This window comes from Bufo bufo, chromosome 5 (genome assembly GCF_905171765.1).
Source record: "Bufo bufo chromosome 5, aBufBuf1.1, whole genome shotgun sequence".
In the NCBI taxonomy this organism is placed as follows: domain Eukaryota; kingdom Metazoa; phylum Chordata; class Amphibia; order Anura; family Bufonidae; genus Bufo; species Bufo bufo.
The window spans coordinates 542150296-542256902 of NC_053393.1; the positions used below are offsets into that span (position 1 = coordinate 542150296).

The 106607-nt window shown below is 46.0% G+C and overlaps 2 protein-coding genes and 1 long non-coding RNA gene across 3 annotated transcripts; 2 read left to right on the forward strand and 1 right to left on the reverse strand.

The window, feature by feature from the left end:
* Window positions 1-54455: 54455 nt before the first annotated feature.
* On the forward strand, window positions 54456-55163 carry LOC121002626 (thiosulfate sulfurtransferase-like). The gene has a single exon (XM_040434066.1). The coding sequence runs from the start codon at window positions 54456-54458 to the stop codon at window positions 55161-55163; it is 708 nt and encodes a 235-aa protein (XP_040290000.1).
* An 11188-nt stretch (window positions 55164-66351) lies between these two features.
* LOC121000720 lies at window positions 66352-91013 on the reverse strand. The gene is made up of 3 exons (XR_005778884.1): window positions 90800-91013; window positions 86585-86586; window positions 66352-66365 (listed from the first exon to the last, which is right to left on the reverse strand). It is a non-coding gene; the product is annotated as an uncharacterized LOC121000720 (long non-coding RNA).
* On the forward strand, window positions 77887-90405 carry LOC121000719 (thiosulfate sulfurtransferase-like). Its single transcript, XM_040431327.1, has 2 exons — window positions 77887-78522; window positions 90011-90405. The coding sequence occupies exons 1-2, from the start codon at window positions 77946-77948 to the stop codon at window positions 90304-90306; spliced, it is 873 nt and encodes a 290-aa protein (XP_040287261.1). The 5' UTR covers window positions 77887-77945; the 3' UTR covers window positions 90307-90405.
* Window positions 91014-106607: the final 15594 nt, after the last annotated feature.

Below are 106607 nucleotides of genomic sequence, written 5' to 3' on the forward strand. Positions count from 1 at the left end.
ACAGACTGGAGACTCTTATTTACGATCTAATATGGGGAAGGAAGAGGGTCAGGATAAAGCAAAGATATCTATGGTTATCGGAATCAGTCGGTGGGCTATCATTCCCTTTCTTCCAGGGATATTATTTATGTGCACAGGTCCAACGTTGTTGTAGGTTTACAGATAGTTTCTTAGCACGATATTTGTCGCAGGTTTTGGAAAAACCAATAGAGAATATTTTTACATGTTTGGAGTCTGGTTGTTTGGGGGGGAGAAAGACTTTATTGATTCCTTGGACCCTACAAAAGGTTTGGAATAAGCTTAAGAGGATTTTAAAAGTCTCCTGCCCTTTTGCTTTTAGCCCTTTGTGGGAGAACAGGAATCTGACGGAATTCTTTAAAATCACAGATTTTGTTTACTGGTTACGTAGGGGGGTGGTTAATGTGTGTCATCTTTTTGCATGTGGACACTTAAAATCCTATTCTGAGTATAATTTTAGTGATAGTACATCATTAGATATGTTTATGTATTCACGATTAAAACACGCGTATGAGGCTTCTAGGAATAAAGGCAACATTCGCCCACAGGAGAATCTATTTTTTGATTTTTGCTATGCCCAGACAGATGAGAGGATTAAGATAGCTAGTCTATATAGCAAACTTCGAACAGCACTGGCAACTGTAACTCTACTGTATATAAAAGCTCAAGTAAATGGGAGCAGGAGCTGCATTGTTCTCCATTACAATGGTCTAGTATTTACAGGAATGTAAGAAAGGCTACACTCTCTAATGCCCATAGATTAATCCAATTTAAGATCCTCCATCGGTTGTACTATACGCCAAAAATCCAAGCCAGATTTCCCCAAAATAAAGGCCGAGACTGCTGCTGCCCGAAATGTGGGTATGTGAATGTGGATTTCAGGCATTTACTTTGGGAATGTTGCAAAATAAAAAGGTATTGGGAACAAGTTTTTCAGGATCTTGTTATGTGTTGTAGAATAGTTGACTACAGTTGTATATTGTCTATCCTGTATCGGCTGTTTTTCTTATATATCTGCTGTTTTGTATCATGAAGAAAAGAAAATAAATATATTTGTTAAAAAAAATAAATGTAAATCCTTATTTCTTTTAGCTGAATGTATCATTGTCGTTCTCATTCGTTTTTGTCCCTACTCCTGTTCCTACATGGGGGGCAGAAACTGCACCAGGAGAAAAGGTTTTCTTCCTTTCCCTCATCCTTGCTTCAGATCGCACTGTGTACCAGACGGTTTTTTAAATTCGGTGCCTTTCTAAAGATAAAGTCAGGGTGGCTAGGGATCTCTTTACCTATAAAGAGATCCCTAGATCATTTTTAAGTACTGTCCAATTTTTTCTGATGGAGGAGAACTATTAGTCCCCGAAACGCATTGTTTACATGGCTATGCACTTTCTTTAAATAATAAAAAAAAATAAAAAAAGGAATATCCAGATCGAAGTTTCATGTCCGTTTCCACCAGTGGATTTGCGCCATTGCAGCATCTTTTCTTCTCGACAAGCACTCTCTGGAGGATTGGACCCCCTTTCCAGGAGAGATATTACTTGCGGCTGCAGCCCTGTGGAATTGGATTTTTCTCCATTCATATCTACAATAGAGTTGTGCCTATTCTTAGCACAACTCAATAAGGTGAGCCTTGCTCTTTCTTTTCAATAATTCAATTTATTCGAACGTACTATCCTATTGTGCGCCCCTTTCTCTCTTTCTCCCACCACCCCACTTGTGGTTCAAGTGGAGGTTAGAGACGTCCCCTTCTACAACAATTTTTTCTGATGGCATTTTTAATTAAACCTGCCTGTGCCAGATACTGAGTAAGAAAAGCAAATCTAAAATCCTTCCTCTTCTTATGTTCATTCTCCATCCCCTTCTTTTCCCCTTTTTCTTCAACTTCTCGACTACGCCTCAATACTTCCTCCTTTGTATAGCTTTTTTCTATGAATCTATCCTGGATGAAAATACTCTGTTCTCTAAATGCATCAGTGCAATTCCGGTGAATTCTCCCGATTTGACCTTTCGGAATATTTTTCAGCCTTGGGCCGTAATGGCAACTGCTGATATCAATGTAACCATTCACGTCTGTTTTTTTGAAAGAGGTCTTGGTTTATAAGCTGTCCCTCTTCCACAAAGATCGTGAGATCAAGAAAATTCACCTCTCTGTCACTGACGCTGCTGGTGGACTGCAAATTCCAGACATGAATATTCAGCTGGGCAACCAATTGTTCCAAACCTTGTCTCTCTCCTTCCCATACAAGGAAACAATCATCAATGAACCTTCGCCATACATTAAGTAGTTTAGTGGCTACTTTAGAACAGGATCACAAACGGTCCTCAGATTCTCAAACCCTCAAACCCTGCGCTCAGGGAACAGCTCCAGACGTTACACAGGAATCGGGAAAGATTCTCTAGCTACCTATTAGAACATTCTGGCAAATCAGGCAGGGCCTTAGCGAGATTACTTCATCCTCAGTTACAAACGAATTACATCCCCAACATTAAAGATATGTCAGGCTGACTGATCCACTATCCCAATCAGATTGCTGAGACTTTCAAAACTTATTTCGAATCACTTTATAACATTAAAGAGCAATTATTAGATATTTCGGGGACTGTGCTCGAAAACCAGATTAATCAATATGCCCATACTGTATTGATTCCGAAACCCAACAAAGATGCATCGGCTTGCAGTAATTATCGCCCTATTTCATTAATTAATTGTGACATCAAACTGTACTCCAAATTAATAGCTACACGCCTAAAAACACAGTGATCCCGGAGATCATTCATAGAGACCAAGTGGGTTTTATACCAGTGAGGGAGGCTAGAGATAACACCATTAGGACCATCAATCTGATAGCAACAGCGAGACGCCGAAAGATCCCCTTCTATCTCTTATCGGTTGACGCGGAAAAGGCTTTCGATAGGGTACATTGGGGTTTCATGATAGCTTCCTTGCAACAAGTTGGTCTAGGCCCCATCATGGTTAATGAGATCTGTGCCCTTTACTCACATCCCTCAGCTAGGGTCAGGACCAACGGCATTCTTGCTCCGGCCTTTGAGATCCGAAACGGCACCCGACAGGGTTGCCCTCTATCGCCATTGCTTTTATGTCCTGGTTATGGAGCATCTGGCCAATGCTCTGAGAAATAACCAGGATATTTTAGTAATAGATACGAAAGGACACCAGCACAAATTAGCGTTATACGCGGATGATTTACTTTTGTACACCTCGAATCCTCATGTTTCCCTCCCATCCATATTAAAAGAATTTCAACAATTTGGGCGCCTTAGTAACTTTAAGATTAATCTCAATAAAAGGGAAATGCTGAACATCACGTTATCAGAACGCGAGGCCTGACTTATACAGTCATGGCCAAAAGTTTTGAGAATTACATAAATATTGGAAATTGGAAAAGTTGCTGCTTAAAGGGACTCTGTCACCACTTTCTAACCCCCCCTTTTAAAAGTATTGTTCTCTCCATGGCGCCCTTGTGATTACAAAGGTGTTGTTATAACATAAATTCGCCGTCTCGTTTTGATAAAAATACCTTTTATCTAACCTGTCAATCTTGTGGATAAGGTGCCCAGGGCGTTTCTGAAGCTCTGAAGCTGCCGCCCGCTGCCGCCCGCCGCCGCCGCCGTCGGTGCCCAGCTCCTCCCCTGATCCTTTCAGCGCCGCCTGAATGTAAAGAAATCCGCCTCCGGCTCCGGCTCTCGCTCAGTGCCCCCTCCTCCTTTTCAAAGATCCCGCGCGTGCGCACAGGCCTGTGCCTGATGCGCCCGTGCGGACATTTAGAATCAGCCTCATTGAGCGAAGTGCGCATGCGCGCACTTCGCTCAACCTCCTCATAAGACGAGCACTGCAGCCAGCCACTCAGAGCCTGCCAAGCGCTGTATGGAGCCGCAGGCTCTGATTGGCTGGCTGCAGTGCTCGTCTTATGAGGAGGTTGAGCGAAGTGCGCGCATGCGCACTTCGCTCAATGAGGCTGATTCTAAATGTCCGCACGGGCGCATCAGGCACAGGCCTGTGCGCACGCGCGGGATCTTTGAAAAGGAGGAGGGGGCACTGAGCGAGAGCCGGAGGCGGATTTCTTTACATTCAGGCGGAGCTGAAAGGATCAGGGGAGGAGCTGGGCACCAACGGCGGCGGCGGTGGGCGGCAGCTTCAGACCTTCAGAAACGCCCTGGGCACCTTATCCACAAGATTGACAGGTTAGATAAAAGGTATTTTTATCAAAACGAGACGGCGAATTTATGTTATAACAACACCTTTGTAATGACAAGGGCGCCATGGAGAGAACAATACTTTTAAAAGGGGGGGTTAGAAAGTGGTGACAGAGTCCCTTTAAGTTTTTATAATAGCAATTTGCATATACTCCAGAATGTTATGAAGAGTGATCAGATGAATTGCATAGTCCTTCTTTGCCATGAAAATTAACTTAATCCCAAAAAAAACTTTCCACTGCATTTCATTGCTGTCATTAAAGGACCTGCTGAGATCATTTCAGTAATCGTCTTGTTAACTCAGGTGAGAATGTTGACGAGCACAAGGCTGGAGATCATTATGTCAGGCTGATTGGGTTAAAATGGCAGACTTGACATGTTAAAAGGAGGGTGATGCTTGAAATCATTGTTCTTCCATTGTTAACCATGGTGACCTGCAAAGAAACGCGTGCAGCCATCATTGCGTTGCATAAAAATGGCTTCACAGGCCAGGATATTGTGGCTACTAAGATTGCACTTCAATCAACAATTTATAGGATCATCAAGAACTTCAAGGAAAGAGGTTCAATTCTTGTTAAGAAGGCTTCAGGGCGTCCAAGAAAGTCCAGCAAGCGCCAGAATAGTCTCCTAAAGAGGATTCAGCTGCGGGATCGGAGTGCCACCAGTGCAGAGCTTGCTCAGGAATGGCAGCAGGCAGGTGTGAGCGCATCTGCACGCACAGTGAGGCGAAGACTTTTGGAAGATGGCCTGGTGTCAAGAAGGGCAGCAAAGAAGCCACTTATCTCCAAAAAAAACATCAAGGACAGATTGATCTTCTGCAGAAAGTATGGTGAATGGACTGCTGAGGACTGGGGCAAAGTCATATTCTCCGATGAAGCCTCTTTCCGATTGTTTGGGGCATCTGGAAAAAGGCTTGTCCGGAGAAGAAAAGGTGAGCGCTACCATCAGTCCTGTGTCATGCCAACAGTAAAGCATCCTGAGACCATTTATGTGTGGGTTTTTTTCTCATCCAAGGGAGTGGGCTCACTCACAATTTTGCCCAAAAACACAGCCATGAATAAAGAATGGCACCAAAACACCCTCCAACAGCAACTTAATCCAACAACAGTTTGGTGAAGAACAATGCATTTTCCAGCACGATGGAGCACCGTGCCATAAGGCAAAAGTGATAACTAAGTGGCTCGGGGACCAAAACGTTGACATTTTGGGTCCATAGCCTGGAAACTCCCCAGATCTTAATCCCATTGAGAACTTGTGGTCAATCCTCAAGAGGCGGGTGGACAAACAAAAACCCACTAATTCTGACAAACTCCAAGAAGTGATTATGAAAGAATGGGTTGCTATCAGTCAGGAATTGGCCCAGAAGTTGATTGAGAGCTCTTTGCATAAATGTCATGTAATTGTCGATAAAAGCCTTTGAAACGTATGAAGTGCGTGTAATTATATTTCACTACATCACAGAAACAACTGAAACAAAGATCTAAAAGTAGTTTAGCAGCAAACTTTGTGAAAACTAATATTTGTGTCATTCTCAAAACTTTTGGCCACGACTGAACAGTCCAACTTCTCCTTCAAATGGCAGACCACGAGCATTACATACTTGGGTATACAAATACTGGCACAACTTCATCTCCTTTACCCACTTAACTATCTGCCTCTTCAAAATAGAACGGTAGCAGATCTGAGGAGGTATTCTCTTAAAACTCTATCGTGGTTTGGTAGAGTAAACGTGATTTAAATGGATATACTCCCAAGATTCCTTTACCTTTTAAAAATCATTCCCATTTGCGTACCCGGGAAATTTTTTATCACCCTGACCAAAGCTATGACACGTTTCATATGGGGTTCTAGCAAGTCTAGATTGAGCAATCGAACATTGACTAAAGCCAAACACAGAGGAGGCATGGGCATGCCGGACCTGAAACTTTATCATGCATCAGCATTACTCATGCGGATCCTGAATTGGTCTGAAGGGCCAGGTGCGAAGCTCTGGGTTCAATTGGAGTTTGATCTCTCTCCCTTGGATCTAAAAACAGCGCCCTGGATAAGGGTTGCAGATAGACCTCAGATGGAGGAATGGCCATTTTTTGTGCCACATACACTCGCTCAATTGGATAGATGGCTCCTAAATTCTCAATTATCTAATAGACCAGGTCCAATGACTCCTCTTATGGGCAATCCCCCAGTTCTTTCATGGATTGTCCATAGCAACTTCAGCCCAGGAAAAAAACTTCAATATACTTTCTAGATGGTATTACTGTCTATCGACCTTCATAAAATGTTTCCTTCTACTTCCAATTTATGTTGGAGATGCAAGGCAGATGAAGGTACTTTGTTACATATTTGGTGGGCCTGCCCAATGATCAAAAACTTCTGGGATAAGGTGCTACGGGTCTATAAGAAGTTCTCTGGGAAGGTAGTTGCAAATACTCCCAAAATTACCCTTCTTTCGCTGGTGCCTGGTTCTCTGGCGCAAGTGAAGAAAAAAGCGCTAAGATTCTTCCTCGCGGCAGCTCGCATGACGATCCAGAGACACTGGAAATCTGTCAGAGTACCCTCTCTGTGTGAATGGGCTAAAGAACTTAGGCATTTATTGAGAATGGAAGAACTGATTTCTCTTTCGCATGAACAGGGCGAGAGATTTGAACGAAGGTGGCGTCGTCTTTCTGAATTCCTTAGCTCCTCTGAATTCTCAGTGGCACTTGATGATGAGATAGATGCTGTCACATAGCTCATGGAACCTTCTCTAACTCTAGATGAGGGTTAGTGCTTCAACATTTGAGATGATTCAATTGAGAATTAGACCGTTCTTACAGAATACCCCCTCATTATCTTCCCCCTCCCTTCTCTTTCCCTCCACCGCCTTCCCTACATTCAACCCCCCCCCCCCCCTGTTTGTCAGTCTATGTGTAAATGCTCCAATATTTTGACAGACCAGGTTGATTTAGTAAAGTGAGTTTATTACTGTTCGAAGTTCACAGCAATTCTCCTAGTGGCTTCACCTGCGTAAGCTTAAGTCGTGGGGATCCTGCGTGATCCTATAGACTTATTTATACATTTTCAAGAGATAGTCTTGCTGTTTTTGTCATTTTATGAAAATAATAAAAACCAGAGTAGACCTAAAAAGGTCCATCAAAAAGATCCCAGAGGACTTGTGTTTGTTGGGTTAGAGCTGGTGAAAAGTGACTGGCGGGGAGGAGACGCCGTACAGAAGATAGATCGGCGGGACAGTGTGGGGATTTTGCGTAGAGGTGGATATAGAGAGGCTGTTCTCAGGAAGAAGGAGCTTATATGGATATACACCCTTAGGTCCCTGCAACCACATGGACTCAATTTGGAGTTCAATGTGGCTGGGATCAGTTAGGTACCCATCCGGTACAAGGTCTTATGTGTTTTTATTCATATGTTTATTTGTACCCCCGAGGTGATTATAATCATTGATTATGTAATTGCAGATAATTGTGTTGGCGCTATTCTCCATTGAGGCGCCCTGAATATATTACCTATGTGCCGATCATTAGTGTTTTATATAATATTATAAGTTTTCCCTCCCATGTTAGTGGGCCAGTTCTGTATATATCGGTTGTCCCCCTTATCTACAGTACAGACCAAAAGTTTGGACACACCTTCTCATTCAAAGAGTTTTCTTTATTTTCATGACTATGAAGGCATCAAAACTATGAATTAACACATGTGGAATTATATACATAACAAACAAGTGTGAAACAACTGAAAATATGTCATATTCTAGGTTCTTCAAAGTAGCCACCTTTTGCTTTGATTACTGCTTTGCACACTCTTGGCATTCTCTTGATGAGCTTCAAGAGGTAGTCCCCTGAAATGGTTTTCACTTCACAGGTGTGCCCTGTCAGGGTTAATAAGTGGGATTTCTTGCCTTATAAATGGGGTTGGGACCATCAGTTGCGTTGAGGAGAAGTCAGGTGGATACACAGCTGATAGTCCTACTGAATAGACTGTTAGAACTTGTATTATGGCAAGAAAAAAGCAGCTAAGTAAAGAAAAACGAGTGGCCATCATTACTTTAAGAAGTGAAGGTCAGTCAGTCAGCCGAATTATTGGGAAAACTTTGAAAGTAAGGGCCATTTGACCATGAAGGAGAGTGATGGGGTGCTGCGCTAGATGACCTGGCCTCCACAAAAAGGGCCAACAAGTGCTAAGCATCTCTGGGAACTCCTTCAAGACTGTTGGAAGACCATTTCAGGGGACTACCTCTTGAAGCTCATCAAGAGAATGCCAAGAGTGTGCAAAGCAGTAATCAAAGCAAAAGGTGGCTACTTTGAAGAACCTAGAATATGACATATTTTCAGTTGTTTCACACTTGTTTGTTATGTATATAATTCCATATGTGTTAATTCATAGTTTTGATGCCTTCATAGTCATGAAAATAAAGAAAACTCTTTGAATGAGAAGGTGTGTCCAAACTTTTGGTCTGTATTGTAGATGCGCATGTCTAGGACGGTGATGGGATCCCAGTACCGCGTAGCGTGGTTGGTAACTAGATACATACAAACAGCGGTCATGTGACCATGATTCTTGGTCACGTGACGCACATGCCTACTTTGACGTCATTAGTGCGGGCGTTTACCATTAGCTGTGGACGCCGCCCATCCATCGCTACACCCAGGCAAGGGTGGGATCAATGTTGAAATCATGTGATTTGATCCGTCGCGGCCCTATGACGTCTAATGACACGCGCAGCTACACAGTGGGGACGCCGAGGCCCGCGCGGCTGTAAACATTGATATCACTAACAGGTGAGCGAGAGGGGCGTACGCATATTAAACTGGTGTTTAATTATGGTTCACATATGATTGGGTACAATTAGGCATGTCACATCATCCTTGCCCACTGATTGGGAGATTAACTTTTGTGGGAGTATTCGTTTTACTATTTATATGTTGGATTTTTCACTTGTATTTTATGTATGACAAAGGCTACATGTAGCCGAAACGTTGCCACTTTTGTACATCGTACCTATGGAAGTCTGAATAAAGAAGCTCTGTATTTGGAGATGCTGCTGTAGCTTACATCTTTTTGCTATATTCGATTTGACCGCCTTGGATCTGGGGTCGTTTGGCTCGGCTGCTGCATTCCCACAACTTAAAATCCTGATAAACCTGCTTCAAGTGTGCTGCTCCTATCCTCTATTTCTCTCCCAATTGGAAAAGGAGTGACTACAAGTGGGAGGAAGAGGTGTAGGACAATGGTCAGCAAACCGCGGCTCTTTAGCCCCTTGAATGCGGCTCTTACAGGTGTGGGCTCCCACATAGCCGAAAGACCAACCCCTCCTGCTAATTTGTGAAGGCACGCACTACAGTTTTCTTGCCTGTGGAACGCATTTGCGTTCCGCAAAGCTGGAAAGGGCGTGTACATCTCATATCACATGCCCATATTTCCTCCCACTATTAGCGCACGCGCATCATCACACAGGAAGCCGGAGTAATCGCCTTCACTTGGGCGTACACACCTCCTTCCAAATGTCGGAACGTGCTGCGTCACAACAGGAAGTGACGAGGGTAGTGAAAGTTCCCGGGTAGGGAAATATAACGGAAGACCGCCGCAGGCGCTTACTGTGCTACGAACGTGACGGCATAGTAGGCATAGTCAAGTGTGCTACCTCCTTCTACAGGTGACTCTCATTAATTATTTGGCATCATCATTTACATGGCATGTAAACTATTTAAACAGATAAAGCAATAAAATAGGCGTGCACACCTTGCACTGGCTCTGCATACAAGTTTAATAAAATTAAAAAATGATAAAGATAAAATGAAATTAGAATCAAGATCAAAATAACAGAAAGTACATATAAAAATATGTAAAAACACACTCTAATAGTTCTCACTGTTACTGTTGACGCAATAAAAATATAGAAAACATGAGACATAGAAATCATTTATCTCATGCCCAAAGTCCGATGGCAACATAAAAAGTGCAGACTCCAAAGTGTAATATAATTCACCAATGGACAATGCAATGATCAAACTGTAGAAAGGTGAGATATTGCAGTTTAGTTAATAAGCCCCATAAAAACAGGGTGCAGCCTGAGGCAATTTCAATATAGTGTGTCTTTTGCGGCTGATAGTCTTTTTATGTTTTCACCTGAAGTTTATGTCACCCTGATGGATTTATGCACATACTACACTAGTTGTCTTCTTCATATTGATTGTCATCAGCGGACACTTATTGAAACTAAAAACAATGTACCTTCCTATATATTTTAGGTTTTAAAAATTTGACTCTTAAAAGAAATTTCAATTGCAGTTTTGTTGATATTTGGCTCAGTTGACTAAAAAGTTTGCCCACCACTGGTGTAGGAGATTGAGGAATGGAGGAGTCCGATGTAAGAAATGTATTGGAGAAGCTATCACTGGAAGAAACTATCCACTCAAGTTGTGGATGGGGATGGTCACTTCGCTGGGTATGATTATGTTTTAACTTTTATGTGTTCGCTTGGGTTATGGGGGAGGGGTGTGAGGGTATTTAGTGTCTGTGGGTAAAATATGGGATACGACCCCTGACGAAGCGTGGAGCGATAAAAAAATAATGGCTGCACACACATATAAGCAGTAAAGCTGAGAAATGGGGATCATTCTAAATTAGAGTGGTATTATACCTACTATAAATGGATCAATGGAAGCTCTTAGCGCACATTTTGATCAAACTTGTGGAGTGAAACCCGGGTCGGGCAGGATTGTTGAGATTGCTCTTATTGTTTGTTACCGTCTTGCGTTTGTGAGTATATTAAACCTTTTATATGCTGATTTCTCAAGCGGTGCTTTACTATTGTAGCGATTAAATGTCTTTTTAGCGGTGGTGAAAAGAAGATAAAAGATAAGAAGTAAAGCCTTGGAGGTTGTGTGATCTGCCTATATATCAAGCTACGCTTGTGAGTACAACTACAGTATGTGAATACGATTGCTGCTGACGTACTGCACTTCACTATTGGCGTATTTTCTGACATCCCACAGGAACCTTGGATTGGTGATAGTGTGACCTGATAAATTGTCTATGTTCCTAAAATTGGATGGGTCAAGCTTGAAGAGGTTTTTATTCTTCTGGATAGGGAACGTGTGGTCCCAAAAACGCATGTACTTCTTCATCTAAGGCTAGTTTCACACTAGCGGCAGGGGAGTCCAGCAGGCTGTTCCGGCGGGTGAACAGCCTGTCGGATCCGTCCTGCCGCTAGTTCACGTGTGCCACAGGACTGTTGCTCCATCCCCATTGACTATAATGGTGGTGGGGGCGGCGTTCCGGCTGCAGCACAGCAGCGCACGGCGAGAGGCAGCCGGACTAAAAGTACTGCATGTCGTACTTTTAGTCCGGCAACCTCTCGCCGTGCGCTGCCGTGCTTCCGCCGGAACTCCGCTCCTGCCCCCATTATAGTCAATATAGTCAATCAATGGGGACGGAGCGGAAGTCCGGGGGCACACGTGAACTAGCGGCAGAATGGATCCGACAGGCTGTTCACCCGCCAGAACAGCCTGCCGGACTCCCCTGCCGCTAATGTGAAAGTACCCTTAGCATACAGTTTATTCTCTCTTAGGATCTGTAACACGCGTCTCCATGTCAGGAGAATAAATTAGAATATCATCCAGATACACCACCACAAATCTGCCCACCAGATGATGAAAGTTGTCATTGATAAAATGTTGAAAAACCCCAGGGGCATTGGTTAACCCAAAAGGTATGACCATATTCTCAAAAATGACCTTCAGGGGTATTAAAGGCCATCTTCCATTCGTCCCCCTCCTTGATCCTTACCAGATTATATGCCCCCTCAAATGCAATTTAGAGAACACCTTGGCACCGACAATCAGATTGAACAAATCCTGGATCAAATGAAGGGGATAAGGATTACGGACAGTAATGCGATTAAGCTCATGGAAGTCCAAACATGGCCTAAGAGTTCCGTCTTTTTTCTTAACAAAGAAGAATCCTGCAGCCACTGGTGATTTGGATGGTCTAATATGACCTTTAACCGTACTCTTGGTGATATATTCTCGCATGGCAGCTCTTTCGGATTCAGAAAGATAATACAACCTAGACTTGGGCAACCTAGCTCGGGGAATAAGTTTGACCGGGCAATCATACTCCCGATGTGGAGGTAACTCCTGGTCTCCACTTTCAGAGAATACATAAGATACAGAAAGCGATGTGTTAAGACAGTTGTCTATGCAATAATCACTCCAATCAAGAATCTGTCTCACTTGCCAATCGATGGTAGGGTTATGTTTGGATAACCATGGTAAACCTAGCACCAAGGGAGCAGGCAGACCCTCTAGCACAAAACATGAAATGGATTCTTGATGAAAATCACCTACTTTTAAACAGATGCCCTGCACCATTTGTGACAAACATTTCTGTGTGAGTGGAGCGGAATTAATTGCAAACACTGAAATATTTTTGTCTAATGCACTTGTTGTCAATCCATGCATACGGACGAACTGACCATCAACTAGCTTAACCACAGCCCCACTGTCAAAAAACACTTAAATTCCCACAGTTTTGGAATCTAGCGCCACCTCGGCAGACAGGAGAAATCGGGTACTACCAGTAAATGACAAAAATAAATTCTCAGATTCCCCACCCACACCACCAAGAGTGAGATGAGGATTAAACATTTTTCTTTTGTTTTCCCCTTGACGCTGAACATAAGGACATATGTTAACAAAGTATCCCCTTTTTCCACAGAAAAAGTCCCTTCTTAAGCTTAAAGTTTTTATCGACAGGTCCAGGTGTAGGTCCCCCAACTGCATTGGTTCATCACCGGACATAAACTCAAGTGTCTCTCTACCCAAAGTGTCGGAGGAGGCCACCACCTTATATGATAGTACGTTCTGAGAGTGAGGAACCTTAGATCTCTCCCTCAGGCGTCTATCAATACGTACAGCCACCTCCAATGACTCAGGATATTCGTGAAATGCTATCGTGTCCTTCAGGCTCTCGGATAACCCTTGGCAGAATTGACTATGGAGAGCTGGATCATTCCACTCCGTATTCATAGCCCATCTCCTAAATTCAGAGCAATAGATCTCCGCAGAACGCTCTCCCTGCCATAAGCCTCGCAACTTGGTCTCGGCCAGGGAGATCCAATCTGGGTCATCGTAGATAAGACCTAGAGCTCTGAGAAATTCATCTACCGACCGGAGGAAGGCCTGGCGCTACCATAAGGCAGACAAAGCGGCTGCCTTAGCGCACACCTGGCGCAGAGAAGGGGTGGGCGGAAAAATACATCTTTTTAAAAAATATATAAAAAATCAATTCACTTGCGTGCGAGTACTCTGAGTCAGAGTAGTTCTTGCACCGCAGCCTGTGCTGCGTGCGTGTGTGCCGTGTGTGCGGCCCCAGCGGCAGCTCTCACTCACGGGGTCAGGGGTTGCAACTGGTGTGGCGAGTGGCGCCGCAGCCTGCAGCAGCAGGGACTAGAGGGAGCTGGTGGTGTCTCATGCTGTGAGTCTGTGAGTCACACACAGCCAGACTGCAGACTGGAGTGGTAGGTGAGCGCACGCATGCAGAGGGCATAATGTTTATTAACTTACTTTACTTACACAACATTAATGGGGGGGATTGTCTGTAGTCTGTGCCAGTGGCAGTGTAATGGAGGGGGAGAAATGTGCCATGGGGGGGAGAAATGTGCCATGGGGGGATGATGTGCCATGGGGGGGGCGAGGGAAGAAATGTGACACAATAGGGGGTCGTGGCGGTGATGTAAAAAGGAGGGGGTGATGTGCCATGGAGGGGGAGAAATGGAGGGGCAGAAATCTGACACTGAGGCCTTGAGGGGGAGAAATGTGACACTGAGGCATGGAGGGGGAGAAATGTGACACTGAGGCATGGAGGGGGAGAAATGTGACATGGAGGGGGAGAAATGTAACATGGAGGGCTGATGTGCCATGGGGTGGGGGGGTGAGGGAAGAAATGTGACACAATAGGGGGTCGTGGCGGTGATGTAAAAAGGAGGGGGTGATGTGCCATGGAGGGGGAGAAATGGAGGGGCAGAAATCTGACACTGAGGCCTTGAGGGGGAGAAATGTGACACTGAGGCCTTGAGGGGGAGAAATGTGACACTGAGGCCTTGAGGGGGAGAAATGTGACACTGAGGCATGGAGGGGGAGAAATGTGACACTGAGGCATGGAGGGGGAGAAATGTGACATGGAGGGGGAGAAATGTAACATGGAGGGCTGATGTGCCATGGGGGGGGGGCGAGGGAAGAAATGTGACACAATAGGGGGTCGTGGCGGTGATGTAAAAAGGAGGGGGTGATGTGCCATGGAGGGGGAGAAATGGAGGGGCAGAAATCTGACACTGAGGCCTTGAGGGGGAGAAATGTGACACTGAGGCATGGAGGGGGAGAAATGTGACACTGAGGCATGGAGGGGGAGAAATGTGACATGGAGGGGGAGAAATGTAACATGGAGGGCTGATGTGACATAGGGGGGTGATTTGACATGGAGGGGGGAGAAATGTGACATGGGGGCATGATGGCTGACATGGGGGCATGATGGCTAACATGGGGGCATGATGGCTGACATGGGGGGATTGATGGCTGACATGGGGGGCATGATGGCTGACATGGGGGCATGATGGCTGACATGGGGGGCTGATGGATGGGGGCTGATGGCTGACATGGGGGGCTGATCTGAGGCATTGGGGTTCTGATTAACATTGGGGGTCTGATTGCAGGTCTGACCTGAGGTGTAATGGAAAATCTTTTTTCTTATTATCCTCCTCTAAAACCTAGGTGCAGATTATGGTCGAAAAATACGGTCCTCAAACCAGCGATTGTCTGAAGCAGATAAAGATACCAGAACCACACAGAGGAGAAGGCAGCTGATGCAGACGGGACCAGGGCCAGGTGAGCTGAGGGGGGGGGGGGGGGGGGCGCCAAAATGTAGCTTTACTTTTGTTGTCAAAAATCCTTGTACCGGCGCTGCACGAAGGGACTGTGATCCGGTCGGCAACGAAAAAGCCCAAGACTGAGCGTCAACTTTAAGTAATGAAATAATTATACCCACTCTTTGACTCTCGTCCCCAAAAGAGATAGGACGTAGTTTAAAATATAATTTGCACGACTCCCAGAACCAAATAAAATTGTCACTTCCCCTGGAAAATCTATCCAGGAGAGCGACCTTAGGTTCAGGACAGGCCTGGTTCCCGCTGCAGTTGTTCGACCAGTGCATAAATAGTATCCATCTCTGCACTGACATAAACAAAATGGCGGTTTTTCGGCGGTTAATAATGTCACAATGTAGGGAGAGGGGAGGTACAAAGAATGACAACAGAAGGAAAATAACCAGAAACTAGGCCTCACGGCTAGGGAAAGGGAAATGGTCACAACCTAGGAAACCCTAAACCTAGCCCTGACTTCTGTCAGTATGAATAGACCCTGAAGGTGGGAATATTCATACACCGGAAACCTAGGCCCTAGTAACCCTGAATATCCGTAGGAGTAGTGACAGGGTCTGAGACTACTGGTTCCTTCCCAGATGAACGAACCAGCATCTCCCTGAGGCCTAGTAAACAACTAGCAAATGGGAACTACAAAATGCAAAGGATAGTAGACTTATCTTCAATAGAAAATGGATGAGCAGGAACTCGGATGTGGACCACACACCAGCTCTTCCAACTCCAGGCAGATAATATCAACTGCATGGTAAGAAGTGTGAGTCCAGACTAAATAAAGGACCAGTAATGACCACAAGCTACACCTGAGACAAGAGATGTGGTCATTACCAACAACAACACTGCAACAAGTGAAAACAGATAGTCTGTCAGATAACCTCACGTGCAGCCAGTCTCTCAGATCTTCTAACCTCTGTCACTGGAGGGATCGTGACAGTACCCCCCTTCTACGGGTGACATCCAGACAGCCAGGACCAACCTTATCCAGGTGAGCTCTGTGAAATGCTTTCACAAGGCGACTGGCATTAATGATAGTCTGTCAGATAACCTCACGTGCAGCCAGTCTCTTAGATCTTATAACCTCTGTCACAGGAGGGACCGTGACAATACCACAGTGTAGTACAATATACCACCCCAGCAGTACCAGATACCACAGTGCAGCACAATATACTGCCCCAGCAGTACCAGATACCACAGTGCAGCACAATATACTGCCCCAGCAGTACCAAATACCACAGTGCAGCACAATATACTGACACAGCAGAACCAGATACCATAGTGCAACACAATATACCGCCCGCCCCAGCAGAACCAAATACTATAAAGCAGCACATTATACCACCCTAGCCGAACCAAATACTGCAGTGCAGCACAATCTACTGCCCCAGCAGAACCAGATACCACAGTGCAGCACAATATACCGCCCCAGCAGAACCAGATACCACAGTGCAGCACAATCTACTGCCCCAGCAGAACAAGATACTACAGTGCAGTACAATATACTGTCCCAGCAGAACCAGATACCACAGTGCAGCACAATATACTGCCCCAGCAGAACAAGATACCACAGTGCAGCACAATATACTGCCCCAGTAGAACCAGACACCACAGTGCAGCACAATATACTGCCCCAGCAGAACCAAATAATACAAAGCAGTACAATATACTGCCCCAGTAGAACCAGATACCACAGTGCAGCACAATATACCGCCCCAGCAGAACCAAATACCACAGTGCAGCACAATATACTGCCCCAGCAGAACCAAATACCACAGTGCAGCACAATATACTGCCCCAGCAGAACCAGATACCACAGTGCAGCACAATATACTGCCCCAGCAGAACCAGATACCACAGTGCAGCACAATATACTGCCCCAGCAGAACCAGATACCACAGTGCAGCACAATATACTGCCCCAGCAGAACCAGATACCACAGTGCAGCACAATATACTGCCCCGGCAGAACCAGATACCACAGTGCAGCACAATATACTGCCCCAGCAGAACCAGATACCACAGTGCAGCACAATATACTGCCCCAGCAGAACCAGATACCACAGTGCAGTACAATATACTGCCCCAGTAGAACAAGATACCACAGTGCAGCACAATATACTGCCCCAGTAGAACCAGATACCACAGTGTAGCACAATATACTGCCCCAGCAAAACCAGATACCACAGTGCAGCACAATATACTGCCCCAGCAGAACCAGATATCACAGTGCAGCACAATATACTGCCCCAGCAGAACCAGATACCACAGTGCAGCACAATATACTGCCCCAGCAGAACCAGATACCACAGTGCAGCACAATATACTGCCCCGGCAGAACCAGATACCACAGTGCAGCACAATATACTGCCCCAGTAGAACAAGATACCACAGTGCAGCACAATATACTGCCCCAGTAGAACCAGATACCATAGTGCAGCACAATATACTGCCCCAGCAAAACCAGATACCACAGTGCAGCACAATATACTGCCCCAGTAGAACCAGATACCATAGTGCAGCACAATATACTGCCCCAGCAGAACCAGATATCACAGTGCAGCACAATATACTGCCCCAGCAGAACCAGATACCACAGTGCAGCACAATATACCGCCCCAGCAGAACCAGATACCACAGTGCAGCACAATATACTGCCCCAGAATAAACAGATACCACAGTGCAGCACAATATACTGCCCCAGCAGAACCAGATACCACCGTATGCATGGGGGGACACTGAGGGACATTTATTAAGAGCGCACTGCTGGAATAAGATGCTCCACAGGCATAATACTCACTGCTGACAGATCCCCTTTACACACCATATAACACAGGTTATCGCCCCTTGACGTCGCAGTCCTGTCACCAGTGAGTTGTATGGTGCAGTTTAAACTCTCTGTAATCTACTGTAGATTCGTCATTAGTCTGAGGCATGTGACATCGGCCATTGATCTTACTTTTTACCTACAAGTCCCTGATTACTTTATGATACTTTACATAACCATTAAATATAAAATACCCAGAGAAATGAACCTAGACAAGTTAATTCTACCTACTGTCCCAGGATGGACTGAGCAACTCAAAGGTGCCTTGGAAATTTTTTTAAAGTGACCCCATGTAATCGGTGGGGCAAGCAATACCATAATGCAGCACAAAATACTGCCCCAGCGGAGCCAAGTACTGCAGTGCAGCATAAAATACTGCCCCAGCGGAGCCAAGTACCGCAGTGCAGCACAAAATATTGCCCCAGCGGAGCCAAATACCACCGTGCAATCAGGGGTGCACCTAGCCTTTTTGGTGCCTAAGGCAAAAATTAAAACAGCCCCCCCCCCCATACCAAATTCTCAACCTAACCTCTTTTCTCCTAACATTACACACAGAACTACAGAACGTACAGGGTAATACAGCACCACATACCTCTTCCATTCAGTGACGTCTCCTCTGATGTAGACATTCTCATTCCTCATCTTCTCCTCTCAAACCAGACCACCATGATGACTTCTTTCAGCCATCTCTTGTCTCTGCAGAGTTTGACAACTACTTTTCCATACTCCCCTTCTGAACACCCCATTCTCCCACCCCCAGTACTGTGCCCGCTGTGCTCCCCAATACTATACTGCAAAAACAGACCCCTGAGAATACTAGTTCCACACAGACAGTGCCCCCATCAAAAATTTTTGGCACACGGTGCCCTAAAAAACAGCCGTACTCAGCAAGTAGTGTCCCTGAAACTTATAGTGCGGAAAACATAATGTCCTCGAAAAATAATTGTGCTAAGCTGATACTGTGCCAGGGTGCCTCCCAATGTAACGGTCCTCCCAAAAGTCCCACCAATAGTAATAATTATCTGCGAGAGTGCACTATGTGATAACAGTGCACCCAATAGTATTAATGTCCCTCATTTTGCCCCCAGAAGTAATAATGCCCCCAATAGTAATAATTCCCCTTATAATGTGTGCCTGTACAAGAATATCCCCTTGTGATGTGTGCCAGTACAAAAAAATGACCCCTTATTGTGTTTGCCAGTAAATTAATTCCCCCTTGCAAAGTGTGCCACTACAAAAATGCTCCCTTATAATGTGTGCCAGTACAAAAATGCTCCCTTATAATGTGTGCCAGTACAAAAATGCTCCTTTTTACAGCCGCCATTTCCCCATAGTGCTTTCTCCAGTTACAAAAAAATGAACCCCACCCCATTGTGGCCCAACAGCATGCTGCCAAATAAAAATAATAAACTCAAATACTTACCTCCATTTTGCTGTGAGCGATGCAATGCAAGACACAGACCTCTTCTAGTCTGTGCCCTGAGCTCTATGCAGCCCGGCTCAGGCAGCTCGATAATGATGACTCCGGCCTCTGATAGGCTACAGGAACTAGGACTAAAGCCTATCAGAGCAAACGGTAGGCCAGGAAGACATCGCTCCCATGCTCCATCGCAGCATTCACCTGTATTGCTGTTCTCAGTGCAGCGATGCAGTTAAATATGTGTAGTGCCCTGGAGCAGAGATACTGTAAAGTCTGGACTTTTGTGGCCTTTTTGCCTGTTTCCCCTATGCAAAATAAAAATGTCTTAATTTATTTCTCTTGAAAGGGTTAACTTATACTGTTTAATACTTTTTAACTGCATTTTATATGTTGTGATATATATCCTGTTCATTTGCACTGTATTTGAACACTGAGAGACTTTTGGGACTTTGAATAAGAAGCTGGTAATTTTCCACAGCTGCCATAGGGTTTAACCCCTTCAAGCAACAGACAGTTTAGACAAAATGCAGAAAAGCCCCATTTTTCAAATCTGACATGTGTCAGTTTATCTGGTAATAACTTTGGAACGATTTTACTTATCCAAGCCATTCAGAGATTGTTTTCTTGTGAAACATCAGACTTCATGTTAGTGGTGAATTTGAGTTAATACGTTTTACCTTTATGCATAAAAAAAAATCCCAAATTTGCAGAAAATTCACTATTTACAAAATTTGAGTTTCTCTGCTTTTAAGACGGATAGTGATACCTCATAAAGCAGTTATTACTTTACATTCACCAAATGTCTACTTTATGTTTGCATCATTTTGTAAATGTCATATTTTTTTTTTTTTAGGAAGTTAGAAGGCTTCGAAGTTTAGAAGCAAATTTTTAATTTTTCAAGAAAATTTGCAAAAACCACTTTTTTAAGAACCAGTTCAGTTATGGAGTCACTTTGTGGGGCTTACATAGTAGAAACCATCCATAAATTGCCCCGTTTTAGAAACTAAACCCCTCAAGTAAATCAAAACTGATTTTACAAATTTTATTAACCCTTTGGTGTTCCAAAGGATTAAAGCAAAATGGAGGGGGAATTTTTAAAATTTCATTTTTTTGTGCATATTTCCCATTTAAATCCATTTTTTCCTGTAACAAAGCACGGGGTTAACAGCCAAAGAAACCTCAATATATATTACCCTGATTCTGCAGTTTACAGAAACACCCCATATGTGGTCGTAACCTGCTTTATGGGCACACAGCAGGGCGCAGAAAAAAAGGAGCGTCATATTGTTAATGGAGGGCAGATTTTGCTGGAATGGTTTTCAGGTGCTATGTCACATTTGAAGAGACCCTGAAAGAAAACCCCAAAAAGTGACCCTATTTTGGAAACTACCCCCTCAAGGAATAAATCTAGTGGTGAAGTGAATGCTTTGACCCAAGAAGCGTTTCATAGAATTTAAAAAACATGTGGCTGTGAAAATGAAAAATTAACTTTTATTTCCAATATAATGCTGCTTTAGCCCCAAATTTTTATTTTCACAAGGGGTAACAGGAGAAAATGCACCCCACAATTTGAATACGGCAACATCATATATGTGGTCGTAAATCGCTGTTTGGGGGCATGGCAGCATTCAGAAGGGAAGGAGCAGCATTAGGATTTTCTAACATGTAATTTGCTGAAATTTATTTTGGGGCCCATAATTTTTGGGGCCCATTATTTTTTTCACGAATGTAGCTGTGTGAGGACTTTTGCAGGATTGTCTGTAGTTTTTATTGGTATCATTAAAAATGTCTCACTGCAGTGATCGAGAAATAAAACGATATATAGCCAAATATAGCAATTCGTTTGTATCAAGTTGGATATATTGTGTCCTTTTGTGATGAATATAATCACCGGTCAGCAAAATCCTTTTATGCCGATACTGATAACCCACCTCGTGGGCTTACCTTTATTTGTCCCGAACTGCTCGTTGATTCCCGTGGTACCTTCTAAGACCAACTACAGACCGGCGTCCCGGCTGTTTCTCCGTCGGCGTCCCGCGTTTGGTTGGAGGTTGATTCACCACGTGGGTGGCACTCACGGAACTGGCGTTCAAGCAGGCAGGACAGAATCTTCCGGTATGTCTCGATCAAATCCTTGATTGTATTAGGCTATGATTATTTGTTTGCAGGATTAACAGTGCACTGTTTTTGGTCAGAATAAAGTCCGTTCTTTCGGGGTGAAATTTATGTTTGAATCATAGTTTTTACCAGACGCGTTTCGGGGATGGCTCTCCCCTTCCTCAGTGGCAACACCCCTCTTGCATGACTTGTGGGTTTTTATACCTAGAATGGTTGTATTCAAAAACTTGTATGGATTGTTCCAGGTATCATTTTCCAATTTTACAGATTTTCTGTAAATGCCTCAGGTTTATTTGTAGTGGGACATCTTTCATTTACTATTGTTGCTAGTTATTATTTCCAAAAGGACACAATATATCCAACTTGATACAAACGAATTGCTATATTTGGCTATATATCGTTTTATTTCTCTATCACTGCAGTGAGACATTTTGGATTACATTGTTGCAACAAAGGACACTAAATTGCGATTTCAGATTCACATTATATTTCGAGTAGCAGACTCATTGTTGCCAAAAGTTAAAAAAGATGTAAAACAATAAAGTTTTACAAAAAAATGTAAAGTTTAAAGTAAAAAACAAACAAAAAAAACTCCTTTTCCGAAAATTAAGTTAAAAAATTGTAAAAAATAGGGAAAAAGAGAAAAGTATTCATATTAGGTATTGCCACGTCAGTATCGACTGGATCTATAAAAATATCACATGATCCACCCCGCCAGGTAAACGCCGTAAAAAAATAAAAAAAATAAAAACTGTGCCAAAACTGACAAGCGATCAAAAAGGCGTATTTAGCCCAAAATGGTACCAATCAAACAGTCATCCTGCAAAAAATGAGCCCCTTCCTAAGACAATCGGGCAAAAAGTAAAAACAATATGGCTCTCAGAAAATGGCAACACAAAATCAAGATTTTATTCTGTTCAAAATGGCTTTCACTGTGTAAAACTTAACAAAAATAAAAATAATAGACACATTGGGTATCGCCGCATCCGTAACAACCTGCTCTATAAAAATATCACATTATATGCCCGTCAGGTGAATGCTGTAAAAAATGTTTAACAAAAAGTATGCCAAAACAGCAATTTTTTGTCACCTTGCCACAAAACGTGTAATACCAAGCAATCAAAAAGTCTTATGTACCCCAAAATGGTACCAATGAAAACATCAGGAGAAAATAGGTAACAAATTATGGGGTGCTTTTTCTCCTGTTACCCTTTGCGAAAATGAAAAATTTGGGGCTAAAGCAGTATTCTATTGGAAGAAATGAAACTTTTCATTTTCACAGCCAAGAGTTTCCAAATTCCGTAAAACTCCTAGGTGGGGGGGGGGGGGGGGGTTAAAGTGGTCAGAACCCCCCTTAATATATTCTTTAAGGGGTGTAGTTTCCAAAATGGGGTCACTTTTTGAGGGTTTCCACTGTAGGGGTACGTCAGGGTCTCTTGAAATCCAAAATCCATATGGCGCTCCTTTCCTTCTGACCACTGCCACATATGGGGTATTTCTGTAAACTGCAGAATCAGTGTAATATACACTCACCTAAAGAATTATTAGGAACACCATACTAATACGGTGTTGGACCCCCTTCCATACTAATACGGTGTTGGACCCCCTTTTGCCTTCAGAACTGCCTTAATTCTACGTGGCATTGATTCCACAAGGTGCTGATAGCATTCTTTAGAAATGTTGGCCCATATTGATAGGATAGCATCTTGCAGTTGATGGAGATTTGAGGGATGCACATCCAGGGCACGAAGCTCCCGTTCCACCACATCCCAAAGATGCTCTATTGGGTTGAGATCTGGTGACTGTGGGGGCCATTTTAGTACAGTGAACTCATTGTCATGTTCAAGAAACCAATGTGAAATGATTTAGCTTTGTGACATGGTGCATTATCCTGCTGGAAGTAGCCATCAGAGGATGGATACATGTTCTCATTCTGTTTACGCCAAATTCGGACTCTACCATTTGAATGTCTCAACAGAAATCGAGACTCATCAGACCAGGCAACATTTTTCCAGTCTTCGACAGTCCAATTTTGGTGAGCTCGTGCAAATTGTAGCCTCTTTTTCCTATTTGTAGTGGAGATGAGTGGTACCCGGTGGGGTCTTCTGCTGTTGTAGCCCATCCGCCTCAAGGTTGTGCGTGTTGTGGCTTCACAAATGCTTTGCTGCAGACCTCGGTTGTAACGAGTGGCTATTTCAGTCAACGTTGCTCTTCTATCAGCTTGAATCAGTCGGCCCATTCTCCTCTGACCTCTAGCATCCACAAGGCATTTTTGCCCACAGGACTGCCGCATACTGGATGTTTTTCCCTTTTCACATCATTCTTTGTAAACCCTAGAAATGGTTGTGCGTGAAAATCCCAGTAACTGAGCAGATTGTGAAATACTCAGACCGGCCCGTCTGGCACCAACAACCATGCCACGCTCAGAATTGCTTAAATCACCTTTCTTTCCCATTCTGACATTCAGTTTGGAGTTCAGGAGATTGTCTTGACCAGGACCACCCCCTAAATGCATTGAAGCAACTGCCATGTGATTGGTTGACTAGATAATTGCATTAATGAGAAATAGAACAGGTGTTCCTAATAATTCTTTAGGTGAGTGTATATTGAGGTTTATTTTGCTGTTAGCCCTTGCTTGTTGCAAGAAAAAATTATTAACATAAAAAATCTACCAAAAAAGTAAAATTTTAAAATGTCACCTTTATTTTCCTTGTGGAACACCTCAAGGGTTAACAAAGTTTGTGACATCAGTTTTGAATAATTTGAGGGGTGTAGTTTCTAAAATGGGCTAATTTATGGGTGGTTTCCATTATGTAAGCCTCTCAAAATCACTTAATAACTGAATTGGTGCTCCAAAACATGGTTCTTAAAATCTTGTTGAAAATTAGAAAAATTGATTCTAAACTTCTGAAGGCTGAGTTCACACGAGCGTGTCCGGATAAGGTCCGGATGCGTTGCTGCAAACCCGCGCGAGTAGGTACCCAATTGCAGTCAGTTTTGACTGCGATTGCGTTCCGTTGTTCAGTTTTTATCGCGCGGGTGCAATGCGTTTTGCACGCTTGTGATAAAAAACTGACTGTGGTAACCAGACCCGAACTTCTTCACTGAAGTTCAGGTTTGGGTTCGGTGTTGTGTAGATGTTATTATTTTCCCTTATAACATTTTCCCTTATAACATTCTTTAATACAGTAGGTGGTCAATTGAGGGTTGAAAAATAATTAACTCACCTTCTCCTCTTGATCGCGTAGCTGCCGGTCTCTTCTTACTTCTTTAATCATGAGCTGCCAGCTAAAGGACCTGTGGTGACGTCATATCACATGGTCCAATCACCGTGGTGATGGATCATGTGATTGGACCATGTGATATGATGTCACCACAGGTCCTTTAGCTGGCAGCTCATGATTAAAGAAGTAAGAAGAGACCGGCAGCTACGCGATCAAGAGGAGAAGGTGAGTTAATAATTTTTTATTTTTTAACCCTCAATTGAACACCTACTAAGCATTCTGTATTAAAGAATGTTATTATTTTCCCTTATAACCATGTTGTTATAAGGGAAAATAATACAGTGAATAGACTGTCATCTTAGCAACCATGCGTGAAAATCGCACCGCATCCGCACTTGCTTGCGATTTTCACTCAGCCCCATTCACTTCTATGGGGCATGCGTTGCGTGATAAACACACAATATAGAGCATCCTGCGATTTTCACGCAACGCAACAGCCCCATAGAAATGAAGATTCTTTTTTTTTATTTCTAAATATCTTTATTGCTTTTCTTACATAAAAACAATATTAAACAGTTATCTGATCACAGAGAATAAGCACGTATGACAGGTACATTTAAGCGGTGTATCGCTTCGATACTAAACAACGCACATACCTACAAAGGCATCTATATCCAGGGTTACCCTAGATTAGTATCAATTCTCTGTCACACATATCAAAGCCCGAAGACCCATCCCCCCCAAGGCTCCAAAAGCCCTCCCCACCCTCCCCGTCCCCCCAGCCTACATACCTGGCCTGGTGCGGCCGCCACGAGGGGCGGTAGGGCGCTCATGTCCCTCTCTAGGGTATTTCTCAAACCTTCATCGTATCAGATCCTGTTTAGTGTGGACTGTTATAATGGTATTTATTGTTTAAAAGTGCTTGACAGTTTATTTGTTTATATTAGGACATAGCCACAGCACGTGGGTGGTCATCAGTTCCAGTCAGGATATTTCTTCTCGCCATTTCCCCTCTCTATGCGCCCATTTCTGTGGCATAGCTCACCCCACGCCGTTTCATGTCCTCAAAGTCTGTTATTCGTGTCATTAAGCTTTGCCATTCTTTTATTGTTGGCGGTCTATCTTTCACCCATTGTCGCAGGATTATTACCTTGGCCAACAGAAATCCCCTCAACCAGTAAATCTGTTCATTTTTGGTAGTTCTTTTTTTATATTCGGGGGGGGGAAAGTCCTAGCACGACTACTTGGATAGTTAAGGGGAGGCTATTCCCACTTTGTACCGCCATCGCCTGAAATATGCCACCCCAAAAGCTCTTAATAACTGGGCAATCCCACAGCATATGCACAAACCCTGCGGCTACAAGAGAGCATTTCAAGCAGCTAAATTCTTGACCCTAGTTACTGTACATTTTAGATAAAAGACTCGGGGTAACGTATAAACGGTGTATTATTTTAAATTGTGTCAACCGGTGTTGTCGTGAGAGGGAAGCCTTCTTGATGTTTTGGTATATTTCCCGCCATTGTGAAGGATTACATTCCCCTATATCCACCTTCCATTTATCTACACTTTTAAATTTAGTGACCGTGCTGAGTTCCTCAATAAATCTCCTATAAATTAGTGAGATCTTAACTTTATTCCCTACTATATTATAGCAAAATAATAAAAACCTCTGAGTGACTGTTATCAAAGGTATTTTTTTAAGCGTACATGCTAGTGCATGTTGTAGTTGATAATATCTGTAGTGTTCTAGTGCCGTTATTGGTGTCTGTTGAAACAGTTCCCCTATTAATTTAATTTTCCCTTTCGTGCATATATGTGAGACTAGCGTGATACCTCTTCGAGTCCAATAATCATTTTCGTTAAGTGTCGAGAATTCGGTTAACGCAGGGTTATCCCATAACGGGGAGAAGTCCAGCACTTGAGGGGCCTGGATAAGCACCTTGATTTTATTCCAGGTCTTCTGTAGCGCAGCCCCGATGGGGCAGGAAAAATCCGCACGCTCGAGAAGCCCGGATTCCAGTATACTGAATATATTATATGTATGCTGTTGGCGTTGCCCTAAAATATGGGATAATAATATTCCATCCCCAGTATTAACACACCACTGTAGTTGTGAACACAAGTAATAAATTTGAAAGTGGGGCAGGCCTAGGCCGCCATTACCTGTCGCCATTCGCAAATATTGTAACTTAATACGGACCCTTTTTCTGCCCCATATCAGATCATTTATCAATCGATCAATCAGATTGAAAACACTATCCTCGATCCAGGCAGGGCAGGAACTAACCGTGTACAGTATCCAAGGCAACAGAACCATTTTAATCAGCGCAATCCTATTAATCTGCGAAAGCGGAAGTTTCTGCCAAACCCTTATTTTTTCCCTTATTTTCCCAACTAGAGGGGTGATATTTAGTATATTATAGTCCCTGATGGTATTGCTAATTTTTATCCCTAAGTAATCTAAATGATCTGTTGGAGCAATGATTCTGACCCTGAGATCATTCGGGGGAGGCGTCCAGATTCAGTGCGGGTGCAATGCGTTCACCTCCCGCATTGCACCCGCGCGGAAATCTCACCCATGTGAACTCAGCCTAAGCCTTCTAACGTCCTAAAAAAGTTAAATGACATTTACAAAATGATGCCAACATGAAGTAGACATATGGGGAATGTTAAGTCACAAATATTTTATGAGGTATAACTTTCTGTTTTAAAAGCAGAGAAATGTAAATTTTGAAAATTGCTAATTTTTCCAAATTTTTGGTAAATTTTAGATTTTTTCATAAATAAAAGTGAAATATATTGACTCAAATTTCATGAAGTACAATGTGTCACGAAAAAACTATCTCAGAACGGTTTGGATAAATAAGTGTTTGAAAGTTATTACCACATAAAGAAACACTTCAGATTTGCAAAAATAGGCCTTGGATTTAAGGTGAAAAGTGGCTCGGTACTGAAGCGGTTAATTAATTTAATTTATTTTTTCCTTTTTTTTTTTTTTTTTATCTAGACCCAATAGGATTTTAAAGATCCAGTGGGCCTGATGGCTATACAGTGCACTGGATTGTCAGTGTTAGGCCTCATGCACACGGACGTTTTTTTTTTTTTCGGTCCGCAAAAACGGTTTCCGTTGCACCGTGATCCGTGTCCGTTTTTTCTTCCGTGGGTCTTCCTTGATTTTTGGAGGATCCACGGACATGAAAAGTGAAAAAAAAAACTAAGTTAAGTTTGCATTGAAAATAATAGGAAAAACGGACACGGATCACGGACACGGATGACTATCTTGTGTGCATCCGTGATTTTTCACGGACCCATTGACTTGAATGGGTCCGTGAACCATTGTCCGTGAAAAAAATAGGACAGGTCATATTTTTTTCACGGACTGGAAAAACGGATCACGGACGCGGAAGCCAAACGGTGCATTTTCCGATTTTTCCAAGGACCCATTGAAAGTCAAAGGGTCCGCGAAAAAAAACGGAAAACGGAACAACGGCCGCGGATGCACACAACGGTCGTGTGCATGAGGCCTTAGGCCTCCTGCACACGACAGTATTTTTTCACGGTCCGCAAAACGGGGTTCCGTTGGTCCGTGATCCGTGACCGTTTTTTCGTCCGTGGGTCTTCCTTGATTTTTGGAGGATCCCGGGACATGAAAATTGAAAAAAAAATCTAAGTCAAGTTTGCCATTGAAATGATAGGAAAAAACGGACACGGATCACGGACACGGATCACGGACGCGGATGACAATCTTGTGTGCATCCGTGATTTTCACGGACCCATTGACTTGAATGGGTCCGCGAACTGTTGACCGTGAAAAAAAAAGGACAGGTCTTATTTTTTTCACGGCCAGGAAACACGGATCACGGACGCGGAAGCCAAACGGTGCATTTTCCGATTTTTCCACGGACCCATTGAAAGTCAATGGGTCCGCGAAAAAAAATGGAAAACGGAACCACGGACGCGGATGCACACAACGGTCGTGTGCAGGAGGCCTTACACTTAGGGCTCATGCACACGACCATATGTTTTTTGTGGCCGGCAAAAAACAGATCCGCAAAAAATACGGATGACATCCATGTGCATTCCGTATTTTACGGAACGGAACAACTGGCCCTTCATAGAACAGTACTATCCTTGTCCGTAATGCGGAAAATAATAGGACATGTTCTATTTTTTTTGCGGAACGGAAATACAGACATACGGAAACTAAATGCACACTGAGTAACTTCCGTTTTTTTTGCGGACCCATTAAAGTGGATGGTTCCGCATACGGTCCGCCAAAAAAGCGGAACGGACACGGAAAGAAAATACGTTCGTGTGCATGAGCCCTTACACTAAGGCCTTCTGCACACGATTGTATGGGTTTTTTAGTATTTTGCGGTCCGTTTTTCACTGATCCGTTGTTTTGTTTTTGTTTTAGTAGTGTTTCCGCTTCCGTTCGGTTTCCGTTTTTGATCCATTTTTTGCAGATCGGAAGCATACAATAATGTTTAAACAGTAAATACATAAAAAATTGGGCTGGACTTCTGGTTCCGGCGCCAACATGGCAGGACGCGCTGAGTGAATCTCCGCAATAGCCCGTGCTTTGCTACCCTGACTCCCTGCCTTACCGGACTTGACGGAGCTCAAGATCTGGGTCTATCTTACACAGTGACCTCCCGGTTTAGTATGAACCGGTTTTTAGTTACGATGGGGAGCAGAAACAAACAGAAGGGACCACCGAAGGCCACCAGATCGCAGTCTGTGGCGCGAAGCATGGCGGATCTCTCCCTCCAATCGGCCCTTACAGCGATACCGCTGATACAATCAGAAGAGGACCCCGGAGTAGAATCTGATCAACCAGAAGACTTCGCTGTGGATTACAAGCAACTGGCTCTAGAGGTGGCGGCACGCATCCTCCCTGATCTACGGGAGTCTCTCTCCACTACGGTCTCGGCCTCCCTGTCGCAGATTCATCAAGACCTGGCAGAACATGGCCGCCGCCTAAATGAAGCAGAGGGGAGAATTACCTCATTAGAGGAAGACCAGAACCACTACCGCTCCGAATGCTCCAGACTCCAACAGGAGAACAAAAGAATTCAGCTGAAATTGGATGATTTGGAAAATCGTTTGCGAAGGAAAAACCTGCGGTTAGTGGGTATAGCTGAGGCAGTACCCCTGCACGAACTGACAAAGCTATGTGAGCAAGAACTCCCCCAGGCACTGAATCTACCTACCCTCTGCAAAGTGGAGAGGGCTCACAGAATCGGGCAGGCGCCATTGCCAGCAGGGAGACCAGACCGGGAAACATTGGCGATTCACGCCATAATGCTGTGTTGGGAAGAAGTGAGGTCTAAGTTTTACAATGTTCGTTTATTAGCATTGCTAGGGGGGTGAAGAGGGGGTATTGTTTCTTGGGGAGTGGGTTCTTTCATCTCAGATGTTGAGGTCATTAGTTGGTCTCTGGAGTCATGCCGTTACGGAAGATATCCACTTTAATACACTACTATGACTAAAATTGTCACGTGGAACGTGAAGGGATTAAAATCCCCGCACAGGAGAATCAGGGTCCTGAGACATTTGAAACGCCTTCACACAGACGTTGCCTTACTCCAGGAAACTCATTTGTCAAGATCCGACTTTTATCGTATGCGACGTCTGTGGGTAGGTCAGGTCCTGGGTTCTCCGGCGGATGGCTCCAGAGGGGGGTGCTGCTTTTGATACATAGACGTTTACAGTGTACAATTGTAACCAGCAAGGAGGATAACGAGGGCAGACTCCTCCGTGTTCTTCTTCAACTTCCCACAGAAACCTTAAGCATCTATAACGTCTATGGACCAAATGAGAGCAACGCTATATATTTTTTTAAACTTACGCAACATGGTCATGCAAGATACAACACCACATTGTTTAGTAGCAGGGGACATGAATACGGTATGTCTTTTCAAGAGGATAGGCGCAGCGCTGCGAAACAACAGCCTAGACCTAGATATAGGGATGTAATCTTGAGTAGAATTGCGGCTGACCTACACATGCACGATCTTTGGAGATCCACCCATCCAGAAGACAGGGAATTCACCCATTTTTCCCAACCCCACAACTCCTGGTCACGTCTTGACTATTTCTTGGTCACTGATTCTATAATACAGCGCACAATATCAGCGGAAATAGGAGATCTAGTCATTTCGGATCACTCCTCGGTGATCCTAGTAATCACAGATTCAGTACCGAGGGGAAGTGATTTCCTCTGGAGGTTCCCTTCAGATTTAGTATCCAATGAAAACTTTGTAGAGATGTTGAATCACTGGTGGTTAGAATATTGGGAGGAAAACTCCCCCACGAGGGAGTCCCAGTTGGTTTGGAGAGCAGGTAAAGCAGTACTAAGAGGCAAGATACTGGCATATGTTGCCAACTGGAGGAAGAAGGTAACCGTGAAACTACGAGAACTTACAGATGTGCTTAGGAAATCTTACACACAACATCTATTAACACCCCTCTGCATCCACCAAAACCAGATGGGTAGAAGCTAAAAACGCGTACGACAATTGGCTTAGGAGGAGAGAGGAACTAGAAGGTAAAGACGTGACTGTACCTCTAAATGCGCTAAGTTATTTGCGATTTGGACTTACAGTTACGTCAAAATACATGAAGTGTAGTGATGAGCGAGCATGCTATACTGGTTCGGCTCGAGCATCGCTATTGCTCGGCACATGGCGGTACTCGGCCGAGTACCGCCATGTGCTCGAGCGCCATTCTCGAGTCTCCTCCCCGCACGTTTCGTGGCTGCTGAGCAGCCAATAAACGTGCAGGTAAGTACTGCCTTCACTGTAATGCCATTAGCCATGTTGGCTGGCTCAAAGACCCCAAAGTCCTTTTAAGGACTACTGTGTGTGTGTGTTTGACAAGATATTTTTCTTTAATACCTATTAGTGACATATACTGTACATCATCCGCAGACTGTCTTTTTGCGTAAATTCAAATAATCAGCGCCACATTTATTGTCTATAGTGTGCGTTTAATACACATCCGTGACATATGCAGTACTCCATCCGAAAACTGTTTCTTTAGCGTAAATTTAAATAATCAGGGCCTAATATAGTGTCCGTATTCTGTGTGTTTCTGTGACATAAACTGTCCTGCATAGGAAAACTGTGTCTTTAGCGGACTGTAAAACAATCTGCGCCACATCTAGTGACAAAACCATTAATATGAAGAAGGTGAGCACTTAGGGACGGGGAAGTGGGTGTGATGCTGATGGGGCACGCAGAGGCCGTGGCCCTGGGCGCAATGAAACTGTGACTGCTGCCGGTGCACCAGAAAAAAAAAACATCCACCGTACCCAGCTTCATGTCCAACTTAGCTGGGCGGCGCAGGACAACAGTGTCCAAGTCGGACCAGTGCGAACCATTCGGTTGGATTGCTGAAGATAATGCTTCCAGTCGGTTAAGAACCACCCTATCTACCACCAAGTCCAGTCTCTGTAGCCAAGAGTCTGGTCAACCGAATCCTCACTCTGATCATCCTTCCTCCCACCATGGAGAGGCCTGCCAAACGAGTGATCCCACACTCGGATATTCCAAGGAGCTCTTTCCAGCGCCACTATTAGATTTGGACCTTGCGCCCAGCACGCTTGAAGAGGGACCTGAGATATTGTGCCCTGATTCCCAACCTCTTGAGCCTTCACAGTCTCAAGAAGATGACGGTGGTGAACGGCAATCATTCGTTCACGACGTGGATAATGATGAGATTGTCACAGTTGTCAATCACTGAGGTTGTGGTTAGGTCAAGCCAGGAGGACGATCAGAGTGAGGAATTGGAAGAGGAGGTGGTGGACGATGAGGTCACTGACACAACATGGGACGGTGAAAAGCCGAGCGAGGACAGCAGTACAGAGGGGGAGGGATCCGCAACACCGGATCTGCGGTGGGAGAAGTCGGCCCAAACCAAACAGGCCTGCAACCGTTACACCGAGCACCCCCATGCGTAAATCTACCTTGCCAAGGGGTAGGAGTTCTGCAGTATGGCGCTTTTCTGAGGAAAGTGAAGACGACAAAAGAGTGCCGTACCAAAATGAGCCGGGGAGTGAACACTACAAACCTCACCACCACCAGCATGATCCGCCACATGGCATCCAAGCACCCTAATAGGTGGGCCGAACGCCTGGGTCCACAATATGGGTCTGCGGGTCACACCACTGCCTCCTCTTCCCCTGTCGAAGGCACAGGCCCGGATGCCCCTCGCCCTGCACCTGGACCTTCACATGAACCATCAGCAACAACATCCACTTTCCTGTCCCATCGCAGCGTCCAAATGTCCATAACACAGTCATTTTCCATCTGACAACGCGGCCGGCAGAGTCTGTACTTCCTTAGGCAACCGAGGAAGGGAGACAAGGGGAACACACAGCAGTTCCAACAAAGGCAGGGCAACACTCTCCAAGGCATGGGACACTTTCATGACACAATTGGCGGAAATGTTACCATCACAGAGGGCTGCCAGAATGCAGCATTTCCAGGCCTTGCTGTGAGAGATGCTGCATTCTGCTGTTGTGGGCGCTGGCAGAGGAATTTCCACCCACAGAGAAACAGTTGCGAGTACCAATCCTACCGCGCATTCAAGAAGAGGGCGGTTTGCAGATGTGTTGGTCACTTCGGATATGAGATCATTCTTGCTTTTCTGTACGGTGAATGAATAATTTTTGGGGCCTGTAGTCCACTGGCCTGCTGTACAATTGATATCCTTTGACCGTCTAATATACCACATAATCACTTGATCATTTATGTACGTTGAATGGATCATTTTTGGGGCCTGTAATCTAACTGGCCAACAGTAAAACTGCTATACGGTGACCGCATAATGTACCTCCAGCCACATTATAAATTGTTCTTTTCTGTCCAGTGAATGCCTAATTTTTGGGGCCTGTACTCCACTGGCCTGCAGTAAAAATTGATATTGAATGACCTTCTAATATACCTCCAGCCACATAATCACTTGTTCTTTTCTGTCCGGTGAATGCCTAATGTTTGGGACCGCGGAGGAATTCAACACCTGTTGACGACGACCACGTGTTATCAAATTTTAACTATGATCATTTGGGGTTTTTTCAGGGGGGATTTTGTTAGGGGGGATATGGTTCGCGAACATTTGATCGCGTTCGCGAATCGTCCCGACCGATGTTCGTCCATCACTAGAACCAGCCCCTACCTGGTGCTGCCTGAATCGCCTGACCTCACCTCATTAGTGGTGCCAGTGGACCTCAGTGCTGTTCATTGATGAAAGTCAATTCATGCTGAGCAGAAATGATGGCCACCAATGATGTTGGAGACGTCAATGAGAACGCTATGCATCAGCCACTGTTGCCACCACAGCCTTTGGTGGTTTTTACAGTGTGGGCAGGTGTGTCTAATCAATACAGGACTGCCATACACTGTGTGAATGGTCCAGTGACAAGCCCATACTACTTGAAGAACATCATTAATCCAGTCATTGTGTCTCTGCACGAACACCACAGGCCTAATTTCATTATCATGGAGGACAATGAGCCAGCTCATCAAGGTCACATCATTAGGTAACGGCTGATGAAGACTGGGGGACCTCAGATGGAGTGGCCTGCACTTTCTCCCGACCTGAATCCCATTGAAAACCTATGGGATCAGCTGGGCCTAATTTCATTATCATGGAGGACAATGAGCCGGCTCATCAAGGTCACATCATTAGGAAACGGCTGGTGAAGACTGGGGGACCTCAGATGGAGTGGCCTGCACTTTCTCCAAACCTGAATCCCATTAAAAACCTATGGGATCAGCTGAGTCACCATATAGAGGCTCTTAACTGTACCTCAGAACCTCAATGAACTGAGGGCCGCCCTTCAAGAAGAGTGGGGTGCCATGCCTCAGCAGACAATAAGTCGACTTGTGAACAGGAGGAGACATCATTGTCAAGCTGGAATTGATGCTCAGGGCCACATGACAAGTTACTGAGACACTGACATTTTTGTGGCGGTGTACCCAGCACTGGTGTGCTGTCTGTCCACAGCCAGATTATGTTAATCTACATTGCTGAATTCTGCTTCCCCTAGTGGACACCTTTAAGACTGCTTTGTTCTTTTCTGTTCTGTCCTGAGGTCATGTGACACTGCAGGAAGTAGACTCTCTGTGATCAGGAAGCAGGTTGTTCTTTATTCCAGCAGCCATATTTCCTAGATTCACACTGTACTGTTGCATCCACATGCATCTATCCTTCATCCACGCCATCCAAGCATCGTTGGTATGTCAAACCTTATCATTTACTTATATCTGCAGTGTAGGATGCATATTTTGTTGTATACATGCATTATGTTAGAGCTTTATAGTTAGGTATTAGCTAATCTATGTTAGTAGATTCCTGTCACATGCTCCTAGATCTGTGTAGTTGCCATGATGCTATAGTTCTCTCATCTGCAGACGCATTTTATGTCAGATGCTCCATAGTGTATTCTTATGCATCACTGTTCTTTGATGTATGCGTTATTGTATTAATCCACACTCCTGCATTGCATGTATGGTCTGATACTATGCTTTGTCTGTATTCACAGTTTTACCTTCTTTTGATCATACACATTAAACAAGTTACCGGAACTTTAACAGTGTGGTGATTGAAGGGCGAGTAAACTACCTGTCGAATTATTCTTCACAATAAGGGGAACAGGACAGTAAAACAACGGCTTTAACGGAGACGGCCCTTGAATGCGATAGAGCAATGCAAGCATGATCAGCGCTTAATCTGTGTACAGCAGCACTACACAGCATCGCAGTGCAGCCACAGCTTCTACTTCAGAGGGACTGAAGTTACTGTCTCACACAGACCCACACCTAGCAACACAAAGATGTCTGAAGTTTCACAGAAGACCAGATCCAGAGTGTCACGCTCATCCAGACTCTCACATCGATCTCGTGCTTCTGAAGCAGCAGCGCTAGCCAGAGCCGAAGCAGAGGCCATGAAAGCACAAATAGTATTTGCAGAAGAAGAAGCAAAGATAAAGCAAGAAAAGGCACGTATAGAAGCTTCACTAGAAGTACTCAGTTTGAAAAAGTCAGCAGCTGCAGCAACTGCAAAAGCACAAGTATTAGAGGCTGCATTAGAAACGGATGATGACATAAGCGACAAACAAGACATCCAGCTTGACTTAAAGCAAGAAACTGCTATACAGCGTACTGAAGAATATGTGAGAGAACATTCACAGATACTCCATCAACCTGATCCAATCTCAGAAGATGGAAACAAGTACCCACACAGCAGCACACGCTTTCCACTTCAGACAAGTTCACAGCAGCAGAACGCCTCTTGTCAAGACCCTCCCTTCACTGCAGACCTATCATTTTATGCCCCTCCAATGAGAAACTCCAGCGGTCAGATCTTCAGGGAAGACCCTGCGATGGACAGCAAGCGACTTGACACTCCACACCACTGCATAGATCCACCTGACTGCTACAGCTATCCTATGCCTCCAGTGGAAAAAGGAACTTATACTTGCTCATCAGATGCAAGAATGATACCACCAGTTAATCGCTACCCAGACTCTCCAGCTCACAACCAAGTCACGTCGGATCTGGTAAGATATATGGCAAGACGAGAAATTATTTCAAAGGGACTTGTGCAGTTTGATGATCTGCCAGAAAACTATAGGGCTTGGCGGGCTTCATTCAGAAATGCTATAACAGATCTTAATCTCTCTTACAAAGAAGAAATAGATCTTCTGGTGAGATGGTTAGGCATTGAGTCATGCAAGCAAGTGAAACGCATACAAGCTGTACATGTGAATGACTCCAGAAAGGGTTTGCAGATGGCATGGCAGAGACTTGATGAGTGCTATGGGGCTCCTGAGATTATAGAGGACTGCCTGTGGAATAGAGTAGACAGCTTTGGGAAAATCTCCAGCAAAGACCATCCCAGGCTTAGAGAGTTAGGAGACCTGTTAATGGAACTGCAAGCTGCAAAGGAAGAAGGTGACTTTCCAGGTCTAGCCATTCTTGATACAGCTAGGGGTATAAGCAACATTGTTCAAAAATTGCCAATTTCCCTACAAGAGAGGTGGATGACTCAGGGCTCCAGATATAAAGAACTGCACCGGGTGTCTTTCCCACCATTCTCTTTCTTTGTGAGTTTTGTCACACAACAAGCAAAGATGCGTAATGATCCAGGGTTCATCCTGTCCCCTCAAAGCTCTGATGGTTGGAGACTAGAGAAACACCATCACAAGAATACTACTCATAGAACCTCTGTCTCAGTGCACAAGACTGAGACTTCTACAGGTACACCATCACAGAAAGAGCCTGCCCGTCCCAAGACTGCGGATCTTACCCAAGGTTGCCCCATTCATCGCAAGCCTCATCCTTTGTATGAATGTCGTAGCTTCAGGGTAAAACCTTTAACTGAAAGAAAGGCCTTCCTGAAGCAAAATAATGTTTGTTATCATTGTTGTGCATCTACTTCACATCTTGCAAAGGACTGTGATAAGACTATCTGTTGTACAGAATGCAATAGCAATAAGCATGTGTCCGCTATGCATCCTGGTCCCGCACCATGGACTGTGAAAGCTGAAACAGGGGTAGAGCATGGCGGGGAGGGACAGGAAAGTAGCTTATCAGCAGATGTGTCAGCTATGTGTACTGAAGTTTGTAGAGAAAATCTTCAGGGCAGGTCATGTTCAAAAATCTGCTTGGTCAATGTGTACCCTACAGGGCATAGGGAAAGAGCTACCAAAGTTTATGCAATCTTAGATGACCAGAGCAATAGATCTTTGGCAAGACCAGAGTTGTTTGAGCTTTTTGGGTCAAAAGGTCACCAATTGCCCTATTCTCTCAAGACATGTGCGGGAGTGATCAACACTACTGGGAGAATGGTACATGGCTTCCAGTTGGAATCCCTTGACAGACAAGTGTCCGTTCCACTACCCACGCTGATAGAATGTGATGAAATCCCAAATGTTCGATCAGAGATCCCTACCCCAGAGGTTGCACTTCATCATACACATCTGAGGCAAATAGCCACTCAGATACCTGAGCTTGATCCTAATGCCTCCATTCTCCTGTTGCTAGGCAGAGATATTATTAGGATCCACAAGGTCAGGGACCAGATTAATGGGCCAAACGACTCTCCTTACGCCCAAAGATTAGACCTAGGGTGGGTAATAGTGGGCAATGTATGTCTAGGTGGTGTCCACAGACCAGACACCGTGCATAGCCTCTATACCAACATCTTAGATAATAGCCGGGGATCGCTGTTCACACCTTGCCCAAACTTCTTTGCTGTGAAGGAAAGCTTCAATACCGGCATTCCCTTGACCCTGCAGGCCTCATCCATCTCGAATTCCTCTTGTATGGAAAACTGTCTTGGCCACAAAGCCTTTGAAATTACCAAAGAAGATGATAAAATGGCTCCTTCTCGCAGTGAGCTTGCTTTCCTGGAGATAATGAAGAGAGGCTTCTACAGGGACGAAGACAACAGCTGGGTTGCTCCGCTACCTTTTAAAACACACAGACAACGCCTTCCAAATAACAAGACACAGGTTTTGCACCGATTCAGGTCTCTTCAAAAATCCTTTAAACAGAAGCCCGACATGAAAAGACATTTCTTTGCTTTCATGGAGAAAGTGATACAGAATGGCCATTGTGAAGTAGCGCCACCCCTTGACATAAAAGAAGAATGCTGGTATCTACCTCTGTTCGGGGTGTATCACCCGAAGAAACCCTTGCAAATCAGAGTAGTCTTTGATTCAAGTGCCCAGTGTGGTGGGATATCCCTGAACGACATCCTTTTGAAGGGTCCAGACCTCAACAACAATCTCTTAGGAGTATTACTTCGCTTTCGAAAGGATGCTATTGCCTTTGTGGCCGACATTGGCCAAATGTTTCATTGTTTCCTGGTTAGACCTGAAGATAGGAACTTTTTAAGATTCTTCTGGCATAAGGATAATAACCCAGCAGAAGACATCATCGAATGGCGGATGAAAGTGCATATTTTTGGCAACAGCCCCTCACCAGCAGTAGCCATTTTTGGCCTAAAACTCGCAGCATACGAAAGAGAAAGACAGTTTGGTGCAGATGCAAGGGAATTTGTAGAAAGAGACTTTTATGTTGATGACGGACTAAAATCTGTGCCAACTGCAACACAAGCCATCAACCTATTGAAGAGAACAAGAGAGATGCTGGCATGTTCCAACCTTCACCTACATAAGCTAGCATCAAACAGCAGAGAAGTCATGATGGCCTTCCCTTCAGAAGATCGGGCAAGTGACTTAAGGGATCTTGATTTTAGTGCTGATGCATTACCCATTCAGAGAAGCCTTGGCATTAGCTGGGACCTCAAAAAAGATGTTTTGACATTCCAAGTATCACAAGAGAAAAGACCTTTCACTCGTCGGGGAGTCCTCTCTACCGTGAACAGTGTATATGATCCTCTAGGTATAGCTTCACCAGTCACCATTAGAGGAAAAGGTCTTCTTCGTAATCTCACTGCAGATGGTCAAGATTGGGATGCACCCCTACCTGAAGAGAAGAAACAGCAGTGGGAAGATTGGAGAGAATCCCTACAGAAGTTGAGACACGTTGAGGTATCCAGACCTTATGTATCAATTTCCTGCTCTAATGCTCAGTATAAAGAGCTCTGTGTATTCTCAGATGCCTCTGTCCAGGCAATAGCAGCAGTAGCCTACTTAAAGGTTGTTGATGCTCAAGGAGGAGCTCACATTGGGTTCGTCTTAGGAAAGGCAAAACTAACTCCACGGCCAGAACTCACGATCCCACGGCTGGAGCTTAGCGCAGCGGTCCTTGCTGTGGACATTGCGGAATTCATTACCACAGAAATTGACTTGAACATTGACACTGTTAGCTATTTCACTGATAGTAAAATCGTTCTGGGCTACATTTACAACGAGGAAAGAAGATTTTATGTGTTCGTCAGTAATCGTGTTCAGAGGATAAGAAGATGTTCAATCCCAAAGCAATGGCATTACGTGCCGACAAAGGATAACCCAGCAGATCTCGCCACCAGATCAGTATCAACAGCACATCTACAAGACTCAATGTGGCTTACAGGGCCAACATTCCTACTTCATTCAAATTCGCCAGCCGAAAAGACTGAGTTTTACCTTCTTTTGATCATACACATTAAACAAGTTACCGGAACTTTAACAGTGTGGTGATTGAAGGGCGAGTAAACTACCTGTCGAATTATTCTTCACAATAAGGGGAACAGGACAACTGGGGTCGGCTTTTGTCTCAATAAATTGTTTGAGATGAGGAAATCACCACTGCTGCTTCTACTGCAATGCCCGACTTTCATTATATATTATCACTGGAGCCTGAACTTTTTACATTTTCCAAAAATTTCACCCGAAATCTGAATATCCTTAACTTTTTATGAGTAGCGTATATTATCGGTGTCAGACATCTTGCCTCCTTCTCAGTTACTTTGTGGGAAAGAGTTAACATAATAAATTCTTTAAGAAAAATAGATTACGGTAATTGATTTTCTTGTCTTTGGACAAAGTCCCATCTTGTTAATATGATTATGATATCAATTGTTAACTCATCAGCTACTTTGCTGTCAGAGCTGCACAGAAAATAGTGCGTCATGAATAATAAGTCTTCTACAGAAGTGCAGCGTGTCCCGTCCTGCGCGAGATGTCCTTAGTAAATACGAGTCCTTGTAGTTTCTTACTAAGTGGTCGCCATTAGTGATGATCGAGCATTCTCGGCCGAACACCAGTTAGGCTCGAGCATCTCGATACTCGGCACATGGCGGTATTCGGCCGAAAACCGCATGTGCTCCAGCGCAATGCTCAAGTCTCCGCCCCACACGTGCAGGTAAGAACTGCCCTCACTGTAATGACGTAGCCATGTTGGCTACTGGCATTGCAGTGATTGGCTGGCCGGAACGCGTCATCGGGTGCTATATAGCACCCAATGACGCATGTTCGGCTCAGTCTTAGTCAGGGAGAGCTGTGCTGTAGAAGGGACAGATGGTGTAGGGAGTGATTTAAGAATATTTTTACCACCAAAACTTTTCAGAGACCAAAAAGTCCTTGTGTGTGGCAGCAATATCTATTTTTAGCGCATCCTGCGCTAAATAGCGTACAATAGTTAGGCCGCTGCAGACAGTGACATTAGCTGCGCCACATATCCAGTGTAAAGTGTGCGCATCCCAAAAATATCTGTGATATCCAGGGTACTTTTTCTGTAGACAGTGTCCGGGCCACATCTGCAGTGTAATGTGTGCGCTTAAAGGGAGTCTTTCACCTAAAATCACCATTACAGAACACAAACATCAGGATCTCCATTCCCCATATTAGAATGCGACCTTCCATATTGCTGTCCATCGCCGATTTTCTCCGAAAAACACTTTTATTCAATATTAGTGTTGAGCACGAATATTCAAATAGCAAATTTTTAGCACGAATATCGCCACTTAGAGAATTCGCAAATATTTAGAATATAGTGCTATATATTCGTTATATCGAATATTCGGCATTTTTTTCCATCTGAACACGTGATTCCTCTCTGCTTCTTGCTTGTTGGCCAATGAGAAGGAAGCAATGTCAAGTTCACAACAATACTGAGTGCACCAATCTGTAATCTGTAGTCAGACCCGCTAAAATGTGAAGTTGCACGTAGTGCGATAAAATATTCTAATCACTGACGATTAGCGCAATCGCGAATATGTTGGAGCACTTGACTCTATCTGCATATAAAGCTATTGTAATGTTCTACCGTGCCGACCATTCTCTCCAGTCTCAGGAACCTTATACCAGCTTGAAAAATGTAGCCAAAGTGACCCACGCCTGTATTTCGCTTTCCGAATTCGCATTGCGCGATTTTTACATTGCCGATTTTTCGCATTCAATAAAATAATCTTGAATTCTCGAAATTCGCAAATATATGATGAATATTCTACAAAATATTCGCAAAATATCACGAATTCGAATATAGCCCCTGCAGCTCATCACTACTCAATATGTTAATTATCTTCTATAGGTGCCCAGGGGCGGTGTTCATGCGGCCTGTGCCCGGGCCCCTTGGTGCTTTTCATACGAAACCCCTCCCCTTTCACCCCTCTGGCCCGCCCTACGCTCTTCTGATTACGTCCTCCCAGCGCCATTCAACAGATTTGCCGTGCCTGCGCACTTCATTCCCCATTGTGTGGATTTCTCACTAAGAGGAGGACGTAATCAAAAGAACCTAGGGCGGGCCAGAGGGGTGAAAGGGGAGGGGTTTCGTATGAAAAGCACCAAGGGGTCCGGGCACCTTTTAGAAACGAATTAGAATATTGAATAAAAGTGTTTTTCTGAGAAAATCAGCGATGGACAGCAATATGTAAGGTAGCATTCTAATAATGGAGATCATGATGTTAGTGTTCTATAATGGTGATTTTAGGTGAAAGACTCCCTTCAAAAATGTTATCTGTGACATCCAGTGTACTTTTTTCGTAGACGCTGCGGACAGTGACATTACCAGTAGTACCTCTCCTGTATAACGTTTCCTTATCCCAAATCCCTGTAATTTTTTATTAGCTGCTGGTAACAGCATTGACATTATCTGCGGGATATCTCCTGTGTGACGTTTCCACATCCCAAATACCTTTTTAAATGTTTTTGCGCATACACTTCCAAATCCTACGCTACTGTAGTGTGACATGCTTTGAATCATATATAACATTTAATATGAAGAAGGCGAGCAGTAAGGGACGAGGCAGTGGCCGTGCTGCTGATGGTGCACGCAGAGGCCGTGGCCCTGGGCGCGTTGAAACTGTGCCTGCTCCAGAGCACAAGAAAAACAATCATCCACGATACCTAGCTTCATGTCCCAATTTTCAGGACACCACTCTTGAAGTCAGACCAGTGCGACCAGGTGGTCGGTTGGATTGCAGCAGATAATGCTTCCAGTCGGTTAAGCACCACTCTGTCTTCCACCAAGTCCAGTCTTGATACTCCTTCCTCCCACCAAACAAGTGATCCCACAGTCGGATATTCCGAGGAGCTCTTTTCATCGCCATTACTTGATTTGGCCCTCTCGCCAAGCACGCTTGAAGAGGGACATATCTTGTGCCCTGATTCCCAAACTCTTGAGCATCAACAGTCACAAGAAGATGATGATGGGGGACGGCAATTACTGTTTAATGAGTTGGATGATGATGAGACACAGTTGTCAATAAGTCCACGGCAATTACTGTCTCAAGAGGTTGATGAAGAGGATGAGACACAGTTGTCAATCACTGAGGTTGTGGTTAGGTCAACAAGTCAGGAGGATGAGCAGAGTGAGGAAGTGGAAGAGGAGGTGGTGGACGATGAGGTCACTGACCCAACCTGGGAAGGTGGAAAGCCGAGCGAGGACAGCAGTACAGAGGGGGAGAGATCTGCAGAACCGCAACAGGCTGGAAGAGGAAGTGGATGACAAAAGGTAGAAGGCGGGTCACACCAAACAGGCCTGCAACTGTTCCCCGGAGTATCCCCTTGCGGAAATCTCACTTGCCAAGGGGTAGGTGTTCTGCAGTATGGTGCTTTTTTGAGGAAAGTGCGGACGACAAAAGAATAGTAGTTTGCAACCTGTGCCATACCAAAATGAGCCGGGGCGTGAACACTAGCAACCTCACCACCACCAGCATGATCCGCTACATGGCATCGTAATAAGTGGGACGAACGCCTGGGTCCACAATCTGTGTCTGCGGTTCACACCACTGCCTCCTCTTCCCTTATGTTACATGCTAGCCAATCCCCTGTCGAAGGCGAAGGCCCCCGCCCTGCACCTGGACCTTCGCAAGCACCATCAGCTAGCACATCCACTTCTGTGTCCCAGCGCAGCGTACAAATGTCCTTACCCCAGGCCTTTGAACACAAGTGCAAATACCCAGCCACCCACCCATAGGCCATAGCACTAAATGCGCAGCTTTCCAAATTGTTGGCCCTGGAAATGTTGCCATTTAGGCTTGTGGACACTGAGGCCTTCCGCAGCCTGATGTCGGCAGCCGTCCCGCGTTACGCAGTCCCCAGCCGCCACTATTTTTTAAGGTGTGTCATGCCCGTCTTACACCAACATGTGTCCCGTAACATCACACGTGCCCTGACCAACGCAGTTACTGGTAAGGTCCACTTAACCACGGACACATGGATAAATGCATTCAGCCAGGGACGCTACATTTCCCTGACGGCACACTGGGTGAATGTTGTGGAGGCCTGGAGCGACTCGTACCCTGGGATGGCACAGGTGCTACCGACGCCAAGGATTGCGGGTCCTACGTCGATCAGGGTTTCCGCCAGCACCAACGTTAGTAGCTCCAACCCCCATTTCTACTCCTCCACCTTCTCCTCCACTTCCACCTCCGAATTATCAGTGTGCAGCACCAGTCAGCCATCAGTCGGTAGCTGGAAGCAGTGTAGCACTGCAGTGCGGAAGCGGCAACAGGCCGTACTGAAGCGGATATGCTTAGGGGACAAACAGCACACCGCCGCAGAGCTGTGGCAGGGTATAAGGGACCAGGCTGAGCTGTGGCTATCGCCACTCAACCAAGAACCAGGCATGGTTGTGTCTGATAATGGCCGTAACTGGCAGCTTTGGAGCTCGACAAGCTGACACACATCCTTTGCCTAGCCCACGTCTTAAATTTAGGGGTTCAGCGGTTTCTCAAAATCTACCCCAATTTGCCTGAGCTACCGGTGAAGGTGCGCCACGTGTGTGCACATTTCCGCAAGTCATCGACAGCTTCAGCCGGCCTGTCAACGCTGCAGCAGCGCTTGAAATTGCCAGCTCACCAGCTGTTGTGCAACATGAGCACACGCTGGAACTCGACGTTCCACATGTTGGCCAGGCTTTGTGAGCAGCAGAGGGCAGTAGTGGAATACCAGCTGCAACATGGTCGTCGCCTTTCCAGTCAGCTTCCGCTATTCACAAGCGTGGAGTGGGCATGGATGTCTGACCTCTGTGTGGTTTTAGTAAACTTTGAGGAATCAACACAGATGGTGAGCGGTGATAACGCTATTATCAGCGTAACCATCCCACTTCTGTGTCTACTGAAACGCTCGCTGCTCACAATTAAGGACGACGCTTTGCATATGGAAGAGGTGGAAATGGGGGAAGATATTAAACAGGGTGATAGCCAGACCACCCTCCGTTTGTCTTGTCAGCACAAATTGGACGATGAAGAAGAGGAGGAGGAGGAGCATGAGACGGTTGCCTCCGCTACAGAGGGTAGTAGTTTAATTCCATCTGTTCTGCGTGGTTGGGCAGAAGAGGAGGATGAGGATGAGGAGATTGACAGCGAAGTCTTGCCTGTTGGTACTCTGACACACATGGCTGACTTCATGTTGGGCTGCCTTTCCCGCGACCCGCGCGCTATGCGCATTTTAGACAACATGGATTACTGGTTTATCACCCTTCTCACCCCCGCTACAAAGAGAACTTCTCATGTCTCATTCCTCTGGTGGAGAGGACGAGAAAAACTGTGCAATACCAGAAGGTCCTGGTGGAAAAATTGCTCCAAAAATTTCCATCTGACAATGCTGGCGGCAGAGTACGTAATTCCTTGGGCAACAGAGGAGGGGAAACAAGGGGCACACACAGCAGTTCCAACAGAGGCAGGGCAACATTTTCCAAAGCCTGGGACAGTTTTATGACACCCCGCCAGCACCCTCACCCTGATGCGCGGCCTAGTGTCACAAGGAGGGAAACATTTTGGAAGATGGTGAAGGAGTACATAGCAGACCGTGTCAGCATCCTCAATGATCCCTCAGTGCCTTACAACTATTGGGTGTCCAAGCTGAACACTTGGCACGAACTTGCGCTCTACGCCATGGAGGTGCTGGCCCGCCCTGCCGCCAGAGTTTTGTCTAAGCGGGTATTTAGTGCTGCTGGGGGCATTATAACAGATAAGAGTATCCACCTGTCAACTGAAAATGCTGACAGGTTGACTCTTATAAAAAAGGATTGCCCTGTAGCTGGCCAGCTAAGACCTGTCCTAGGTTGCTAACATAGCTTATATGTTTATACAGTTAGACCTGCCAATAACCTTAATACAGTTCCTATGTTTGTGTGTTAAAGACAAGAGCAGAGTTATTTACAGTGACTTCATGTCATATAACTGTTATATATATATTGTGTTCACAGAAGCAGAAAAGATAGTATGCCTTTAAGATTCATTATATAATGTAAGGTAAGCTCAATGACACAGCAGACACATCAGAAAACATAGAGTTAAACTGTTGTTGCTGGGCAGGAGTCTTGACCAATCACAGCCAGCCTCACGCACAGCAGGAGTTTTTACCAATCACAGCCAGCCTCACACACAGCAGGAGTTTTTACCAATCACAGCCAGTCTCACACACAGCTTGTGTGGGAAATTCCCTAGCAGGAGCTGCTGGAATCATTATTCACCAGAGAGAGGAGCTGAACAGACACACACTCCACTAAGAGCTATGTTTTATAGAAGCAGAGAGGCTCATACCACATCATAAGCAATTGTATAGAGCAAACTGCAAGCCAAGTAGAGCAAGTGAACTATTGGTTAACCTCAGATATACCTCTCAGAGAGATCACAATAAATAACTTAAAGTGAGAGTACAGATACTCAAGAGAGAAATATATCCACCATTTTATGTTGAATGCCAAGATTGAACAGTTGAACCACCATCTTATGCATACCGCCATTTTATGATACTTTATTCAACACGTGTTATGTACATGGACTATCTGCTGCGGAGGCGGCAGTGTTATATATGAAGAAAAGTTGAAGTTAATAAAGAAGTTATTTGAAGCATTTGGTGTGCTCTTTAAACCTACTGCTTCCATAGAATGGCGCTAGAGGAATTACAGAGTAATAGACAGTCTGGTTAGACTAAAAGTCAGAGATGTCAAAATTATTCTAATGCCACAGCGCAAAAGGCACTTCATAGTGCTGCGCCTGCCACATGCCCCTGACTTCTCGACTCCACCAGAGGAAAGCGGCTGAACATAAAAGCTCTTTAAATGTGTTGTTTGTAATGTGCTGAATACACTGTATTCCCATGCACCCCTTCCACCACAAAAAAAGGGTATATGGTTGAATCTTCCTTTTCTCATCCTCCTCCTCCTCTTCCATCATATCAACATGCTTATTAGTCGCATATAATGCGCTCGCATCTAATGTTTTACAGGGTGAGCTCACCAGCAGGCCCTCGCATATAATTTTTTTGAGGGTCAGGTCACCTGCCATATAACGGCGCTAGAGTAATTACAGAGTAATAGACAGTCTGGTTAGACTGCAACTGTTCCCTGAGCGAGCAAGCAAAGACATCTCAGAGGATCTACCATAGAGGCCATAGAACGTGTGCATTAGTCAAACTGCAGCCGACTCTTAAAGTGGCAGAACGGCAAAGGCAAAATAGTCAGAGAAAGAGCCCCAACCCTCCTGCGATCCCTAAAGAGAGAAAGAGACGCATGGTGGGAGGCCAAAGTCCAGAGCTAGAGTGCCCACACCGCTATCCACGGAGATACCACCTACTGCAGCCAGCTAGTTTCCTGGCACTAGGCCCGAAGCCTGCAACAGCGTCATTGCAAGTCAGCGCAGAGCATCGCATCATCAAGAAAGGACACGTCTCCTTTAAACACAGACATTTGTTCCTGCTCTTCAGAATAAGGTCAGAGCTTTCCTTATTACTTATCATTGCATATAGGTTTTGGTATAAAGTGACATTTTCGAGTTCAGGAATAAAAGACAAAGGATAGTTTGTAATACACGGACTCTATTGCATTTAAAGTGAAAGGTCTTTTAATATTCATATTGATTGTTATAACATTTAAAGTAAAATGTCTGAGCCTAGTATTACCATGCCACTGTTAGAGGATACAAAGATAAATAGAGTAGAAGTTGAAGAGCAAGGAAACCTGTCTGAGGTAGAAGAGTCTGATGCAGCATTAGTCTTGCCTCAAACAAATATAGCTCAAACAGATAAACTAAGACGTTCATCACGTGCCAGAAAACCGACCTCAAAGATGCTGGAAAATTTGGAGCAAGAAGCAGCATTAAAAGAGAAAACGATCGCCCGGATGTATGATAGGTGGAAATCATACATTAAAGACATTCGTAGAAAGCTAAAGCAAGAAAGTATAAAAAGGAACTTGAGTGATATGGTAGAGACGGTAGAAGAATCTGAATCAGAGCTTATGGCAGCAGTTTACGACACCTACCCAGGATATTGTAAGGAACATGGACACATGTACTGCGGTCACTAAAGATATGGTAAATCTTATGAGAGAACTATCATCTGCAGAAAACTATGATGAAGTTAAAGCAAGAAGTAGAATCAATGAACTTTTTATGAGAGACTATGCTAGGTCCTTAGCTGGTACCACAATCTCAAGTGTGACTTCCTTTGGTAGCAGAAGTTCCACCCACATATCAGAGTCCTCAAGTACTTCAGCCAAAAGAAAGTAATTAGCTGAACAACTTGCTGTCAAGAGAGCAGAAATTGAGAAGGAAGCTGCCATCGAGGCACAGCGCTATCAAATGGAGGCACAGCGCCATCAAATGGAAACTGAAATGGAGGCACAGCGCCAACGGATGAAAAGTCTGAAAAGGCAGAAAGAAGTTAAGATCATAGAAGCCAGACTCAGAGAACTCAAAGAGGATATGAATCAGAGTAGTCATAGGTTCAAATCTGAACCAAGTGAAGAAACAGACTCCTACTTTCCTTCATAAGCCCAGGAAGATGGAAGGGAATCTCCAGCTTGTAGTGAAGAAATAAGTCATTATCCTTCCATCCCTGCTCAGAAAGAAAAAGAGAGGCCTGGTCCAGTGTTAGGAAAAAGGTGTGTGAATTTACCCTCTATCTCTACCAAAAAAGATAAAGAACGGGACTCACCTAATTCAGAACTAAGTGAGAAAATAGAACTGGATGATTCTATTTCTAGATGTCACTGCAACGGTCAAGAGAATGTTGCAACTATTGTCCCAACAAAAATAGTCAAAGGGAACCCGCTCTGCCTTATTAGTTAGAACAAAATATGGTGTAAGGTGCACTGGATGACACTCCATACTAAGTGTGACGTCACACGGAAGCAGCGTCCTCGTGGATCACCAGCCTGGGTTTCCCTCACGTGCACGAGTCACCGGCCGGGAATATAATAACTTGCCTTTGTTATGCTGGCTTCAAAAACTCCTTCCCGATCTTCCTGGTGCTTGTATTAGAGGGTGGTAGTGACGGCTGTGTCTTCAGGTTTCCTCTTACAAACGTGCGCGGTCCCGGCCGGTGACTCGTGCACGTGAGGGAAACCCAGGCTGGTGATCCACGAGGACGCTGCTTCCGTGTGACGTCACAGTTAGTATGGATGCTCTCTCGGACCAAAACACTTCCTTATATTATATATATGTACATACTCCTCTCTATATATATATAAATCTGGAAATATACTGGGACATTTTACTTATAGTAACTCTGATCGCTATCTTGTAAACTAAGGTGGACAAAGCAACCACCTTATGCTGTACGTATTGAGACATTGATCACTAATTACTATCTTACACTGGATAGTCAGCGCGGTCTATTTATCATATTGTTTATTGTCCCAGCAAGACAACAGAGAACAGTCCTTGCTAGACTTCCCGTTCCAGAACCTACTGTATTTTCAGGAGACGTACTGTAGTTCATAGAGTGGAAGGCAAGTTTTGAGATGATCATTGAGCATCATTGCTTCAGTCCTTTTGACAAGTTATTCTACCTTCAGAGATATGTTGGTGCAGAAGCCAAGGAAGTTCTTGAAGGTAACTCCTACAGAAAAGACGAAGAAGCCTACAAGCAAGCTTGGGAAAAATTGAATGCAAGATATGGTCATCCTTTCTTAGTACAAAGAGCCTTTAGAGAGAAATTAAATAACTGGCCTAAAATAGGTCCTAAAGAACACTTCAGACTCCAAAAGTATGGTGAGTTCCTGCAAGCATGCAGCAATGCCATCCCACATGTTCAAGGACTGGAAGTACTGAACGACTATCTAGAAAACCACAGGATGCTAACTAAGCTACCTGAAGAAGTGGCTTCTAAATGGAATCGCTATGCGACTAAACAAGGTAAGAACTTCCCAAGTTCTAAAGAGTTCTCTGAGTTCATCAATGAGGAAGCACAGATAGCATGTAATCCAGTAGCATCATCTTACATGAACAATTGTACCACAATGTGAATGAGGCCCTCCATTATGTCATATACAGGTTGTATCGGAGTGCCTCTTCCTTGTAATTTTTGGCAGCGCTTGCACTTTATGTACAAGTAAATATAATTCCTAATAATATTTCCTCTAAAATCGATTTTATCTTTGGTTTTGTGCGTATTATTGTCAGTCTGTAAAAGTGGCGTACTACTCGGACAACATAGTTCCCAGCAGCGACCTGGGAGTACAAGATGCATCCAGACATCCTCCCCATGCTGTTCCCGATCCATTTCAGTGGTGTTTCCATCAATTTCTGACCTTTTCCTATGAACCAGGCACCCTCCCCTCTTCAGAGCAGGGGGTGCCTGGTTTGATGCTCGGGTTCTCCCATTGACTTCCATTATGCTCGGTAGAGCACCTGAGCATCCTGATGTGTTCGGCAAGAGCACCCTAGCACTTTGGTGCTCGATCATCACTAGTCGACATACAATGCAATATTGTCCGTACGGTTGTGACAGGAATGTATATGGTCCTGCAGTTTGATATTTGGCCGATGGCACAAATATTAATTCTCTAATTTTCCAACCATGTGTTGATGATACAGCCAGTTTAGCACTGAAGATCATGCGGCATGGGCGGACAATGAAGAGGGCATCTGATGTGTGAGACAACAAAGTAACTGCACGTGGAATTTTATTGTGACCCTAAGGTTATGATGCGGAAATGGTGTGCCTCACCGTTCTGCCATGTTGGCGAAACCTTCTGAAGATGGGCGTTTATTGTACGGCAAGACGCTGGACTGACTGTGCAGGGTGCCCTGCTGGCCACACACTGCTCATGACCCTGTCTGTCCCTGAGAAAGTTGGGTTTGTTGTGCTATGGGCAGAAGTGAGTTCAGCATCTAATGGGTTAACTCCCACTAAAGACTCTTTGGCAACAATGTCACATTCGACTTCCAAGAGGTTTGGGAGTAACCAGTGCCAGGAGCTGGGAGGATTGTGTGCAGTACCTGGCATTGTCCCAGCTGTCCTGGGATGCATGAAGGTTATGACATGACACAGGGGCCATGACTGGGTCCATGGATCGCTGCTCCTCACATGACTTAGAACACAACAACTTATTGCCTAATGATCTCCAGCTTTCTGTGATTCCTGGCATTTCTTTCTAATTATTTAATGATAAGGTGGCCACCACTAGAGGGAGCTCTCACTACTGAGGGTTCATTCACATGACTGTATGTATTTTGCAGTCCACAAAATGCAGTAAAGCAAAAAATACAGATGATGTCCATTGTGCATCCATTTTTTGGGGGCTCATTGTAACAATACCTATTCTTGTCTGCAAGACGGACAAGAATAGGATATGTTCTATCTCTTTTGCGGGGCCACGGAATCGACATATGAATGCAGACGGCACACGGTGTGATGTCCCAATTTATTGCTGCCCCATTGAATCGAATGAGTCCACATCCGATCTGCTAAAAAGGCAACAAATTATACAATTGTGTGAATAGAGCCAGCTATATGCTGTAAGCTCCTGGGCTTCCTGATATTTCTTGCTGGAGTTGGTTGAGCTAGTGTGTTGTTCCTTTGGATCTCCTGCTCCTCCATTCTTCTTTAAGCTAAGTGCATTTTGTTTTACATTTTGTTGTTCGCTTGTGTTTGTTGTTTTCTAGGCCTCAGGGAGATGCTGGTTCCTTCATCTGGTAAGGAACCAGTAGTCTCATTCCCTGCCACCACTCCTAGGGATTTACAGGGTCTCCAGGGCTAAGGTTCCGGTGTATGAGTATTTCCACCTTTAGGGCAGGATTCAGGGAAAGGTCTAGGGATTCCTAGGAGGTCACTATCCCTCTTCCTTAGCTTTGAGGCCTAGACTCTGGTCTATTTCCTTCTGTGTGTTAACTGGTGTTTTCCCATCCCCATTACCTGTGACAACCGTATTTAATCTTGGCTAGAGGTCGTATCTCATCTTGGATCCAGGCTAGAGGCCATATCTCATCTTGTATCCAGGATAGAGACCATATCTCATCTTATATCCAGACTAAAGGCCATATCTCATTTTGTATCAAGGCTAGAGGCCGTATCTCATCTGGTATCCAGGCTAGAGGCCGTTATCTCCTCTTGTATCCAGGCTACTTACCATATCTCATCTTATATCCAGGCTAGAGGTTCAGTGAAATTTTCCTACCCATGAAATTTCCCTACCCTCGTCACTTCCTGTTGTGAAGCGGCCGCACCGGACATGACGTTCCTAGCTTTGGAAGGAGGTGTGCCGTGTCGCGCAGGCGCACAACGATGGGGTAGGGAAATTTCACACCAGAGTTGGGGAGAAGGGGCCACCGAATGCGTTTGCACCTTACCTCTCAGCTTGACACCGGCCGACACTGCGCATGCGCCGGGAGCCTCAGCAGCAGTTAGAGGGTAGGGAAAAATTACGGACCAGTGTGCAAGCACGGCTAACTACTCCCGTCGGGATACACCGCGCGTGTGCACCAGCCGACAGGAAGATCTTTTATACCGAACATCCATCCGATCACCGCCTCTCTGCAGTGTGGGGGGTAGGGAGATCCGATGGCCATTTGTTCTGTTAAATCTACCTACCACTCACTGCGCACGCGCAGTGTCTGATCATCTGGAGCCAGCTGAGAGGTAAGGCGCAAGCGCATTAGGTGGCCCCTTCTCCCCAACTCTAGTGTAAAATTTCCCTACCCCGTCGTTGTGCGCCTGTGTGGCGCAGCACACCTCCTTCCAAAGCTGGGAACTTCATGTCTGGTGCGGCCGCGTCACAACAGCAAGTGACGATGGTAGGGAAAGTTCACGGGTAGGGAAATTTCACGGAACACCGTATCTCATCTTGTATCCAGGCTAGAGGCCGTATCTAGTCTTGTATCCAGGCTAGAGACCATATCTCATCTTATATCCAGGCTAGAGGCTGTATCTCATCTTGTATCCAGGCTAGAGGCTGTATCTCATCTTGTATCCAGGCTAGAGGCCATATCTCATCTTGTATCCAGGCTAGAGGCTGTATCTCATCTTGTATCCAGGCGAGAGGCCATATCTCATCTTGTATCTAGGCTAGAGGCCGTATACCATCTTGTATCCAGGCTAGAGGCCATATTTCGTCTTGTATCCAGGCTAGAGGCCATATCTCATCTTGTATCCAGGCTAGAGGCCATATCTCATCTTGTATCCAGGTTAGAGACTGTATCTCATCTTGTATCCTGAATAGAGACTATATCTTATTTTGTATTCAGGCTAGAGGCCATATCCAGGGGCGTAGCTATAGGGGGTGCAGAGGTAGCAGTCGCTACCGGGCCCAGGAGCCTGAGAGGGCTCAAAGACCCTTGTGGTGCATAAGAAGACACCATTATTATAGAAAGTACATGCTGGTCAAGTTACACCTCTGGCTCAAGGGAAGGGGGCAGGGGTGCCGTTTCAATTTTAGCCTCGGGCGGCACGAAGGCTATGCGCTTCCTGGCCTTGGCCACAAAGCACAGGGAAGGGGGGCCCCAAGCTGAACTCTTGCACCAGGGCCCGTGAGCCATTAGCTACACCCCTGGCCATATCTTATCTTGTATCCAGGCTACAGACTGTATCTCATCTTGTATCCAGGCTAGAGACTGTATCTCATCTTGTATCCTGACTAGAGACTATATCTCATCTTGTATCCAGGCTAGAGGCTGTATCTCATCTTGTATCCAGGCTAGAGGCTGTATCTCATCTTGTATCCAGGCTAGAGGCCGTATCTCATCTTGTATCCAGGCTACAGACTGTATCTCATCTTGTATCCTGACTAGAGACTATATCTCATCTTGTATTCAGGCTAGAGGCTGTATCTCATCTTGTATCCAGGCTAGAGGCTGTATCTCATCTTGTATCCAGGCTAGAGGCCGTATCTCATCTTGTATCCAGGCTACAGACTGTATCTCTTCTTGTATCCTGACTAGAGACTATATCTCATCTTGTATTCAGGCTAGAGGCTGTATCTCATCCAATGAGTTGTTCCCCTTTCAGCTCTTCTGAGAAGGTTTTCTACAAGATTTTGGACGGTGTTCATCCAGAAGAACATTTGTGTGGTCAGACCCTAATGTTGGAGGAGAGGGCATGCTATCCGCTCTGGTGTTGGATGGGGTTGAGGTCATGGCTCTGTGCGGCCGGTCAGGTTCTTCCAGACCCCCCCCCCCCATCCCCCATCATGTCTTTATGGAGCTTGCTTTCTGCACTGGGGTGCAGTCATGGAAGGTACAGAAGTGGGACCATAAAGGGAATAATATGTCCTCCACTTGAAGGAATTGCAGGAGGACATAGAAAAAGCTTTTACAAATGACCATGATCGTGGAGAAGAAGTCCATATGGGTGGGTCCTAGTGTAGGGTGTTTGCTTTGTGACAAGCTGCTTCATTAACCGCATTGACCTGATAAGCCCCGTTAACCTAAAGGTGAGCATATCTCAGCTCCTACACGGCTGCCAAGATGCTGCAGGGAAATTATTAACAGCAAGATCCGGATAAACCCCAAGATGTTGGCTGAGAACCTCCTCCTCCTCAGAATAAAACCTGAGGACAGGAGGCTTCTCCCTCTAATGCAGTCATGGTGAGTCGGGCTTTGGTTTCTGCTGGGTGGCTCTCAGTGGCCCTCAAAACCAGGAGAGTCCCAGCTTTGCGGGTGCTGGACACTACCTGGTACTCCCCCGGGAGTAGAGATGCCAGGAAGGAGTATGAAGAGCGGCACATACCTGGAGCCTCCTTCTTTGACCTGGAGCAATGCAAGGACCAGCAGTCGCCCTATGAGATGATGCTGCCCACCAAGTCCCAGTTTGCCAAGCATGCTGCTGAACTGGGCATCAGCAATGACAGCCATGTGGTGGTCTACGACTGCGACAGCTCGGGCATGCTCTACGCCCCGAGGCTTTGGTGGATGTTCCGTGTTTTTGGCCACCACAATGTGTCGTTGCTGGATGGGGGTCTCGCCAACTGGATGAAGCAGGGGCTCCCGGTGACATCTGAGGTGACACAGGTGACACCAGAGACGTTCCGGGTGACACTGAATCAGTCTCTACTCAAGAGCTTCGAGGACATTCAGGAGAACATTTCCAGCAAAAGGTTCCAGCTGGTGGACGCCCGATCCGAAGGAAGGTTCCGGGGGCCGGAGCCGAAGCCCGGAGAAGGTGAGGACTGGTGGGTGGTGGACAGTGGTACCATAATGGGGGTTTACCTGCAGTCCCCTATAAAGATGTGCAGAAGAAGTCCACTATATCTGACAAACTCAGCCGTGCTACATTTGACAAACCCAACTTAAGTACATTTAATAAACTTAGCTCTGTTGCATCTAACAGACTCTCCAACATAAGATAAGCTCAGCCCTTTTTACGCAAGATAGCCTCAGCTTTTCTCCATCTGACAAATTTAGCTTTGTTCCATCTTCAAACTCGGCTCTGCTACAAAGTGTAATCCCACCTCTAGTACATACGAGAACCTCATCTCTCAGGCAACTGATCAGATCAGCTCAGCTACATATGGTAAACTCAGCTACATTGCAAACAACAAAGTCAACCCCAACTAAGAAAATCAGCTCTACTGCATCCTTTATACTCTGCCTTTTTTATCCTCCACATATGACAAATTCAGCTCTGCTACATATTGTGAGTCATGTCTTCTAGACATGAAAAGTGAAGATCTGCTACCCACAATTTGATTCATGTGACAAACTCAGCACTGCTACATATGGAAAACAAAGCTTTGCTGATTCTGACAAATTCATGAGTGCTACATTAGAAGGCAGAGAGAGATATTCTGAAGACTCTATCAACTCATTTGATTCTGTGTATATGGGCTTAGCACAGTACCACTCCCTTAGTTCTGTATATATGGACACAGCACAGTACCACTCCCTTAGTTCTGTATATATGGACTCAGCACAGTACCACTCCATTAGTTCTGTATATATAGACTCAGCACAGTACCACTCCCTTAGTTCTGTATATATGGACTCAGCACAGTACCACTCCATTAGTTCTGTATATATAGACTCAGCACAGTACCACTCCCTTAGTTCTGTATATATGGACACAGCACAGTACCACTCCCTTAGTTCTGTATATATGGACTCAGCACAGTACCACTCCCTTAGTTCTGTATATATGGACTCAGCACAGTACCACTCCCTTAGTTCTGTATATATGGACACAGCACAGTACCACTCCCTTAGTTCTGTATATATGGACTCAGCACAGTACCACTCCATTAGTTCTGTATATATAGACTCAGCACAGTACCACTCCCTTAGTTCTGTATATATGGACTCAGCACAGTACCACTCCATTAGTTCTGTATATATAGACTCAGCACAGTACCACTCCCTTAGTTCTGTATATATGGACACAGCACAGTACCACTCCCTTAGTTCTGTATATATGGACTCAGCACAGTACCACTCCCTTAGTTCTGTATATATGGACTCAGCACAGTACCACTCCCTTAGTTCTGTATATATGGACACAGCACAGTACCACTCCCTTAGTTCTGTATATATGGACTCAGCACAGTACCACTCCCTTAGTTCTGTATATATGGACACAGCACAGTACCACTCCCTTAGTTCTGTATATATGGACTCAGCACAGTACCACTCCATTAGTTCTGTATATATGGACACAGCACAGTACCACTCCATTAGTTCTGTATATATGGACACAGCACAGTACCACTCCCTTAGTTCTGCATATATGGGCACAGTACCACTCCCTTAGTTCTGTATATATGGACACAGCACAGTACCACTCCCTTAGTTCTGTATATATGGACACAGCACAGTACCACTCCATTAGTTCTGTATATATGGACACAGCACAGTACCACTTCCTTAGTTCTGTATATATGGACTCAGCACAGTACCACTCCCTTAGTTCTGTATATACGGACTCAGCACAGTACCACTCCATTAGTTCTGTATATATAGACTCAGCACAGTACCACTCCCTTAGTTCTGTATATATGGACACAGCACAGTACCACTCCCTTAGTTCTGTATATATGGACACAGCACAGTACCACTCCATTAGTTCTGTATATATGGACACAGCACAGTACCACTCCCTTATTTCTGTATATATGGACACAGCACAGTACCACTCCCATAGTTCTGTATATATGGACACAGCACAGTACCACTCCCTTAGTTCTGTATATATGGACTCAGCACAGTACCACTCCATTAGTTCTGTATATATGGACACAGCACAGTACCACTCCATTAGTTCTGTATATATGGACACAGCACAGTACCACTCCATTAGTTCTGTATATATGGACACAGCACAGTACCACTCCCTTAGTTCTGCATATATGGGCACAGTACCACTCCCTTAGTTCTGTATATATGGACACAGCACAGTACCACTCCCTTAGTTCTGTATATATGGACTCGGCACAGTACCACTCAGCGATCAATCAGTGCTCCATGAAACACACAATTATGTTGTTCTCTTGAGAGATTTATCGCAGTTTCTTCAACATAAAACTTGGCTAAACGGCTTAGAACGTTGCCCTGGATTGACCTCCGCCTCTTCATGTGCCAGGCACCACTGTGACTGCCTCCTCCCTTCTGCTGTCCCAATGGCTTCATACATGTCACAGAACATCAGAACGATGCCTTACAAGCAAGTACAGCAAAGTACAGGAGACATCTAACCTGACGTCTGACTACATCTGTGTTATTTGGACTGGTACTCTGCTGGAGCTTGAGGATTATTTTGACAATCTGAACTGCAATCCCAATGGTTTTAGATATTTTTTATTTAATTTTTTTTAATTCCCATTTTATTTTATTTTCATAGAGTAGAAAACAACACATATTGTAATAGAAAAAACAGCCAATACAAAGAAGCCACAAAAACAGTCAGCTGTCCTATAACGAATAGCAGAATCCTACAGAGATTATAAATAGGGCTGTAAATTCATACTTACTACATATAATAAAACCATAAGCGCCCATCCCCCCCCCCCCCCCCCCCTATTGGCTGTCGTCACTTCAGCTCCAGTAAAAACCGACCCAGTTTCACCAGTCGCTATGTCTGAACAGTCCTACGTGCCGCTCTCCGTTTCCTTTCCATATCCTCATAAACTTACAGAATCCATTCATTTATCGAGGGTGGAGAAACAGAACCCCAATGTCTGACTAAGATAACTTTTGCCACCATCAAACCCCTCATCCAGATCTGTCTGACCCGGGCCGGGACTTCCATATCTGACGCATAGTCTCCCAGCAGCGCCGTCACCATCCCAGAGCTGTACCCCGAGGAGGACTCCTTTTTGTAGGGCTTCAAAAACTTGTTCCCAATAACTTTTTATTTTACTACATTCCCAGAGTAAATGCCTGAAATCCGCGTTCACGTACCCACATTTCGGGCAGCAGCAGTCTCGGCCTTTATTCTGGGAAAATTTCGCTTGGGTTTTTGGCGTATAATACAGCCGGTGGAGGATCTTAAATTGGATTAATCTGTGGGCGTTAGAGAGTGAGGCCTTTCTTACATTCCTGTAAATACTAGACCATTGTAATGGTGAGCACTGCAGCTCCTGCTCCCATTTACTTGAGCTTTTATATAAAGTTACAGTTGCCAGTGCCGTTCGCAGTTTACTATAAAGGCTAGCTATCTTAACCCTCTCATCTATCTGGGCGTAACAATCATCAAAAAATACATTCTCCCGTGGACAAATACAACCTTTGTTCCTAGAGGCCTCGTAGGCGCGTTTTAAACGTGAGTACATAAACACATCTAATAATGTCCTATCGCTGAAATTATAATCAGAGAGGGATTTAAAGTGTCCGCATACGAAAAGATGAGACACATTAACCACCCCCCTGCGAGACCAGTAAGCAAAATCTGTAATTTTAAAGAATTCCGCCAGATTCCTGTTCTCGCACACAGGGGTGAAAGCAAAAGAGTTGGAGACTTTCAAAATCCTCTTAAGCTTATTCCAGACCATTTGTAGGGACCAAGGGATGAATAGGGACTTTCTCACCCCCAAATAACCAGACTCCAAACATGTAACAATATTCTCTATTCGTTTTCCCAGAACCTGCTGCAAATATTGTGCTAATAAACTATCCGTGAATCTACAACACCGCTGAACCTGTGCACATAAATAATACCGCTGAAAGAAAGGCAGTGATAGTCCGCCGTCTGATCCCGACAGCCATAGATATCTTTGTTTTATCCTCACCCTCTTCCTTCCCCATATTAGATCGTTAATAAGAGTCTCCAATCTATAAAAAAAGATGTCATGGATCCAAACAGGGGAAGCACACATCGGGTACATCACAATAGGCAGGACAATCATCTTAACCAGCGCTAATGGATCCGTCTGAGCCAGAATCAGTTTCTGCCAAAGGCATATTTCAGACTTTACTTTATTCAAAACCGGAGCTAAATTCAGCTCATAAAACCTCTTTATAGGAAGACCAATCTTAATCCCCAAATAATCCAGGGTGTCATTCGGAGCAAGGACCCGGACTCCACTCCCCTTATCCGGGAGGAGCGATGACTTGGACCAGTTAATCAGATAGCCCGAGGACCTACCAAAGTCCTCTATTGTTGCCATCACATAAGGGAGGACTTTCCATCCCCGGTCCAAAAACAAAATAACGTCATCGGCATAAAGGGCTTATTTTATCGCTCACTCCCGCCACCCCAAAGCCGTCTATACTATTATCTGAACGGATCTTACAGGCCAATGGTTCAATAAATAAGGCGAAGAGGAGCGGAGAGAAGAGGACATCCCTGTCTCATCCCACGCCGCATCGTAATGGGGGAGGAACAGATACCATTGATATTTATACGCGCTAACGGCTGTTCATATAACATTCGAGTTATCTCTATGAATACAGTCCCCAATCCAAAATGAGACATAGTAGACCACAAAAAAGACCACTCCATCCTGTCAAACGCCTTTGTGGTATCTAAAGACAGGACGGAGTGGTCCACACCACCCCCAACCGAGAGGTTCAGATACACCCTATAGAGGTTCAGATACACCCTATAGAGGCTCATCTGTATTTGTCGGCCTGGAATGAATCCCGTCTGATTATTATGGACCAGAGAGGCAATGACCCTTTTCAGGCGATTAGCCAATATTTTGACAAAGATCTTATAATCTGTATTTAGGAGCGATATGGGTCTATATGATCCCATATCGCATCTATCTTTATCCTTTTTCAGCACCAAGGTAATCACTGCCTCTCTGAATGATGGGGGCAGAGAACCAGAGACACAGGATTCATTCAGGGCCCGCAAAAGGATTGGAAGAAGCGATTTAGCGCGGTACCTATAGAGTTCAAACGGCAGACCGTCAGGACCAGGGGATGAGTTATATTTCAGTAAAGGAAAATCGATCGCAACTCCTCCAGGTCAATAGGGCGTCCAACATTTCCCTATCCTGTAGTTCTAACTGAGGGAGTCCGAATTGTTGTAGATATTGCTCCACTCCCTTAGTTCTGTATATATGGACTCAGCACAGTACCACTCCCTTAGTTCTGTATATATGGACACAGCACAGTACCACTCCCTTAGTTCTGTATATATGGACACAGCACAGTACCACTCCCTTAGTTCTGTATATATGGACACAGCACAGTACCACTCCCTTAGTTCTGTATATATGGACTCAGCACAGTACCACTCCCTTAGTTCTGTATATACGGACTCAGCACAGTACCACTCCATTAGTTCTGTATATATGGACTCAGCACAGTACCACTCCCTTAGTTCTGTATATATGGACACAGCACAGTACCACTCCCTTAGTTCTGTATATATGGACACAGCACAGTACCACTCCCTTAGTTCTGTATATATGGACACAGCACAGTACCACTCCCTTAGTTCTGTATATATGGACTCAGCACAGTACCACTCCCTTAGTTCTGTATATATGGACTCAGCACAGTACCACTCCCTGAGTTCTGTATATATGGACACAGCACAGTACCACTCCCTTAGTTCTGTATATATGGACACAGCACAGTACCACTCCCTTAGTTCTGTATATATGGACTCAGCACAGTACCACTCCCTTAGTTCTGTATATATGGACACAGCACAGTACCACTCCCTTAGTTCTGTATATATGGACTCAGCACAGTACCACTCCCTTAGTTCTGTATATACGGACTCAGCACAGTACCACTCCCTTAGTTCTGTATATATGGACACAGCACAGTACCACTCCCTTAGTTCTGTATATATGGACACAGCACAGTACCACTCCCTTAGTTCTGTATATATGGACTCAGCACAGTACCACTCCCTTAGTTCTGTATATATGGACTCAGCACAGTACCACTCCCTGAGTTCTGTATATATGGACACAGCACAGTACCACTCCCTTAGTTCTGTATATATGGACTCAGCACAGTACCACTCCCTTAGTTCTGTATATACGGACTCAGCACAGTACCACTCCCTTAGTTCTGTATATATGGACACAGCACAGTACCACTCCCTTAGTTCTGTATATATGGACACAGCACAGTACCACTCCCTTAGTTCTGTATATATGGACTCAGCACAGTACCACTCCCTTAGTTCTGTATATATGGACTCAGCACAGTACCACTCCCTGAGTTCTGTATATATGGACACAGCACAGTACCACTCCCTTAGTTCTGTATATATGGACACAGCACAGTACCACTCCCTTAGTTCTGTATATATGGACTCAGCACAGTACCACTCCCTTAGTTCTGTATATATGGACACAGCACAGTACCACTCCCTTAGTTCTGTATATATGGACTCAGCACAGTACCACTCCCTTAGTTCTGTATATACGGACTCAGCACAGTACCACTCCCTTAGTTCTGTATATATGGACACAGCACAGTACCACTCCCTTAGTTCTGTATATATGGACACAGCACAGTACCACTCCTTTAGTTCTGTATATATGGACACAGCACAGTACCACTCCCTGAGTTCTGTATATATGGACACAGCACAGTACCACTCCCTTAGTTCTGTATATATGGACACAGCACAGTACCACTCCCTTAGTTCTGTATATATGGACACAGCACAGTACCACTCCCTTAGTTCTGTATATATGGACTCAGCACAGTACCACTCCCTTAGTTCTGTATATATGGACACAGCACAGTACCACTCCCTTAGTTCTGTATATATGGACTCAGCACAGTACCACTCCCTTAGTTCTGTATATATGGACACAGCACAGTACCACTCCCTTAGTTCTGTATATATGGACACAGCACAGTACCACTCCCTTAGTTCTGTATATATGGACTCAGCACAGTACCACTCCCTTAGTTCTGTATATATGGACTCAGCACAGTACCACTCCCTTAGTTCTGTATATACGGACTCAGCACAGTACCACTCCCTTAGTTCTGTATATATGGACACAGCACAGTACCACTCCCTTAGTTCTGTATATATGGACACAGCACAGTACCACTCCTTTAGTTCTGTATATATGGACACAGCACAGTACCACTCCCTGAGTTCTGTATATATGGACACAGCACAGTACCACTCCCTTAGTTCTGTATATATGGACACAGCACAGTACCACTCCCTTAGTTCTGTATATATGGACACAGCACAGTACCACTCCCTTAGTTCTGTATATATGGACTCAGCACAGTACCACTCCCTTAGTTCTGTATATATGGACACAGCACAGTACCACTCCCTTAGTTCTGTATATATGGACTCAGCACAGTACCACTCCCTTAGTTCTGTATATACGGACTCAGCACAGTACCACTCTCTTAGTTCTGTATATATGGACGCAGCACAGTACCACTCCCTTAGTTCTGTATATATGGACACAGCACAGTACCACTCCCTTAGTTCTGTATATATGGACTCAGCACAGTACCACTCCCTTAGTTCTGTATATACGGACTCAGCACAGTACCACTCCCTTAGTTCTGTATATATGGACACAGCACAGTACCACTCCCTTAGTTCTGTATATATGGACACAGCACAGTACCACTCCCTTAGTTCTGTATATATGGACACAGCACAGTACCACTCCCTTAGTTCTGTATATATGGACACTGCACAGTACCACTCCTTTAGTTCTGTATATATGGACACAGCACAGTACCACTCCCTGAGTTCTGTATATGTGGACGCAGCACAGTACCACTCCCTTAGTTCTGCATATATGGACACAGCACAGTACCACTCCCTTAGTTCTGTATATATGGACACAGCACAGTACCACTCCCTTAGTTCTATATATATGGACACAGCACAGTACCACTCCCTTAGTTCTGTATATATGGACACAGCACAGTACCACTCCCTTAGTTCTGTATATACAGACACAGCACAGTACCACTCCCTTAGTTCTGTATATATGGACACAGCACAGTACCACTCCCTTAGTTCTGTATATACGGACACAGCACAGTACCACTCCCTTAGTTCTGTATATATGGACTCAGCACAGTACCACTCCCTTAGTTCTGTATATATGGACACAGCACAGTACCACTCCCTTAGTTCTGTATATATGGACACAGCACAGTACCACTCCCTTAGTTCTGTATATATGGACTCAGCACAGTACCACTCCCTTAGTTCTGTATATATGGACACAGCACAGTACCACTCCCTTAGTTCTGTATATATGGACACAGCACAGTACCACTCCCTTAGTTCTGTATATATGGACACAGCACAGTACCACTCCCTTAGTTCTGTATATATGGACACTGCACAGTACCACTCCCTTAGTTCTGTATATATGGACACAGCACAGTACCACTCCCTTAGTTCTGTATATATGGACACAGCACAGTACCACTCCCTTAGTTCTGTATATATGGACTCAGCACAGTACCACTCCCTTAGTTCTGTATATATGGACACAGCTATATTACTATATTGCAAAAAATAAATAAAAACAGTGCCCCCAGTAGTCACAGTGCCCCCTGTAGTGCCACCAGTAATAAAGCAGTCTATAATTGCCCCCAGTAAAATGAATGTCCTTATAGTGTCACAAGTACTAAAACTATCCTAGAGCTCCAAATATAAAAAATGTCCACCGCTTCTCCTGCAATGTTCCTTATACTGCCCCCAGTATTAAAATGCCTCCTAAAAAAATGCAGTATTAAAAATGTCCCTGGTGATGCCACGCCAAGTCCACGTGCCTCTTTTACTTTGCAACCTCAGATATCTGTGTCACAGCGTCCTCGAGCTGCCGGAGACCGTGTATCGGCGATAATACTGATATCCTTGCTTCGTGACCAGTGGCATACATAGAGAATTAAGTTTTCACCTCCAGTAGAAGGGGAGATAATCCCAACTAAGACTGGGCCCCCTCTTGCCCTGGGCCCCATAGGAGTCGCATGCTCTGCCGCTATGGTAGTTACGCCCCTGTTCGTGACCATCTGTGGTGTTTTACTGCCTCATAAGGTTGTGACCTGTGAGGAAGAACAGCGAGGTAGGAAGTCATTGCCCGTCACAGTATTCAACTGTATTACAGTCACAAGAACAACAATACAGTTCAATTCAGGAGGCAGCAGCAGCCGTCAGCCAATGACATAAGTGCCAGGCATTAAAGTGTTAATTACAACTAGAAATGTAAGATCCGCATGTACAAAGCCAACAGGTGAGAGAAGGGCTTGGGTACTCCCTTTACCGAGCAATGACCCCAAAAGATATTTCAGTTAGGGTGCCGGCATATCCTATATATACAAGAAGATGTATAACTTATACCGGCTGTACATATATAATTATATACAGGAGATACCCAGGTTATACCAGCATAGTCCATATCACTATATACAAGAAGATGTATAACTTATACCAGCTGTACATATATAATTATATACAGGAGATGCCCTGGTTATACCAGCTGTACATATATAATTATATACAGGAGATACCCAGGTTATACCAGCATAGTCCATATCACTATATACAAGAAGATGTATAACTTATACCAGCTGTACATATATAATTATATACAGGAGATGCCCAGGTTATACCAGCTGTACATATGTAATTATATACAGGAGATACCCAGGTTATACCAGCTGTACATATATAATTATATACAGGAGATGCCCAGGTTATACCAGCATGGTCCATATCACTATATACAAGAAGATGTATAACTTATACCAGCTGTACATATATAGTTATATACAGGAGATACCCAGGTTATACCAGCATGGTCCATATCACTATATACAAGAAGATGTATAACTTATACCAGCTGTACATCTATAATTATATACAGGAGATGCCCTGGTTATACCAGCTGTACATCTATAATTATATACAGGAGATGCCCAGGTTATACCAGCATGGTCCATATAACTATATACAAGAAGACGTATAACTTATATCAGCTGTACATATATAATTATATACAGCAGATACCCAGGTTATACCAGCATGCTCCATATCACTATATACAAGAAGATGTATAACTTATAACAGCTGTACATATATAATTATATACAGGAGATGCCCAGGTTATACCAGCTGTACATATATAATTATATACAGGAGATGCCCAGGTTATACCAGCATGCTCCATGTCACTATATACAGGGAGATGTATAACTGATACCAGCTGCACATATATTATCGGTGTCAGACATCTTGCCTCCTCCTCAGTTACTTTGTGGGAAAGAAAGAGTTAACATAATTACTTCCTTAAGAAACATAGATTAATTGATTTTCTTGTCTTTGGACAAAGTCCCATCTTGTTAATATGATTAGGATATTAATTGTTAACTAATCAGCTACTGTGTTGTCAGAGCTGCACAGAAATTAGTGCGTCATGACTAGTGTTGAGCGAACTTCTGTTTTAAGTTCGGCGTCTAAAGTTCGGCTTCCGGTTAGCGAAGAATCCTGATATGGATTCCGAATTTCGTTGTGGTCCGTGGTAGCGGAATCAATAATCGGCCATTATTGATTCCGCTACCACGGACCACAATGGAATTCGGAATCCATATCAGGATTCTTCGCTAACCGGAAGCCGAACTTTAGACGCCGAACTTAAAACAGAAGTTCGCTCAACACTAGTCATGAATAATAAGTCTTCTACAGAAGTGCAGCGTGTCCCGTCCTGCGCGAGATGTCCTTAGTAAATACGAGTCCTTGTAGTTTCTTCCTACTTCGTCGCCATACAATGCAATACTGTCCGTACGGTTGTGACAGGAATGTATATGGTCCTGCAGTTTGATATTTGGCCACTAGATGGCAGACATTTTAATTCTCTAATTTTCCAACCATGTGTTGATGATACAGCCAGTTTAGCACTGAAGATCATGCGGCATGGGCGGACAATGAAGAGGGCATCTGATGTGTGAGACAGCACAGTAACTGCACGTGGAATTTCATTGTGACCCTGAGGTTATGATGCGGAAATGGTGCGCCTCACCGTTCAATGTTCTGCCATGTTGGCGAAACCTTCTGAAGATGGGCGTTTATTGTAAGGCAAGACGCTGGACTGACTGTGCAGGGTGCCCTGCTGGCCACACACTGCTCATGACCCTGTCTGTCCCTGAGAAAGTTGGGTTTTTTGTGCTCAGCAGCTGTGTTCAGCAGCTTATGGGTTAACTCCCACTAATGAGCTTTTGCAACAATGTCACAGGCGATGTTTGAGAGTAACCAGTGCCAGGAACTGGGAGGATTGTGTGCGGTTCCTGCCATTGTCCCAGCTGTCTGGGGATAAATGAAGGCTATGACATGACACGGGGGCCACGGCTGGGTCCATGGATCGCTGCTCCTCACATGACATAAAATAATCCTTTAATATTCCCACCATGGGGACATTCACAGCGTTACATCAGCACAGAGAATACAAAAACTCCAAGATAAATAAGGGATGTAGACATCACAGCTGATGGAATGGTATCTACAGGACCCGTAGGTGATGGGTGCAGTCTATCTCCGCTTGGGTCGGTGTTGGTTGTACAGCCTAACAGCAGCCGGGAGGGATGACCTCCGATAGCTCGTCTTCTCACACTTGGGGTGACGGTACTGCCCGATGCTATCACCGTCTCATTCATAGGATGGGAGTTATTCTCCAGCATGGAGATCAGCTTGGATAGTATCCTTCTCTCACCTACCACCTGCACTGGTTCTAGGGGGCTCCCCAGGACGGAGCTGGCCTTTCTAATCAGTTTGTCAAGTCTCTTCTTCTCCCTGGTTAAGATGCTGCTGCCCAGGGGCGTTACTAGGGTCTTAAAAGATCCGGGGCCCAAGCCCCAAAGAATATGGCCCAGTTCTCTAAGTCTCCCCCCCCCCTCCCCCCACACACCGCATTTTGCTGTACTCTCTATACAGCAGCACATACCTGTCACATCCAGGGCCTCCAGGTGACGTCTCCTCCGATGTAGATCTTCTCTGTCATCATCTTCTCCATTTGGTCCGGACACTTCTCTCAGCCGCCTCGTCCCTGTAGAGTGTGACACACAGACATCTTAGTGTCCTCCCATTTCTATCATCATCCCCCAACCTGGAGTCCCCACAGTGTTATCCTGCTGCTCGCTGTGCCCCCCAGTACCCCCAAATACTATCCTGAAGAAGTAATAGTGCCCCCATAAGTAATAGTGCTCCTCATAGTCCCACCAATAGTAATTCCCTTCTAGAATGCCCTCATTAGTAACACTGCCCCCTACAGTGCCCCCATTAACCCCTTAAGGACACATGACGTATGGGTACGGCATGTTTCCCGAGTCCTTAAGGACACATGACGTACCGGTACGTCATGTGTTGTTCCGATCACTGCCGCCCGGCCGGCTGTGATCGGAACAAGGTGCCTGCTCAAATCATTGAGCAGGCACCTCGGCTAAATGCGCGGGGGGGTCCCGTGACCCCCCCATGTCCGCGATCGCAACAAACCGCAGGTCAATTCAGACCTGCGGTTTGTTGCGCTTTCTGCTGTTTCTGATCGCTGCGGTCCCTGACCGCGGCGATCAGAAACTTTAGTGTGCCGAAAATATATTTTTATCACCCCCCCCTGCACCTCTGAATGATTTTAGCCCGGTGGGAGGTGCAGGGGGGGTGTTGCGGGCGGTGGGGGCGGTGCGGGAGGCGGGCGGTGCGGCAGGCGGGATCGCGATCCCCCGCCCGCCTCCCATTGAATAATCGTTGGTGTAGAGTGGGTATACCAGGGTGCCAGCACATTGCTGGCACCCTGGTATAAACGGCTGACATCGGTGATGCGATGTCAGCCGTTTAACCCTTTCCATACAGCGGTCCGTACGGACCGCTGTATGGAAAAAGTTAACAGTAAGAGGGAGCTCCCTCCCTCTCCGATCGGGGGGCTGCTGTGCCTTTGCAGCCCCCCGATGGAGAGGGAGAGAGCTCCCAGACAGCCCCCCGCCAGATCCCATCCTTACCCTTCCCCGTCTGCGAAGTTCTGAGCAGACGGGGAAGGTTCCCATGGCAACAGGACGCCTCTCAGGCGTCCTGCTGTCCATGGTGCTGAACAGATCTGTGCTGAAAGCATAGATCTGTTCAGTGTAAGTAAAATACAGTGCAGAACAATATATATTGTACTGTACTGTATTATACAGACATCAGACCCACTGGATCTTCAAGAACCAAGTGGATCTGGGTAAAAAAAAAAGTGAAAAAAAGTGAAAAAAAAGTAAAAATCCAAAAACACATTTATCACTGATTAAAAATTAAAAAAATAACATTCCCTACACATGTTTGGTATCGCCGCGTCCGTAACGACCTGATCTATAAAACGGTCATGTTACTTTACCCGAACGGTGAACGCCATAAAAATAAAAAATAAAAAACTATGATGAAATTGAAATTTTGCTCACCTTACTTCCCAAAAAAAGGTAATAAAAGTGATCAAAAAAGTCGCATGTACGCCAAAATTGTAGCAATCAAACCGTCATCTCATCCCGCAAAAAATGAGACCCTACTTAAGATAATCACCAAAAAACTGAAAAAACTATGGCTCTTAGACTATGGAGACACTAAAACATAATTTTTTTTGTTTCAAAAATGAAATCATTGTGTAAAACTTACATAAATAAAAAAAAAGTATACATATTAGGTATTGCCGCGTCCGTATCGACCGACTCTATAAAAATATCACATGACCTAACCTCTCAGGTGACCACCGTAAAAAAAAAAAAAAAAAAACTGTGTAAAAAAAGCAATTTTTTGTCATCTTACATCACAAAAAGTGTAATAGCAAGCGATCAAAAAGTCATATGCACCCCAAAATAGTGCCAATCAAACCGTCATCTCCTCCCGCAAAAAATGAGACCCTACTTAAGATAATCGCCCAAAAACTGAAAAACTATGACTCTTAGACTATGGAGACACTAAAACTTTTTTTTGTTTTAAAAATGAAATCATTGGGTAAAACTTACATAAATTAAAAAAATGTAATACATATTAGGTATCGCCGCGTCCGTGACAACCTGCTCTATGAAATTACCACATGATCTAACCTGTCAGATGAATGTTGTAAATAACAAAAAAAAAAAACGGTGCCAAAAAAGCTAATTCTTGTTACCTTGCCGCACAAAAAGTGTAATATAGAGCAACCAAAAATCATATGTACCCTAAACTAGTACCAACAATACTGCCACCCTATCCCGTAGTTTCTAAAATGGGGTCACTTTTCTGGAGTTTCTACTCTAGGGGTGCATCAGGGGGGGCTTCAAATGGGACATGGTGTCAAAAAAACAGTCCAGCAAAACCTGCCTTCCAAAAACCGTATGGCATTCCTTTCCTTCTGCGCCCTGCCGTGTGCCCGTACAGCGGTTTACGACCACATATGGGGTGTTTCTGTAAACTACAGAATCAGGGCCATAAATAATGAGTTTTGTTTGGCTGTTAACCCTTGCTTTGTAACTGGAAAAAAAATATTAAAATGGAAAATCTGCCAAAAATGTGAAATTTTGAAATTGTGTCTCTATTTTCCATTAAATCTTGTGCAACACCTAAAGGGTTAACAAAGTTTGTAAAATCAGTTTTGAATACCTTGAGGGGTTTAGTTTCTTAGATGGGGTCACTTTTATGGAGTTTCTACTCTAGGGGTGCATCAGGGGGGCTTCAAATGGGACATGGTGTCAAAAAAACAGTCGGCGCACCTTTCACTCTACGCCCCGCTGTGTGGCCGTACAGTAGTTTACGGCCACATATTGGGTGTTTCTGTAAATGGCAGAGTCAGGGCAATAAAGATACAGTCATGTTTGGCTGTTAACCCTTGCTTTGTTAGTGAAAAAAATGGGTTAAAATTGAAAATTAGGCAAAAAAATGAAATTCTCAAATTTCATCTCCATTTGCCAATAACTCTTGTGCAACACCTAAAGTGTTAACGACGTATGTAAAATCAGTTTTGAATACCTTGAGGGGTGTAGTTTCTTAGATGGGGTCACTTTTAGGGAGTTTCTCCTCTAGGGGTGCATCAGGGGGCTTCAAATGGGACATGGTGTAAATAAACCAGTCCATAAAAATCAGCCTACCAAAAACCAAACAGCGCACCTTTCACTCTACGCCCCGCTGTGAGGCCGTACAGTAGTTTACGGCCACATATTGGGTGTTTCTGTAAACAGCAGAGTCAGGGCAATAAAGATACTGTCTTGTTTGGCTGTTAACCCTTGCTTTGTTAGTGGAAAAAATGGGTTAAAATGAAAAATTAGACAAAAAAATCAAATTCTCAAATTTCCTCCCCATTTGCCAATAACTCTTGTGCAACACCTAAAGGGTTAACAATGTATGCAAAATCAGTTTTGAATACCTTGAGGGGTGTAGTTTCTTAGATGGGGTCATTTTTGGGTGGTTTCTATTATGTAAGCCTCGCAAAGTGACTTCAAACCTGAACTGGTCCCTAAAAATTGAGTTTTTGTAAATTTCGGAAAAATTTCAAGATTTGCTTCTAAACTTCTAAGCCTTATAACATCCCCAAAAAATAAAATATAATTCCCAAAACAATTCAAGCATGAAGTAGACATATGGGGAATGTAAAGTCATCACAATTTTTTGGGGTATTACTGTGTATTACAGAAGTAGAGAAACTGAAACTTTGAAATTTGCAAATTTTTCCAAATTTTTGGTAAATTAGGTATTTTTTTGTGCAAAAAAAATAATTTTTTTGACTTCATTTTACCAGTGTCATGAAGTACAATATGTGACGAAAAAACAATCTCAGAATGGCCTGGATAAGTCAAAGCGTTTTAAAGTTATTAGCACTTAAAGTGACACTGGTCAGATTTCCAAAAAATGGCCTGGTCCTTAAGGTGAAAATGAGCCCGGTCCTTAAGGGGTTAATAGAAGAGCCCCCAGTAGTAATAAGACCCCCATAGTAATAGTGCTCCTCATAGTCCCACCAATAGTAATTCCCTTCTAGAATACCGTCATTAGTAATACAGTGCCTCCAACAGTGATAATGCTGCCCAAGAATGCCCACATTAGTAATACTGCCCCCTACAGTGCCCCCAACCGTGATATCGCTCCCCAAGAGTGCCCCTATTAGTAGAAGAGCCCCCCAGTATTAATAATGCCCTCACAGTACCCCCAGTAGAAATAAGGCCCCCCTATTGTTCCCCCAGTGGTAATAAAGCTCTCTACAGACCCCTCAGTCATAATAAGGCCCCCATAGTGCTCTCAGTAGAAATAATGCGGATCTATAAGTCCCTCCTATAGAGCCCCCAGTAGTAATAAGACGCCTATAATGCCCCCTGCAGTTATATTCCTCCCTCCACTATACAGTCCCAAGTAAATAACATCACACCATCTCTCCTGCCCCCTCCAAAATACAGTCCTATGTCAATAACGTCACTCCCCTCCAACATACAGTCCCATGTAAATAACACTATTTCCCTCCCTCCGCCATAGAGTCTCATGTAAATAACATGACACCATCTCTCCAGCCCCCTCCAATATACAGTCCCATGTAAATAACATCCCTCTCTATCTACAGCCCCCTCCAAAATACAGTTCCATGTAAACATCACCTCCTCCCCAGCCGTCTTCAACATACAGTCCCAAGTAAATAATATCACCCCCTCCTCCAACATGTAATCCCATGTAAAAATCACCCCTCCACATTCAGTCCCATGTAAATAAAATCATTCCGACCCACCAGCCACCTTCAACATACACCCCAATGTAAATAACATCACCCCCTCAACATTCAGTCCCATGTAAATAACACCACTCCCTCTCTCAGACCCTTGTAACATTCAGTCCCATGTAAATAACATCACTCCCTCCCACAGCCGCCTCCAACATACAGTCCTATGTAAATAACATGACTCTTTCCCAGCCCCCTCCAACATTCAGTCCCATGTAAATAACATCACTCCCTCCCACAGCCGCCATCAACATACAGTCCCATGTAAAAAACATCCCAACCCCCTCCAACATACAGTCCCATGCAAATAATATTACTCCATCCTACAGCCACCATCAACATACAGTCCTATATAAATAACATCATTCCCCCAGCCCCCTCCAACATACAGTCCCATGTAAATAACATCACTCCCTCCTACAGCCACTATCAACATACAGTCCCATGTAAATAACATGACCCCCTCCCCAGCCCCCTCCAACATACAGTCCCATGTAAATAACATCACTCCCTCCTACAGCCACTATCAACATACAGTCCCATGTAAATAACATGAACCCTTCCCCAGCCACCTCCAACACACAGTTCCATGTAAATAACTTCCCTCCCTTCAGCCCTAACATACAGTCCCAGTTAAATAACCACAACTCCCTGCATTGCTCTGCCTCTCCCTTCACTTACCTCTCCTCATGTAGCAGACATCACCACAGCTTCATCCCCCAGGACTTCTCTTCTTCACTGCCGTCCTCTTCTGCACTGGTCACATGATGGTGACATCATCGCAGGTCCTTTTCAACCACTGCCTGTTTTACTGGTCACATGACTTGCAATGTCACCACAGGTCCTTCTGCTCTTCCACTGCATTAGATTCAATTGTATTGCCGTCCTGGGGACTTACAGTTGTATCTAGCAGGCGGGCAGGACATTGGGGCCTGGGACAAAACATCAGGAGCCCAGGCCCCGAATGTTTAAACCTAGCAACGCCCCTGCTGCGCTGCCCCAGCAGGTCATTCCGAAGAAGATGGCTGATGCCACCACACAGTTGAAAAAGGCTCTAAGAAGTGCCCTTGTAATGTCCCGGAGTGCCATTACCACTTCCTATAGGCTAACATAAATGTCATCTAATGCAGTAGTGTACTTATCTTCACTATGTGAGCAAATATTCATGTAAAACTGTTAGGTTGATGTGATGTGCCTGGTCCGCCAGCAGGTGGAAGCAAACACTTGGCAGAGCACTAGCAGAGTCTCTATGCCTCTCTCAGAGAGAGGAGGAGTTAGCTAGACAAGGAGTTTCAGGAGGTAGGCCTCATCACTCCTGGACTAGCTGTCCTGTCCTAGCCAACCTTATTATCACTAGAGGTTGTGCATTTTGGTTGCATGTCCCCTCCTGGGCTTGCATTGCGGTCATCCTGAGCTTGAGGTACTCAAAGCAAGGGCAAGAAGTTCCTAGGATTGCCGACAGCAAGAGACAGACTACTATTGCTAACATAGCTGAGCTAAGAGGTCTATCCTAAAGATACAGCAGAGAGGAATTTGTTTGCAGAGAGAGTATTTGCCTGCTGAAACCTATTGGAGACCAAGATAAAGTCTGGAAACTGTATGGATTACCGTTTATTACAAGTAAAGCAACTGTTCAACCGTTTACCAAGTCTGGACTCAACTTTCTTCTACACCGCCCAAGTTATCAACCCCTTTTTCACTGCTTCAGACCAAACTACCTATGGGATCCACCCGTATTCATAGGAGGAGCACTGTGACACCGTGACATTCGTAGGAGCACTGTGACAAAGTGCTACAAACATCTACAGGGATATTGTGGCCTATTTAACACCACTCTGGCCTTCCTACACTGGGTACCCTCTGCAGTCCAAAAGCTCTCAGCCTCCTAAGCAGGTAAAGCCTGCTGTGGCCTTCTATATAGTACCTCCATGTTATCTGTCTAGTCCAGCTTATTATTGAGGAACACACTCAGGTACTTATGTCCACTGGTTTAGGAGCAGTGATGGCCAGTTCGCATTGTTCGCCCGCGAACATATGCGGGCTGCCATCTTTTTTCACACCTGTGCCTGTGCCGCGAACCGGTCTGAAAACAAATGCGGTCACCAGGAGCAGGCAGTTCAGAGAACAGCCCGATGAAGGCCCCCGGTGGCTGTTTTCGGAACTGCCTGCTCCCGCTGACCGCACTTGTTTTCAGACCGGCTCGCGGCACAGGCACAGGTAAGGGCTTACCTGTGCCTCGCTGGACTTGTGAAAAAAGATGGCAGCCCGCATATGTTCGCGGGCGAACAATGCGAACTGGCCATCACTGTTTAGGAGGATGTCTGTGCTTGCGGAAGTCCACAACCATCTCCTTAGTCTTCCCGGCATTGATCCTAAGATGGTTCTGCTGGCACCAATCCACAAATTCCCAGGTCAATTCTCTGTACTCCATGTCATCGTCATCTGTGATGAGGCCTACTATTGCCAAGTCATCAGAGAACTTCTGTAGCAGCTGGATGAGTTGTACCTGAAGTTTGCAGTGTGAAGAGGAGAAGGAGCAAGAACTGTACCCCGAGGAGCCTTTGTTCTACAGATCACCGTGTCTGACACACAGTTCCAGGCTCTCACATACTGAGGTCGGTTTGTCAGGATCCAATCGGAGAGATGGTGGTCCACTCTCACAAAATCCAGCTTGTCTCTTAGTAGCCCTGGCTGTATGGTGTTGAAAGCAATCAAAGAACACTTTTCTCACAGTGTTCCCTGGTTTCTCCAGGTGACAAAGAGCTTGGTTGGTGTAGAAGATGGATGATGGTGTCATCCACCCCAATGCCAGGCTGATAAGCAAACTGGAGGGGGTCCATGGATGAGCTCACTAGAGGACGGAGATGTGTGAGAACCAACCTCTCCAAAACCATCATCAAGTGGGACGTCAATACCACCAGTCTGAAGCTGTTGAGGTCCATTGGATGAGGTGTCTTCGGAACTGGTACCACACATGAAGATTTCCACAGTTGTGGTACCTTTCCCAGCTTCAGGCTCATATTGAACATATATGTAATAATACCACACCTGGGAGACAGGCTATCTGTTACCAGATATTGACTTAAAGGTGTTGTCTCATGACAGACAATAAGGGCATATCGCTAGGACATGCGCCCCATGTCTTGTAGGTGCAGATCCCACCGCTGTGACCAGCACCTATATCAAGAATGGAGCCCTGAAAGTGAAGGAGGGCGCATGGCCGCCCTCTATTCATTTTCTATGGGGCCACGGAAAATAGCCGAGTTCTCTACATACAAGTGGTTTCTACACAGGTTGAAGGTGCACCAGGTTGTGATCTGATCTTCACGGTAGGGCTGATGAGTTCTATGCCTCCCTTATGTTGGCAAAGAACAAGTCCAGTGTTTTATTGGCTCTTGTGTGGCAGGTTACGTACTGTGTGAAACTGGACAGCATGGATGATGGAGAAGCATGGTTACAATCTCCAGACACAAGAAGGAGGGCCTGGGGGTGCAAGGTCTGCAACTGGCTCACCACGGCTTGCAGGACCTCACAGGCAGCTTCAGGATTCTCAGAGGGGGGACATACGTGGCTATCACAATGACCTGAGATGGTTCCTCGGTGACTAGAATGGTCTCCTGCCTACAGTTAACAGTTCAAGTTTTCTCCTTAATCGTAATGTCCCTGGAGTTACACCATCTATCATTCACGAATATCGCCAGCCCTCCTCCTCTTACCGCTGGCCCTTGTCCTTTCTGCCCGAAACTGTTTGAAGCCATCCAAGGAGACGAGTGTGTCCGGAGTAAGTATTAAGCCAAGTCTCTGTAAAGAGCATAATGCTGCACTCCGACTCCTGATGATGCCGGGTCAGCAGTGCCAGTTCATCCATCTTATTCCAGAGAGATCTCACATTGCCCGTAATGATGGAGAGGAGAACAGGTCTATAACATCTCCTCCTGGCCCACCAAAGAGCTCTAGCTCTGCGGACACATTGTAACAATAGCTATTCTTGTCTAAAAAACGGACAAGAATAGGACATGTTCTATCTTTCTTGCCGGGCCGCGGAACAGACATACAGATGCAGACAGAATTTAGTGTGGTGTTCGCATTTTTTTTTCTGCCCCACTGAATCGAATGGGTCCGCGCGGTCCACAAAAAATGATGATTAAATGCGAAATAAAAATACGGTTGTGTGAATGGGGCCTTACTGTGATGTCATGTGCTGTAAGCTCCTGGGCTCCCTCCAGTGGTGGCTGCAAACAAGCATAGGAGTAAGATATACCCTTATTGCCAAAAACAAAAATCCCACCCCCTGATGGAAATGTTGGACTACTGCAAAACTCATCCTGCAGTTATGTAAATTATTACAGGGGTGATCTGATTAGAAACTGGGTCTCGCCACAAGAGGGCGTAAAAGTGCTTCCCATTGCCCTATAAAATGGCTTTCAGAGGCTACTTTTGAGTAGTGTAACTCTTGGTCAGAAACTGTAAGAGGCGGTGCATCACTGGACTGAGAGAAGAAGGATGGTTGTTTTGATGAACTGTGACCATCTAGGCCGTTCTGACCTCGCTGTTAGATGTTGGTATGCTCCATTGACGAGCAGCTCCCACAGTTTTATTGTCCACCATCCAGACACAGGTGGCCCCTTCTTTACACCCGTGTCTTTGCTGGGACCATTTCCAAGCACTTAGTAGAAGAAATTTTGGTGTCACGGTGCCCATTACTAAAAAACCTGGATGGCTATGGACTGGAAATGTATTGTCTTCAGTAATGAATGCAGGTTCTCACAGGGATGTAACGACGTCCAGGTTGGAGTATGTAGGCCTCATGGTGAGCTCTTCACTCCTGCCCATGGAGCAACACACTGCCACCACTGCTGGTGTGATGATCTGTGGAGCCATCGCATATGACAGTCGGTAACCCCTAGTAGTAATACGAGGGACACCAACAGCTCAGCGATATGTGCAGGACATCCTGTGTTCCTTCCACCCTTCCACCTGGATAATGCTCACCCGCACACAGAAAGGGTTTCCTAGGAATGTCTCCTCCAGATTACAACACTTCCTTGGCCGCCCGGTCACCAGATTTATCACCAATCTAGCCTATATGGGACCAGCTGGGACACCAGCCTCATCAACCTATGAGTGTGAGGGATCTATAGGCCCAGTCGCAACATCTGTGGGCAAATGTGCCACAGGATATCAAAGTATCAGAACCTGTAAGCCTCCATGCCCAACCGTATCTCATCTTGTATCCAGTCTAGAGGTCGTATCTCATTTGTATCCAGGCTTGAGGCTGTATCTCATCTTGCATCCAGACTAGAGGCCGTATCTCATCTTGCATCCAGGCTAGAGGCTGTATCTCATCTTGCATCCAGTCTAGAGGTCGTATCTCATCTTGTATCCAGGCTAGAGGCCGTATCTTATCTTGTATCCATGGAGATGTTCCCCTATGGCTCTTCTGAGAAGGCTTTCTACAAGATTTTGGTGGGTGTCTGTGGGAATTTTTGCCCCTTTGCTCCTTCATCTAGAAGAACATTTGTGAGGTCAGACCCTGATGTTGGAGGAGATGGCTGGGCTTGCAGTCTGCTCTGGTGTCAGATGGGGTTGAGGTCAGGATTCTGTGCAGCTGGTCAGGTTCTTTGAGACTCCCCCACCATGTCTTTATGGATCTTACTTTGTGCACTGGGGCACAGTCATGGAGAAACAGAAAAGGGTCTTCCCAAAGTGGGACCACTAAGGAAATAATAGGTCTATCATTCCAAGGGATTGCAGGAGGACATAGAAATGACCAAATGACCATAATCCTGGTGTAGGGTGTTCCTTTGTGACAAGCTGGTTCATTAATAGTATTGACCTGATAAGCCCCGGTAACCTAAAGATGAGCGTATCTCAGTTCCTGCACGGCTGCCAAGATGCTGAAGGGAAATGATTAACAGCAGGATCTGGATAAACCCTGGATAAAACCTGAGGACAGGAGGCTTCTCCCTCTAATGCAGTCATGGTGAGTCGTGCTTTAATTTCTGCTGGGTGGCTCTTAGAGGTCCTCAAAGCCAGGAGAGCCCCTGCCCTGCGGATGCTGGACGCTACCTGGTACTCCCCCGGGAGTAGAGATGCCAGGAAGGAGTATGGAGAGCGGCACATACCTGGAGCCTCCTTCTTTGACCTGGAGCAATGCAAGGACCAGCAGTCGCCCTATGAGATGATGCTGCCCACCAAGTCCCAGTTTGCCAAGTACGCTGGTGAACTGGGCATCAGCAATGACAGACACGTGGTGGTCTACGACTGCGACAGCTTGGGCATGCTCTACGCCCCGAGGCTTTGGTGGATGTTCCGTGTTTTTGGCCACCACAATGTGTCGTTGCTGGATGGGGGTCTCGCCAACTGGATGAAGCAGGGGTTTCCGGTGACATCTGAGGCGACAAGTGTAGCGCCAGAGACGTTCCGGGTGACACTGAATCAGTCTCTTCTCAAGAGCTTCGAGGACATTCAGGAGAACATTTCCAGCAAAAGGTTCCAGCTGGTGGACACCCGATCAGAAGGGAATTTCCGGGGGCCGGAGCCGAAGCCCGGAGAAGGTGAGGACTGGTGGGAGGTGGCCAGTGGCACCATAATGGGGGTTTACCTGCAGTCGTATGTAATCCTGTGCAGAAAAAGTCCACTGTCTGACAAACTCAGCTTTACTACTTTTGACACACCTAACTCTAGTAAACCTAACAAACTCTCCAACATACGACAAGCTCAACTCTTCTACATAAAATAGACTCAGCTTTGCTGCATCCGAGGAATGTAGCTTTGCTTTCTCTGCAAATTCGGCTCTGCTACAAAGTGTAATGTAATCCCTTCTGTAAAACATATGAGAACTTTATCTCTTATGCACTTAATAAATTCTGCACTGCTACATATGATATAAACTCAGCTACGCCTACACCTACACTACATATAACAAAGTCAAAATACAGCTCTGCTGCATCTATGATACTCTGCTCTGCAACTAATAGTTAACCTTTCTCTAGTACATCTGACAAATGCAACTTTATGGCATCGTCCGATGTCAGGTCTGCACCAAAGCTAATTCCTAATTTAGAAAATATGACAAACTCAGCTCTGCAATGAGTCATGTCTAGTACATCTGAAAAGCAAAGTTCTGCTACTCACAATCTCACATTTGTCTCATGTGACAAACTCAGCGCTGCTACATATGGAAAACAAACATTTGCGGATTCTGACAAATTCATAAAAGCTACATCAGTAGCCGGAGAAGTTTTCTGTAGACTCTATAGACTCTCTTAGTTCTGTATATACGGACGCAGCACAGTACCACTCCCTTAGTTCTGTATATATGGACACAGCACAGTACCACTCTCTTAGTTCTGTATATATGGACTCAGCACAGTACCACTCCCTTAGTTCTGTATATATGGACTCAGCACAGTACCACTCCCTTAGTTCTGTATATATGGACTCAGCACAGTACCACTCCCTTAGTTCTGTATATATGGACTCAGCACAGTACCACTCTCTTAGTTCTGTATATACGGACACAGCACAGTACCACTCCCTTAGTTCTGTATATATGGACACAGCACAGTACCACTCTCTTAGTTCTGTATATATAGACACAGCACAGTACCACTCTCTTAGTTCTGTATATATGGACACAGCACAGTACCACTCTCTTAGTTCTGTATATATGGACTCAGCACAGAACCACTCTCTTAGTTCTGTATATATGGACTCAGCACAGTACCACTCCCTTAGTTCTGTATATACGGACTCAGCACAGTACCACTCCCTGAGTTCTGTATATATGGACACAGCACAGTACCACTCCCTTAGTTCTGAATATATGGACACAGCACAGTACCACTCCCTTAGTTCTGTATATATGGACTCAGCACAGAACCACTCTCTTAGTTCTGTATATATGGACTCAGCACAGTACCACTCCCTTAGTTCTGTGTAACGGACCGTTTCAGCAGACAAGGGGTTAAAATCCGTTTAGGCGATAAGCCCCTTTCTGAGAGACCGGCACAGCTACTGCAGAACACCCAAACTCCCGAACTGGATACAAAGTAGCACTCCAAACTGGAACCTCACGAATAGCTGCTAGCAGACGAACAGGAAAAGCATACAATCCTGGCAATCGGTCTTCTAACAGCATACAGCGAATCCCCCCAATAACGAGACAAGGCTCCGTGTTGAGGGTCAAACAGTGGTCTGACTGTACTTGAAGTACAGCCTCTTTTATTCACAAAAAACAAACATAGTACTGCCCACAGGGGTTTGAAATACAACCAATCAGTAATTAACAACACATACAATGTAACTACAGCAACCAATCGTTCACGCCCCCAGAGGACCAGAATGAAGACTGTGACATAGGACAACATATCCCCACAATGCATCATGGTTTCCTCCTCTCTGTCCAGACAACCTGAAGAGCAATCCAATTATCTCTGAGGACAAAGGGAGATCGCCAATACACATGTGCAGACAACAGAACAGACATCACCCTTTAAAAACACAATGGGACAATGGCACAATAGAAACACACCCAGCATATTCCCTCCCCTTATCCTGAGAGGAGACTCAATTATACATACAGTTAAACATACTTTCTACCCAACTTTCATAACTCTAAAACCATACATCACATTCACATAAAAATTACATATTCGCAATCAATCCATTCAGGGGAACAACATATTAAAAAATGGCATGAATCAGACCAGGGGTTCAAAAGTTAGTATATGGCCCATAATCCAGGGGCAAGAGGCCAGCAGCCAGTCCTCTCCAAAACCCAGTGGCGAGGTCGGTTTCGCCACACATCTCCCCCCCCCAGGGAAGACTAACCAGATACCTGACCTCACGCCGGTCGGTACCTGAGTTAGTCTGGCAGCCCACCCACAACCAAATACTGGACCTGTTGACTTTAGTAGCCTATCTCTGTCCAGTGAGTCCACCAAGGTTATGTTGGAAGCTGGTACTCTCGGTCTCTGCATTGCTCCCTGGCTTGGAGTGGAGGTTGCTTTGTGGGCAGGTATCAGCGGTACTCTGCTCTGGTGCCAGCGCTACCACGGAAGAAGCCTGGTTGGAGCCTGGTTGTTGGAGGGGGAGACCGACTGTCTCTACCCCCTGTGCTGTAAGTGCAGAGACCACGGTCCCATCTGCACTGTTGTGGGGCTTACTGTCTCCCCCTGGTGCGTTAAACTGCCGCTGGGGAGAGGGGGTAACAAGCTCCTCTCCCATACATACTTCCAGCCGCTGGGGAGGGTGACCGACCGTCTCCGCTCCCAATACAGTGTCCTGCTGCTGGGGAAAGGAGACAGGGCTCTCTATTCCCAAAAAATCATGCTGCTGCTGGGGGACAGGACCGACTGTCTCTGCTCCCAATACAGTGTCCTGCTGCTGGGGAAAGGAGACTGGGCTCTCTATTCCCAAAAAATCATGCTGCTGCTGGTCGACAGGACCGACTGTCTCTGCTCCCAATACAGTGTCCTGCTGCTGGGGAAAGGAGACTGGGCTCACTATTCCCAAAAAATCATGCTGCTGCTGGGGGGCAGGAACAACTACCTCTGCCCCCTGTAACTCAGCCTGCCGCTGGAGAGGGAGGACGCTGCTCTCCTCTCCCTGCATTTCACACTGCCTTCCCGGGATATCACTCTGCTGCTGGGGGGCAGGAACAACTACCTCTGCCCCCTGTAACTCAGCCTGCTGCTGGAGAGGGAGGACGCTGCTCTCCTCTCCCTGCACTTCACACTGCCGCTGGGGAATGGAGACTGGGCTCCCAATTCCCTGCAGGACCGGTGGAGAGACCTCGGTCCCATCTCTACCGGCCACCTGGGGTCCTTCCCAGTAACATTCTACAATATCTGCCCAGCTGAATGGGTCTGGATCTGGGTCTGTCACCTTACCGTCCTGCTGAGCCTTCTCAATGGAGTGGAAGAGATCTCGGTAGTCCTGCTCCAGTTCCCACTCCAGGGTTGCTAGGTGAGCCAGGTCTTGCTCTACCTCATGGGGGTCATCCCACTCATGCCTAGCCTCCCTCTCATAAAAAATGTCCTGAAGTCTGGACTGTGCAGGGCTCCCGAAGTCAGGCTCTGCAAAGGACTCCCATAACAAGCCAGGACCATAAATCTCCTCTCCCTCTGGCTTGTCATGTTCGGCTGTCCAGGGTATATACTGTGCCATATACCACCAAAGCGCCTGGTAGGCATCCTCCAGCCATAGCTCCTGCCATACCCGGTGCTCTAGTTCCCTCACCCATTCCTCCAGAGGCTGCTCTCCCAGGAAGGGCATCCGCAGGGCCACTTGCTTCTGCAACCGCTGCTCTTCACTGGGGAAACTCTCACCCCGCTGGTATTGTAGATTATCCAGGGCCTGGTACCAGATGCCTTTCCTTAATGCATCCCGGCCATCCAGGTCCTCCTCCGCGTATAACACTGCTGGTTCCATCCTGGTGCTTTTAGGGTCGCTGTACTGAGACATGCGTTGTCCTTAAATTGTAGAATCCACAGAAATGGTGTCTCCCGTAGCTGTCCTTCTGGCTGTAGGAACAATCCCGCTGCTTGCCACCAATGTAACGGACCGTTTCCGCAGACAAGGGGTTAAAATCCGTTCAGGCGATATGCCCCTTTCTGAGAGACAGGCACAGCTACTGCAGGACACCAACCTCCCGAACTGGATACAAAGTAGCACTCCAAACTGGAACCTCACGAATAGCTGCTAGCAGACGAACAGGAAAAGCATACAATCCTGGCAATCGGTCTTCTAACAGCATACAGCGAATCCCCCCAATAACGAGACAAGGCTCCGTGTTGAGGGTCAAACAGTGGTCTGACTGTACTTGAAGTACAGCCTCTTTTATTCACAAAAAAACAAACATAGTACTGCCCACAGGGGTTTGAAATACAACCAATCAGTAATTAACAACACATACAATGTAACTACAGCAACCAATCGTTCACGCCCCCAGAGGACCAGAATGAAGACTGGGACATAGGACAACATATCCCCACAATGCATCATGGTTTCCTCCTCTCTGTCCAGACAACCTGAAGAGCAATCCAATTATCTCTGAGGACAAAGGGAGATCGCCAATACACATGTGCAGACAACAGAACAGACATCACCCTTTAAACACACAATGGGACAATGGCACAATAGAAACACACCCAGCATATTCCCTCCCCTTATCCTGAGAGGAGACTCAATTATACATACAGTTAAACATACTTTCTACCCAACTTTCATAACTCTAAAACCATACATCACATTCACATAAAAATTACATATTCGCAATCAATCCATTCAGGGGAACAACATATTAAAAAATGGCATGAATCAGACCAGGGGTTCAAAAGTTAGTATATGGCCCATAATCCAGGGGCAAGAGGCCAGCAGCCAGTCCTCTCCAAAACCCAGTGGCGAGGTCGGTTTCGCCACATTCTGTATATATGGACACAGCACAGTACCACTCCCTTAGTTCTGTATATATGGACACAGCACAGTACCACTCCCTTAGTTCTGTATATATGGACACAGCACAGTACCACTCCCTTAGTTCTGTATATATGGACACAGCACAGTACCACTCCCTTAGTTCTGTATATATGGACTCAGCACAGTACTACTCCCTTAGTTCTGAATATATGGACACAGCACAGTACCACTCCCTTAGTTCTGTATATATGGACGCAGCACAGTACCACTCCCTTAGTTCTGTATATATGGACACAGCACAGTACCACTCCCTTAGTTCTGTATATACGGATGCAGCACAGTACCACTCTGTTAGTTCTGTATATATGGACGCAGCACAGTACCACTCCCTTAGTTCTGTATATATGGACACAGCACAGTACCACTCCCTTAGTTCTGTATATATGGACTCAGCACAGTACCACTCACTTAGTTCTGTATATATGGACACAGCACAGTACCACTCCTTTAGTTCTGTATATATGGAAACAGCACAGTACCACTCCCTTAGTTCTGTATATATGGACACAGCACAGTACCACTCCCTTAGTTCTGTATATATGGACTCAGCACAGTACCACTCCTTTAGTTCTGTATATATGGACAAAGCACAGTACCACTCCCTTAGTTCTGTATATATGGACACAGCACAGTACCACTCCCTTAGTTCTGAGTATATGGACACAGCACAGTACCACTCCCTTAGTTCTGAGTATATGGACACAGCACAGTACCACTCCCTTAGTTCTGTATATATGGACACAGCACAGTACCACTCCTTTAGTTCTATATATATGGACACAGCACAGTACCACTCCCTTAGTTCTGTATATATGGACTCAGCACAGTACCACTCCCTTAGTTCTAAGTATATGGACACAGCACAGTACCACTCCCTTAGTTCTGTATATATGGACACTGCACAGTACCACTCCCCTAGTTCTGTATATATATATAAACACAGCACAGTACCACTCCCTTAGTTCTGTATATATGGACACAGCACAGTACCACTCCCTTAGTTCTGTATATATGGACTCAGCACAGTACCACTCCATTAGTTCTGAGTATAGGGACACAGCACAGTACCACTCCCTTAGTTCTGTATATATGGACACAGCACAGTACCACTCCCTTAGTTCTGTATATATGGACTCAGCACAGTACCAATCCCTTAGTTCTGTATATATGGACACTGCACAGTACCACTCCCTTAATTCTGTATATATATAGACACAGCACAGTACCACTCCCTTAGTTCTGTATATATGGACACTGCACAGTACCACTCATTTAATTCTGTATATATGGACACAGCACAGTACCACTCCCTTAGTTCTGTATATATGGACACAGCACAGTACCACTCACTTAGTTCTGTATGTATGGACACAGCACAGTACCACTCCCTTAGTTCTGTATATATGGACACAGCACAGTACCACTCCCTTAGTTCTGTATATATGGACGCAGCACAGTACCACTCCCTTAGTTCTGTATATATGGACACAGCACAGTACCACTCCCTTAGTTCTGTATATATGGACTCAGCACAGTACCACTCACTTAGTTCTGTATATATGGACACAGCACAGTACCACTCCTTTAGTTCTGTATATATGGAAACAGCACAGTACCACTCCCTTAGTTCTGTATATATGGACACAGCACAGTACCACTCCCTTAGTTCTGTATATATGGACTCAGCACAGTACCACTCCTTTAGTTCTGTATATATGGACAAAGCACAGTACCACTCCCTTAGTTCTGTATATATGGACACAGCACAGTACCACTCCCTTAGTTCTGAGTATATGGACACAGCACAGTACCACTCCCTTAGTTCTGAGTATATGGACACAGCACAGTACCACTCCCTTAGTTCTGTATATATGGACACAGCACAGTACCACTCCTTTAGTTCTATATATATGGACACAGCACAGTACCACTCCCTTAGTTCTGTATATATGGACTCAGCACAGTACCACTCCCTTAGTTCTAAGTATATGGACACAGCACAGTACCACTCCCTTAGTTCTGTATATATGGACACTGCACAGTACCACTCCCCTAGTTCTGTATATATATATAAACACAGCACAGTACCACTCCCTTAGTTCTGTATATATGGACACAGCACAGTACCACTCCCTTAGTTCTGTATATATGGACTCAGCACAGTACCACTCCATTAGTTCTGAGTATAGGGACACAGCACAGTACCACTCCCTTAGTTCTGTATATATGGACACAGCACAGTACCACTCCCTTAGTTCTGTATATATGGACTCAGCACAGTACCAATCCCTTAGTTCTGTATATATGGACACTGCACAGTACCACTCCCTTAATTCTGTATATATATAGACACAGCACAGTACCACTCCCTTAGTTCTGTATATATGGACACTGCACAGTACCACTCATTTAATTCTGTATATATGGACACAGCACAGTACCACTCCCTTAGTTCTGTATATATGGACACAGCACAGTACCACTCACTTAGTTCTGTATGTATGGACACAGCACAGTACCACTCCCTTAGTTCTGTATATATGGACACAGCACAGTACCACTCCCTTAGTTCTGTATATATGGACACAGCACAGTACCACTCCCTTAGTTCTGTATATATGGACACAGCACAGTACCACTCCCTTAGTTCTGTATATATGGACACAGCACAGTACCACTCCCTTAGTTCTGTATATATGGACACAGCACAGTACCACTCCCTTAGGCTACTTTCACACTAGCGTTCGGGGCTCCGCTTGTGAGTTCCGTTTGAAGGCTCTCACAAGCGGCCCCGAACGGATCCGTACGGCCCCAATGCATTCTGAGTGGATGCGGATCCGCTCAGAATGCATCAGTTTGGCACCGTTTGGCCTCCGCTCAGCAGGCGGACACCCGAACGCAGCTTGCAGCGTTTTCGTGTCCGCCTGGCCGTGCGGAGCCAAACGGATCCGTCCTGAATTACAATGCAAGTCAATGGGGACGGATCCGTTTGACGTTGACACAATATGGTGCAATTTCAAACGGATCCGTCCCCCATTGACTTTCAATGTAAAGTCAGGATTATACCATCAGATCGGAGTTTTCTCCAATCCGATGGTATATTTTAACTTGAAGCGTCCCCATCACCATGGGAACGCCTCTATGTTAGAATATACCATCGGATTTGAGTTACATCGTGAAACTCAAATCCGACAGTATATTCTAACACAGAGGCGTTCCCATGGTGATGGGGACGCTTTAAGTTAGAATATACTGAGAACTGTGTACATGACTGCCCCCTGCTGCCTGGCAGGTGCTGCCAGGCAGCAGGGGGCAGACCCCCCCCCCCCCCTCCTGTATTTAACTTATTGGTGGCCAGTGCGGCCCCCCCTCCCTCCCCAGTATTAATTGTAACCAGTGCGGCCCCCCTCCCTCTATATTCATCGGTGGCCAGTGCAGATATTAAATATGAGCAGTGCGGTCTCCCCCTCCCTCCCTCCCCAGTATTAAATATGAGCAGTGCGGTCTCCCCCTCCCTCCCTCCCCCCCCAGTATTAAATATGAGCAGTGCGGTCTCCCCCTCCCTCCCTCCCTCCCCAGTATTAAATATGAGCAGTGCGGTCTCCCCCTCCCTCCCTCCCCAGTATTAAATATGAGCAGTGCGGTCTCCCCCTCCCTCCCTCCCTCCCCCCCCAGTATTAAATATGAGCAGTGCGGCCTCCCCCTCCCTCTATTCATTGGTGGCCAGTGCGGATTCAAAGTATTGTGATCAGTGCGGCCTCTCCTCTCCCCCCCCCCATCATTGGTGGCAGCGGAGAGTACCGATCGGAGTCCCAGTTTAAATCGCTGGGGCTCCGATCGGTTACCATGGCAGCCAAGACGCTATTGCAGTCTTGGCTGCCATGGTTACTTAGCAACAAATAGCAGCATTATACTTACCTGAAGAGCTGCAATCTATGTGACCGGCCGGGAGTTCCTCCTACTGGTAAGTGACAGGTCTATAGGCAATGCGCCGCACAGACCTGTCACTTTACCAGTAGGAGGAGCTCCCGGCCGGACACAGACATCGCAGCTCTTCAGGTAAGTATAATGATTCTATTTGTTGCTAAGTAACCATGGCAGCCAAGACTGCAATAGCGTCTTGGCTGCCATGGTAACCGATCGGAGCCCCAGCGATTTAAACTGGGACTCCGATCGGTACTCTCCGCTGCCACCAATGATGGGGGGGGGGGGGAGAGGCCGCACTGATCACAATACTTTGAATCCGCACTGGCCACCAATGAATAGAGGGAGGGGGAGGCCGCACTGCTCATATTTAATACTGGGGAGGGAGGGAGGGAGGGGGAGACCGCACTGGTCATATTTAATACTGGGGAGGGAGGGAGGGGGAGACCGCACTGCTCATATTTAATACTGGGGAGGGAGGGAGGGGGAGACCGCACTGCTCATATTTAATATCCGCACTGGCCACCGATGAATATAGAGGGAGGGGGGCCGCACTGGTTACAATTAATACTGGGGAGGGAGGGGGGGCCGCACTGGCCACCAATAAGTTAAATACAGGAGGGGGGGGGGTCTGCCCCCTGCTGCCTGGCAGCATCTGCCAGGCAGCAGGGGGCAGTCATGTACACAGTTCTCAGTATATTCTAACTTGAAGCTCCCCATCACCATGGGAACGCTTCTGTGTTTAGAATATACTGTCGGATCTGAGTTTTCTGAAGTGAAAAATCAGATCTAAAATAAACAGTTATGCAAACGGATCCGTTCTGAACGGATGCAAGCGTTTGCATTATAGGAGCGGATCCGTCTGATGAAACATCAGACGGACCCGCTCCGAACGCTAGTGTGAAAGTAGCTGTATATATGGACACAGCACAGTACCAGTCCCTTAGTTCTGTATATATGGACTCAGCACAGTACCACTCCCTTAGTTCTGTATATACACTGCTCAAAAAAATAAAGGGAACACTTAAACAACACAATGTAACTCCAAGTCAATCACACTTCTGTGAAATCAAACTGTCCACTTAGGAAGCAACACTGAGTGACAATCAATTTCACATGCTGTTGTGCAAATGGGATAGACAACAGGTGGAAATTATAGGCAATTAGCAAGACACCCCCAATAAAGGAGTGGTTCTGCAGGTGGTGACCACAGACCACTTCTCAGTTCCTATGCTTCCTGGCTGATGTTTTGGTCACTTTTGAATGCTGGCGGTGCTTTCACTCTAGTGGTAGCATGAGACGGAGTCTACAACCCACACAAGTGGCTCAGGTAGTGCAGCTTATCCAGGATGGCACATCAATGCGAGCTGTGGCAAGAAGGTTTGCTGTGTCTGTCAGCGTAGTGTCCAGAGCATGGAGGCGCTACCAGGAGACAGGCCAGTACATCAGGAGACGTGGAGGAGGCCGTAGGAGGGCAACAACCCAGCAGCAGGACTGCTACCTCCGCCTTTGTGCAAGGAGGAACAGGAGGAGCACTGCCAGAGCCCTGCAAAATGACCTCCAGCAGGCCACAAATGTGCATGTGTCTGCTCAAACGGTCAGAAACAGACTCCATGAGGGTGATATGAGGGCCCGACGTCCACAGGTGGGGGTTGTGCTTACGTTAGGCATTTGCAAGAGAACACCAAGATTGGCAAATTCGCCACTGGTGCCCTGTGCTCTTCACAGATGAAAGCAGGTTCACACTGAGCACATGTGACAGACGTGACAGAGTCTGGAGACGCCGTGGAGAACGTTCTGCTGCCTGCAACATCCTCCAGCATGACCGGTTTGGCATTGGGTCAGTAATGGTGTGGGGTGGCTTTTTTTTGGAGGGCCGCACAGCCCTCCATGTGCTCGCCAGAGGTAGCCTGACTGCCATTAGGTACCGAGATGAGATCCTCAGACCCCTTGTGAGACCATATGCTGGTGCGGTTGGCCCTGGGTTCCTCCTAATGCAAGACAATGCTAGACCTCATGTGGCTGGAGTGTGTCAGCAGTTCCTGCAAGACGAAGGCATTGATGCTATGGACTGGCCCGCCCGTTCCCCAGACCTGAATCCAATTGAGCACATCTGGGACATCATGTCTCGCTCTATCCACCAACGTCACGTTGCACCACAGACTGTCCAGGAGTTGGCAGATGCTTTAGTCCAGGTCTGGGAGGAGATCCCTCAGGAGACCGTCCGCCACCTCATCAGGAGCATGCACAGGCGTTGTAGGGAGGTCATACAGGCACGTGGAGGCCACACACACTACTGAGCCTCATTTTGACTTGTTTTAAGGACATTACATCAAAGTTGGATCAGCCTGTAGTGTGTTTTTCCACTTTAATTTTGAGTGTGACTCCAAATCCAGACCTCCATAGGTTAAAAAATTTGATTTCCATTTTTTTTTTTTTTTCGTGTGATTTTGTTGTCAGCACATTCAACTATGTAAAGAACAAAGTATTTCAGAAGAATATTTAATTAATTCAGATCTAGGATGTGTTATTTTTGTGTTCCCTTTATTTTTTTGAGCAGTGTATTTTGAATGGATGTGGATGGAGTAATGCTATCTCCTTGACAGGAAAAGACTTACAATCTCTCGTTTCTTGCAGGCATTGAGCCAGGACACATCCCCGGATCAGTGAACATTCCTTTCTCTAACTTCCTGACGAAGGATGGTTACGAAAAACCAGTGCATGAAATCCGCCAGTTGTTCCAGGATCGAGGGATTGACCTGACCAAGCCCCTGACCGCCACCTGTCGCCGTGGGGTCACTGCCTGCCACCTGGCCCTGGCCTCCTTCCTGCTGGGAAAAGACGACACAGCCGTCTATGATGGTTCCTGGTCGGAATGGTTCCATCGGGCAAAGCCTGAGCACAAGGTCTTCGAGAGGAGGAATAGGGCTTAAAAAGTCAGAGGGCTGCACTGGACTTGATGGGACAATATGGGGCTCAGTCCTATGTACAGGAATGTGTGAACCATGTCATTAAATGTTACTGTAAAGCAAGGGCATTGTTAGAGTCTTAACACCTCAAAATTAAAAGATTTATACCAGGACCAATGATACTGCTATACAAGACGCAAATTATCAGCACACAGCGACAAAATACCACCATACTGATACCAAACAAAACCGCTATACAAAGATCAACTACCATACAGTGATTACCGTGCAGTAAGATCCAGAGACGGGTTAAAGGGGTTGTCCTATTACAAGAATAGAGTCGAATGGTAATGATATAGTTAGATCCGTGGTAGCTCTACAATAAGGGTGTATAAATATATACCTAAAAGGAGTAAGAAACCCAGCCATTGTCTATACATAGAGCAGACGCCGTAGAACATGGTAGTAAACGTGTCCAGTGACACTTCCAAGTAGGGTGTGGAGGGTGGGTATGAACGATACACCAGAGATCTCACCAGGAGATACAGGTCTTCTCCTCTGTAACAGCTCAGGTGGGAGAATCTGTCCACAGGACAACTACTAGTCGTGGACTCCACAAACCTGGCCTTTATGGGTGGAAGAAGCCATTTTTGAAAGAAAACATGTGTCAGATGAGACAAAAGCTGAACTTTTTAGCCTAAATGTAAAACGCAATGTGTGGCAGAAAACTAACACTGCACATCACCCTGATCACAGCATCCCCTCCGTGACACATGGTGGTGGCAGCATTATGCTGGGGGGACAGAGGAGATGGGAAGATGGATGGAGGAAAACCTGGTGGAGGCTGCAAAAGACTTCAGACTGGGGAGCAGGTTCACCTTCCAGCAGGACAACGACCCTCAACATCCAGCCAGAACTACAATGGAAGGGTTTACATCAAAGCATCTTAATGTGTTAGAACGGCCCAGTCACAGTCCAGACCTAAATCCCATTGAGAATCTGTGACAAGACTTGAGAATTGCTGCTCACAGACGCTCTCCATCCAATCTGACTGAGCGCGAGCTCTTCTGCAAAGAAGAATGGGCAGAAACGTCAGCCTCTAGATGTGTAAAGCTGGTAGAGACAGACCCTATAAGACCTGCAGCTGTAATTGCAGGGAAAGGTGGTCCTAACAAAGTACCGACTCAGGGGGGGGCTGAATACAAATGGACGACACACTGTCCAGAGTGTTATTTATTAAACATTCTGAAAACCATGTATCATTTTATTCTCACTTCACTCATAAAATCCCAATAAAATACATTTAAGTTTCTGGGTGTAACGTGAAAAAAATTAGGAAACGTTCAAGGGGTATGAATACTTTTTCAAGGCACTGTGTGTATATATACTGTATAACATGCTTTATTATCTAGGGGCCACATATACATATATATGAGGTCAATTACTATCAGTCCTCAAGAGGAAGATGTTAAAACTGTACAGTTCCAAGTACATAAAGTATCAGCTGATGCGAGATAATTTTCCTGAGGAGGATTATAAAACTCCTGGTGCAGAAGGTGGCAGCTGTAAGGCTAGGGCTACGCGACACATAGGGCACAACTACAGTCGGGTCCATACTGTCAGCTTTAATTTGAGGGTATTTACATCGAAATCAGGTGAACGGTGCAGGAATTACAACAGTTTGCATATGTGCCTCCCACTTGTTAAGGGACCAAAAGTAATGGGACAGAATAATAATCATAAATCAAACTTTCACTTTTTAATACTTGGTTGCAAATCCTTTGCAGTCAATTACAGCCTGAAGTCTGGAACGCATAGACATCACCAGACGCTGGGTTTCATCCCTGGTGATGCTCTGCCAGGCCTCTACTGCAACTGTCTTCAGTTCCTGCTTGTTCTTGGGGCATTTTCCCTTCAGTTTTGTCTTCAGCAAGTGAAATGCAGCTCAATCGGATTCAGGTCCGGTGATTGACTTGGCCATTGCATAACATTCCACTTCTTTCCCTTAAAAAACTCTTAGGTTGCTTTTGCAGTTTGCTTTGGGTCATTGTCCATCTGCACTGTGAAGCGCCGTCCAATGAGTTCTGAAGCATTTGGCTGAATATGAGCAGATATTATTGCCCGAAACACTTCAGAATTCATCCTGCGGCTTTTGTCAGCAGTCACATCATCAATAAATACAAGAGAAGCAGTTCCATTGGCAGCCATACATGCCCACGCCATGACACTACCACCACCATGCTTCACTGATGAGGTGGTATGCTTAGGATCATGAGCAGTTCCTTTCCTTCTCCATACTCTTCTCTTCCCATCACTCTGGTACAAGTTGATCTTGGTCTCATCTGTCCATAGGATGTTGTTCCAGAACTGTGAAGGCTTTTTTAGATGTCGTTGGGCAAACTCTAATCTGGCCTTCCTGTTTTTGAGGCTCACCAATGGTTTACATCTTGTGGTGAACCCTCTGTATTCACTCTGGTGAAGTCTTCTCCTGATTGTTGACTTTGACACACATACACCTACCTCCTGGAGAGTGTTCTTGATCTGGCCAACTGTTGTGAAGGACGTTTTCTTCACCAGGGAAAGAATTCTTCGATCATCCACCACAGTTGTTTTCCGTGGTCTTCCGGGTCTTTTGGTGTTGCTGAGCTCACCAGGGCGTTCCTTCTTTTTAAGAATGTTCCAAACTGTTGTTTTGGCCGCGCCTAATGTTTTTGCTATCTCTCTGATGGGTTTGTTGTGTTTTTTCAGCCTAATGATGGCTTCACTGATAGTGACAGCTCTTTGGATCTCATCTTGAGAGTTGACAGCAACAGATTCCAGATGCAAATAGCAGACTGGAAATGACCTCTGGACCTTTTATCTGCTCATTGTAATTGGGATAATGAGGGAATAACACACACCTGGCCATGGAGCAGCTGAGAAGCCAATTGTCCCATTACTTTTGGTCCCTCAACAAGTGGGAGGCACATATGCAAACTGTTGTAATTCCTGCACCGTTCACCTGATTTGGATGTAAATACCCTCAAATTACAGCTGACAGTCTGCAGGTAAAGCACATCTTGTGCGTTTCATTTCAAACCCATTGTGGTGGTGAATAGAGCCAAAAATGTTAGAATTGTGTCCATGTCCCAATATTTATGGACCTGACTGTACACTGCAACATATGTCGCACGACAATTTTTATAATGATAGTCTATGGTGTCGCACTGCATCTTGGATGGATTTTTTGGTACTGTCGTGTCGCAGTATGACTCCATAGACTATCATTATAAAAATGTATACAATTATAGGAAATGATACATAATATATAGATGTGTCCTTTAGAAAAGCCGGTTCTTACAGGAAGCATTAAATGAGCAGTAACAGGTGGAAGGATCCAGGTACATACGCAGATACGGTGGAAGAGGTTTGTCCACCCCCAATGCCTGGAGTATAATATAGGGAGCCCTCAATACTACATGGGTACATGCAGCAGGCTCCAAAAGTGCCTAATACTTAGGCCCCTTTGACACGAGCGAGTTTTCCACTAACAGGCCTGTACTCTGGATCTGAGCACTATTGTAATTGCAGGTAATGAGGGTAATAATGTATTATTGCTACTGTGTTACTCACTGAAATCTACCTGTATAGCGCCACCTGCTGATCTCTGACGGGAAGGGCTTAAGCGGAAGACAAATGTGCATGAGGGCTCGTTCACACGACCGTGCCGTTTTTTTTTTGTGGTCCGCAAATTGTGGATCCGAAAAAAACGGAAGGCGCCCTTGTGCCTTCCGCAATTTGCGGAATGGAACAGGAGGCCTATTATAGAAATGCCTATTCTTGTCCGCAAAACGGACAAGAATAGGACAGGACTCATCATTTTTGCAGGGGCAACTCTGTGTGCTGTCCGCAACTTTTGCGGACCCATTGAAATGAATGGTTCCGTATACGGGATGCAAAATACGTTCGTGTGAACGAGCCCTCAGGCCAAGTTCACACTTCAGTTATCTCCATCAGTTATTGTGAGCCAACACTAGATGCAGATCTTTACATTAGGCCTATTGCACACGACCGTATGGCTTTTTCAGTGTTTTGCGGTCCGTTTTTCACGGATCCGTTGTTCCGTTTTTTGTTTTTGTTGTGTTTCCGTTTGGCATATACAGTATACAGTAATTACATAGATAAAATTGGGCTGGGCATAACATTTTGAATAGATGGTTCCGCCAAAAACGGAACGAAACGGAAGACATACGGAGTACATTTCCTTATGTGTTCTGTTTTTTTGCGGACCCATTGACTTATTGCCATCGGCAATAATAGGACATGTTCTATCTTTAAACGGAACGGAAAAACGGAAATACGGAAACGGAATGCATACGGAGTACATTCCGTTTTTTTTTTGAGGAACCATTGAAATGAATGGTTCCGGATACGGACCGTATACGAAACGCAAAAAACGGCCAGTAAACGGGGGGGAAAAAACTGTGGTGTGCAGGAGGCCTTATACCTGATCTCGGCTTCAGTACGGGATTTGGCTCACCATCACTGACGGAAATAACTGAAGTGTGAACACAGCCTAAGGCCCCATTCACACGTCCGCAATTTCGTTCTGCATTGTGCGGAACGGAATTGCGGACCCATTCATTTCTATGGGGCCACACGATGTGCTGCCCGGATCCGGAAATTGCAGATCCGCACTTCCGGGTCCGCAATTCCGTTCCCGAAAAAAAAATAGAACATGTCTAATTCTTGTCCGCAATTGCGGACAAGATTAGGCATTTTCTACTAAGTAGCCGGCGATGTGCGGTCCGCAAAATGTGGAACGCACGTTGACGGTGTCCGTGTTTTGAGGATCCGTGGATGTGAATGGACCCTAACTGATGCACAGGGTCCAGTTTTTTAAAGGATCCGTTTTTTTTTTTTTGTTTTTTTCAATTGCTCTGATGGATCAGAAGAGCGGGAAAATAATGGTCATGTGAATCCCTCTTCAGTTCCATCCTTCAACTGGCACCAGCTGCAGCAGAAAGGACACACCCTTTAAACTACCAGCTTGGAAAAAAAAAGTCTAGCAAAGCATTGAATGTGGAGATCTCTGGCCCCATGTGAGGTGCACGGCCGGTTCTAGCTTTGTATTGTCATGTACTATGCGATGTCCGATTTTAATTTTTCACATCAATCCTGGAAGAACCCCTTTAACTGTCATTCTGAAATGTGGTGAATCATTTGTACTGTGTGACCTTATGTACACGGGTAGTGCTAGTCGGAAGCAGAGGACATGTGTCAGCAAAAATGTTATCTGCCGTTAGAACCAGATACAGCACAGACCGTTGTTATTTTTTTATCTGGTTTTATTTTTTGATTGCAGAGCTATTTATTCTATTTTCCTGAACAGGATTATGGGGGCGGCCATCTTGCCTGAGCTGTTCTTAAAGGGAACCTGTCATCAACTTTATGCTGCCCATACTAACGGCAGAATAAAGTACAGACAGGTGAGATGATCTCAGCGCTCTGTCATTTATAAGCTAAAAGTAAGCGGTTGCCGAGGACCAGCATCTTAATCATTGCAGACTGGGCCTGGAAAAGAGTCATGGCCGCCTGAGAAGAGTCCTGGTTATTCATGGATTCCTGCTCTTCTACCTAGTTTTCTCCCTTTCTCTCTAGGAGAGAACTGCCAGTCATCAGGAGATGGGCAGGAGAGCAGGAGATTATAATAACCAGGACTCTTCTCAGGTAGATTTGACTCTTTTCCAGGCCTGGGCTGCAGTGATTATGATGCTGGTTCTCGGCAACCACTTACTTTTAGCTGATGTGTGACACACCGCTGACATCAGCATTTCTGTCACTATTGTATGCTGCCCTCAGTGAGATTAGCATAACGTTGATGACGGGTTCCCTTTAAGAGCATTTACAAAGCATCAAGAAAATTGCTTTACGGCAGCCCCATGTCCATTGTCTGGAGCAGACCCCGCTGACGTCTATGGGAGTGTTCTCTAGGCCTGCTCTGTGACCTGTGTAGAGGTCAGGAGGGAGCAGATAAGGCCGGGTTCACATATAACATGGTTATAAAACGGAATCCATAAGACGGAAGCCTTTAAGGGGCATTACGTTTTGATCATTCATAATAAAAGTCTATGGTAAGAAGTCCAGTCCTGCATAACAGAAACCAGGACGGATCCGTTCTTCTGCCCATAGACTTGTACACTGCTCAAAAAAATAAAGGGAACACTTAAACAACACAATGTAACTCCAAGTCAATCACACTTCTGTGAAATCAAACTGTCCACTTAGGAAGCAACACTGAGTGACAATCAATTTCACATGCTGTTGTGCAAATGGGATAGACAACAGGTGGAAATTATAGGCAATTAGCAAGACACCCCCAATAAAGGAGTGGTTCTGCAGGTGGTGACCACAGATCACTTCTCAGTTCCTATGCTTCCTGGCTGATGTTTTGGTCACTTTTGAATGCTGGCGGTGCTTTCACTCTAGTGGTAGCATGAGACGGAGTCTACAACCCACACAAGTGGCTCAGGTAGTGCAGCTTATCCAGGATGGCACATGAATGTGAGCTGTGGCAAGAAGGTTTGCTGTGTCTGTCAGCGTAGTGTCCAGAGCATGGAGGCTCTACCAGGAGACAGGCCAGTACATCACGAGACGTGGAGGAGGCCGTAGGAGGGCAACAACCCAGCAGCAGGACCGCTACCTCCGCCTTTGTGCAAGGAGGAACAGGAGGAGCACTGCCAGAGCCCTGCAAAATTACCTCCAGCAGGCCACAAATGTGCATGTGTCTGCTCAAACAGTCAGAAACAGACTCCATGAGGGTGATATGAGGGCCCGACGTCCACAGGTGGGGGTTGTGCTTACAGCCCAACACCATGCAGGACGTTTGGCATTTGCCAGAGAACACCAAGATTGGCAAATTCGCCACTGGCGCCCTGTGCTCTTCACAGATGAAAGCAGGTTCACACTGAGCACATGTGACAGACGTGACAGAGTCTGGAGACGCCGTGGAGAACGTTCTGCTGCCTGCAACATCCTCCAGCATGACCGGTTTGGCATTGGGTAAGTAATGGTGTGGGGTGGCATTTCTTTGGAGGGCCGCACAGCCCTCCATGTGCTCGTCAGAGGTAGCCTGACTGCCATTAGGTACCGAGATGAGATCCTCAGACCCCTTGTGAGACCATATGCTGGTGCGGTTGGCCCTGGGTTCCTCCTAATGCAAGACAATGCTAGACCTCATGTGGCTGGAGTGTGTCAGCAGTTCCTGCAAGACGAAGGCATTGATGCTATGGACTGGCCCGTCCGTTCCCCAGACCTGAATCCAATTGAGCACATCATGTCTCGCTCTATCCACCAACGTCACGTTGCACCACAGACTGTCCAGGAGTTGGCAGATGCTTTAGTCCAGGTCTGGGAGGAGATCCCTCAGGAGACCGTCCGCCACCTCATCAGGAGCATGCACAGGCGTTGTAGGGAGGTCATACAGGCACGTGGAGGCCACACACACTACTGAGCCTCATTTTGACTTGTTTTAAGGACATTACATTAAAGTTGGATCAGACTGTAGTGTGTTTTTCCACTTTAATTTTGAGTGTGACTCCAAATCCAGACCTCCATGGGTTGAAAAATTTGATTTCCATTTTTTTATTTTTGTGCGATTTTGTTGTCAGCACATTCAACTATGTAAAGAACAAAGTATTTCAGAAGAATATTTCATTAATTCAGATCTAGGATGTGTTATTTTTGTGTTCCCTTTATTTTTTTGAGCAGTGTATTATGACGGAATGCAAAATGGAAGTCTTCAAAAGGCATTCAGTTTTGCTTTCAGTCATAATAGAAGTCAATAGGGAAGCATAACGGATCCGTCTGGTTCCCGTTATGCAGAACGGACAAAAAAAAAGTCCTGTACTTTGTTTTCCCGTCTTGCATAACGGGAACCAAACGGATCCGTTATGATTCCCATAGACTTCTATTATGACAGATCAAAAGGGAATGCCTCTTGAAGGCTTCCGTCTTGTGGATTCCGTTATTACCATCTTATAACGGAATACATAACGCTGACGTGAACCCGCCCTAAAGCTGTGATATCACCGATTGTGAATCCTGCCTGTAGCGATATCACCTCTGCGTATAGATAAGGAGATAACTGCAGTAACGTGATCTGGACAGACCACGAAGTAATGACTGCTACTAGGATTAGTGGCCAGGGCAAAAAACGGGTTTTTCTTTAGTTATTAATATGAGAAAATGAAAACAATAGGGCTTTTTCTGATGACACATTCCCTTTAAAGTACACATTTTAGAACATTTAAAACTACATCATTAACCCCTTCTACCCCAAAGGTTTTCTTTTTTTCGCTCCCAGAGCCATAACTTTTTTATTTTTCCGTTTACACAGCCTTATGAGGGCTTATTGTTTGCAGGACAAGTTGTACTTTCCAATGCCACCATTTAATATTGCATAGAATCTGGGAAACAAAAATTCCAAAAGGTGGTGTTTTTTTTTTCTGACCTCAAATTTTTTTGTACTTGTGTGCGGGCTCATTTTTTTTGCAGGGTGACCTGTACTTTTTATTGATACCATCTTTGATCACATTTTTTGTGGGATGAGAAGTGACCAAGAAAATGGCAAAGTGGCCATTTTGACCCTTTTTTCTTCGTTTCGATTTTTCCGTATGGGATTAATACTTTTCTATTTGGATAGTACAGGCGTTTTCGCACATGGCACATTTACTCATTTTGGGGAAAGGGGCGGTGATTTGAACTTTTATGTATTTTTTTACAACTTGTAAAAACTTTTCTTTTCTTTTTATAGTTCCCATAGGGAACTATAACAATCAATCATCTGATTGCCATCATCATAGACTCCAATGAATTAGCAGTGGAGTCTATGATGGTTGTGCTACTTTCCTATGGATCTCCTATAACAGGCAGGGGCTCCCTAGGAAACACTTGGCAGCAGCCTCCTGCCATTCTCCATGACGGGGGCTGCCATACACAAGCTCCGGCTCCTCCGATCTCCACATCGGAAGCGCACACTTTCAGATGCTGTGGTCAAGTTTGACCACAGCATCTGAGAGGTTAAATGTTCACAATCGGCATTACCGCCAGTCACCGAAATTAGCCACGGGCGCCATCTTTAAAGACCCGACATGTGACATATTATTACATCACGTCGGGAAATTTAAGATTACACTTACCGGTAATCACTTTTCCATGAGCCCATGACAGCATCCTTGAGAGAGACCTGCTCCATCCAGGACAGGAACTTTAGTGGAGAGCTCTTAAGGAGGGGCACTGCCCCTATACCACCAGTTAACTGCGAGAACTTGTCCTAGAAAACATCTAACACAAACATTTATATATATATATATATATATATATATATATATATCTTTTTTATAATATATATATATATATATATATATATATATATATATATATCTTTTAACAGGCGGAAATATAGGGTGGAAATAAATCCTGGGTGCTGTCATGGGCTCATGGAAAAGGAGACTTTTGTATTACTTACCAGTAAAGTCTCTTTCTCGCTCTTCCTTGGGGGACACAGGAAACCATGGGTATAGCTCTGCTCCCTAGGAGGCGTGACACTAAGTGAAAGCTGTAAGCCCCTCCTCCATCAGCTATACCCTTCAGCCTGGAGAAGAGACTGCCAGTTGCGTGTCCAAGTAGTGAAAGATAACCACCAACCGGAAAAAAGAACTGTCGAGCCCCAACGGGGGCAACCAAGCCGGAACTACAACTGTAACCCAAATGAAGGGCGGGTGCTGTGTCCCCCAAGGAAGAGCGAGAAAGAGACTTTACTGGTAAGTAATACAAAAGTCTCCTTTTCTCGCCCATATTCCTTGGGGGACACAGGAAACCATGGGACGTTCTAGAGCAGTCCCAGAAGGGAGGGACCAGAACAAACTAGACCAACACCAGAGGCATCAATCAACTGCCGCCTGCAACACCAGACGGCCTAAAGCAGCGTCAGCCGACGCATGAGTATGCACCCTGTAGAACTTGGTGAAGGTGTGCAAGGAGGACCAAGTGGCCGCCTTGCAAATCTGCTCCGTAGAAGCCCGATTCCTCTGAGCCCAGGAAGCCCCGACCGCTCTAGTGGAGTGAGCGGTAACACCGAGGGGCGGAACCTTGCCCTTGGCGAGATAAGCCTCAGTAACAGCCATCTTGACAAAACGGGCGATAGCAACTTTGGATGCCGCCATCCCTCTGCGCGACCCCTCCGGAACCACAAAGAGCGAGTCAGTACGCCTGAAAGAGCTGGTTACCTCCAGGTAAACCTTGAGCGCCCTGACAACGTCCAGGCGATGAAGCTTCCTCTCCCGCGGGTGGGAAGGGGAAGGACACAAAGAGGGGAGAACGATGTCCTCGTTCAGATGAAAGGCGGAGACCACCTTAGGAAGGGGAAGGGACCGGACGAAGAACTACCTTGTCCTGGTGGAACACTAGGAAAGGTTCCAGATAGGAGAGTGCAGCCAATTCGGACACCCTCCGAAGAGAGGTGACGGCTACAAGGAAAATAACCTTGCAGGACAAAAGTCGCAAGGAAACCGTCCGCAGAGGCTCGAAAGGAGAAGCCTGGAGCGCTGAGAGAACCAGGTTCAGGTCCCAGGGCGGTACCGGAGGGGGGTACGGGGGAACCGCGTGAGCCACGCCCTGAAGGAAGGTCTTGACAGGACCAAGGGGGGCCAGTGGGCGCTGAAACAAAATGGACAGCGCAGACACCTGACCCTTCAAAGAACTAAGGCCCAGACCTTGGGCAAGTCCGCTCTGCAGGAAGGACAAAACGGTGGGGAGAGAAAAGCGGAGCGGAGGAATCCCCAGATCGGCACAGAACCCCAAATAGGTCCTCCAGGTCCTATAATAGATCCTAGAAGAGGACGGCTTACGGGCGCGGATCATGGTGCGGACGACGTCCGCAGAAAAACCCCTACGTGTCAGGACGGTGGTCTCAACAACCACGCCGTCAAACGTAGGGACCTTAAACGCGGGTGGAAGATTGGTCCCTGAGAGAGAAGATCTTCCCTGGCGGGCAGCGGCCAGGGCGCGTCTGCCAGGAGCAGCATGAGGTCGGCATACCAAGACCGGCGGGGCCAGTCCGGAGCGACCATAATCACCGAGACGCCTTCCGCCGCGATCTTCCGAAGGACCTTGGGCAGGAGTGGGATGGGAGGGAATATGTATGGACGCGTGAAGCCTCGCCAAGGAAGAACGAGGGCGTCGGCTCTGCAGGCTCCCGGATCCCTGGCCCTGGACAGATAGGCGGGGACCTTGTGATTGAATTTGGAGGCCATGAGGTCCACGTCCGGTATGCCCCAACGAAGGCAAATGGCCTCGAACACCTCCGGGTGAAGAGACCACTCGCCGGGGTCGACGGTGGTGCGACTGAGGAAGTCCGCCGCCCAATTGTCCACCCCTGGAATAAAAATTGCAGATAGGGCCGGGACGTGGGCTTCCGCCCAACGGAGAATGCTGGTGACCTCCCGCATTGCTGCAACGCTGCGAGTGCCCCCCTGGTGGTTTATGTACGCCACGGCCGTGGCGTTGTCCGATTGCACACGAACTGGATGACCCTTCAGCAGATGAGTCCAGTGTCGCAGAGACAGAAGGGCCGCTCTCAGCTCCAGGACATTGATCGAGAGTTTGGACTCCGATGGAGACCAAATGCCCTGGACGGATCGGGGAGGAAACACGCCTCCCCAGCCCAAGAGACTGGCATCGGTTGTAACCACCAACCAGTTGAGCGGCAGAAAGGACCTGCCCAGAAGAGGGGACTGCAACCACCAGCGGAGAGATGACCGCACCGGAGGCGATAGATGGAAGGGATGATCCAGAGACTCCGGCGATTTGTCCCAGGAGGAGAGGATCGCCCGTTGGAGAGGGCGGGAGTGAAACTGCGCAAATGGGATCGCCTCGAAGCAGGCAACCATCTGCCCCAAGACCCGCATGCAGAAGCGGAAGGACGGTCGACGGTGGAGAAGGAGACCCCGAATCGCCCGACGGAGGGTCAGTCGTTTTTCCGAGGGAAGACGTACCTCCGCCGCTTCCGTGTCTAAAAGCATTCCCAGGAAGACCAGTTGTCTGGCGGGAGGAAGGGAGGACTTGGGGAAGTTGATGACCCAACCGAATCTCGCCAGAGTCTCTAGAGTGAGATCCACGCTGGCAACCGCTTGGGAAAGGGACGGAGCCTTGATGAGGATATCGTCCAAGTACGGTAGCAGAAAAACACCCCTGGAACGGAGTAAGGCCAAAACCGGGGCCAGGACCTTGGTGAACACCCGGGGGGCTGTTGCCAGCCCAAAGGGAAGGGCGACAAACTGGAAGTGGAGGTCCCCCACGGCGAATCGGAGGAAGCGATGGTGACACCGGGCTACAGGAACATGGAGGTAGGCATCCTGTATATCGATGGAAGACATGAAATCTCCCTGCTCCAGGGAAGCCACCGCGGAACGGAGGGACTCCATCCGAAACCGTCGAAGGAGGAGAAAACGGTTGAGCTTTTTGAGGTCCAAAATGGGCCGCACCGAACCTCCCTTCTTGGGAACTACAAAGAGGTTCGAATAGAACCCTTGGAACCTTTCCTCTAGAGGAACGGGGGTAATCACCCCCCTGTCCAGTAAGGCTTGAACAGCCGCGGAGAACGCAGCCGCGCTTTTCGGGTCCCGCGGGGGGCGGGAGCGAAAGAACCGATCTGGAGGGAAGGACGCAAATTCGATTTTGTATCCTGAGGACACAATTTCGAGAGCCCAGGCGTCGGAGACGTGAGCCATCCAGATGTCCCTGAAAAGGAGGAGCCGGCCCCCCACCCGGGTGGGTGGGGGCGCGCCTTCAGGCAGAGGACTGCTTTGCTGCGGGTGTGCGGGCAGCCTGCGGCCTGCGCCAGGAGGGCTGCGCCCGAAAAAACGGCTTCCTACGCTTATCCTGGGGAAGGGCCGAAGCGGCAGCTGCGGGGGGAGCCCCAGAGGTCCTGCGGGAGGACCGAAAACGAGACGCACCGGGGCGTCCGCGGGGGGCGCCCCTGGCTTGGGGTTGAGGAAGATGGGTGCTTTTACCACCCGTGGCCTCCGAAATAAGCTCGTCTAGGCGGACCCCGAAAAGGCGGGAACCCGCAAACGGTAGCCCCGCCAAGTAACGTTTGGAGGCAGCGTCTGCTTTCCAAACCTTCAGCCAGAGCTCCCTCCTGACGGAAACCGCCAGGGCGGAGGAGCGTGCAATAAGGGCTCCCGCATCAAGGGAGGCCTCACAAACAAAATTCCCGGCCCGAATAATAAGCTGGGCCAAGGAACGTAGGTCCTGGATGGGGACGTCCGAGTCCAACTCCTGTTCCAGCTGCGCACCCCAAGCAGAGATTGCTTTACCTGCCCAAGCAGAGGCAAAAACCGGTCTGAGAGCAGAACCGGAGGCAGCAAAAAATGCCCTTGGAAAGGGTCTCCATGCGACGGTCCTCCGCTGACTGAAGAGAGGACCCGTCGGGAACAGGGATGGCCGTGTTCTTTGACAGACGGGCCACAGGGGGGTCCACCTTCGGTGGGGACGACCAGGTTGCCACGACAACGGCTGGAAAAGGATAGCAAATGTCCAGCTTCTTGGGATTGACAAAACGGGCGTCCGGGCGAGCCCAAGCCTTAGACACCAAGGAGGAGAAATCAGAGTGGATTGGAAAGACTTTTGAGGCCTGCCTGGGTCTGATAAAGGAGACGCTAGCTGCGTCAGAGCTAGGGGGGGGATCTTGCACCTTAAAGGTGTCACGAATATCCGAGATGATTTGACCCATCGCTGAGGCTAGCTTGGACGGCAGGGCCGAGTCCATTTCCAAATCTGAAACCGCCAATTCACCTTCAGAGAGCGAATCCTTTGGAGAGGAGAGGCTCGTCTGAGTGCGCACGCGTGGCGGGGAGAGGGAGGCATCCGAGGAGGAGGCTCGCTCTACTCTAAGACGCTTCTGAGAGTGCCTAGCTCGGGAGGGGTCACTAAGAAGGGGTGAACACGCTGCAGCGGCAGAAGCGGTGGACCCGGAGGGCGCGACAGTAAGAGTGGCGTCCTGCGGGGTAGGCGGCCTGTCTATTAGGCGGCCCACGACATGAGTGAGGCTTTTCACGGCCTAGGACAGGGATCTAGCCCAGTCAGGCGGGTCAGAGGAAGCAGGGAGCGACACAGCGGGCGACTGAGGCTGCGGTGGAACTCGGCATGCAGGACAGTGCGGATCAGACTGCCCCCGGGGAAAGGGTTCCCTACAAGCAGTACAGGCATGGTACCAAGGCTTGGCGGCTGCAGAAGGGTCTGACATGGTGGAAAAAATGTTGCCTTAAAGTGGGAGACCCCAGGGCAAAAGGAACGGGGATTACACCCAACAACAGTACTGGTGGCACGGAGGGGGTTAACAGTCCTACCAGACCCGGATGATGCAAGCGGCAGCAGCAAGGGGAGCAGACTGAAGGAGGCTGTGGAGGAGAGGCAGCAGGCACGGGGATGAATAGCTTCAGGATCGGACGCAGAGAGGATTCCACGCAGCACTATGCGATGTGGAGCCCGACGAAACCGGAAGTAGGGGAGCGCTGTGAAGCTCCGCCCACCCCTTGCCGCGCTGAAAGAGACGCAGAGCCGCGCGCGGCAAAATGATTTTAACCCCCGAGGTGGATGAGTGCCGGCCAGATGAAATGGCGCCGTTCACGCCAAGAAAACGGCCCCCGCCGCGCCTGATGTGGCAGACGGCCTCCTGCATACAGCCGTCCCCTGAAGGCAGAGTTCGTGCCCTGCCGCTAAATAAAGGATTTTTCCCAGATAAAGTCCCCCCCAAATGATACCCGGTAAGGTTGCCGGTACGATATGCCCATGGGGGGGGGGGGGGGGGGGGGGAGGGGGGATGTAGCAGCGGTGGGAGGAAGGAAGGGGAGGCTGGAGCAGCCACTCTCACCATACGCTGTCTTCGCCCTCAATCCATCCAGCAGGGTCGCCCCTTCAGCTACTGGCACCGCAGTGGCAGGAAGCCGGGGGAGGGACTTGGCGTGTGGGCGACCCTTGAGCTGGCGGGACGCAGGGGAGCGAGGCTGCCCTGGTCCACCTTGTCTTCTGTGGGGGAGGCGGCAGTGCGGAATTACCGGCACTGGCGCAACTCAACCCCGGGAGAAACAGAGGGGTCTAGTGCGCCTCTGTTGTCCCTGTAAGTAGAAAAAAATCTAATTAAAACAACAAAAAACGCAAAAATAAAAATTATAGGAAAACAACCCTGCATAAGCAGGGGGTGTCTTGCCTCCTTGGACACTAAGCAAAAACTGGCAGTCTCTTCTCCAGGCTGAGGGGTATAGCTGATGGAGGAGGGGCTTACAGTCTTCACTTAGTGTCATGCCTCCTAGGGAGCAGAGCTATACCCATGGTTTCCTGTGTCCCCCAAGGAATATGGGCGAGAAAAGTAATTACTGGTAAGTGTAATCTTAAAATTTCCCTTACGCCCATGACAGCACCCTTGAGAGACGACTAGAATAGTATTAGCTTTTGGGGGGCTGGACGGACACTACTGCCGGGAGGACTTTAGCCGGTCTTTAGAGTCTAAATCTAACCTGTAGTGGTGAAAAAAAGTACATGGAGACTTCCAGGTAGCAGCTCTACAAATTTGTTCTAGAGATGCATCAGCCCTCTCTGCCCATGAGGTAGAAATGGATCTGGTTGAGTGAGCACCAAAACCCAAAGGAGGAGTTTCCCCTGCTGAGGAATAGGCTAAGGTAATGGCACCCACTATCCATCTAGAAAGTGTTCTAAAAGAAGCATTGAGACCTTTGTTTCTACCTTCAAGTTGTACAAAAAGTCTAGAGGATTTCCTCCATTGACTAGTGACTTTCAAGTATTCAGGCAGGCATCTTTTTATGTCTAGACAATGGAGCCTCCTCTCTTTCTCGTTCTTTAGGGACTGACACAAGGATGGAAGAACAATGTCTTGGGTTCTATGAAACAGGGAGACCACTTTAGGAAGAAAAGAAGGATCTGGTTTAATGAGCACTCTATCCTCAAAGATGTTAGCGCCTGGCAGAGGTAATTGCCACCAAAAAGGCGTTTTTAAACGACAAATTTTTAATAGTCAAGTCGAAAGGAGGTTCCATCGTTGGTTCGAAAGGAGGTTCCATCCTTCTAGTCAAAACTAGATTTAAGATCCCACAGGGGAACTGAGGGTCTGATCACAGGTTTAATCCTAATTGCTTTAAAAAAATATCCTAATCCATGGATGATTTGCAATTGGAAAATAAAAAAAGGGCAGAATCTTGTACCTTAAGAGTGCTAGGTCTTAGGTTCTTATCAAGACCCCTTTGTAAAAAAACTAACATTTTAGACAT

Bases quoted from the DNA above. Each gene is read 5' to 3' on its own strand.
- LOC121002626 (XM_040434066.1), top strand. From the start codon at position 54,456: ATGGTGAGTCGGGCTTTGGTTTCTGCTGGGTGGCTCTCAGTGGCCCTC.
- LOC121000719 (XM_040431327.1), top strand. From the start codon at position 77,946: ATGGTGAGTCGTGCTTTAATTTCTGCTGGGTGGCTCTTAGAGGTCCTC. The intron at 78,523-90,010 runs GTGAGGACTGGT...CGTTTCTTGCAG, and splicing joins GGAGCCGAAGCCCGGAGAAG to GCATTGAGCCAGGACACATC.